At 41.9% G+C, this 115,368-nt stretch overlaps 2 protein-coding genes across 9 annotated transcripts; both read right to left on the bottom strand.

Annotated features, from left to right (window-relative positions):
* DLX1 (distal-less homeobox 1) lies at positions 8,534-13,655 on the bottom strand. Of its 2 annotated transcripts, XM_013984283.2 has the most exons (3): positions 12,831-13,626; positions 11,971-12,170; positions 8,534-10,810 (listed from the first exon to the last, which is right to left on the bottom strand). In XM_013984283.2, exons 1-3 carry the CDS (start codon positions 13,141-13,143, stop codon positions 10,556-10,558), a joined length of 768 nt encoding a protein of 255 aa, XP_013839737.1. In that variant the 5' UTR covers positions 13,144-13,626; the 3' UTR covers positions 8,534-10,555. The 2 variants fall into 2 exon arrangements, with proteins under 2 accessions (XP_013839737.1, XP_003359610.1); XM_003359562.4 differs by lacking the exon at positions 11,971-12,170 and having other exon boundaries at positions 10,734-10,810; positions 12,831-13,655.
* On the bottom strand, positions 18,041-103,621 carry METAP1D (methionyl aminopeptidase type 1D, mitochondrial). 7 transcript variants are annotated; one of them, XM_021075524.1, is made up of 10 exons: positions 101,841-103,621; positions 36,545-36,702; positions 34,430-34,579; positions 32,165-32,313; positions 31,394-31,436; positions 27,966-28,129; positions 20,946-21,043; positions 19,601-19,648; positions 18,620-18,698; positions 18,041-18,497 (listed from the first exon to the last, which is right to left on the bottom strand). In XM_021075524.1, the coding sequence occupies exons 1-10, from the start codon at positions 101,878-101,880 to the stop codon at positions 18,419-18,421; spliced, it is 1,008 nt and encodes a 335-aa protein (XP_020931183.1). In that variant the 5' UTR covers positions 101,881-103,621; the 3' UTR covers positions 18,041-18,418. The 7 variants fall into 7 exon arrangements, with proteins under 7 accessions (XP_020931183.1, XP_020931188.1, XP_020931185.1 ...); XM_021075529.1 differs by having other exon boundaries at positions 34,021-34,579; positions 101,841-101,896; XM_021075526.1 differs by lacking the exon at positions 101,841-103,621 and adding an exon at positions 56,547-56,568.

Here is a 115,368-nt window from a genome sequence, read left to right as displayed (position 1 = left end):
CGGGAGACTGGAATGCAGGGCCACCCCGAGCACACTGGGCTGCGCTAGCACACGTGCAATCATACACTGTGACTCTCACAGTCACATCCATACCATCACATACTGAATCACTCACACGCCTAACACTGATCCAAATTCCTGCACATTCGCCTGGAGACCGATGTACATTGCTGTGGAAATGGCATTGTTCCACCTCACAGTCTTGATGGGGGGCAATATCCACCAATGATTCAACTCTGCTTTCCACCTTGGGTTCCACCCAGCTAGCTTCCATCTTTGGAGGTGACTCTAATTTCTGGTATATCCTGCAAAGGCCAGGGGTAGGTAGGTAATGCAGTCCTGAACCAAAAGTCTTTCCTTGAGAGCATTGGGGCCTACAATTGGAAGCTTCTTGGTCGTCAATGACAAACTGTGTGGCTTTAGGCTACGCATATAACCTTTCTGTGCTGCAATTTGCAGATCTATAAGACGACAGGGTAAATAAGAACAGCTGTCTCAGAGATCTGAGTATTTAACAAGGCAATGATGTAACACAGTGTGTGGCGCATAGTAAGCACTCAATAAATTTTGGCTTAGCAGTGTATAGTTTTCTCCCAGTGTCTCTAAATAGTGAGGCTTTACTTTTGCCTGCAATTATGAGGCCCGGAGTTACCTAGAAGTGTTTCCAACTTCACCTCACTTGGAAAAGCATCATTCTAGGGGTGGAAGAGCTCTTGTCCCTTCCTTTATGAGAGCCAGAACCTTAGCCATCCCTTCTGAATCAACAAGCCTCTACCGAAGAGAAGGTTGAGGGCAAGCCAAAGAGCCCTACTTGCCAGATTTAGGCCTCCTCTCTTCTAGGATGGTTATTCAGGTCATCCTTGTTGTGTGTCTTCAACTAATCTCTGCCAAAAAAAAAAAAAAAAGTCGTGAGACAAGGGTGACTTTCTAGGCGTTACTGGGAGGAATCCTCACTTTTCTGGACCGATTGTTTTGGGGACTTCATGGAATTTGGCTTACAACAGAGGACGGCTCATGGAGTTGGGGCTCTGGGGAAGGGAGGGAGGTTACTCTGTCCAGTGTCCATTTGCATTCCTGCATTGCTTTCCCAGGCTAGGAAAGCCTGGGATGAAACTCATTGACTTGCCGATTCTGACTTCCCTAAGCAATTACTGCCTAACAGACCCCATTCCTGCCACCCGCTCTCCCCAGCTCCAAATTCTGTGGTTTTCTCTGAGTGCCAATAGCTGGTGCCAGCCTTCTTCCCGCGGTTGACTGTACCCTCCCCTCCTTTGCGCTCACTCTCCTCCCCCTCTTGAAACCAGCGAGGAGAGACGGGGCAGTAAATTGGCTGGTGTCGAGGATCTGCAGCAGACAAGATGATTAAGAGGCCTATGCCGGGAGCGCCCGGGGCAGGGAATGTCAGCCCAAGTTGGAATCACGCAACAGGCCTTGGCATGAGCGAGCCTGGGAGCCGGGAGGGCGGGCGGCCCAGGCTCGGGGGTGGGCTGAGGCCCCACAGACTCGCCGGAGTCACCGAACCTGGCACCCAGCGGCGGCGGGGTCGGGCCGGGCCTCGGCGCGCCTTTTCCCGGGAAGCCCTTGAAGCAGAGAGCAAAAGGGTGCAGGGGCCAGAGGAAGGGGGCGTTTCCGCAGACCCGGAGAAGGGCAAAGAGAGGGGAAAGCAAGGATGAACCCGGGTACCAGAAGTGAGAGGGGGGCGGGAGGAGGAGGGGTGAGCTAGGGGAGAAACAAAGCCAGGCTGGGGGAGGCGGGGGACGGCTCCAGCCCTGCCGGGGGCAACGCGCTGGCCAGCCATTCTCACAGTCTCGGGGCCCGCCGGGAGACTCGGAGCCCTGTGATCAGCCCGCCGCCTTGCAGACACTCTCCCCCCCGCGCTCGACAGCGCTCCCCAAAGCGCGAATGAAAAATGGAAATGGGAAGCAGCGATCTCGGCTCCCTACACTGGGAAACCAGCCGCTCTCAGAACACACATAAATCTTCTTTGTAATCCGCTTCCATTTGCTCGTGTGAAATATCAGGCCAGAGACAGGATATGACAAGTGCTGGGAAGCAGGGGGAGGGAAGCCGAAGAGTGAGGGGTGCCGGGTCCCCTCCGCTCCACCCCCTGGCAGGGTGGCTCGGAACTCCGGCGGAGCGCGGGCACTGAGTTCCAACTCCCGTTGCAGGCAGTTTGGGTGCACCCTCGTCCCCTGCTCCTCGCAGTACCCCTTCAACCCCCACCCCAGCCCAGCCCCGCCTGGCGCGAGCTCTGCTGCAGACCACCCCGCCCCTAATGCTCCGCGGGTGTAGATTCATCCCCCTCCTGCTGCCCCGAATTCCCGCCGCCAGCCCCGCCGCTCCCGGGCCGGGGAGGGCAGGAAAGAAAGGGAATGGATCCCGGGCCTAATCAGCGCGGCTGCAATGTGGGACCGTTTAGGAGGCTTCCCCTCCGCCTTCTTTCAGGATTATTTGTGAAAATTTGTGAATATCCGTCCTGTGTGAGGATTTCCGAGACTGGTGGGGCGAGTTTGCGGGAAGTATCAGGTTTGATGGGGGCGGAGAGAGCGCTGGAAGACTGGAGCTTTGTTTACAAACAGTTCTTTGGCAAAAGGGGGGAGGCGGGGAAGAGGGGTAAAGAGAGCAGTGCAGAAGTGCGCCAGTGGTCCCCTCCAGTGTTAAAAAGCCCCGCGAATGAGAATGACGTCTGGGAGCAGAAAGTCCCCCGGCCTTTCAAACAAAGTCGTCCTCACCAACAGTAAACCCAGAAGCAACTCCAGCTCTCCCCAAAACACTACCCCCCCCCCAAGCCCTTTCTCAGAAGTCACAAACCCGGTCTTTTCCCGCTAGGGAAGAGCGACCACCAGTGCCTTAAACCTGTTTAGGGTCAGAGACCTCTTTGAAAATGAAACTACAGAGTCTGTCTTTCTCCTAAAATACTGGTCCCTTTGCATTTGACTTCGGGGTCCCGGGAAGCCGGTAGGTGAGATGCGATCCTGCAGTCTTGATCACACGGGCCTCTAGTCGGCTCCCGGGGGACTGGCGGGCTCTCCCAGGGTTGTGATACAAAAAACCACCAGGAGGAAGCCTTCCCCCGCCGGGTTCTCCCTCTCCACCTGGGAGCTGCCCCTCAACTCTAACCTCCTGACCGGTTCCCCCCTCTTCCCCCGCCGCACAAACACAGCGGGGCTGGCGGATGCGGAGGCCCCACCACCCTCGGAGGCTCCCCTGGCGGGAGTGCCCCTCGCGGGGACGGGTTTGGCAGTGATTGCCACATTACAAGATGTTACATTCCGCCCTGGGGCCTGGGACCGGGCGGGGCGGGGGAGACGGTGTGTTTGACTAAAAGAGAGAGCAGGCAGGTTCTGATGGAGCAGCCACTAGGCCTCCACGTGAGATCCCTAACAGTCTCTAGACAGACATTTTTTCCCTCCCGGCCGCCTCTGCTCCTCTCCGACCTCCGGCTACGGCCAGACCGAAAACACTGCAGTGTCTTAGTAATTTGCGGGCTGCGCGGCGCTCCCAGGATTCGCCCAAGGCCCGTTTGGGGATTCTCAGGAGCACTGATGCCACCCGCTACGCCCCGGGTCGGGTCCAGCCAGCGCTAGGAGCTGGAAGGCGGAGGCAAGAGCCAGGGTTGGGCGCGGAGCCGGGAAAGGTGGAGAAAGGCTCCCTGTGGCGGGCCGGGGCTACGGGCCAGAGAATTAAAACTCCGGGGAAGGAGAAAAGGAGACGTGGAGGAAGGGACTGGACTTGGAGCGCGCCCGGGTAGTACCAGGGGGCCGTTTTGGGCCCGCACGAAACAAACATGGCGGGCTTTCCCCACGCCAGTTCCTGCCCTCCTTTTTGTGGTCCAGGAGGTTCAGAGATCCTAGAGATGAAGTCATCGCTCACGGAACAATGGCAACTTCTGGCCCTGGAACCCGACAGAGCCCGGGCTGCTCCGAGCGGTGGCCGGGCTCCTGGTGGTTTCTCCCGCAATGATCCGCCGCAAGCCTCCCTTCCGGGGCAGCCCCCGCCCCGCCCCGTGTCTCTACTGCCCTAGCCTTGGCTTCTTAAAGTCGCAGGCTGTCTCAGTGCCGAGAGAAGCGCCGCCCAAGTGGGGACTGAGTGTTTCTGGGGGGCGCTATCTCTTGGCAGTGGAGATAAAAGAAGAGCCTAGGAGGTCGCAGGACCCGCCCCGAGGATCCTCAGCTCCTGGCCTCCTTGTCCCGAAGCCCCCTAGAAAGCAGAATCTTATCCACCAGCCCTGGGCGTCACTGTCTTGGGGTGATGACCGCTTCACACCAACTCCTCAGCCAGCTACCCCCGAACCCCTCCTGCCCCCCCTCCACTCGGCCGGCAGATTCCAAGGCCCTATTCGGCTGCACTTCGAAGGGTGTTTTTGAGAATCCGGGAAAGGGGCCGAAGGAAGGAGAGAACAAGAAAAAGAAAGCATAAAAGAGGTGTTGGAAGGGAGGGGGATCTGGCTCCAGCACTTTATGCTCAGTTGCTGCATTGAGGGTCGGGGCCAGGACCTCCTGGGCATCTAAGTTGGAGCCAGCAGACACTCTGGAAAAGGGATTCTCTTCCCAATATGTTCAGGGGAGAACAGTGAAAATTTACCTTGGGTGGCCAATTTTCTCATTTGCCCCTATTAAAAGAAAAAGCCCAAGAAATTCAATTAAAGCCACCCTGGCCAAGGCGCTATTTGAGGCATGAATGTCTCCCCTAAAGCTGCAGCAATCATGTGGCATTAGACACTTCCGGAATCCTATAGCCAACCTGAAAAATCCCAGACCCCCTTTTTCCCTAATTTTTGCTCTGATCTGTAATTTTATCCACATTTGCACTAGTTTGAGCATTCTGGCTCTCCCATCTGAAAGCCTGCAATTACTATATAATTCTTCGCAATTTCAGATGTCCTAATATGGACTGTAATTTTTGCGCAAGACAATTTCCTGCTATTTCAAGCATCAACATTGTCAAAGTTGTATGTACATAATAAATGGGAATATCAATGCATAGTTTTTAGCATAACATCTTGACTCCTCGATAATTATATCCGTTCGGAGCCTACGCAGAATTAGCCTGAATTGCATGGTAACTGCTGCTGCTTTAAAATTTTTAAAAATTACTCATAATTTTCCCAAAGATTACCAAGATCTCGAGTGCACAATGTCATCAGCGTAATGAAGAGTAAACATTTATGCTAATAATCTGCAATTTTTTTCATCAGCTATAAAGACAGAGGCTATATAGCCGAAATTTTCAGTCCTATTCTGCGAGCGCAGAGCTGCAAAAAGCCTGCGGCGCTGGGAAGCGCCTGGTCCTGGGGACCTCTTTCCACTCTTTACCTCAGGATAGGAGGATGGGGCTGGGGGATTCTTTTTGGTTTTCAGGTTTTGTTTTGCTCTGGTTTGATCGGTTTTGTATTTCCTATTTTTCCTTTTTTTTTTTTTTCTTTTTTGCCTTTTCTTTCCTGTCATGCTCCCAGCCAAAAGCTGCCTTCGGCCCTTTTGATTTGATGTAGCAAAGATTGTGTCCAGAGTATCTGAAATTGACACTGAAGAAGGTAAGGGTGGAAACCGGTTTCATTTTTCAGAGGGTTGGAAGGCTGTGCTGCGCTCGCCGCCGTAGCGGCTCCCGCTCCGGGAGTAGGAGGGTGGGGGAGTGATTATGTATGCACCAGCTAATTCTTCCATCAAAACTTCTTGTCAGCGATGTCAGGATTATTTTTTTTTTCCTTTTTATAAAAACACTTGATGTTTCAGGAAGTGTTAATCCCTGAAGGTTGGGGGATGAGGGCGGGGGTGTAGGAAAAGAGTGGGTGGGGGTGACAGTTTCTTGAGCCTGGGGAAGGCACCCTTTAGAGCCTTTTGCCAGTCTACACTGAACTGGGGTTTGTTGTGGAGCTAGGACGGAAGGAGGGTTTCTTTGAGTCGTGAGAGGGAGAGACACTTACCCTCTGTACTGCATTTGATGGAGTTTCCTATGGCCATGAGGATTGAGAAGCAGAAAATTCGCTTTAGCCTTTGATTTTGGGATGTTTGACTCGGGGGTGGGGGGTGGGATTTTGAAATCGGTTTCTTAAAGATACATAATGGAAGACATGGGTAGCAGGATAAAAATATATCGCTGGTGGCCTGGCTTGCTTCTTTCCTCCCACCTTTTCTTGAGACCAAGTCTCTCAGGTTCTATATCTAGCACCCAGACCTACCTCCGCTCAGATGACAGAAATTGGCAATTTCTTCAAGGGGAGAGATTTAGTTAATTTTTACATGAGATGACTCTAAGAATAAATTCATACCTCTGTGCATATGGCAGGGCAAATTCTGAAACTTTTTGTGGCTCTTAAAACTCGTGCAGAATAGGGAAGGTTGAAGAGCCATCTGACCAAGCCCGGTGAAGATATCAAAAAGAAAGAAAAATAAAGCATAATAATCAATGAAGGAAAGTTGTGTATTGTGAACATTTCCAATTTTATATTTAAAAATATTGCCTGGGTTTAGGAGTTTGAGTCTTCCACAATTAGACCACTGCTTGCAGTCCACTCAGCCCCAGGTTTAAGAAACCCAAGACCAGTGAGGAGGGGGCTGGGGATTGTTGCTTCTGCCCTTCCACCCCCACCCCTACCCCTTTTAGAGCGAGTGTGCGAGAGAAGATATTAAAGAGGTATCTGTTGTTTGGCAATTTTGCTAAGTCTGTCTTCATTACTTCGACGCTGTGCATTTGCTAATTTGGAGGCTCGGCCATTGACAAGCTTGCTCCATACACCTGCAAGCAATTTGCCGGCTCCGGTACCGGAGAATTGCAGAGATGGCAGCTCGCACCTATTTGATTTTTTTTTTTTTTTCCCTTTTCTCAATGCACAGCAAATTTGGCTTTCAGTGCGTTATCTCTTTTGTTAATGCAAAAAGATTCCCTGGGCGAAAAAATTGCTCATAATTACCAGAGAGATGGGGAAACTGCATTAGAATAAATAAACCTGAAATTACTGTAATTATGTTGTGTTTGATGGGCCCGGCTTGTAATCAAGAAGAGAATACAGTGAAATGATGCTGACCCTCTTGGGTTTGCAGCTGTACGCGCACTTTGGGGTCTTTTTTTGCAGAAAAGAGTCATTTTGATAATCATTAAGCTGTGTGTAACCTATTTCAGAAGTGTTTTAAAATGAGGTTCACATTTTTTGAACAAGGGGAAAAAAATCCCAAAATTGCATTTTGCCATTACAGACTCATACATAAGGAAAGGTTGTGTTTTCTAAGTGACAATTGTTAAGACATAATATTCGAAATCAGTATTTAATCATTATAATGAGGTATTGTTTAAATATAACCACCTTTAGATTATTCATAGTTTAATTAATATACTCATTATGAAAATCTTTGAATCAGATATTTGATGAACTACTTGTCAGTAACAAGGAAGCATTAATTAGGTCTATATTGAGATTAACATTTTAAAAAAGTACAACCGCTTATAATTATAATAGAGCCTAACTAAAGACCGCCTTCGTTGAGCTAAAACTAATAATTTCTCTATTTGAACTGTTAGCAAGAGATTATTAAATTAGTATAAGCTAATACCTCAAAGTATTAAAATTCGCTTGACCAAACCGATTTTGCCTGTGGCTTTAGGCATTGGGCCCTGTCTGCCGTCTGAGGTCCCAGATTTGGATGCGTGAGGGTAATCTGCCAAAACCTACCCACTAGCAAAGTCACATCTTGCGGGGGAAACCAAATCCAGGAAGGTCTCTGCCCTGGCGCCTGATGGAACCCAGCCCAGGAAAACAGTTTGCTGTTTTTAGCTTCCACACCCTTCTGCCCCGCCGGCCTCCCCATCTCCGAGGTCTGCTCTCCCCCATTAGTTCTCCAGGTTCTGGGGGGGCTGTAGGAGAAGAAAAGCCCCAACCGTGGCTCGAGGTCCCCGTCTCCATTCCCCACTATCTCTCCTGCTCCCTCCATCACTCCCCTCCCCACCTCCCCTCCCTTTCCTAAAGGGCGTCGGAAAATCCTGGCGTCTCTGATCTTTCACCAGCACCAATTGAAAAATGGGTGCTTGTCACAACACAGATCACTGCCTTCCCGGCTCTGCTCCCCGCCGCGCACTGCAAAGGGCCCCCCAAAGGCGGAGGGCTAGTCCCCGCGGGAAACAGTGTCAGAAGGCGAGTTCGAGGGATGCGGGAATCGCTCAAAGCAGCCTGTCAGGGCCCGCAGTTTTCCCGAGTTCCCGGCGCTCTGCTTTGGTGTCTGGGGTTGAGGTTGGGCTGAAGTGCGGGTGGAGGGAGTGAGGCAGATACTGGCAGCTCAGAGCCTACTAGTTTTTCTGGAGCGAAATGGTCAAATGTATCCACTGGAGTTGTCACTTGATAGACTGGCCTTGGGAGTTTTGGACTAGGGAGGTGACAAGCTCTCAAGTTCCAACGAGTCAGTGGAGCCCACCTGCCCCTCTCTGGGCACCTCTGTTTCTCGTTGCCGCTGAGAAAGCCTGGGGTCTTTAGCCGGGTATGGGCTTCTCCTTATGGAAGGGCTAGGTGGGTGGGAGGGGCTGTGGAGGGGGGCCGGGTGGCGCCTTGGGACTGTCCCCTGGAGCTCACTGATTGATTGGGGGTAGCATGACAGACGTGTCCTTCCGGCCCCTTTCCGGGCGTCTGGCCCGGTCTTTTCCACATTGAGATCTAGCGCCCTGCGGGCAAGCATGAGCCGAGAGGCCAGATCCCGGTGGAGGCAAGGGGCAAAGCCAGCTGTCTCTGCTTTCAGGCTTCCAGGCCTCCCGCGAGGTGACTGGGTGCAGGGGGCACTCATGTCTCACCAAGTGGCTGCTTGTGAGCTCTGCTTTCACCCCATCTCAGACGGCCTTCACTGTCCCTTCGATTCCTGAGCCCTGGCTCTGCCAGGCCACACCTGTTCCAGAACCCCCTTGCCCAGGGACCCTTGCCACCATCCCCTACTCCAGGCAGATATCACACCCTTGGAGGAGCAGGAGTTAAGCTTGAGGATGGTCCCAGCAGGGGTTTCTCAGGCCTCCAGCCTTTGGAGTTGCTGTCCCTGACTTTTCTGTCCCCCAAGGTGGAAGCCTGATGCCCAGGCCCCAATACCTACTCACACAGCACACCAGACAGCAACTCTTTCTCGAAACCATAATTTTACTGTCTCAAAGAAACTTTATAACTTATTTACAAAGTTCTTTCCCCCCCAAGATACAAAGCAATAAGTTAACATTCTCAATATAAAACTAAACTTTGACATAGAGAACACAAAACACAGTTGATTTCAGTTGATCACATTTTCCAAATTTCACAAGTAAAATGTCAAGATTCTCATTTCACAAAGCATCAGGTTTTACAGCCACAGACAACAGAACGGAAAAAAAGCTAAGCTTGTGCAACATGTTTACAGAACAATAATCATAACAATAATAATTAATAACAATAATATGTACAGCAATTAGATCCTGCACTGAAGACTGTGCATTGGGTGATGACTGGCATTATTCTGTGGTCAAGCCTCTGGGGATTGATGTAAAGCTGCTTTCATCTAACTTTAAAGCCCCCTGGCATTAGGGCACTGGCACATGCCTGCCTGTTTTCTCTCTCTGGTCATTGGTTCTTTCTCTCCACAAGGAAAGAATTAGGATTTTCCTTCTTAGCCAGGCAGAGATCAAGCGTTCTTCCCGAGATGAGAAAATTGTGTTGGGTTCATTTCTTTCTCTTTTTCTTTTTTAAATAATATGGGACATGAAAAAACTGCAAATCATTCGGCTCCAACCTCTCCATACTAGCGAAGTACAAAAGTTACTGTATAAGTTAAAAAGCTCCAGGTCCTCCCTATTCGTTTTTCTGGGTGCGTTTAAAGTAAGGGGTCCGTCTGGACCCTGCGCTCCTCCTCGCACGCCCCGCAGAACTGCTAATTGGCCGAACACTCAGCCTCAGGCAAGTCCATTTTTCAATAAATAAAACTCCCTCCCTCCAATTTTCCCCTATACCCAAAAGAGCCACACAGATGGTTAGGCAGGCCCAGGAAAAGATCCGAATGGACAAAATGTTCCAGTATCCGGAACTGGGCGGCCCAGTGAACCAAGCCTCCTCGAAGCCGGTGACTATTTTTCAGAGGCGGAAGAACGAGGACAGCTGACGCGGACGGACGACGACCTCGACTTCGTCAGCGCACAGATACAGAGCGAAAGGAGACGAGAGATGGACAGGACAGAAAGAGCTTTTGCTTTGTCTACATTTTTTCTTTGTTTTTTTCCTGATAGTCCCATACAGCTGAGAGTTGACGGTCGGGTCCGGCGGGCTTGTCCTGCGCCCGGCTGTTTTGCGCCGCTATGCCTGCGCTCAGAAGCCGCTCTCTGCTGTCACCGCGGGGCCGAGGCCGGGGGTCTGGCAAAGGCGTGGGCACTAGGGAAGTCGCCCGGACAGACTGCGCGGGACTCCGAGGAGGCGACGGGCGTCCTGCCTTCACTGTTCTTTCTTCTTTCCCTCTGGGCCCTTCTCCTCTGGACCCAGGGCACGCGAACGGGGTGGATGTACCGGGAGGCGGGAGGGGCCCGAGCCGGGGGAGATGGGAAGGAGGCGGGCGGGTGCGGGCGAGCCTCACATGAGCTGGGGTTGCTGCATAGCTTCTTGGTGCGCCGAGGGGTACCATGACGTATAGCTGGGGATGTAGGAGCCTGCGCTGCCTCCCGAGCCCTTCGCGGAAGACGAGTTGGGGTTCCAACCCGGAGGCACCGGCGGAGAGCCGGCAGACAGAGCCCGGCCGTTGGCCAGCGCGCTACCCTCCAGAGCCGCCCCACCCTGCTTCATCAGCTTCTTGAACTTGGAGCGCTTGTTCTGGAACCAGATCTTGACCTGCAAGAGCGGACAACGACTTGACTCGGTTTAGATCCATTGTGCCTACCTTAGTCATGGGGAGATAAGGGAGCCTTGAAATAGAGAGGATAACCCCCAGCCCGGCGTTACCCAGCAGCTCCCAGCTGGAGAAGCAGTACCCGCCCCCCTCCTCCCCTTTAGAACCAAAGGCTGGGAGGCCCCACTGCCCGCCGCCAGTGGCAGGTAGGGGCAGCTCTCTGAGAGCCAGGGGGCGTGGTGGTGAGCAGTGAGCAGGGATCTTGGCCTTGCCTGCTCGGAACTTAGCCCGGGCCTGGCAACTGGGGAAGACGCAGCGCCTGCCTAATACTGAGCCTTCAGTTCTGATATGAACGTCAATAAAAATAATCCAGTGAAGAAAAGAACTGGAGGAAATTTATTTGCAATGCAACCCGTCTTTTTTCCCCCCTCTCAGCCATCATTTCTGGACTTGAGTGGGTTGCGGCCTGAGGAGGCCACAGGATTTTGTTAAACTTTTCATTTGGACTTAAATCAACCTTTCCTTAGTTAGCCTGTTTGCTCTGCCATCTCTGCTCCAAATCATCCCCCCCCACCTCAAGTTGGAAGCCTATGCCAGTCACGATCAGAACGCCAAGGGGTCCTGGGAATCTTAGAGAAACCAGGGAAGGAAGGTCCCATTTCTCCCCCAGGGTCTGGGATCTGGGATGTGAGAGGGCCGAGGAAAGGATTTCCCCCCACCCCCACCCCAGCCCAACACAGTGAGAAGGTGGAGGAGGAGGGAGACAGAGGCTCCGGCCCAGGCCACTAGTGCTTAGCCACACACTTTAAAGGCAAAGAAGGGATTAAGCCCAGAGTCTATTGTTCCAGTTGTTCGGGCACGTGTGACCTCAGAGTCCCCAAACAAAATGTCCAGGGAAATCCTTCCTGCGCCCTAATCAGATTGCTCAGGGCCGGGCTGCCGGCAGCACGGAGTAGAGTGCAGTGACTGAGCCAGGGCAGAGAGAACTATTGAGGAAGCAAAGGCGATGGGAGAGCCAGGGGTGGGACACACACGGACACACACGCACGCACGCACGCACGCACACGGACCCCTGAGGCACATAGAGCAAGAAATGGAACTCTGGGCGCAGGTGGGCCAAGGGAAGCCTGCTTGGCGCCACGGTGGGGCAGCGGCGAGGTACCTGCGTCTGCGTGAGTCCCAGGGAGGCCGCGAGCTCCGCCCTCTCGGGCAGAGCTAGGTACTGAGTTTGCTGGAACCTCCGGTTCAAAGCCTGCAACTGCAAACTGGAATAAATCGTCCTGGGTTTACGGATCTTTTTCCCCTTGCCATTGAAGCGCACTTCACCGCCTTCCACCACAGTGCTCTTCTCGGAGTCAGCCCCTGAAGGAACAGCAGATGTGGGGGCCGTTGTTAATGCAAAGGACCAACTTTAGTGCGTGGAGCTGATAGCAAGTGACAGCAGAGGGATGGCAGAGGCTGGGCCAGGAGTGAGAATGCTCAAGAAACTCTGAAAGTCAGGGAAGGGTTCCGCCAAGTCCAAAGGGCAGGCCCCTGGCCGCTGCAAGCGAACTGGGGCAGTTCACAGGCGCGCAACTCTTGCCTTTGCAGGAAAAGTTTGCAATTTTTGCAGGCGGTAGTTGAGGTTTAATTACCCTTAATTGCATACATTGTTTATAGCGCTACGCAATAAATAATTACCGAGACTAATACGTGCACATGTGGGTTTCTGTTTTCCAGCGGGGCATTGTGTTTTCCACGCATGGAGCCGCCCAGAGGCCCAGCCAGTGTCAGGGGACGCTCTCGGATTTATCCTTTGCTGGATAGTTGCAAGTTGGGTGGACATATTATATATTTTTAAAGTATCTTTGCTACGACAGGGATTGATACCCGAAACCTCCCTCTACTGCCTGGCGCCCTCCCCACCCCCATCCCATTTCTCTCTCTCCCCCTCTCTCTCTCTTTCTCTCTCTCTCTCTTCTCTCCCTCTTCCTCTCCCTCCCTCCCTTCCTGTCTCTTCCTCTCCCTGGCAGGCTCACGTACCTGGGTCCTCCAGGCGGCTCTGGGCGAGGCTGGCGCTGCCCGGGTAGGACTGCACCGAACTGATGTAGGGGCTGGACGCGTGGCTGCTGACCGAGTTGACGTAGGGGTAGCCCAGCGGTCGGGAGAAGGACGAGGCCGAGCTGTAGGCGCCGTCGGGCTGCGAATGGCCCGCCGAGTGTAAACAGTGCATGGAGTAGTGCCCGTGGGACATGGGAGAAGGAGACATTTGCTGGTTGGGCGGCCCAAACTCCATAAACACCGCCTTGCCCGACACGGGGCTGTTGAGACTTTCTGGCATGGTGGTCATGGTCATCTCTTCTCGCGGGGTCTAGGTGTGGGTCTCTCTCTCTCCTCTGCTTCCCTTTTTGGGGTCTCTGTGTTTCTCAGGACAGGAAGGAACCCAATTTAAGCGGAACAGGGGTTTTCACTTTCCATTCATAAGAAAATGGAGTTTGCCTCTTTGAAAAGTCTAAGCATGATGCTGCCGAGCTCCCCAAACTCGCTTCAAAGCTTTGACTCAGCCAAGGTCATAAATATTCATGAGCTGGCGGAGCTGATTGGTCCGCTGTCTTGCATAATCACCGGGGATTGGTCCGAGGCGCTCCGGCTCCGCTGGACTAGAGCGGGCGAGGCGGCTCGGCCTCGGGAGAGACGCATCCACACTTCCCGGCCGGGGCTCCTCTGCAACAGAGCGCGCCGCGTGGGGCGCACAATGGGCTGCGGCGCTCGCTCCGGGACCTACGCGGCCCGCGGCTCTTCAGCCTCCCACCTCCCCGGCGCCCCTTACTTCCCAGAAACCAAGCAGCGGCTCCGCTCTGCTGCCCTCCCCCTCCTACTGTCCCCACCCTTTGCCCGCCCCCACAACACCGGGGACCAGCGCACCGCTTCTCCTAGCCGCAGCTACCCAGTCCGGTGCTGAGCTAGGGCGGCTCTCGAGCCTTACTGCGGCCTCTGGAGCCCAGAGTCGCGCAATGGTTGCGCCGGAGGCGGTCAATAGAGCGCTGTCCTCCAGAGAGTCCTGTGCCTTGAGCAGCGCTCTCCTGGCGGCGCCTCCCCGACCTGGGTCCACTCTGCCACATCCCTGGGGGCGTGTTTGGGGCCCTCCGGGCGAACTCACTCACTCGGCCGCCGCGCCGCCGCCGCTCCCTGGGGCCCGCTCGCATTGCTCCAGGCCAAGCTGGCCACTCCAGCTCCAGGCTACACCGGTCTGATTAAAGCAGTGCGCGCGGAGCCAGGAACCCGCGCTTCTCCTCCCAGGAAAGACGGCCGTACCGCCCCCTCCCCCCAACCCACACCCCCCCTCTTTCCCTCCCAACCTTCCTCCGCCTCCCCCTCCCTTCTCCACTCCCTCTGAGCCAAGCGTCCGGCTCACTCGCCCCAAAGGCGCGGCGCAGAGTAGAGCCCAGGAGTTGGCGGGCTCAATTCTGCTTGGGCTGAGGACGCCAGGTGGTCATTTTCCGGCCTCCTGGGGTCTGGCGAGAGCACCCAGGGTGTAGGAGTCCTGGGGGACACCGAAACCCGCGGCAAAACCAGGCCAGTTGTAAGATCGAGTATCTGTGTGTAGACACGTCTCTCATTGTCGCCCAGGATCCTCCTCATCTCCAGGGGTCAAAGCGGGCGCCACTGGGCCTGGGGCAGGGCTGGTGAAGGCAAAAGCTGCCGCGGCGCCTTCTGTCTTCTGGGGCGCTAGGTACAGAAAAGCACACAAAAGCCCCCGCAGCCACCACAACACAACCACCCCCGTGAGGCGTGGCGCGCACCACGCTGGCTGTGAGGGGCTGTTGGTTCCCCATCCCGCCAGCCCCACGGTGAATCCCAAATTACTTTGTTAGGTAATTAGAAAGTGTTGATAATTATTTCTTTCATAATTTAGCGTGTGACGAGAACGGGGAAATGATCTTGTGAAAGTTCACACGTGCAGATGTATTAGTTACTGATTCATTTGATTAAATGGTAGTCTCAAGTGCTCAGATCCGCAGCTGAAGGCGCCCCATTAGCATAACACTGATGTTTAATTTTCATACGCATAATTAGCCATATATTTAACACTAATAGCAACATGCAGCCTTTCAGCGTTAAACAGCCCCGGATTTGATCTGGCCTGAGCTGAACCTTCGCCGAGGCACCTTCCCCTGTCTAGAGTGCGCAGTGATCACAGGACAAACCTCTGTAATCAAGCACATTTTGGCAGAGGGAACACCAATAAAAATGAACATTCAAAACAAATTACATCCGTGCTGTCGTTACAGATATCAACGGAAGGGGCTTCTCTTTTTTAACTTCTGTAGCAGCAGCTGCTGCCCGCGGAATTCCTCTCCTTTGGTTTAAGTGTACGATGTTGGGGGGTAGAAGTATTTCAGGCAGCAGTGGTTGGAGCAAAAAGAAAAACAAAAGCAAAGCAAATCAAAACAACCAATCCTCCAAACCAATAACGGGTTTGCCAACGTTTAAAAAGATTTTTCTTTCTTTCTTTCTTTTTTTTTTTTTTCCTTAATCACCGAACCACACGGTGAGGCTTTGTAGCAACAACCAGCTAATGACTCCGCCACCAGACAACTCCCGGAGCCGTTCCACTCCTCTTGATTGCCGTGTTGCACTTGTGGTTTTAATTGCTCTTTCCTAGCGCCTGTTTTGGGGTACGGAGTGCGGTGCGCCCTGCACAGCAGCAGATGCCGCCGGGGCCCCTGGTCTCCTCGCGGGCCCTGCCCACGTAAGTGATCGCTGCGACTGGCGCGGGGTCGGGGTTGGGACGGATGGAAGTAGGACTGGCGATTCTGGGTGCTCAGGGCAACGCGTGAGGAAACCCGACGGCTAGGCTGTCCAGGGCCAGTTTATTCCAGAGAACTGCAGAGCGGGGAAAAGGGGAGAGGCGGCCTCGGGTCGCGACGGTCTCCAGGGCTCTCGGCCATCCACATCTGGAAGGGGAAATCCAAGTCTTTCTCAGAGCAGGGGACAGGGCTGGCTTCAGGGAACAAAGGACCTGCAAGGGAAAAGGTTTCAGAGCTTATTTTACAAATTAATTATATCTGGGCGAGGGGGTGTCTACCGCTGGAATTATTTCTTAGCCCCAGAGAAACAAGTCCGGGGAGGAGTGGCTGAGCCGCGGCCCTCAGGCGCCAAGATGCCCGCCCTTGACTATCTTCTCAATGTGTGATCTTATCTCTAAGAGCCCCGGGTGGATCCCTCCCTACTCCCATCGCTAAGGCGACACCTGTTCTGAAATGCCGGTTTGCTTAGATCTTCTCCTGTTCCAACTCTGAGAGGAAACAAAACTCTTCCATTTATCCTGAGAGCCCGGGATTCCAAGTAGAACCTGTTGGAGACATTACAGGACCGGTGCCCGCTGGTGGTAGCAGTAGCCGTGAGTGGCTGGAATCCCTGCAACCCAGGGTGAGGTCTGGGGCTAGTTCAGTTGGCAGGGTGGAGGTGGGGGCAGGGACAAAGTATTTTAAAATCTGCTTCCTAATTTCAACTTCAAAGCATGTTAAACCGAGTTTATTCTAATTCGAGTTTGTTTCCTGTGGAGCTGCTGACTCTTGGCTGGTGCTGGTGTATATACATACCTATATATGTAAAAAAAATTTAAACTTGATTAGTCATTTTAATAAAGAGAATTATAAACCTATACCATAAAATATCTCTACCTTGGAAAACGTTCTGCACAAGAAGCATGTTATCCCAGTGGTTGGTAAAATTCTGTGGTCCTAATGAAATTATTCTTGGGGAATCTCAGGGTAAATGGATCTGTAGACAAGAAACTGGCTAATCATTGCAATCTGACTGATCTAGGACAGAAGTGAAGTTATTCTAAGGCTATCTGGACCTTATTCCTCTATAGAAAATCTGGGTTGTTCTGGGACAGAAGCCTCAGTCTCTAGGCCTCTGCTTGGCCAACTCTCCAGCACCCGTAAAGTTTTTCTGTGGACTTTGTAAACCTTCAACCCCTTCTTTTCTAGCTCTCAGATTCACTAGAATCAGAATCACCTCTGTCCAAATTTTGCATCCCTAGAGGTAGAGAAAAGAAGCTGGAAGGGTTAGAGGATGCCCAAAAGAATCCCAAGTTGAGGGGAAAAGCTCCAACTAACCACTTTTCCAGGCGCAATCATTGGCCTCAGTTTCCCATGACTTTTCCCACCACTGAGTGTCACAAAAATGAGCTGGCTCTCCAGTCCTATTACGGCAATGGGCAATGACAGGTGCCCACATTTTCCTGGTGCTCTGGAGCTGAGCCCAATCTATGTTTAGCGAATGACAGCTTTGTAAAACCCGCTTCAGTAGAAACAAGAGTTAGTGCAACCACTGACTGGTGGGACACCCTAAAACCAGGCCCAAGGGGAGACTACTTTCTACATGGCCTGCTAGAAGCCCAGTCCCTCTCCACCTCTGAGCCCAGGTATGAACAGGTCCTGAGGAGCTTGCAAGGAAAGATTGGCTTCTCCCAGTGGGAATGAGCCTTGAGAGCCGAGGAATGTGGATCCTTGTATGTCTTACTTCCTAACCAGGTGGAACTGCAGGCCAGCTGAACCGGAGTTAAATCTGCCAGCTCCAATCCCATGCAACCTGTCCCGGGGCCCTCAAAGTTCCCGTGGTTCTTCTTGTAGGGATGCCCTGGTTGCCAGTGCACAAGGGTGGGTCTGAAGAGGGCCAGGATAGGGAGAGGTGAGTTTAGGGGCTAGATCAGCCAGACTCTGCTCACATCTGGGCAGGTGGGGCGATGTACCTATTCCTAGGGCTACAGATGGTCTAGCTTGTTGTGTCCCGGCGGCTGAGAGTCTCCAAAGGTAACCTTGAGGAAGGCGTATGGGGCAGATTGAAAGCTGGGGAGAGCCCCAGAGGACCAGAAAAGACATGTTTTTGGATTGATGACCCCTGCAGAATTGCCAGGCCCAGGGTCCAGAGGCTAAGATATGTTTGTAACTAACCCCTCCATTCTCCAGCTAATCTTTTCATCAAAAAGCAGTTATGAAGGGGAAAGAAGCGGAAGGGCCGAGGGGGCAGTTGGCCCTGATGGTGGTGAGCGCCCTCCGGGCCGGCCAATGTGGGGTCCATAAGGGGGAAAAAAAAGAGACTTTAAAAAAAATTTCTCACAGCTAGGATCAGGTTTTCCTTTCCATCCGCGCCTGTGAAAAAAGTTCAGAGACTTAAAAATGAACCACCTACCCTCTCCCCCTAGTAATCGTCAGAGAGGCAAGGAACACAAGACACAAGGGTTTTAAGAGGTGAAGGCTTTTTACTTGGGCAGGGTCAACGCAAGGCAAAGAGAAAACCATGCATTTCTAGGAATCCCTCGTCTTCCAAGTGAGGGCGTCCCCACTCCCTTCCAGACGCCTTTCCCGAGTTGGGAAGCCGAGCCCGGGCGCCAGCATCTGTCTTTCCGAGGCCGCAGGGCCACATCGGGGCTTCAGATCCGAGTTCCCAACTGCTCCCACCCCCACCCTGTCCCCACCGCCTTTTCTCAAGGCGATACTAGGTGCTAAGTAGGTTATTATTAGACCCGCCGTTAGCCGGTTTCCTCTCAAAGTTCTCCAGCTGGATTTCAGCAAACTAGGGGAAAAGGCGCCGGGCCTCTGCGACCTTCGGGCCGCTCCTCAGGCCTCGTGGGGCAGTTTGGTCAGTATCCGCACGCCCCTGGACGTAATGAGAACTGTGTGCTCGAACTGGGCAGACCTGAAACACACACGCAGCGGTCAGCAAGCGCGCCACGGGCGGGGAGCAGCAGCCCGCCCGCGTCGACGGACGAGCCTTCCCTTCCCAAACCATTTAAATGCAACCGGGCAGAACGCGAGCACCTTTGATTGTCCAAGGAGACCACGGTCCATGCATCCTCCAGCACTTTAAATTCAGGGGATCCCTCGGTTATAATTGGCTCTGTAAGAGGGAAAATATTTACTGCAGTGATCTAATCAGATTCTTGTCAAACATTGTTTCCGCTGATTATCAAAAAAGAGAATAAGGTTCTCCCCCCCTCCCTCCAGTGCTTCCCCCCACAGGCTCGTGTTGTCATCTCGCAAGGGCTGATAATTGACGTTGCTTACATAGTATACTACAAACTAAACAGTAGGAAGAGGAAACACGGTGGCATTCAAAAATGTATGAAGTTGCCTAGTTCGTCATTTTTTTAAAGAAAAAAGGGCATTTTAATCAAGCCTTAATTAGGACCCCGTGGATAATAACCACCCAAACACCAGTCCCTCTCATAAATACCAGTCAGTTTTTTAAAATATTTGAATTTTAAAAACATGCTCAAAATGTTCATTAATCAGCAAATAACAATTTTCTTATTTCACTCTAATTGCTTCTCCATTAAGTCCCACAGTCAGAAATATGATGCCTTCGGGGGTCTTAGGTGATTGGAATTTGGTGGCGACACCAATCACATGATCAGCCAGGAATGGGCCGCCAGAGAGAACAGGCCACTTGCTGACAGGGAGCAAGGGACATAATCGCCTTTAGTTACTGGGTGTTAATGAAAAAAACAAAAAACAAAAAACACCCCACAAAAACAAAACAAAAAACCAAACACCACATTATGCTGGTAACAGAATTAGAGGTTGGACGGCTGCCGTCTCCTAAATGTGTCGGTAAGTATCTGATTTAGGAAGATGGGGCTCGAGGATATTATTTAATCAGATTTACTATGCATCTGAATTATTTCATTATGCTGATTGGCTTTATTAGTCCTTCACAGGACTGCCTGGCCTAGGCCAGCGCCGCTGCTTCCGTCCCGTCCCCCGCCTGGGAGCCACTGCTCTCTGAAGAGGAGCACTGACCTATGGTGAACGCCATACCCTCCTCCATGAGCAGATCGCTGTCATTCGCTGTAAAACAAACACATAAACTATGGGTGGGGGACTGGGAATGAGAAATAGAAAGACAGAAACAAAATTAGATGGGTTAGGCTGCTCAAAATACATACTTTTTTTTTAGGGTAGAAGTGGAGGTTTCTAGAATCCTACCACCCCAGAGGTTAGGCACAAGACTCCTGAGACTCAGCCTTTGCATTTTCTGAGCTTGAGGTCAAGGGTCCTGAGACGGGTGCACCAAGGCTGAGCAGGGGCAGACTGGGTGCTTGGGAAAATTTGGGGCACCTCCCTCCCCAACTCCACTGTCCCTTGGCCACTTGATGTGACATCTCCTGGCTTTACTGGGTGCTGGACCTGACCCGCCACCCTCCTCCTCCCCCAACCCAAAGAGAAAGACATTTTGAGAACCGATGCCAAGGGAAGGCAGATTGGTAGGAGGCAAGATCAGTGGTGACTTGAAATATTTCCAAGTGTTGGCACTGGGTGGGACACATGCCTTTTTGCTCCAAACTGGACCTCTTATGAGCTTTGAGTGAGGCTACTTGGGCCAAAGGGCATTCTGACCGGCTGAGTCCCCTGGGACTATGCAGGGGATGGATTCCAGTCAGTAGTTCCTGCAGGGGCTGCTCCCACCCTGTACACACAGGTCAAAGCTCCAGGATCAACTTTCTTTGGTCCCTGTCCAGCCGTGCATGCCCTTTAGGGACACTCCATAGAACTGCTTCCTACTCTAACCCTCCACTCCTTCTAGCCAACCCTTGCCTTCTCACTGTAGGGTGCACAAGCAGGCAGCAAAAACCAGGAGGTTCTGGGGGAAGGAACACAGGGTGGGTATAATCTAGAAATCACTAAAGAGTACATGCTGCTAAATACATCAGCTGTCAACGCTGTGTAGGATGTAATGAAGTTTAACCACAACAGTCAGCGGTTAGAGAAGGGGGTAGAAAAAGAAAACAGAAAACAGTCATATGTGCATTCTCCTGGGACATCGATGCAGTGGTGTTTTGTTTTCAGTAACTTTTGCTAGACAAATATCCATTGTGCCTTCCAGCCACCACCCTTCAGGAGGAGACAAAAAGCAAAATAAACCTTATTTGCGGATTGAAACTGCTAGGCTCTAATCCAGTAACATGGTTAAGTAATATGCTGGTTATGATTAGTTAGGAACACCTCCCCCCGCCCCACCATTCCCACCCACACACTCACACAAAAGGATGACAATGTGGACTCAAAGTTAGAGGAAGATATTCAGGAGCAAAACTGCTTTATCCTGATGCCATTTAATAGACAGCTCCCAAACTAACTTTCTTACCATGATGCCAGATTTCTGGATGTCCATGAAAGTAAGAGCCTATTCCATGTCCCACAAAATGTGGACAGACTTGCAAACCATTCTGGTGACTTATCTGGCTTTAAAAGTGACCATACAAAAATTATCTAATTAAATTAGATAGTGAAATGCAAACACAAAGTCATCTCAATATATTCTCTGAAAAAGAAAAAAATCAGTTATATTTGGATTCCAATGACAACAGTAACGTTTTCATTATTCTGGAACAATTTAAAATTTTGCTATTGCTTATAACAACTCCCTTTGGATAGATGAAGGAAAAAGATATGTATATAAATAACACAGCAGTTAGCTTCATTCACTTTAGTACAATATTCAAACAAGGCCACTTTTAGATGAAGCACATGCATGCACACGTATATAGATCAATATAACCAAGATACATGTGCAGGTAATTTAGGCCATAAAAACCTGCCTGATTTGTATGGGATTTCACAAAAAGATTGCAAATTACTACTGATTTGGGAACCAAACAGAAAAAAAATTATAATCTGAAATATGACTTCCAGCTTCCATAGTTCCCTTATTCTAATCTCAGAACATTAAACATTTTACCGACTCACTCACACAAAAGGTCACATTGGCTTTGTCAGTATTCTTGAAACACTCCAAAACTTTGTGACAATTTGGGATTTCTACTTAAGACACACTAGTATTGTGATTCTTAATTCTTTGTAAATTAAAAAAAAATTTTTTTTTGGCTTTAGTGTGCAGTGGCTTGATGTGGGATCTCAGTTCCCAGACCAGGGATTGAACCCAGCCTACAGCAGTGAAAGCGCCAAATCCTAACCACTAGACCACCAGGGAACTCCCATGTGATTCCTAATTCTTAATGCTTCATTAGTTACTCTCATTACATGTAAATCTTTTGGGTCCCATCTATTCCATATAAGTGAAATCTGGCACATAAAATCCAACCCCTAAAATCTTCACCTACATTGGTTTAGTTTAATATGAACCCAAGGCATTTAGCCATCCTCTTTATAAACATCCATTTCAATATACTTTTTTTTTTTGCTTTTTAGGGCTGCACCCACAGCATATGGTGGTTCCCAGGCTAGGGTTCCAACTGGAGCTATAGCTGCCGGCCTACACCACAGCCACAGCAATGCCAGATCCTTAACCCACTGAGCAAGGCTGGGGATCAAACCCACAACCTCATGGTTCTTAGTCGGATTCGTTTCCATTGTGCCATGACAGGAACTCCAGTATACTTCTCTCTAGACATTTTAAAAAATGACTTCATTTAGGCCAGTATGTCACTATAAATAGTAGATGGGCAGTCTCTCATTCAGATTTAATTTCACTGTAACACTGCAGAAACAGGTGAGCTATGCATGTGTTGAGAAGAGGAATGATAAGCGAATGTTTTTAATATCTTAAGTTGTTCTTTATGGTTATAGTTATTTCTGTGTGTCTTTTGCACTTTGGACAGGAGGTGTAACAACTTTTCCAAGATGTTTCTCTTTGTACCACACTATTTCTGAATAGAAACTGAGGATGGAGAGAGGACAGAGGGTGAAAGAGACATTATTTAATAGATATACTGATCTGGATTTTTTTAAATGAATTCTATCCAAACCTGTAAATTATGTTATTATGTCCCAACAAACCTCAATAATTCTGAGAGTATTCATTATAAACCGTTATTCTATTTTCTTTTAAAAAAAAAAAAAAACCAAAAAAACCCAAACTAGGTTTTTTTTTTTTTTTAAGGCTCTAACTGATTGGCAGACATCACAGCTACATCGTAAATGTGTTACGATGGCAATCTTCATTTTAATTTCCGATGAGAGGAGAGGAAGAAAGCCCACTCTGAAAAAACACTTGGGGTCCCTCCCCCCTCATACCTCTCATTCCTCTTCATAAAAGAAGCTGTGCAATTACTAGGTGGCTAAAGATGTCTGAGTGCATTCTACAACAATTTACTGCCTGGATCCCGCTGGAACTTCTGGTTATAGGAGAATCATAGAATGTATGTGTCATGGATACAAAGGTCAGAGGATTCCACAGCCATGTGGAAAGAGGAAAAAGAACAGGACAAATTTCCCTTAGTTCCTCGGCTGAGCATCCATCTCAATGCTTGCTTCTTAGGAACTAAGTAAACACTCCTGCTTGCTTTTTAGGGTATTTTCCTTTGGGATTGGTAGTTAGCTTTTCAACACGTACTTCCTGGGAATGAATGGACTAAATAAAAATCTCATTAACGTTTCTAATTACTATGGAAAAGCATGCCCCTTCTACTATTTTACTATGGTTCTTCTATTTTGGAATACCCGGGAAGCACAAGATTATTCACCTGATTCTAGGGTTTAAATCCAACTTCGAAGAGACAGTCCAAGGGATTTGTAGTTGCAAATTTCACTCCGACACGAAATCGAGTACTAGGAACCCTAGTTGTGGCGGGGAAGGCGGAGCCTGCGTGCTTCTCCTGACTGGCGTGTTGGGGAAAATGGAAACAGCTGGGTGGCAGGGGTGCCCAAGAGGTGTGCAGCTGCTCCCCAACACCAGCCATTGAGGGCCATGACCCATTTCTGAGCATGAGGATCTTCCTGCCTTGGCCATCTCACAGATGAAATCTGCCTTCTTTCTGTTGAAATCTACTGAAAATAACTCTCCCGGTATTAGCTCTTTCGTCCTGATTTCCTCTAAAAATCATCTAAGGCAGCAGGTCACTTACATGAGACTGAGCACATTTATGACTTGAAGCCCTTCATAGGGAATATCGGGGAGGAGAAGAGGGGAGGGGAGGAAGGTGTATAAAAGTAGTTTACAAACTTACTTTAAAATTATACTATATTGTTACAGGTCCTGCGTCAGTTTATAGTTGAAAGAGAACTCTCTCTTGAGGAATTTATCTTGTGAGTGTTTTCTTAGTTTAATTCCCGTTCATGAGACGGTTTTCCTCAATTGAAGCTTTATCTAGATTAATTAAAATTCTTCATCCATAAAAACTGTATTTTATGACTAAGACTACATTCCCCAAGAGGGCAGAGGAGTATTATGTTTAAGTAATACTCTTCTAAAGAAATAAAAATGCATGTGGATATTGTTATTACCCTTTTTACATGAATCCTAGACACAGTACTGATTTCCAAATGGCCACACCTCTAATTAAAGGCTCTCAAATGGCACCTGATTTTCTATGTTAAGGAATTTTACTTTAATCTTCCCAGATTTTTATTTTAAGCAGTAGTCTCTGAATGCAGGAATGCACAGATTCGAGGATTCCCTCTAATGACAAGGAATGTTTAAGTACAATTAGTAATACTTTTGAAAGCCAACAACTGTTTTCCAAAAGAGTGGTACATTTTTTTGTTTCAGACTGGATCACAAATTACTGTATTTTTCTTACAATAGTGCTGAACTTTTATTTGAGGTTTTCTGTTACTGAAAAGCAGACATGATGGATTGAAATAAAAGATAATTTATTGCAATGCTTACTTTCTTGTGCAGAGAGAAGCAGTGTAATTGTAATTTACAGTAGCTGTCAAGAAAAATCCATCACAGATGACATTAAAATGACTTATTTTGCCTGAGCCACTTATTGTTTAAATGTGCATAATCTAATAGAAAGAGATTATTTTTTAAAAATCTGCTTTATATCTTCTAAATTAATATCAAAACATATACTTATGAATTAAACATTAAAAACCATTCATTGATACTTTCATCATGACATTTACAAGTTTAAATTATTTTTGCTTGAACTGTCACATATTTGTGATGCATGAATCTAGATCATATCTAGAGATATGACAAAAAGACAGACTTAGAAATATTTGAAAGCAAATGGAAGTACAGTGAGTTTAACACTGTAACCTAAAGATCCCTCGCCATCCCTCCTAAAGCAAAAGGGCACATAGATCTTGCTGTATAACACAGGGAACTATACCCAATCACCTGTGTTAGAACATGATAGAAGATAATATGAGAAGAATGTTACGTGTGTGTGTGTACACACACACACACACCTATGTATGTATAACTGGGGCACTTTTCCGTACAGCAGAAATGGACACAACATTGTAAATCAACTATAATGCATTTTTCTTTTTTAAAAGGGCACATTGAGAGCTCTTTTCATTAAACTCTTTCAGGTACTTCTTCAGAGAGATCACCCTATTCTTCGGGTTTCAGAGAACTTCAAAATTTCCTGTAAAGATCACCACGTTCCTGGTGACATACTACTCCTAAAAGATGCCTGAATGCTCTGTTCATGGTGTATCAGGAGAGGGAGGCTAGATGGTGAATAGTTCAAAATAAACGAGGCTTGAGTTGGAAGATGTTTGTAAACCTTCGGTCTGTAATGCTTCCGAATACTTTGGGCTTTAAGGTGGAGACTGTTTGTTTATTTATTCCCTTGAGATTTTGCCTGAATAAGAAAAGGTGAAATAAAAGATGTCCAGAAACACTGCCTTTAACACATCAGAACAAATATTTGTTGGAATCGGGGCCAGTTTCCTCTCCGGTGGCAGACATAAACCATCTAAATAATGAAATGTATTAGAGTAAAGGAAAAAGTTCATTGTCTGCTATTTTCCACATAGTTTTGTAAGTGCAGTGGTTGGGACTGATCTGGTTTTCAAAGGAGCTTGTACATGCAAATTCATACCCTTCGAAAACTGACCTTTGCATCCAGATAGCTAAAATCCAATGTCACTTTCAATTTTACTCTTCTTCTTCTTCCTTTTTTTTTTAATGTAGCTAGAATTAATGTAGTGAATATGTAATGAAATGCATTATCCTGCACGGAGATTTATCAGATTTTCCGACTGAATGCTATGCTTTGCTAGTACTAGCTGGAGTTCACCTGCATGTTGGTGTGGCGTGTGGCTCTTTTTTGTAAAGAGTTAAGTCGTACACAAAAAAAGGGAACAAAGGTCAGCACCCAGCCGCCACTTGAATGTGAGATTTTTCTTTTTATTCCCCTTGATGTATACTAGGCTCTGTGTTATTAGTCTTAATGATGGAAAATTGTAGTGTTGATACAAATCTTTTTTTCAAAGTAGTAGGCGGGAGCTCCATTTGTTAGTAAGTTTTTTTGTGACTAAAAGCCACGGACAGTACATTTATGTAGCAGTAAAAGGCCTAGATGCTCTTTCCATAGCAGAGCTAATTATTCCTACTGTGACCTTACTGATCCAGCCTGTTCCTAGTACATCTCATCTGCACGCCTGTTCCTCTGTGTAGATGGTGTCAGAGAATATGAAAAACCCTATAATGAAACCATTTTCATGATGGAGAAAGGCTACTGGAGTTGCACTTGCTACAAAGAGGCTCAATTATATGAGTAATTGTGATAATTTTCTACATTCATAGCCTTCAATGGGGAAAAAAGAATGAGAGCCACAAAGGAAAATTACTTTAACAAGAAAGTACAGAGAGTAAAAATGGAAGAAGAGACAAAAAGGGGAAAAAATAACCAGAAAAAAAGTTTAAAAAATAGATCTGGAGGGAGGAATAGCGAGACAGGGAGAACAACAGAAATGCTCAAAAGCCCATGTGCAGCTGTGTTGCACAATTAAATTGAATTTTTTTTTCCTGCAGTTGATGAATGTGACTACTGCAAATGTGCCTCTGTAGTTAGCTATCATTTGTTGTTCCGTGACAGGAAAAGGATAATTACCTCTCAGAGAGAATCAAAGGCTGACATGCCCTTTAGACACAGCCATGAATGCAGAGCTCGATAGAATGCTTGAATAAGAATCTAGTGTTCTCTGCCCCCTTCGACTGAAGAATAAATTTTGTTAAAATGCAAGAGCACCACCAGTAAATTTGTTGAACCCTAGGTGTTCAAAAATATGAGGTACATCTATCGACTCATCCCATTTGCAAAAATAAAACTGCATTTTGAATTCATTTCTATTATATTCATGGACAGTAAGATAGTGAGATATGCATTAAATTTCTTTTCCCAGTAGGGGTCTGATTCAACATTTCCTATGAAAGAACAGAGAGACACTATCCTTTTTTCCCAGGCTAGTTAGCCTATAATTTAAAACTGTCAAAAACACAATTTTGTTCAAAGTCTTCAATAAAAGCTTCTCAGATATAACCCAAAGAGATTTTACTAAAGTTTGATTCAGACACTGTTACAATATTTTTAAAGCCATAAATACATTTAACTGATATTTTACTGCCTTTTTTCTTAAAGTATTTGAAGGCTTAGGAAGAAAAAAGGCAGCATCTTTTCAAGGTGACTAAGCCTTCCATCCTTTAGACAAACGGGAAGTATTCAATGGTTCATATTAATGAGAGCAGTACTTTAAAAGGTATTGATGTGATCATCTTTAACAAAATATGTTACTTTTTAAATGAAAACACATATTCTGCATGTCTACTCCAAAACAGTTATGGGGGGAAAAAAGAGACCTAAAGTAGGTAACAGATTACAAAGAAAGTCTTGCATTCGGACAATACACATACTTTCCAAAAGCGAGTATAGAACGCTGTGTGGAAAGTAAACAATGGTTTGCAGGAAAAAAAACGAACCAGACCAAAAAAGGACAGAAGATCCAAAAAAGGACCCTTTCAGGCTGTCTTCTAACCCACTCATTTGAAAGGTAAGGCTTGCCTGAGCTAATGCTTTTTATCTATCATGGGAATACGTTTCACTTCATGCCTTGAAAAAACTAGCTTTGCTTCTGCCTCATTATCCAAGAGTTGGGAGACTTATCCCCTTCTTAGGCACTCTTCCATACAGGCCAGTATGTCAAGCTACAACTAAAGAAGTCATATAAATATTGCTCGCTGCTTCTGTAAGTTTCTTGATTGACCTGGTATAATTCACTTTTGAAAAAAACAAACTTTTTTTTTTTAAACTTGGGGAACAACACTGCAGCGCAGCAGTTCACATACTGATATCAGACTGAAATGATGGTTCTGAATCATAAAACATGTCATCAACTTTCTACCAAGCTACCAATAACCTTTGTACCATTTGCCAACCCTCCCTTTACTTGTCAGTGCAAGGCTTACCTGATTGTGTTTCCAATTACAGAGAAGGGAGCCCCTGCTCTGCAAGCAGCAATTGCTTCATCTCTACACCTCCTGGCAACCTCCACTAACTTTTTACCGCCTTCATCCACACTGCCCACCAAAAATGTTTCAGAGGTGTCTCCATGGTAGCCATTGTAGTAAACCTAAGCACAGGCAGAAATTTAAAAATGTGTCCTTGTTTAAAAATCTACTCCCCTAACATCTACACTGCATTCATTTCTAATTTCTTAGATTCATGTGTTTCCCCCTTCTGGCATTACTGTCAAGTTTACCTATGGAAAAAAAAAAAAAAGAGAGAGAGAACAAACAGGCTCATAGAAATTAAGAAGATGAAGACATGCAATGATATGGCAAAATTTCAAAACAAATACGTGACTAGTATGGCTAGGATAGCATTAGATTAGCAATGTTCTTGTAACATTTTGGGGACTCATTTTATTTCTGAAACAAAATTATATATGCTAAAATAGTGACCAAAGACAAGGACCCACAATTACTACCGTAGGTTTAGAGAATCCAGAGGTATTTAACATGGTGAAGTTTCTTCAGTGTCATAAAGGTACTTATCTTTTATTTACCAGTCTCACACTTGGAAGTGATAGATAATGGCAAGAAGAAATAAGATAGACATGTCAGTATTGTAACAGACAGAAGGAGAATTCAGTTCCAAGAACTGAAGTGGCTCAATATCAGAATGAAATATGTTATAGAAAAACCCTGACTGGAAGTGAAATCTTAATCAAATGTTCCAGAGGGAATGTTAACAGAAAACACTATACATGGATTTTTAAAGAGTCAGAATCTAACAAAACAGGCTTAAGAATAAAATTACAGAAAATAGCATTTTATCCGTCTTCAATGACTCAGAAGGCCCTGTAGGATCTTGAAGGACACCAGATTCATTATAAAAATCAATAATTACCAAACACTATCATAAATATAGAAGGCAGAAGAGACTGGCTGAATATTGATCCTTTGATATAGCATGGAATTTGCTATTTTGTATAAATCTGTCCCATGTAATTATTTTTCACATTTCTCTTTCTCATGAGGTAGAATGCAGAAACTATTATAAAAAAGATATTTATCTAAGCTTTCTATTGTAATATTGAATTAATCTGTATACTATTCTACATTAAAAAAATACTCTGGTATACTCTGAGGGAGGCAAAAGTGTATTTTATCTTCACTTTATAAGTCAGTAAACTGAGGCACAGACAAGTAACTTGTCTAAGGTTAATGGCAAAATATAGAGGTAGATCCAGATTAATATGATAGATTATTGGCTTGTAATCAAGTGTGTTCACTGCTACATCAAATTACCTTAATTACCTTGCAATAAAGCAGTGTTTCATGTGTTTATTCCCATTGCAATCCAAGGAAGTATAAGTTATTGTTTTATACACACATATATAACATTTACTAATATAAGAGTAATTATTTAAAACAAAATCATGACCATGAATGTCTGCTATTTAACTAAAAACATATTTTTCAAAATCTTTGTCTTTCGTATTACTTTTTGCTAACCTGCAAAACAACTAATTGAAAGAGTCAATATACTTGAGAGTAATAATACTTAAGAAAGTCTCTTACCCATAATTATTGCTTTTACCCACAAACTATTCTTGTTTCATAATTCATTTTTTAACAAATATTTATTGAGCCACTAGTAGGAGGTGTTACATTATCTTTTTTAATAAAAATTCAACTTCCAAGAGGGAAAGAAGTCTATTTTCTTGTGATACATACTAGACGTAAACAATTAGAAACTGCAATGACTATTTTCTGATAAAAGTACAGAATCTAATAATGGCGTTTTTCACTTAATAAAATATTTCATAAGAAATATAATTTAAGATACTGACCTACACGTTTCCTTAATTCCCTTCACATTTCTAGACACTTGAAATTTCACTTTGATCATCCGAATATTAAAAATGGAATTGTTTATTGAAAGTCTTCAGGAAACTTAGAAAAGGCAAGGACTATTCTCTTTGGACACGCTGGAAACAGGAGGAAAGAGTCTGCTGATTTCATTCAAAGCAGCAGTTTTTTATTAAGGAGTGATTAGGTGAGATAATAAGTGGAAAGTCCCCAAATCAGGTATAATCCAAAAGAAAAGTGCATCATGAAAAATACTTCATTTCAGGTACACTTTATAAAATACCTCTTCCACATATTCTGAGTTGGAAAGATATCAACAGAATAAATGTGGAGCAAATGTTCAAGTACTCTAAGTAGGACAAAATGATATAGGAAAGAGTATTAGCAATAAAAGAATCTTTGGCTATATCCTCAAACAAATTTATATGCAGAAAAAAGGCTGAATTAATTTAAACAATGAAAAATCAGACTGCACTAAGCTGGTAGATGCCAATCTCCACCTCATTCCCATTCCCACCTAAGTTTCATGTCCTGGATATGGAATAGCTATTATTAAGAATATTTCCTCATTAATAGAAACTGTAATCCTTGAGTGCTGTTGTCTATCTCACCTGGTTCTCAACAGATGTTTCATTTGTATTTATTTAAAATGTATGTATTAATCATCAGATGTACAGAATTTATTTATAATCTCCCTGATCCAAAGGTACCTTACAAAGTTTTTTAGCAAAATGGATGACCAAAGCACAAATCATCCAAGTCTGAGAATAGTGAGGGGCTAAGAAAATTAGAAAAGGTTAGAGCTTGTACGGTTTGAAGTTCCTGTGTTAAATTACTTGGGGTTGTTATTTAAAAGAAAGGCTGTTAACCATTTGGTGGAAACTGAAGTTCTGAGAAAAAAGCACGCTGCTTGTACGCTTGGAGTTCAAGGCTCTCTACATCAGAAATGGAACACAATGTTACCTTCAGGGATTTTAATAAATCTAAGGAACACTGCTAGCAAAAGAGTTGCTGTCCAAATAGACTGACACACACAGGCCAATGTAGCCCCTAATGACAGAGTAAGATAATGACAGGCCCCACTCAAAATCAGCAGGAAGAGGAAGATCAATCTTGGCAGAGTGAAGGAAAAATGCTGGCTTTCTTCGCGTTAGCTCATCTCATACATATAGCTTCAGCAGCTGCCCAGTGCTGCGGTGCTCTGCATTAACTACACAGTGGATCAATAACAATTACACCTTCTCAAAAACATGACACATAGCAGGATTGGGTTGACATTTCACTTAGGCCAACATTGATCTCAGTGCATCTGATTCCAGCCCTAAATTCAAGTCAGGCCCGGGTTTACTTGGAATAAACACAGAGTTAAAGACAAAAAAGGAAACCAGCTGCTTGCGTCTGAGTCTAGAAGTAAACAGCACTTCCATCGGTGCAGTTCACATTTTCAATCCACTCTTCTTCCTGTTGCTACTGGCAATGCTGAAGTTGATCAAAGACTATTTTTTATATGATTTACTCACCGTGACATCAATGTTGATAATATCTCCATCCTGAAGAGGTCGACTGAAACATAAACAGGAAAAAAAAAAAATGGTGACAGAGAGATCTCAATAAAAGGATATAAAAATAAATACCTAATGATTACTATCATAAACCCAATGAGTTGTGATGACAATCTAGAGTGGAGGAGGAATGAATGGAACAACTATATCTCATCTTTAACTTCTGTTAATCACATCAATTTTTACAAGAAATACATAATATGAACATGTATTGCCACTGTTTAAAATTCCATTCTTTTGTTCTTCTCTTTTCTTGCCGTGCCCACAGCATGTGGAAGTTCCCAGGCAAGGGTTTGAACCCAGGCCACATCAGCAACCCAAGCTGCTGCAGTGACAATGCCAGATCCTTAACCCACTGCACTACAGGAGAACTCCTAAAAGTCTACTATTCTTAACAAGATGTACTTATTAGTTACCCTAATTTTGCAAAAGGTGAAAACGATATTTGCCTCCATTTGGGTTCTGACCATTTAAATGGTTAAAATAGAAGACAGTAAAAGAAATACCTAATGTACCACTACTTTTTTTGGATCATATACTGATTTAGCAAATATTAAATGGTGGTGTTATGCCCGTGTAGAAGCAAAATACTTTAAAATTGTTGGTTTACCATAATCAGCTTCAAAAGTTGGGTTTGAATCAAACTGTAGTGTCTTTTGACATACATTATAGATCTTAGTTTCATGTTTTAGTTTCCAAAGGTACAATATGTTATTAAGCAATGAATACCTGTCAGGAATACCATGACAAAGCACATTGTTTACAGAGGTACAAACAGATTTTGGAAAACCTCCATAGCCTAGAGGTGAAGGATAGGCATCATGACTGATGATCTCCTGATGAACAAGAGCATCTATCTCTTCTGTTGTCATGCCAACCTAAAATATTAAACAAAGAAATTGTGAAGTGACAGCTGAAGACATTTCCTGTATTTATTGACTATGCCTATAACTACAGCACTTCCCCATGAGGTTGTATAAATGTGATAAATCTGTGGTACATTTTAATTAGTGATGATTGACATTAAAATCCTAAGTTGTGCCTCACTGAGAATCATCTGGGCATATGATGGTGTTATGGACTACTAGGGAATGGACACTTTAAACTCTAAGATCCTTTCAATCACTTGTGAGTGATTAAATGACATGACTCCTTTTTAACTTGAAGATTTAAAAAAAGGTGTTCTAAGGCAGTTCCTTCCTCTTCCTCAATGGTCAGTGCCCTGGGCTAACTGAAGGATATAAATTCTCAAAAGGCTCTTCAGTTTAGATGACAAAGCCTGAAATGTAGGTCAATCCATGCCTTTTAATCTCAGCAAAACACTACATGGGTTTTGCAGTAACAGCATGGAGAGTATGGATGTCATTTAAAAAAGTATCTGATACATTTTGTAGAGACTCAGTTTCACTAATCTTGATTTCCTTCATGCCTAAATAAACCAATGTGTTTAAAATAAAAAAAACTTTTCCCTTATTAAAAGGTATCCAATTGCTCCCAAACTATAAGAAAACTAAGTTTTGTGAATACATGAAGACTATCTCCACAAACTCATAAAGCATCAGTAGAGGTTTTTTGTTGTTACTTTTTGGCTGCACTCATGGCATGTGGAAGTTCCCAGGCCAGGGCTCGAACTCAGACCACAGCAGCAACTCAAGCTGCTGCAGTGACAATGCTGGATCCTTAACCCCCTGCACCACAAGGAACTCCCATGAGTACAATTTTTTTTTTTTTTTTGTCTTTTGTTGTTGTTGTTGTTGTTGTTGTTGCTATTTCTTGGGCCGCTCCCGCGGCATATGGAGGTTCCCAGGCTAGGGGTTGAATCGGAGCTGTAGCCACCGGCCTACGCCAGAGCCACAGCAACGCGGGATCCGAGCCGCGTCTGCAACCTACACCACAGCTCACGGCAACGCCGGATCCTTAACCCACTGAGCAAGGGCAGGGACCGAACCCGCAACCTCATGGTTCCTAGTCGGATTCGTTAACCACTGCGCCACGACGGGAACTCCCCATGAGTACAATTTTAAAACAAAATATTTTATGAAAGATCAACTATCTTTTCAATAGTTTTTTTTTTTTATGCTATTTCACATTCACATTATGGTTAGTTGTATTGCTCAAACAAGTCTATTACACAGATGATATACTAAGTAATTTCATCTTTGAGTCTCACTTCCTAAATTCTGCCCACCTTTTGGAAACAACAGGACTGTATTTTCTTTTATGATCCTTACATAGCAGGATTCAGATTTGGTTGCAGATTTTTTTGTTGCTATTGTTGTCTTTTTAGGGCTGCACCCGCGGCATATGGAGGTTCCCTGGCTAGGGGTACAATCGGAGCTACAGCTGCCAGTCACAGCTACAGCAACACCAGATCCGAGCCACGTCTGACACCTACACCGCAGCTCACCGCAATGCCAGATCCTTTAACCCACTGAGCGAGGCCAGGGATAGAACCCGCATCCTCATGGATACTAGCTGGGCTCTTTACTGCTGAGCCACAATGGGAACTTCCTCAGTTGCAGGTTATTCTGAAAGACCTAAATCTTGTAGTAAGATAGCTGTATATAATTACATAGCAGAATTACCTCTGGGTTAGGGTATCTGGTCTGATCTTTTTTTGAAGAGCTAATGCAAGAAAACAGGACACAAAGGATGAGGCAGAGAAACTCTTCAGGCACACGAAAATAAGGTGGGGAATAAAAGCAGGAACTATAGGCAGGAGTAAGGGGGCAAGTCAAAGCCGTCTGCCACGGATCAGCTTAAATAGGCTGATTGAGCCCAAGGTAACGCCAGAATTCTGCTACTTAAAATCAAACTTGGATTTTAAATGATCTCTTGAATAAGCACAGAAAATAATACAATCCCTTTCCCCTCTCCCAGGAGGAAATTTTTAACAAATCAGATGAGTATGAAAGAAGAGTTGAAGGAAAAGGAGAAAAAGGGGGAGGGTTTGTTGCCCTCATTTAAGTCTTCCGAGGCTTGGTGAGACACCACCTTTAAACTCTTCCCGGCCAGGAGGAGGACATGACGGGCCAGCTGACAAGCCTGATGAAGCCCTTGAATCTGATCTTCAGTCTTAACTTCTATGCTGTCTCCCCAGTCGGGTACAATGCCTGTCGTCACATAGTCTGGCTTCTTTATGTGCTTGAGGAAAAAGGATTGAAAACGAAGATCAGAACCCAGCACATGACAATGGGATCATTTTTTGGGACACAGCCTCCTGCTTCATGGAGCTCTGCCCTTCCTGCCGGAGCACCGACCTCCGAAGCCAGCACAACAGACCCTCCAGGCTGCCCCCAGTTCCTTCCCCTGCCCTTTTGAACTTAACATTGCCTGTTAGTGCTGCCTCTGGATGGTCTATTAACCTTACTGTGCTTTGAGTCAAACTGGACTGAAGTAGACTTCTGGTCAAAACAAACAGGAGTTTTCTTTTCTTCCTCCCCCAACCCCGTTACAAGCCTATTGCCATTGATGATAAATAGCACCAAGCTTCCCAATTGCCAAATGGTTAATTAAGAGCACTTTCATCTCCTTGACACAAAGATAAAATTTATGCAAAGGATAGCTCACAACACCCTCGGTGAATGAATATATGTAAAAGGCTGACTGTCAAGTCCCCAGATGCCTGTTACATGTACACGTCTCTTATACTTTGCAACTGTACCCAAACTGAGAAGGAACCAGAGGACAAAACAAAACAGCTCTCTTTCCTTTTTTCTTTCTTTTCTGTCAAGTACATAAAAAATACTCTGAACACGTCCATCATTTGTCAAAAACAAACCACCCCCCCTTTCCCCCCTCGAAGCCCCTCAAATGTTCAACTCTGATTGCCCTTGAAGAACATTCTCCACCACTAACCTAAATCCATGGGCAGTATTCAGAAAATAAATACTATCTTACACACAGAGCTTCTTTCAGTCCCAAGGTTTTGCAGAGCTCTTGACAAACTATTTCTGGAAACTGCTACATAAGCTTTGTTGAAGAGTACCCAGTAAGGCTACACAGCAGTTGGGGACAGGAAGCTGAGGGAGATAACACTCTGCAATTGACATCACAGCACCTCTGGAAGGGCTGAGGCTAGGGCTCTGCTCTTGGTAAAGTGCCTCACACAGGATTTAAGGACCTTCACTGGTTCTTGCCTTCAGCTGGGCCTTTCTGGCACAGGTACCACCATGGCTTGGGCTGCTACAGCCGAGGCTCGGGGTGGGCACCTTCTCTCCACAGCTTTGCCTCCAGCACCCACAAAGCACACCGGGTCTCCCACAGCCCGGCCTCCTCTCCGCTTTGTGATCTGGCCAGCTTACAACCACAGGCAAAAGGGCTGTTGGCTTGTCACTGGAATTCTAAAACAATACATTCACCTCTCTGGAGACTTTTCTTTTCTAAGGAAATACCAGGAACATACTCTGCACTCTGGTGGCCTGTCTTGTCAGCCCTTGTCACAAAAATAAGCCACTCACTTTCAGGGAGTATGATATAGTAAATGTGAGTTTACTGCAAAAAAAAAAAAAAAAAAATGCATGTAAAGAGGGAAAGCAGGTGATTTTTTTGTGACAAACCTTTCTTTCTTTCTTCCTATATGATTCCCCACAGAATTAAAAATCTCTGAAAAAAATATCAAGAATGCCCTGAGACAAGATGTTTTATTTAATTTACTCTAAAGGACGGTTCAAAGAAAGCAGAATTAATAATATGGAAAGCATAAAAGCAAAAGCTTTAGGAAAAAAACATCTAGAGTAATAGTTTCAAGGAATCTCTCTTGAAAGATTCCAATTGAATAGCCTATTTCTTTTTCTTTAAAAAAGTTAGGAAATTACACACATATAATTTTATCTTCATGATAGAAATTTAATATGGAAAATTTCATGATAGAAATTTAAATTCTAGATGAGTTAAGCAGTTATAAGCTCAGAACTTTATTTTTTAAAATGAACATTATAGAACCGCAGGATGTTAAAACTTCTCAAATCACAACTTTAAATCACAGACCAAGTTTAAAAATTATGATTCGAATGGCTCAGAAATCAAAGGTGCAAAGACATTTGATTGCTTCTGCAGTTAACCTTTATCTTGGCTGGAAAGAGCAGCAGATAATAGGCAATACAGTACCTTAGGGACTGGATGAGCTGAAGAAACTGCAGCCGGCAAAACTATACTGTGTGAAATCTCTCTTTGTCTCCGGAAAAAGAAATTTCTTCTTTGTTGACTGCTGGACTGCTTGTGTAAGTAGATATGATTGAGTGGTGAAGAGAAAATCCTATGACAACCTAGGAGCAGAAATAAACACATCTTAAAAAAGCCTACTTAGTGCTACATTTTAAGCGGTTGTGTTGTCTACTAAATCATTATCATTGGCTCAAAAAGAAAGGTATTCTGCGTTCTAGTACAATAGTAGCACGGCGTATTTATTACCTAATAGTATATTTACATAAATGTTTGACAAAGGAAAACTCTTTTAATGGGAAATAAACATATAGAAACATCTGCTAAACACTAGGTCTATAAAAAGAACAATTTCGGATGGGGTACCTTAAATGTAGCAATGTCCAGGATGACCCTAGATTCAGGGCACTGTTTGGGTGGCTTTATATTCCTTAAAGCCGTTTTCCTTTCATGAATGCTGGACAAATTGCCAGCTGCACTTTTTGCCCTCGATAGGATTACTACTCTGTGTTAAGTTCATGTGCAGCGAAGCATTATACTGTAATGAATGCTCAAGTCAGATAAAGACCAAATAACAAAAATGTAGGGTGTAACCCTGAAAGAAAACGAATGTAGGGACGTAAAGTACCCACAACAGGAATTTAGAAATATCTATTAAAATTTTAAATGCCCACATCCTTAGACTCAGCAATTCGTATAGGACTTGCCTGTATGCAATGATGGATGTGTGAAGATGAACTGCAGCACTGTTTGTGGTAGGAAAAAATGAGAAATAATCCAAATGCCCATCTGTAGGGCACTGGTGAAATATGTTATGTTAAATCCACACAACAACAAAAAAAACTATAGAGGTATTAAAAAAGAGAAAAAGCTAAATCATTTCTACGTATTGATAGGGAAAGAGGTCATACTATATCGTTAGGAAAACAGCAAATGCTGAGCAATATATCTAAAAAGCTCAGGAATGTAAACACAGCTTATACATTTAACATAAGCTTGTATATGCCTATAAAATTTCTGAACACTGATATTTATCAACAATGATTATTTCTGGGGCATGTGATTGGGGTTGGGGGCAGGGAGGAAGACTTCCTGATACATTTTATTTTCTTCTATATGGATTTTTTTTGTTTTATTTTGGCTTCATCCATGACATGTGGAAGTTCCCAGGCCAGGGACTGAACCCATAACAAGCAGTAACCAGAGCCACAGTAGTGACAATGCTGGATCCTTAACCCACTGAGCCACCAGGGAACTCCCTTGATAGACTTTTTAAAACATTCACTTGCATTACTTTTATAATTAAAACACTAGGTTAACAAATCCCCAACTTGCCACAATTACATGGCAGGTATTAGCAAACCACAGCCCAAAGGGCAAATCCGGCCTGCTGCCTATTTTTACATAGCCCACGAGCTAAAAATGATTTTTACATTTATAAATGGTTGAAAAAAACAGAAGAAAATAACATTTTGTAACGTGAAATTTATACGAAATTTAAATTTCAGTGCCTATAAAAGGTTTATTAGAGCATAGCTGCTCTCATTCATCCATGGCTGCTTTTGAGCGACGGTGGCAGAGTTGAGTAGTTATGACAGAGAACATATGGCCCACAAAGCCTAAAACATTTACTATCTGCCCTTATAAAGACGTTTGTCAACTCCTGGTCCAAAGCACTGGTTTTCAAAATGTAGTACCCAGACCAGCATATTAGCATCACATGGGGAAGAGATGCAAATTCTTGGCCCCTCCTCAATTTACTGACTCAAACTCTGGGATGAAGCCAACAATCTGTGATATTCTTTCCTTTTTCTTTATTACGGCCGTACCTACAGCATATGGAAGTTCCCGGGCTCGGGGTCGAATCAGAGCTGCAGCTGACAGCCTACACCACAGCCACGGCAATGCAGGATCTGAGCCTCATCTGTGACCTATGCCTCCAGTTTGTGGCGATGCCAGATCTTTAACCAACTGAGAGAGGCCAGGAATTGAACCTGCATCTTCATGGACCCTATGTCGGGTTCTTAACTCACTAAACCACAGCAGGAACTCCAGCAATCTGTGTTTTAACAACCCTCACCCCAAATGACTCTAAAGTTTGAGAATTATCAGACTAGAGTCATCTTTCAGCTGTGAAACACAAATTGCCAGTGAGTATTGGCTCCAAACTCAAGAGCTGGTGTTGGGAACTAGAGAATGCAAACAAACAAACCCAATGGTCATTGATGCAGTGTTTTAAGTTTTACTCAATTAGGTTCTTCCATAAAGTTGAATGCAATATTGTTGAATCAACCTTACAGAGGTGTTTCAGGTATTATTTTAAACAAGTCCAAATATCAGACAAAATGCTGCCAGTAATGTTACTTTTCTTTTTTTAAAGTTGCTTGATAAGAGGCAGGTACATATTCCCTAAAGCCTAGTACAATCTTTCCCTAAGGACAAAACCCCAGCCCTAGGATTATTAACTGGTCTATGAGGGGCAGGGTGGTTTCTTAGTGAAAGCAGATGGCCAGAAAGTGGACGCCTGGGCTGTCATCTCAGCTCTACCACTTGTTAGCTGTGTGGCCCTGAGCAAGTGAGTCCCAGGTGAGAATTCATTAGAGTCGAGTATGTAAAAGTGCCTTGCATTTAGTAGATGCTCATAGAAATGGTAGTTCCTTCAAGAATACCTAAAAAAGTCAAACGAGAAAGAAAATGCGCTTCTCATACTGAGAATTTATTATGTGTCACTTACTATACGAGGCACTTTACATATATTAGTTCGTTAATCTTCATGAGAACCTGTGAGTTGTGGAACTGTTACTACTCCATTCCACAGTTAAAGATGCGGAGGCAAACACAGGTAAGTAACTCCTTCAGAGTGCCAGAGCTGAGGGAAAGCAGGTTAAGGTGCCTTCATAAAGTGTATGACCCACGTTCGCATGAGAAAAACACACACAGGGAAACACTCCCCAGATGTAAAAGACATCATAAAACCATTAAAAATTACTACTACTGGAGTTCCCGTCGTGGCTCAGCAGAAACGAATCTGACTAGCAACCATGAGGACGCAGGTTCAATCCCTGGCCTCGATCAGTGGGTTAAGGATCTGGCATTGCTGTGAGCTGTGGTGTAGATGGAAGACACAGCTCAGATCTGGTGTTGCTGTGGCTGTGGTGTAGGCCAGCAGCTGTAGCCTGATTTGACCCCTAGCCTGGGAACCTCCATATTCCGTGTGTACGGCCCTAAAAAAGACAAAATAAAATAAAATAAAAACTGCTACTACTATTATCATTTTTCCAAAAGTAGTGAAGGGTCATCCATCTTCTTTCTCAAGCCGAACTCCTTTGCTGACCAAATACATGCTTCAGTGAGGTGGCTCACAGAGGTTTTGGCTGGGGATTCTATGGGTATAGAATGGAAAATCTGGGTCCCAGGCAAAGCCAAGGAAAGGATCAGGTGGAATCAGGCTCCCTAACTGCATCCCTAGATAGGACCAAAGATAACTCCCACGTGTTTCCCTTCTGAAAAAATTCATGTATTATGATGACTATTAACAATGATAACACTAATAGAAACGGTAACAACAGTGGTTAACACATAATGGTCACTTTCTTTAATCAAGCACAGTGCTAGACGCTCTACACACAATTAACTCTTACCAGTTCTGTCAGGGAGGTAGGCAGCTGTGGATGTCATTATTTTATGGATGAGGAACTAATAAGGCTCAGATCTCTGGTGGCCCCAGTTGGAGTTCTTCAAGTCCAAAGTCCAGGCCACTCTAAGCCGCTTTGCAGCAGTATGCATGGGCTCTAGTAGCTGACATGCTTTGCTAGAGAATGCATTTTTTCAGGGATGTGATTTAAAAGAAAGTTGTTGTTGTTGTTTTATCATGAAAAAAATAACTATCATGGGACCAGCCAACATTCAGAATGAAGGCACTTTTCATGAAAAGTCTTAGAACTGATCTAACTGGGAGGCATCGTGGTAGTGAAAATAACACAAGCTTTAAAGTCGTGACATGGATATGAATTACCAACATTTCTGAGCTCTGCTTTCTTTGCCATGACAGGATCTCCTCTCCCCCTCATTGTCCTCCCCCTCTCACCACTAGGCTGGTGAGAACACTGGCTAAGATAACATGTATTTGTAAAGATCCTTAAAAAATAGGTGCTCCATAAATGCTCAAGTCTTTTCCTTTCCCTTCTCAGCACTCAACATGTCTACCTGTGGGCCTTGAAATTTACTCATTCTTTTATTTGTCAGGCACTTACTGAGCTCCTTCTATACGCCATGCTTTGAACACGGGGTGAACTAAGTGACAAAGTCCCTGCCTCACGGAGCTTATATTCCGTGGTGAGACGCAGACAAGAAGCAAACCAAAAAATACATTCTATTACATCGGATGGTGATAATCCTGATGACAAATGAACCAGAGTGACAGAGCACTGGGGCTAGAGGTTCTCCTCCTGGTCCTGTCAAGGGCTGTGTGACCTCAAGCAGTAATGACAGCAGTGAACCCTGGCTGAGAGTTTACTGCAGCCAGGCTGAGCACTTCACAGACACTACCTACTGCTACGGAAGGCTCAGTACAATGAGGGAGCCGAACTACCTAATCTTGGAGGTCTCTTTCAGCTCTGACATTGGTGCCTTTATTCAGCACTTCCGATTGTCCTTCTATGTCCCAGGCAGTGCGATGATGTAGATTTTAGGACTCATGAAGAATTTTTTCAATGTGACTGCTAATATGAAAGGGAGATCATCTTTATCAGTATTATCAAGTTCAAGTACACAATCATTATGGGCGAATCCTTCCTATGTACTTAAATTCCAGGCCTGGACTAGGGTATCTGAACAAGGCTTTTGAGACATTCCCTTCTAAGATGAACACTGTTGCCAACATACCTGTCCTGCCAAATGATGGGCTCGCTGCCAAAAAGAGGCAGGCACCCCCACACATGACTTAAATAACCGGAACACAAGCTGAACATATCCAATCTGTTGACAATTACGGCTTTGCAGTGTACTCAGCAATTCCACTTTCATAAGATGTTTTTTTTTTATAGGAAGCAAAATCTTTCCTTTCAATCTGGTAAAAGATACCCTAAGAATGTTGTCACAAAGTAACAGGATAATAAGATACCATACCGTGTTTATTCCACTAACTATTCATTACAAACCAGAAAAAAAAAATTCAGTGTTTTCACAGGTAAAATAAATAAGTGCCTTTTTAGAAGATAACGGTCCTCCAATTAACATGACCGAAAAAATGAGGGGGAGAGAGATCCTCAACTTTGCTTATCATAGTGTAATTAATAAATAGTAATTACAAAAAAGATTTTTGGTTGTGCCCATAGCATGTGGAAGTTCCAAGAATCGAACCTGAGCCACAACAGTGACCCAAGCCACAGCAGTGACAATGCTGGGTCCTTAACCTGCTGAGTCACCAGGGAACTCCAGCAAAATTTCTAAGGGCAGAGTGAGCAAAATTAAAACCCCACCATCGCAATTACATTCATGATCACAAACTAAGGTATCTACTATAGATCATTCTAGAAAAGGTTTGCTGAATTTCCTATATATTTCCTTTCTTTATAAAAGGTCTGCTTTGTGCATCCAAAATGAATACAGTGTTACACATCAGTTCTATCTCAATTTGAAAAAAGTAAATAGAACTGCTGATACCTTCTTATAACCACATCCAACTTCCAACTTGCCACCGTCAACGCTACAGCTAATCTGATGCACGTTGTCCATCATCAGAGGCAGGGACACCAGCCAGGTTTCCATCAGTCACAGGACTGGTCTCTCAGTCTTCTGGCACCATCATTCACCCAAGACCCACAGCGAACCCTCTTTTGTTAAAACTCTTTTCAGGAAGCAAGGGACAAGCTGACTAATCTGAAGTTTAGGAGTTGCCAGTAGGAAATCATCAGAAACCTCAGGAGAGGAGAGCCCCAGACCAGCAAGGAGCTGCTTTGGACTAATTTGATCTTACAAGACAGGATCGCCATGAGTGTTGTTACTGTCAATTATGTAACAGAAACTCATTATAGGGTTTCCTTAGGCAGTAAATCTATACGTTATTTGCTACGAATACTGGAATATTTACTGTTCTCACAGGTAATAATAAGAATTTATTTTCAGTGTCATAAAAATTCTATCAGCTCCTGGTTTGAGCTGAACGTTGAAAATTATAGACAACTGCTTCTCTCCCTCCACGGAGGAGCACCCTGTGCGGCCTGAATGTCTCTTGAAATTGCTATATGTCCTTTGGGTCCTGCAGCCCATGTTTCATATTCTAAATGTGTATTTGCAATGTAAATCTAGGTTATGGTTTTATATATTTTCATATCCGGTAATAACATCGATTTCGAAAAGCTGTATTTTATTTCCCTTTACAGATTAAGTCTGAAAGGTGGGACTAGAGAATTCAAGTATGATGGGGTAGGAATGCATTTAAAATAACGAATGTTGCTGCACGCGACATGCCATATATTCATTGGCCTCTTACTCAGGGTCCATTTTAATTGTTATCTGTGCGTGCCTGGTACACCACATAATGAAATGCTTCCATTTCACCCACCGAGCCCTGGGTTTTTATGTGCACCTTTACTAATGACCCTTAATTAAGTCGATTTTACCCTTGGAAATGCAAGTTTTCTTTTGGTCAACAAGTATTTTTAAGGGAGAGGTCTGAATGAACTTTCAAAGAGACATTTAAAATGCTTATTATCTTAAGCGGTTGTAAAACTGAACAAAGTACATTTGTACTCAAGCGTGGACTACCAACACCTCTCTGTTTCACCGTGTGTTTCCAGGGAGGCACTCTCACCCTGCAAGAGTGCCGTCAGTCCTCAGCTATGTTATCTTTCAGAGGCTTCATGTATCTGCTAGGAAAAAACCCAATAAAGTGGCCTGTATCACTTTATATTAGCCAACAATGTCAACCAGAGATAATGTGTAATTTAAAGACACCCTGTAAAATGTCTCGCTGAACGTATTTTTTCATAATGATCAGCAAATGCCAAAGTCAAGTAACTAAACTATTATTTATAGCATATCAACATCTAATTGATTTTACAAATGGAGGCAATTATTTTGGATAAAGGGAGGAATGCCTGCCAGATTTAAATGATTTATGATTACTAAGAGAGAAAACAACAATGTTTTGCTAATTCATTTTCAAATATGGCTCTTACACTCATTGATGATTTTAATTTTAAACCAAATGATTTGCTAAAATAATACAGTAGTGCTTTTTTAAAGCGACTTGGTGACAGCAATCGGAGATATTTTTAACCGTCTAGAAATATTGCTTCCTACAATAGGCTCAGGAGGGACCGTACCATAGAAATACATTTCCAAGGTGCTGATTTAGAACCACAAGAAAGATCACACTTCATGAACTCCAACCAATTACCCAGGGTAGAAGCGCAGGCTCTTATAACACTGTGTGCTTCAAATCCAAAAGAGAGCACCGTGAATGCAGCCATGTCTTACATTTCCTGACCTAAAACACTGACTGCCCGCTTGATGGGTTTGATAACTTGCACAAACGTTGCAGAAGGAAAATTAAATAGTCTGCATTACTCGATGTGACTCCCATTGGTTTTTTTTATAATCTAGTACCACGGAGTACATGTTTCAAAAGTAAATGAGAAAGGCTGAAAGTTCCTTCCCATTTCAAGGAGACCGCAAAGCAGAAGAGAAGCTCGCATTTCACAAGAAATAACCTGTGCATCTGTTGAAGAAGAAGGGGAAAAAGAAAAAGAAAAAACCAGCTAGGGGAATGCCCCAGGCTGAAGCAGATACTGATTGGGCAAAGCTAAAGGACAAGAGCCCTTGGAACTAAACAAAAGCAAATTCATTCTGTTGACAGATGTTGATTACATCAAAGCAAAAAGGAACTTCCCCAACTCTCAATTTTTCTAAACAATTAATACTTCTCTACAACCTATACAATAAGGACAAAGCAAATTTTTAAACCAATTGTGATCAACATTATTAAACTTGTTTTTAAAAAGTTTCAGTTGAGTTCTGGTATGTTTTTAGCTATGGGCTCCTCCAAACAGTGCCTTATTCATTCCCATGGACACGTCTGGGGAACTAAGTTGGCCATGCCATCAGCCCCTTCCTTCCAGGGGTTAACTGCTCTGGCTGCCAAATAAAATACAGAGCAAGCCATGTAATTATGGAGACAGTCAAAGGGCAGGCTCTATTTTGAAATCTATTTGCACAGACAAGGTCTTCCAATTGAGCTTACAGGAAACAAGCTGGTAAAGAGCCTCCTTTTCCCCAGATGCTTTCCACACTTTTTCTCCAATTCAGGAAATCATGGATATGGACACCATACACCATTGCTTCCTGGATCTTCAGCTAAGATGCTATTACAGGGAGAAGAGTGGATCTGTTTCACCAACCTGTAAAAAAAAGCTCTTTTTTTCTTTTTTCTTAATTAACAGCATTTGGCACCAGCCCTTGGATGATAAAGCTACAGTGTTTATTAAACAACATTTCTCAAGAGAATGCAGGCCCAGTTGTTATGCAGGTGTGGAAAACAGATCATATTCTTTAATGCTCAAAATAAAGCACACAGTCAAGTCTAAAGTATACAGGCATAAATGCTTGTCTGAAATAAAGATTCTACTTGACATCCAACAGTATCCTTGAAGTTATTTATATAACCAAAAAAAAAAAAAAAAAAAAAAAATAAAAAAAAAATCACAAGTCACTTTCATGCTGAAACATAAAAAAAATTTGTCTTGGCTGCGTAAAGCTCTAAGCGCGCAATTTCATCATAGAAATCATTCTCCTATTCAAATAAAATTGGGCCACTACTCCTAATAAAAGAAAGTAGTCAAATGAAGGTGAGATAGTAGAGTCTTCCCCACACATACCAGGCTATGGATGTCAGAACTCATCATCAAGCTCATAAACCAAAGCCTGAGAGTCATGGTTCTACAGACGATGAGCTGGAAAGCCAGCCACGGAGCACTTCTGGGAAGAGGAGGGTGGCAGCCTGAGGGGATCCTCTACCAATAATAACAACATTCAAGAATGATGCCCAGGTCGCAGCAAAACATGACCTTCCCCAAGGCTCCATCGGGAAGTTGGCTCCATGCTACATCCCTCTTCCTTTAAAAAAAAAGTATCAATAGCAACTGATAGAGAATAATGTCAATGACAAGTTCAGACATGGGTTTAGGAAAAATACTTAATTTTGCTTCTTTACAAAAGCTAATTGGATAATTTATGTGATTATTCATTAATTTACACCACCAGCACCCAGGGAGCTGTGACTTAAACAAAAAGCATTCCCTTTTTCCTGGGAGACAAAACACCCCAAGCTATCCTTGGAAGACAGATCAATAAATACACCAATTTAATAAAGTAGACTCATGCTTGTGGGCCTAGAAAAAAGTTTCCTTTAGCCTGGCCCAACACAGCTATGGGAGGGGTGTCAAAAATTATAGTAAAGGGTAATAAGAACTCAAAATCTAAAACTAAAAGCAGATCATTTGATGGGTAAATGGAAGTTATACAGAAATGATTAATCTGGAAAAGGAACTAGGGCTATTGTATGAAATTTCTCCATTTAAGATGAAACATGTTTAGTTCAAAATCTGAATTTAAATTCATCTTCATAATCGTAAAATATTGAGTCACACCGAAATAGTATATGCTTAGAAAATCCCACTGTCTCTCAGCTAAAGTTTAGAGAAAAGCAGCTTTTTAGCACTTCAACAATACATACAGTCAGGCAACTTCTTGGACAAAGAAATATTGTACCCTTCCATGGGAAATAAAGGAGCTATTTACTAGGGCTTTGGTTAAAATGTAATAATTCATTCTGGTTGAGCCCTGTGAAAAATGTCATCAAAATATCATTTTCTGTGCCAGATTTTCTGGATGCCGTAATATCACTGAAATACAGAATAAAAGACAAGCTGTGATCAGAGTAGAAGTACGACACCAAAATGAACCAAAAGCAAACATTCGTTCTGTCAAAGTACAGGAAAGCATTTCACACAGTCCTGATAGCCAGAGAATGCACACTTCCAGTTTAGCACAGAACATCTGGCAAACTTCAACTTTCCACAGTCTCTCAAAAAAAAACATTCCTGTTACTTCACATAATTGGGTTAAAGAAGAAGAAGAAATAGGGAAAAAAATGATATTAATGCACACAAATAAGCATCAGAGAGAGCAATTTCACAGAAATAACACATGGGATCCAATCTTAGAGAAAGTCCATCTAAAATTATCATGAGTTTAAAAAAAAAAAACTGACATAGTAAGAAAGTCCTTCCTTGATTCTTCTAAAAAGACTGCTCTTAAATACTACTGTCATGTAAAATACCCCTCAAAATATTAGTTATCTGGATTAAAATATCCAGTAATAGAAGATGCTGGGTCTTATAATTTATGATCAAAGGCACAGCTTTTGTATGAATATTTTTCAACTGTATTAAAGCATTTGAAAAGAGTGCAATTTTAGTCTTCTTCTCACAACAGTGTTGAATGAATTCTATATGCAACATGCTGTAGTTATATTTTTGGATGTATTTCTTTTTCTCTCTTTCTCTTTCTGTCTGTCTTTTCAGCATATGGAGGTACCCAGGCTAGGGGTCAAATCGAAGCTGTAGCCTCTAGCCTACACCACAACCACAGCAATTGGGATCTGAGCCACACCTGTGACCTACACCAAAGCTCACAGCAATGTCAGATCCTTAACCCAACGAGCAAGGCCAGGGATCCAACCTGTATCTTCATGGATACTAGTCAGATTCATTTCCACTGACCCATGACAGGAACTCCCTTTCTTTCTTTTTATTAGAACTTTAAAGTTATTTATGCAAACAACTGGTATAAAATAGCTTGGAGCTTCGACTCAAACTGCAGTTTCATTATCAAAAAACCCCTCAAACCACATCTTAGTATCTTCCTGAGAATGTTTTCGCTGTACAACTCAAAGTGAAAGGCAGGAAATAAAAAGAAACCATTTGAATATAAATCCTACAGTGGTGTTTTAACAATTATAGGAGTTTTGCCTCTGCCCTATAACCAGGCAATAGAAGCGGTAGGCAGGCAGGTCGGTCAATAAGCACAACCTAAAATGAGAAACCTAAACTCCAGGAAAACAACACATTTTCAAGCTTCTGCAGTTGAAATTACACAGATTCAAGACAATAGAAGCCAAGATCACTCATCAAGTAGTCATTTTCATAAAAAAACAAAGAGAAAACAACAGTAGCCTCTTCAACAGAAGAAAGAGTTCCAAATTACCTGAAGGCAGCTTTTGGAAGTGATGTAGTTACGTTGCCACAAATAACTTTACATTCAATTCAACTGTGTAGACTTAGTTAACCACGTGAATAAATAACTACTCCATAGCTTTAAGAATTAATGCAAAAAGTACACTGTATTAAAATGGTACAGGCTTAAAAGGGGAGTTCCATAGAAGGCTGCTTACAAACTGGCTTTTTTTTTTTTTTCCCAGATGTGGATGCTCAGCTCTAAAACCATTCTTTTGTGTACTGAAGATTAAAAATGAAAACCACCATCACTACCAAAATGTATACTCTATCTGTATAAAGCAGACTGCCTCTCATATCTGAAAACACAATATTACTTGAAAACCTCAGCTGACCGAGATCATTTACACTCAGTGGAATGACAAATTCGTCATCTCATTTTCAGACTGAAGTCTTCAATATAACCACAGTCCTGAAATATTTGATGTGTCCAATATTTGAAGCATGCTGTTGTCTAGTGTGAATGTTTTTTGAACTATACTTCTACCAGAGTGTTACAAAAAGAAAACCAATCCCCAAATGCCTAAATAAAACCACTAATTTGGAGGTAAAAAGAAATGGTGGAATTTAAAACACTTTATATTTTGCTTATGAGTGCGCCATGGGATTTTTCTCCAAAAGATGTGCCTTCTTCTTGAGTGTTTAAATTGGTTTCCCTTCTGCAAAAATTAGTTGGTTTACTTGGACAAGTTGATTAAACTCACAAAGCCTCCATTTCCTCATCTGTTAGAAGTAATAATAATACCTTCCTCATAGAGTTGCTAGGATAACTGTATGACACAAGGTATGGAAAGTGGTACAAGATAAGCACTTGATAACTGGTAATTATGCTCACTGGTTGCCTGACTGTGGGAGAAGGTCACTCTAAAATGGACTAATCAGTAGGTAGGAGTTCCCGGTGTGGCGCAGCAGAAACTAATCTGACTAGGCACTGTGAGGTTTCGGGTTCGATCCCTGGCCTCACTCACTGGGTTAAGGATCCGGCATTGCCATGACCTGTGGTGTAGATCCCAGACAGGGCTCGAATCCAGGGTTGCTGTGACTGTGGTGGAGGCCGGCAGCTGTAGCTCTGATTGGACCCCTAGCCTGGGAACCTCCATAAACTGAGGGTGCGGCCCTAAAAAGTAAAAATAAATAAATAAATAAAATGGACTAATCAGTAGCAGAAACCTGCCAGAACTCTAAAATGCATTTTGGATCATTCACAAGGTAAGTAATTCACAAAATATCCCTGAGATCCTAGGTTGGATCCTGGAACTGCTACTTAAAAACCATGCTATCCAAAGCACTGGTCCTCTCCTGCTTTATCACAGGACAGCCCTGACCATCAAATGAGTTTGCAGAAGTATAAATACTTTACAAACTGGACAGCATCTCATGATCGTAGTGTACTGAGAGGAAGCTGAATTACGCACAACCTAATTCTGACATTTTTCTGACAGTTCTTGGTAGGGCCTTGCTAGAAAGCTGATGGCTAATGGTAAAGTCTAATGAAAGTCTCTTCTTCCATTTAGAATCATAAGAGATACCAGCTTTTTTCAAGACTCACAGCTTTCCAAGCACTTTAGTATATAGAAAAGTTTTTTATATTTGTTCAAAGAGCGGGAGGAGAAAAATCACGTTCTAGAAAGATTCCACTTGGCAGTGAAGACATTCCCTGTGAAGTTCACCATCAAAAATACTTTTGAGAGAGCAGAATGTTGCTATTTTTACTCTGTTACTAAAAGGTATTCCGTCAATGTATGCTTATCCATAAACCACTATGTTGTCCTTGGTAACCCCAGTCATTTAAAGTTTGTAAGAATTTAAACATATTTGTTTCTGTGTGCAATTATTTAAGAGAAATATTCAAAAGCTCACCAAACCTTAATGTTTAAATGTACCAAGAAGTCTTCTCTGCGTAAAAATTCCTGTTTATTAAACAGTGATACGAGAAGAACTTATTTACATTTCAAGCACTACCAACATACATCATTTATGACAAAAAAGGCAAGCACTCCATAAGAAATGCTCAATCACTGTCAATCACAAACACTAAAATATACATAAACCAAAGCAAGCCATGTGAACTGTATTAAACTCAGCTAAACACAGAATTACCAACAGAACAAACAAAAAAACAAATAATTATCAGTGACTCGGAGACCTATTTACACGATACACAAAATAACTTGGAAAGGTGTAACCATGGTTACCCAATAGCCTAAATTCAGTGCTTTTTAAATTTGCATTTATTTAAACATGTGCAAACGATGTCCTTACAAAATTTAAATGTTTCAAAAGTTGTCAAAGCTTATCTTTGTTATCTGATCATTGATCAAAACAGTTTCAACTATAAATTAGCTGTCTTTAAAATTATACAGGGACCAACTTAATGAAACCATGATAAAAATGTCAAACAATTTTTTCCGATTTTTCAGCAAACTGTTATTTTTCACCACCACTGATTAACAATTGAAAAAACTCAACTATACACAATAAATCCCATAACAGTTAAATAATATTAAAACATGCTTTGACATAAAGACTTTTCTTAGACTCACTCTGTTGCATGGAACTACCCTCACTTCTTCAAATTAGCTCCTAAAGCAGAAATGCTAAGAGCTATTTCAGTTTATAGGTGATTTTCACTGACAATTACCATTTGAATAGTTTAATTTTTAATGGTACAGTTAGTCCTAATATCTTCTATTTTGTTTCATGAGCTACAGGAATAAAACATTATTTTGTAGTTCACTGGCTCCCACACTTAAGATGTAATGTTCAGTGTGTATTTCATTATGTAGATGAGCAATGGATGTTGTTTGACATGATTTAAATGGGTCAACAGTATTTTCCTAGTCACATTAATCATTCAGACAGCTAGAATTTTTTTTAAAAGGCCTCGAGAACTAAAACTAGAGAATCTATTCACACAAATGACACTCACCACTGGTGGGTTATCTAGGATGTGGTTAAGGAGAAGGAAGAGTTACAGACTTTGAACACATGTTTCATTATTTGTTTGGAAACCACTTCAAGACCCTAGCTCTATTTTCAGAATCCAAGTGAACACCCACAGGGACAGATTTCTGAGATACCAAACTGTAATTTAAAAAAAAGAGAGAGAGAGAAAGCACTAGATGGAAAGCTATGAAAACTTTTTCATTCGAGAATAAAGAATAAAATTTGGAGAGCCCAGTTGCAAATGAGAAGGGGCCCCAACAATATGACCAGGCATATAGTGTCTATAAAACAACAATACAACAATGGGAGAGAGGAGGAATGGATTGGGAGTTGGGATTGGCACACACACACTCTTAGATGTGGAATGGATGGTCAATGAGGACCTGCTATACAGCACAGAGAACTCCACTCAATATTCTGTGATAACCTATATGTGAAAAGAATCTGAAAAAGAATGGGTATGTGTGTAAATAGATATCACTTTGCTGTACAGCAGAAATTAACATTGTTAAAAAGCTATACTCAATAAAATGTTTTAAAAATGGAAAAAAATGTATATGTAGGAACATACATGAGGGCATGACACTCACTCTGGACAACCACCATGTCCTCACCTGCTGATGCTCCGAAGAAGTGAAGATGAGAAGGAGAAAAAGCAAAAGCGGACCAGGCCTTTAGAAACAGCTGCAAATCACCTCGCTCTAGCTCTGACTCAAAAGGAAGAATTTGATAAGGAACATGGAAAGTGACAGACGTGAAGTGATGAAGAGCGTTTCCACAGGTTCCTCTTTTCATCATCATGACCTCTCCACGAAGTGTGATATGCGATGATTTGGTCTACATGGCCAGGCGATGTGCCTGGAGACTACCCTGGACAACCGTCCTACCACTTTGTCCCATAGATGGTTATGATGCTTTCTAGTAAAAATTAGATGCTTTCTAGTAAAAGTATGCAAGCAACATGCAGTCACTTCCCTCCCACTGGAAGCTCTTCAGTGGCTCTTTGACAGCTGTGAAGAAGACAGTGTCCAGCATTAACTTTTTCTTTCTGAACCCACTTCTCAAGGGTCATCCTCCCAAATGGATGTGCTCCTACCTCTCCTGAAACCACACAGAATGAGTCACAGTTCGTGGGACACCATGTTTCGTTTTGTTGTTTCCTGATTATGAAACTGGTACATGGCTGGTATATAATATTTTTGTAACAACACTGAGAAAGCATAAACAGTATGAAGTAAAAAACAGTAAAAAGCTTCCTCAAATGATTGCTGTTAATACTCAGCAAACACTTTTAGACATTTCTCTATGTACCCATTAATATATTGTCATTATAGTGTTTTTGTTTGTTTTTTGTTTTGTTTTGTTGTCTTTTAGGGCCACGCCCTTGGCATATGGAAGTTCCCAGGCTAGGGGTCGAACTGGAGCTGTAGCCACAGCAATGCAGGATTGGAACTGCATCTGCGACCTAAACCACAGTTCACAGCAACGCCAGATCTTTAACCCCCTGAGCCAAGCAAAGGATCAAACTCGCATCCTCATGGATACTAGTCAGACTCATTACTGCTAAGCCACAACGGGAACACCATGTTTTTATAGTATATTAATCTATCATATTTTATAAATATCCTGTTTGTACATGTAGTTTTTTTTTTTTTTTAGCTGCACCCTTGACATGTGGAAGTTCCCGGGCCAGGGACTGAATATGCACCATAGCTGTAACCAGAGCCACAGCAATGACAATGATAGATCCTTAACCCACTGAGCCACCAGGGACCTCCTGTACATGTAGTTTTATCAACTGTTATTTTGAAAGCAATTAATCTTGCTCCACATTATATATGGAAGATACTTGTGTTTAACAAAAAATATAGATCTATATAGTATTTTTAACCTCCTGAGTTTTATTACTGGTTTCATTTTTTTTTTTTGGCCACACCCACAGTATGTGGAAGTTCCCAGGGATCAAACCCATACGACAGCAGTGACAATGCCAGATCCTTAACCTGCTGAGCCACCAGGGAACTCTCTGGATTTATTTTTTAAGATTGCTATTGTGAATTAAAAACAATTATACAGTTGTGTGCTACCTTGTTTCAATTTTTTCAGTTTTCCATTTGCATTTCAACCTTGTTTAAAGTGTTTTCTGCCATTCGGTTGGTCTTACATTGAATTTATGGATTAGTCTAGGGAGACTATGACTCTCTAAACTATTTAATTGTCTTATTTAAGAGGTCTTACATTCACTGAAGTCTTCTTTAATATATATAATTAGTAGACATCTAATATATTCACACAAGTCCACATATTTATTGTGTATACTTGTATATTTTATATTCTGGTTGCTATTATAAATGGAATGTTTTCCATTACATTTTCTACCTAAATATAGGACAGTAATTTATTTTTGCATATTAAACTCGTTTCTCTTTAAAGAAACTTAAGTTTAAAAAGCTGAAGTATAATACTCCCGTGTTGTATTTTTATGCTTCTTAATACATCAAAAAACAAATCAAACATACATACAGACTCATACACTTTTTCCATTGGAAAGAAGTGAGTTGGGACTAACTAGGATTACCTATACTTTCCGTCCCTTTTTTTTTTTTCTTTTTTCTTTTTTCTTTTGTCTTTTTAGAGCTGCACTGGCATGTGGAGGTTCCCAGGCCAGGAGTCTAATCGGAGCTGTTATTGCCGGCCTACGCCACAGCCACAGCCACACGGGATCCTTAACCCATTGAGCAAGGCCAGGGATCGACCTGCATCCTCATGGATGCTAGTCAGATTCCTCGTGGATGCTAGTCAGATTCGTTTCTGCTGAGCCACAATGGGAAACTCAAACTTTCCTTTCTATCACTGCCAAGTCACCCTGCTCTTACCTCATCTCTCTCCCCAGTGTTATCCTCCCTCTTTCCAAATGTGAAAGTCTGAACTAGGTGACTAACAGGTGCTAGAAGTGCCAGCAAATTAAAGGCACCAAATAAGAAGTGCAGATTTTTTGGGAAAGGTTTGATATATAAAACACTTCCCCTCAAAGCAACCACCTAATCATGAGGGGTGTGGGGAGAGAATTAAAACTTTTAAACTTATAATTCTACATTATTTATCTAATTTTACAGCTTGGTCTTGTCTTTGTATTGAGTTATGTGTCTGAGTTGGGCTGGGGCAACCATAACCTTTACAGTGCTGGGGTTCCCATCTCAATTCAGCCCTCTTGCAACTGCCTACAGGCACAAGGCCTGAATGCACTGAGCAAACAGCACAATTATGAAACTCCCCCTCATCTCCTAACAGTGAAAGAGACCAAGAACTTTAAATAAATAGAAATTTAAAACGAATCTGCCACCTTTCTAAACAGGGTCTCTGTATAGCTCTAGGGTCCTCTCATATTCAGTGTGACTTCCCCCTGGGAAGAAAAAAATGTCTTAAAGTTATAGAAGGGGGGCCAGGGTGTGTGTGGGGGAAATCCTCTCTTTATTGTTTCCTTAGAGCAAATGCTCTCCTGATGTCTTTTCTTTCATGGGTTTTAGAATACTACTTCCAACTCCACCTGCAAGTGTGGAAAATCCCCTATGACATACAGTTGGCAGAAAAAAAATGACTGATTTTTTTCCCATTAAAAATATCTGATTCACAGCTAATAGCATGGTGGATTATAAACCCTTTTCTCTACTTTTACCTACATTTGAAAATTTCAATAACAGAAAATTTAAAGAGAATTTGATCTGGCACCAAAAAAAAAAAAAAAAAAAAGGCTTTCCTAAAGAATTCTAAGATGTGTGGGAAATGGATGCTCTTGATATATGAAAAAGCAAAGCATTCAAAAAGAGCATTGACCTACAGTTCTTTATTTTATTTTTTTATGGCCACACCTATGCCATATGGAGGTCCCTGGGCCAGGGGCCAAATTGGAACTACAGCTGCGACCTATACCACAGCTGCAGCACTGCCAGATCCTTAACCCACAGAGCAGGCCAGGGATCGAACCCAGAACCTTATGGTTCCTAGTCGGATTCATTAACCACTGTGCCACGACGGGAACTCCTATTCACATATTTCTTTATTTTATTTTATTTATTTATTTATTTATCTATTTATTTTTGTCTTTTTGCTATTTCTTGGGCCGCTCCCACGGCATATGGAGGTTCCCAGGCTAGGAGTCTAACCGGAGCTGCAGACGCCGGCTTACACCAGAGCCACAGCAACTCAGGATCTGAACTGCGTCTGCAACCTACACCACAGCTCACGGCAACGCCAGATCGTTAACCCAGTGAGCAAGGGCAGGGACCGAACCCGCAACCTCATGGTTCCTAGTCGGATTCGTTAACCACTGTGCCACGACGGGAACTCCCCTATTCACATATTTCTAATTTGCAATTCACAGCCTTGCATGCTTCTTGGCAGTAATGTTGGGGTTGAGTTTTAGCTGCTCATAAACTATGCAAGTAAAACTCCTAAAGAACATTATAGTGACACAAGCAGGCACCAGTTTGCAGCTTGTTACTGAGTACAGTGTGATGTAAGGTGCTAGCTTGGATCTGGAAATTGTCTGAGGCCAGGCCATCATGATGAGGTACAGAGAGGCAGGAAGTCTTCATAGAAGTTGAACACTGGAAGTGTTGGAAATACCCTACAGTGAGGGAAGTTCCATTTCTACCTTTGTGTCATAGACCCTCAGGCAGCAAGATTTTTTGCACAATGGTTTGGGGCCTTTCAGGTATATTTCAGGGATAATATAAAATAGGAAGGCTATAAAGACTGTAAAGGAGCAGCGGACTGACTTGGACAGAGTTTATACTTACAACTAATGTTTCATCATTACCAAATCTGCTCTGCTCTCAACTCCATTGCCATGACTAGATGACGCTGACCTCACTGGATAATCTGAAAGACTGGCAATCTTTGGGTTTGGTGATTGCTCACTTCAGAGCTCATAAATATTATGTAACTCTAGTCTTTTTGCCTCTAGCCAACCATCCTGACTGCAATTTTCGGCCACAAGTGGCAAACTGACATTGAGAATTTATGAGCTCTGCCATATTAGTAATGAACGTTTCCTTTTGAATTATTCTAGCCTGTAGCCTGCAGCAGATTATAATTATCATTCCTTTTGCCACACAAAGATCTACAAGTGGTTCAGGTAGCTACATCAATGTTTCAATGTTTTATGTAGGCAGGTAGCTAAAAGCCCATATACCACAAATGAAAAGCAGATGGATTTTTATATTGCTAGAATGTTTAAATATCTTAGCTAATTAAAGCTTGGTCCCTGTTACAGTGTGTCTACAGAAAAAAATTCCTTATCTTATGAGAGATGCTTTTCATTTTATTCTCGGACAAATGCATGTTGTGGTTTGCTTGAAGCAGAGTATTCAAGTAGTCAGTGATCCATACCATGGATAAAGTTAGTTCTACACCAAGACAAATATGTGGTCTTAGCTATTTGGAATGCATTTTCCTACATAAACTATGTGGCTAAGTTCTACGCTAGTCCATTTGCCCATAACATAACTGAAACACTACACATTTTCAATGAAAACAAAAAGCTATGGAACATTTCTGCTGCAAACATCTAATATTTTAGCTACATTATGGGTTTTCTGAGCTAGCCTGGGAATGTTGCTGTCATTTATACTGTGGCTTCTGGTGGGAAACATGTTCCACATGGAAATGAGGAAAAGTGAAAAGTCCACTCTAGAGTCTCCTACCTGTCATTCTCAGCCTCTTCCTCTCCAGCTCTCAGTAGAAAGCAGGTGGAGGCTGACTGGCCTTGAAAGTGAGAGAGAGGCCAAGTCTCATTCCTTCTATAAAAGCTGTACCAGCACCCACGTTTGGATCCTCAGTCTGCTTCAGCTTCTTCCAACTTCTAGAGCAAGCAGCTATAGCTCCGATTCGACCCCTAGCCTGGGAACTTGCACATGCCATGGGTGCACCCCAAAACACACACACACACACACACACACACACACACACACACACACACACACACACAGAGTTCATAACTTAGATGGAGCCAGTGGAACTGGATGTTCTATCTCTAGTTACAGCTCTGAGATTTACTAGCTGCCAACCTTTAGCAAGTTATTTAATCATTCTGTGACTCAATTCTTCATCTGTTGAAAAAAAAAGGGGGAAATAAAAAAATTGTGATGATAAAATGAGTTCATATGTATTAAGTACTTATGTATCATGTATTAAGTACTTATCAGTACGGCACCTGGCACACAGCGATCAAGAAGTTGAGCTATCACTCATTATAGGTTTATATCAATATGAATGAAAAACGTACATAAATGCTCTATTCTTTTTTAAAGCTACGTATATTTTTTTCTGGTCTCCAGAGAGTTGTGGTTAGGTAGGAAGGAAGAGGTAATTTAGCAAGTGGACATTAATGCTCAGAAACAGTTTCTATATCTCTAAAATACTCCTACACTCAAAAGGATGGTTCAACATATGCAAATCAATCAAGGTGATACACCACATCAACAAAAGAAAAGACAAAAATCACGTGATCATCTCAATAGATGCAGAAAAAGCATTTGATAAAATTCAACATCCATTCATGATAAAAACTCTCACCAAAGTGGGTATAGAAGGAATATCTCAACATGATAAAAGCTATTTACCACAAACCCACAGCTAGCATAACACTCAACAGTGAAAAATTAAAAGCCTTCCTGCTAAAATCTGGAACAAGACAAGGATGCCTACTCTCACTGCTTCTATTCAATATAGTATTGGAAGTCCTAGTCCTAACAATCAGATAAGAAAAAGAAATAAAAAGATATCCAAATTGAAAGGAAGAGGTAAACTGTCATTATATATAGATGATACGATACTCTATATAGAAAACCCTGAATACTCCACACAAAAACTATGAGAACTGATAAAAGAATTAAGCTAGGTAGCAAGATACAAGATTAACATACATACATTTGTTGCATTTCTTTATACTAACAATGAAATATCAGAAAGAGAATGTAAAAAAAAAAAAAATCCTTTTTAAAATTGTATCAGGGAGTTCCCTAGCAGTCTAGTGGTTAGGATTTGGCACTTTCACTTTTCCTAGCCTGGGAACTTCCATATGCCACAGATACGGCCCTAAAAAAAAAAAAAAAAAAAAAAAAAAAAAGATAAAATGAACTTAAAAAATAAAAAGATTATAAAATAAAATTGCATTAGAATAAAATACCTAGGCATAAACCTCACCAAGGAGGTGAATGACTTACATGCTAAGAACCATAAAATTTTAATAAAGGAAATTAAAGAGGATGCAAAGAAATGAAAAGATGTAATTCCCATTGTTGCTCAGTAGTAACAAACGCAACTAGTATCCAGGGGACTCAGGTTCAATCTCTGGCCCTGCTCAGTGAGTTAAGGATCCAGTGTTGCTGTGACTGTGGTGTAGTTTGAAGATACGGCTTAGATCTGGCATTGCTGTGGCTGTGGTGTAGGCCAGCAGCTGAAGCTCTTATTTGACCCCTAGTCTGAGAACTTCCATAGCCATGGGTAGAGTCCTAAAAAGACAAAAAAAAAAAAAAAAAAGGATAAAAGAAAGATATCCATGCACTTGAATTGGAAGAATATTGTTAAAATGGCAATACTACCCAAAGCAATGTACAGATTTAATGTGATCCCTATCAAATTATTCATGACATTTGACACAGAACTAGAACAAATAATCCTAAAATTAACATGGAACCAAAAGACCCTAGAATTGCCAAAGCTGGAGTTATAACCCCCCCAGACTTCAGATAATACTACAAAGATACAGTAATCAGAACAGTGTGGTATTGGCACAAAACTAGATATACAGATCAACAGAACAGAAGGGAGAGTCCAGAAATAAACCCACACACCTACAGTCAATTAATCTTGACAAAGGGGGGTAAGAATATACGGAGAAAAGACAGTCTCTTCAATAACTGGTGATGGGAAAGCTGGACTCACAGCACACACAAAAATAAACTCAAAATGGCTTAAAAATTTAAATATAAGACACCATAAAACTCCTAGAAGAGAACACAAGTAAAACATCATCTAACATAAATCACAGCAATACTTTCTTCGATCAGTCTCTCCTAAGGCAAAAGAAATAAATGTAAAATACTCCTATACACACACACACACCCCTCAAATAAAATCCAGATTTTGAAATTACAAGTACATATGAGTAACAGAAAACAGTAAACCTATTGATCCATGTTGTTTTACTAATCATACTTTAAAGAAAGCACTTTAAGATTTAATACAAGTATAGGTGAGGACGTGTGGCAACAAAAACACTCATATCCGGAGTTCCTGTCATGGCTCAGTGGTTAATGAATCTGACTACAAACCATGAGGTTTTGGGTTCGATTCCCCACCTTGCTCTGTGGGTTAAGGATCCGGCATTTTCGTGAGCTGTGGTGTAGGTCACAGACCCAGCTGGGATCCCAAGTTGCTGTGGTGCTGGTACAGGCCATTGGCTACAGCTCCAATTAGACCCCTAGCCTGAGAACCTCCATATGCCATGGTGCAGCCCTAGAAAAGACAAAAAGCCAAGAACCACCCCCCAGCCCCCTCCCCCAAAAAAAAACCCATTCATATCCTATTGGAGAGAGTGTCAACTGGTACAACCACACTGAAAAACTCTCAGTATGAAGTCACTAGTTCACTCCTAGGTATACACACAATAAAAGCACATACAGAGGTACAGAGGTGCACCAAAAGACATAGGCAAAAATGTCTGTAATAGAACAAAAGTGGAACTAACTCGAATGCCCATCACCAATAGTATGAATAAAATATGATAAATTCATAAAATGAAAGACGATACAGCAACCAAAATAAATGAACTATAGCTATAGACAACGATATGGATGGCTCTTTAAAGCATAAAATCAAGTCAAAGAAGCCAGACACACAGAAAAAGAGAATCTATGATTCTATTTATATAAAGTTCAAAAGCAGGCAAAATTAAATCACACTCTCGAAGGAGTCTATGCATGGGGGTAAAACTATGAACAAAGGCATGAGAATGAATACTATGGAAGTCAGAATTGTGATTACATGGCAAATGGAAGAGATTTGGATTTGGAAAGGCTATCAGAGTTTTCCTGAGGTACAGGCAATGGTCTGATTTTATTTTAAAACTGGCACAGTAATAATATAGCTATTTGCTTTATGATCACTCATTAAATTGCCCATTTATTTTACATATGTTTCTCTCTATATATTATACTTCACAATAAAGTGCTAGAAAGGAGGGAAGAAAGAAGGCAGGAAAAGAAGAAAGGAAGGAAGGTGGAAAGGAAAAAAAGGATGAGAGGAAAGGAGAGACAGTGGCAGAACCAGGAAATAAACCTCCAAAAGATAAGAAAGCATTCTATCAGATTTCTGTATCCTTTTTTTTTTTTTTCTTTTTACAGCTGCACCTGCGCCATGTGAAAGTTCCCGGGCTACGGCTGAATCTGAGCTGCCACTGCTGGCCTATGCCACAGCAGCAACGGATCCGAGCCACATCTGCGACTACTCCACAGCTTGTGGCTATGCCAGATCCTTAACTCACTGAGCTAGGCCAGAGATTGAACCCACATCCTCACAGACACTAGATGGGTACTTAACCCACTGAGCCACAATGGGAACTTTGGTTTCTGTACTGTATGATACAAGGAATTCAAAATATTTATTAATATGTTGAATTCAAGCAATTTGGGGGGGGGTGTCTTTTTAGGGCCACACCTGAGTATATGGAAGGTCCCAGGCTAGGGGTTGAATCGGAGCTGCTTTCAGCCTATGCCATAACTACAGCAACAACGGATCCCAGCTGCATCTGCAACCTACACCACAGCTCAGGGCAAAACCAGATCCTTAACCCACTAAGCAAGGCCAAGGATCAAACCTGCATCTTCAAGGATACTAGTTGGGTTCGTTACCACTGAGCCACGACAGGAACTACTAAGCAATTTTTTAAAATCATGGAAAATAGAAAAACAGAAATAATTCACAATTCTTAATATACAGTGGAAATTAATAGCTGTCTATATTGTATTTAATTGACTAGGTTATGAGAAACTTATATTTGAAAAAATTTAAATGAAGTCCTGTAATTACTATATTATTACATACTAGTTAATAAATATTCTAGATAGCCATGTAACTTTATTCTTATTCCAGAGCTTTTTAATTGATATATGGGACAACTAAACAGCTTGCTGAAGGAGAAAAAGCTACCAAATTTTCTTAGCAAGAAAACTGTATCCTTTCAGAAGCTTTATAAGAACAATACTAAAACAGCTGACATGTTTGTAGTAACTTACAAAATAAGTTCATACATGTTACTTAATTTGGTCCAACAACCTGTGTAAGGTAAAGTGGGAAAATATTCTTGTATATTTTACAGGCAAAAAACCCTTGAGATCTGAGGAGGTTAAGGGATTCGCCCAAGATCATAAAAGTTCCAAGTGGCAGATCTGGGTTTCAAACCTAAGTTTTTTCTTTTTAATTAATAGAAAATTAGAAACATGCAAAGGCAGACAAATTACTGTAACAAACTCCTATGTATCTCTCATTTAGCTTTAACAATTATCCATTTATGCTGATCTTGTTTAATCTCCAACCATCCTTCCTTCCCACTGAATTATTTGGAAGTCAATCCCAGATACCATATCATCTATAAATATTTCAGTATATATATATATGATAACTACTTTTAATGATTTAATCACATAATCTTATCACATCTAAAAAATGAATAGTAATTCCTTGATATCATTAAGTATTTGTAGTCTTCAAATAATCTTTTGTTATATATGACGTATATATACAATTACACATGATTTAATTTTTTATTAAATACATGGTTTATTAAAATAATATCCAAATACGGTCTACACATCGCATTTGACTGATACGTCTCTTATGCCTGCTTAACCAATTCCTCTTTTTTATTTTTTCTTCCATGTAATTTATTTGGTAAAGAAATGAATTTCTTTGTTCTTGGCATCTCCCCTCTTCTGGAATTCACGAGTTATATCTCAGTGGTGTCATTTAACCTATTTCTCTGTTCCTTATGTTTCCTATAGACTAATATTAAACCTAGGGACTTGTTTTGATTTAAATTCAGTTGTTTTTTTTCTTTTTCTTTTTCAGCTACACCCACACCATATGGAAGTTCCCGGGCCCAGGGACTGAATTTAAGCACTTACAGTCAGATCCTTAACCCAGTGCACCACAGCAGGAACTCCTCATTTAGGGTTTTTTGTTTTTTGTTGTTTTTTTTTTTTTTTGGCAAGAATATTTAAGGAGTAGTGGTGCCCTGACAGCTGTCTCTCTTTTTGTGATGTAACAGCTACTGATGGTCAGTGCCAAGATCCGTTAATTCATTAGGGATTTACCAATGGTAATATTCACCAGTTCTTCTTCATTCATTAACAGGAATATTTCTATAAAGAAAATCTTTCTTTTTATAAACTACGTATTTGGTCAACCTGAGGTTCAGTTCATAGAGGGAATTCTTTCCCTCTACTTAACCAGTTTTCAGAATAGCTAGTTAAAAACCTAGAGCTTTGAACAACAAATTCAGTGTTTTTTTTTATCAGAAATTAGATAAAATTTCTATCTAAAAGATTCTAATCTAGAAATGTCATCTATTTCTATGTAAATTATTTCTACATGAAAGATTGTGAGACAGTGAAACTTAATTGCACTTTGCAGTAAAAATAGTGATCAGAGTCCAGTAAAATAGAAACATTTTTATTAATTTTTATCATAAAGTAAAAATATTATTCACCCAGACTTAATAAATCACATATCTTCTCCATTCTTTTCTTCTCACGCTTTCATTTTGGGGGTGGGGTGGGGCTGGAAGATTAGAAGTAACAAGACTGCAATTTAAAGGGGGGGGGACCCAACTCCAAATGGATTTTCCTTTAAGAAAGAAACCCAAAACCAAAAGAAAACAGGTAAAATTAGCTATTGGAAATTATGGCCATGTGAATCAACCCTTGCTCCCCACATCTGGCAGCACTTAGCTCCCCGAGGGCACACTTGGTGCCCTAGGGCACCGTTACACATGTTTGACCAGCCGGGCAACAACAAAGGACACAGAGGCTATAAAAAGAGGCAGCAGGTAACCATCAGGGCCGCCAAATGGCTGAGGCACTTTGACAAAACATACAATGAAGCAACTGGTTATTCCCATGGCTGAAAAGTCAGCGAGGGAGGGCTGTATTTTAGGATTCAAATTCCACAACGCGCCTCTTTAAGTCACTGGGTTACTTCCTTGTTTTAATCAGGTCCACAAATCCTCCCTTTTCTTTCAGGCACTCTGTGAAAAACATCGGAGAAAAGCTGTATAAAGCGACCTTGTGTGCCTGCCAAAAACCCATCTAAGAATTCAACTACACTGCTTTCTGGACTCAACCCCCAGACGGCGGAGGAAGTGAAGGTGCCAAGTTATTCTGCACACCCTGTGGCATTATGTCTCAAAAAGAGACAGGAGTGTTCATGAACAACATGGTCCATCTTATTATACCCATTGTACAACTTAGATTAGTGTAGTACAGTTGGTGTTAAATACGGCTCCCACCTCAGCAGTCATTCATAATTAGGTAGAAGGGGCTTTGCCCTTCCTACAGCTTAAACCCCTCTTCTGGGGCCCTGGGTACTGCAGGGTCTCTCTTCTCTCCCACCAAGAATGCCCCCCCTTCCCTCGCTTCACTAAAACTATTACAAACGTACCAACTCATTCCTTCTGATCCAGCCTTAGCAAAACACAGGAAAGATAACTCCTATTAAACAAAGGATTTATGTGGATAGTCCCTTGACCCAAAGGAATGATTCTAACAGTTGGAAATTTTAGGTTCAAACAGGCTTTAGAGTGGAGATATTTGGGGGCCAGCACACACTGCCAACGTTTTAAGTTATGCCCTTGTTCATAACCTGTTTTCATTGATCTAGGAGGAAAAACTATAAATGTCTTTAGTCTCCCCTTCCAGTGCAATATTTCTCAATTATGAATTTTTGAAAATGATAAGCACTTATAAAAAATATGTCTAAATTATCTTTCAGTATTTACTCTTAAAAACAATTTCTTACAACTAAGCAACAGGAAGAATTCTTGATATATCATACAAGCATACTTACATGTGGGTGCATGTCTGTGGAATTAAGATACATTTTAACAAATGCATCACAATTACATTATTTGGAGATGTCAAATATATTTCCATTTATAAGTACAGAATAAAGTTACATGAAAGATTTTCTTTTTTGGCCACGTCCACAACATGCAGAAGTACTACAGCAGCAACCTGAGCCCTGGCAATGGCAATGATGGGTCCTTCATCCACTGAGCTGCCAGGAAGCTCCAAAAATGTTATTAAGAAACTAAATATTTCTCACTAACTGATGTTGCCCCAGCATCTCCAATTTACCATAAAAGGCAGAAAGGTAACTGACGGATGCATTAATATTGTTCATGATTTTATTAAAAATTAAACAAAACAAAACAAAACCAGAAGCACATCAAGGGTTTGAATTTGAAAGATACTTTTAACTGCTTAAGGCTGGGACCAGGGTTCATGGGTTAAGAAGGCAGGCAGGGGTTTTGTCTGGACTATCCCTCCTGTAATGCGATAGCAATGTTGTGTCACAGTTCCTCAGAGTCTCTTACTTCTTGCCTGCTTTAGTTCATTTCCACCTTTGCAATATGCTTTGGGTTTTTTAATGCATGCTTAAAAACTATCTGAGTCAGGGTGCATGAGTTTGAGGCAGTTATTTTTGTAGACTATATGGTCTTTTCAGTCACCTGCTATTTTGGAGAATGTCTGGCATGAGGCCCATACTAGGGGGCTCTGAGACCGGAAAACATAATCCCTATCTTTGCTTTACTGGGGTATAAACAATTTCTCCTATTCAGGCTTTTGCTTAGCTTTTACAAATAAGCAAGAACTAAAAGATTCTGGAGATTTTACAGTTTAAAGGTTTTTAGGTCTATTTTTCACAAAAATTAATTATATTTTAAAAGCGAAAAAATAAGTACCCTTATAACTACTGACAATAGTAAACTGTACTTAGACTAAACCTGGCCTATAAAGTTGCTTTAACAGTAAATACATGATTAAAGTAACATACTGATCATGATGAGTTTAGGAGAAAATCAAGAATCAAGTTAGAATATGTTTTTAATGTTCTTAAATGACTGTAGTGACTTTATACCTATAGTGGACACTAAAAATAAGCACTGTCCTTCATTTTTTACCCCCTAAGAAACTGATTTTCAGCCATAGCTTCAAATTCTTTCATATCTATATCTATTATCAGGGAGTTCACAGCAAAGCTTACATTGTTTTTTTTTTTTTTGGTCTTTTTGTCTTTTTGCCGTTTCTAGGGCTGCTTCCCACAGCATATGGAGGTTCCCAGGCTAGGGGTCCAATAGGAGCTGTAGCCACTGGCCTATGCCAGAGCCACAGCCATGTGGGATCCGAGCCTTATCTGCAACCTACACTACAGCTCATGGCAACGCCAGATCCTTAACTCACTGAGCAAGGCCAGGGATCGAACCCGCCACCTCATGGTTCCTAGTCAGATTCGTTAACCACGGAGCCACGAGAACTCCAAACTTACATTTCTTTATACATCTTCCCTCCATACCCATGATGTTACTGGTAAATGAAAAACCAAGTTGCAGATCATGTATTCCATGCTTCCTTTAAAAACACACATACATAGAGTTTTTGCACATGTGTAGAAAAAAAGCCTAGGTGAAGATAATTAGTAAGCTTTCCTGCTTAAAATTCTTCAGTGTTGATGTCAACAGCTTTTAGAACATAACTTAGCTTCTCAGAGTCAGTGAGGTGCTGCTTGGCTCCTGCCCACCTCTCATATCTCATACCCCACTCTCCTCCCTGCCACTCATGGCCAGCCAGCCCCAGGGCCCCCTTTCTGTTCCTCAGACACACTGAGTCCTTTCTGTCTCTGCATTTGCTCTTTCACCAGCTCCTCACGTCACTGGCTCATTCACATCCTACAGGCTCAAATGTCACTTCATCAGAGAGGCCTTCTGGGACCACTCTCTCTAAAGTGCCCCCCCCCCCAGTTACTCACTCCCTCTTAACTTCATTTCCTTTCAAGCACTTTCCCACTGTGGAGTTTACTGCATTTGTCTGACTATGTCTCCCCTCCCAGGATGCCAGCTCCACGAGGCCTATCCCCCAGCACCTACCACAGCCGCTGGGTCTGTCCTCTCCTGTTGGATGTCTCTTCGGCCTGAAAAAAATCTCTAGGATTTGCAGCTAGATTTTTTTCTCGGAGTCTAATTTTCACAATTCAGATTTCACTTTCTTGTCAAAAGAACTATGCACATGAGCAAACACCATAGTGGGTAAGAAGTAGAGCTAATTCACCTGCTACCTGAAAAACTGGAGCTGAGAAAACTTCATGCAAACATCAGTGCAGATACATTTGTAGATAAATTTAAAATGAAGAAAATGATTTTTGAAATTATAATGTAAGTCGGGGAGGAATCAAATAACACAAACATGTGCCTATACATATATATATAATTTTATATATATATATATAAAATTGAATACACACATACATGTGCCTATCTATGTATGAAATCATATACACATATATAATCAAATACAGACACACACATATATAAATGTACATATTTGATTACTTATAAGTACAGGATGCCACTCGATGGCTAATCGTAGACACAGAAGTATATGGTTTTATGTGTTAGGAGTCCTCTAGTATTTATCATCTACCCCAGTGGGCTCAGTGTCTGACATATACTCAACCATCTGTACATGTTTTGCTGAATGAAGGAGTGAACCCATTCACTGCCAGTTCTTGGAATGATCTTGGCATATCCAACCTCATTCTTCTAGACCCCTTTGCGTTACTCTGAAAGAGTAAACTGGGGTATAGGGAACCAGTGTGGTTACTGGTATAAGTAATAATTGAGTGACCTTGATTGAGAAACCTCACTCTTTCTTTTGGGACAAAATAAAGACATATAGATATTAAAAACGCATTACCTTCCTCTCAGGATGGGATGATGGTACAGAATTGGAGGCACTGAGTCACTTGTACTTATACCAGGTCACCTTGCCAGCAACTGTGGTTTCATTATAAGGCCCCCACGTTTCTGTCCAATTGTGTGGTCATCCATTCATCTTAAGATGCCTCAGAAACTAAAATAAACGTTGAGGGCACTAAGACAAATTTTAAAAGATTACTATATTGTGAAAATGAGACTAAGATGGGAAAGCAAGAAAGCCTTCTGCTTTCTGTAGCAAACACAGTGTCTAAATATGCAGCTATGGGTTCACTGTGAAAGCTTTAAAAGCCTAACTCAGAAAAGGAAAAAAATCCATGATCAGAGGGAGAAGGTTCTTCCATGAACTACTTACTAAGTCAAAATATAGGGCTCTCACTAGGTAAGAACAGATCTCAGGAACGATCATCAGTGGCTGCTAACACAACATAAAGAGAGATAACCAGACGTGTGCCTCTTGATGGGAGTACATGACACTACTGATGATGAATTTCAGTCCCCCAACTGAACTTTAATCTGATCAAACTTCAGGATGGATGGGACAGAATTTGCAGGAAAAACAGGGGAAAGAAAAATGATAAATGACATCACGGGGATCCAATCAGAAAATCTAGACTGAGAAAAATCTACAGAACAAATGACCTCGTTTCTTTTACAAATAAATCAAGAGGGAAGAAAGAAAAAAGGAAAGGGGGCTCTCTAGATTAAAAGATGAAAGAGACATAAAGCAAATGCAACGTGTAGACTATTTTTGGTTCCTAATTCTAACAAATCAACTGTGGAAAAACAAGAAAGAGACAATCAAGGAAATCTAGACTTGGACATATTTGATACTAAGGATTTCTTCTCAAATTTCATAAGGTTTAATATGGCATTTTTTTTAGACCACTATGCGTTGGTATTTTTGAGTTGCCTACTAAAATACTCATGAATGTGGAGTTCCCGTCGTGGCTCAGTGGTTAACGAATCCGACTAGGAACAATGAGGTTGTAGGTTCGATCCCTGACCTTGCTCAGTGGGTTAAGGATCCGGCGATGCCATGAGCTGTGGTGTAGGTTGCAGATGCGGCTCGGATCTGACATTGCTGTGGCTCTGGTGTAGGCGGGCGTCTACAGCTCCTATTAGACCCCTAGCCTGGGAACCTCCATATGCCACAGGAGCAGCCCAAGAAATGGCAAAAAGACAATAAACAAACAAATAAATAAAATAAAATAAAATACTTATGAATGTAATCATACGTCCAAGATTTGTTTCCACAAATGGTCTGTGGAGGAGGGATCCAGGGAGTAGATGAGTACAGAAGGGAACCAAGGTTGCTGAAGCTGGGTGATGGTTCACTGCACTATTCTCTTTACTTTAGCGTATGTTTAAAATTTTCCCTAAGGAAAAGCTAAAATAATATAAAATTCTGTCAGTTAACATAGTACTCATCAAAACAGGTCTATGCTGGTTCACATGTGGTCCAATAATTACATCGGTACCACACCAGTGTTTATTAAAATGCAGATTTTTTTTTTTTTTTTTTTTTTGGCTTTTTAGGGCAGAACCTGCGGCATATGGAAGTTCCCAGGCTAGGGGTCAAATCAGAGCTGCAGCTGCCGGCCTACACCACAACTACAGCAACACTAGATCCAAGCTATGTCTGCGACCTGCGCCACAGTTCAAGGCAATGCCGGATCCTTAACCCACTGAGTGAGGCCAGGGATTGAACCCACATCCTCATAGTTACTAGTCGGATTCATTTCCACTGCGCCACAACAAGAACTCAAAATGCAGATTTTTGAGCTCTACCCTAGACCTGCTGATTCAGAAAACCCAGGTGTCAGAAGCTAGAATCTCTATTTCAACAAACTAAATGATTTTCACACACAGTAAAGTTTCTTACATATATGATTCTTACAAACACTAACATTTGAGAGCTACTGAGTGGGCATTTTGTGTCAGGTTTCATTTCTCACTTTCCAAGTGAGAAAATCAAAGAATGGAGATACATTCACTGGCCAGAGTTTACTTTGAGACCCTGAAAGAATTGAGATATTTGAGTCTCTCAAATCTTGACTTTTTAGTTTACTGTCCAAGCACCAACTGAGCAACATGGCCTCATTTAAAAATATATTATCATTAGCTTTTAAAAGTTTGGTTCAAATTCCACCAGAACCAATTTAACCTTTTGACCCTTCAAGATTAAAACACACACAACATTAAGTATCACAGGGGTCCCCTATAAGAGATCTTTAAAAAGAGGCCTCTATCAGGATGTAAAAAATAGCTTGGCATCCTGATAAAAGAAGAGGTGTTCATGGCCAAAATCCTGGGATTTGGCTGAAAACTGAAAGTCCATTTTCATTTGATAGAGCCTTAGTATAAGGTTTGTATAATTATAAGCAGAGGGTTTACCTGCTCACCACTGATAAAGACTGTATGTCAAGAGGTCATGTCCTTTTCCATGGTTAGGGTTCTGGAGGCCAATTTTTATCTGCCCAGAGGGAACACTGGTAGGGGGGCATGGTGTGGGTTTCTCAGAGCTCTTATTTGTAAAGACACTCTTGGCTTCCATGCTTGGTAATGGCTTTTCAAAAGGTAACTAGAGTAGGAGGTGGGTACATTTTTCTATTTATCTAAATGGCTTATATTCACACTCCTCCCTCTTTTGGTATTAATCCAAGTGGTTTAAATTAAGGGGGGGAAGAATTAAAAATAGAGGTACACAGGAGTTCCCACTGTGGTGCAGTGGGTTAAGAATCCAACGGCAATAAACTAAAAACGGTTTAAAGATCTAAATATAAGACTGGATACTATCAAACTCGTAAAGGAAAACATAGGCAGAACACTCTCTGACATAAACCACAGCAATATCTTCTCAGATCCACCTCCTAGAGTAATGAAAATTAAAAAAATGAACAAATGGGACTTAATTAAACTTAAAAGTTTTTGTACAACAAAGGAAACCATAAACAAAATGAAAAGACGACCCAAAGAGAAAATATTTGCAAATGATACGACCGACAAGGGATTAATCTCCAAAATACATCAACATCTCAACTCAATATAAAAAAAAAATTAAAAAATTGGCAGATCTTACAGTGGGAAAAAAAAAAAAAAAAACACACACACACAAAAAAAAAAAATTGGCAGATTTTTTTTTTTTTTGGTCTTTTGTCTTTTTAGGGGCGCACCCACAGTATGTGGAGGTTCCCAGGCTAGGGGTCTAATTGGAGCTGTAGCTGTCAGCCTACACCACAGTCACAGCAATGCCAGATCTGAGCCATGTCTACAGGCTATACCACAGCTCATGGCAATGCCAGATTCTTAACCCACTGAGCAAGGCCAGGCATCGAACCTGCAACCTCATAGTTCCTAGTCGGATTCATTTCTGCTGCGCCAGGATGGGAACTCCAAAAATGGGCAGATCTAAATAGACATTTCTCCAAAGAAGACATGTGGATGGCAAAAAAGAAAAACCCCAAAACAAACAAACAAAAAAAAAAAACAAAGAAAACAAACCACAAAAAGATGCTCAACATCCCTATTTATTAGAGAAATGCATATCAAAATTATGAGATACCACCTTATACCAGTCAGAATGGTCATCATCAAAAAGTCCACAAATAATAAATGCTAGAGAGGGTGTGGAGAAAAGGGAAACCTCTTACACTGCTGGTGGGAATGTACATTGGTGCAACCACAATGGAAAACAGTATAGAGGTTCCTCAAAAAACTAAAAATGGAACTACCACATGATCTAGCAATCCCACTCCTGGGCATCTATGAAGAGAAAACCATAATGCGAAAAGATAACCCAGTATTCACTGCAGCATGATTTACAACAGCCGAGACATGGAAGCAACCTAAATGTCCACCAACGGAAGAATGGATAAAGAAGATACAGCACAAATATACAATGGAATATTACTCAGCCATAAAAAGAATGAAATAATGCCATTTATAGCAACGTGGATGGACGTAGAGATTATCATACTAAGTTAGACAGTGAAAGACAAACATCATATGAGATCAATGAAATGTGGAATCTTAAAAAAGGATACAAATGAACTTATCTGCAGAAGAAACAGATTCACAGACTTTGAAAACAAACTTACCAAAGAGGACAGGTGGCAGGAGTGGGGGGGAAGGCTGGAGGGGGGATAAATGGACGGGGGTTTTGGAATTAGCATATGCATACATGGTATATGGAATGACTGGCCAACAGGGACCTGCACAGGGAACTCTACCCAATATTCTGTGATGTCCTAAGGGAAGAGAATCTGAAAAAGAATGGATATATGTACACATATAACTGAATCATTTTGTTGCAAAGTAGAAATTATCACAACATTGTAAATCAACTATATTTCAATAAAACTTTAAAAACTAAGACAACTCGGTGATTATTTTGAATATTAAAAAAAAAAAAGAATCCAACTGTAGTGGCCTGGGTCACTGTGGAGGCAGGGGTTTGATCCCTGGCCCAGTGCAGTTAAAAGGATCTGGCATTGCTGTAGCTGTGGTGTAGGTTGCAGCTGTGCCTCAGATTCAATCTCTGGCCCAGGAACTTCCATAAACTATGAGTGCAGCCATAAAAAATATAAATTAAAAAAAAATGAAGGCACACAAACTCTTTAATGAGCAAAAACCAGTACCTTCATTTTTTTCCTCCCACATTTTTATGAAAAATTTCAAACATAACAAAAGCATTCAAAGAATTTTATGGTTTATGGAAAACACTCATACTACTTAGATTCTACAGTTAACACTTCACTGTATTTGCTCTTTATCCCATTTCTAAACAGTCCAGTGCCTATCTGTTAGTTTTTTTTTTGGAGGCGTTTCAAGGTAATTTTCAAAGACAGTAACCCTCTCCTCCACATTTTAACATGCATAACATTAACCAAACTTTGATACGTGGTGAGTTCCTTTTTTTTTTTTTGTATTTTGAGGTAAAATATACATATTATGACGGACACAAATCTGAAGTACATCATTTGCTAAGTTCTGACAATGCATATACCTGTGTAACCCAATATCTATCAAGAAATAGTCTATTTCCAACCCTCCAGAAGCTCCTTCCCAGCAAATCCTACTCTCATCCATGGAAATATGTGATCCAACCCTTCTACATCATCAGGGACTGAAATTATTGTAACGTTTCCCACATAAGATAACTTAGGCCAAAGGGAGATTAATTATTTTTCTTAGATCACATGGCATAAGAACAAAAACTCCAGATCCTAAAGAGTTTTGTGCTTTTCCCACTTAATGAAATCCCCAAATTTCATTTTAAAAATTCTAAATTAGGAGTTCCCCTCTGGCACAATGGGTTAAGGATCTGGCGCAGTCATTGCAGGGGCTTGGGTCACTGCTGCGGCATGGATTTGATCCCCGGCCCAGGTACTTCTGCGTGCTGCTGGCATAGCCAGAAAAAAACAAATAAAAATAGCATTTAAAAAATTCTAAATTAAATTAAAATCAATTTAATTTTGATTCTGACTATTTCCAAGCAAATAGACAATTTCTCTATAACCTTTTATCAGGCCAAACCTACAGGAATAACCAGTATAAAGGAAAAGAACCATAAAAGCATTTTAAAAAGAGACTAAAAATAATTCATATAGGAAATGCAATTAAGTTTAATTACATTGAACATTAATACTCTCCCTGCAGTCATAAAAACAAATGTTTGAAATATATTCTAATGAAAGGAAAAGCCCCTAGTACATTACACAGCTAAAAATAATACATTTGCTTAGTATTTGAATTTTTATTATTGCTCTAATACAACCCAGATTTCAAAAATAAATGATTCTGTTCATTCTACTATTTTCTACTAATGCAAGCAAAGGCAGTAATCTTACAAGGATATTCTTAGGATATCTGCAAACTACCCGTAAACAGCAGCTTTTTTCTCATTTGTTTAATAACTGCTGTCATTCTTTTTGTAAGCAGCAATCACAAGATGTCAAACAAATTCTGCCTTGACTGTGGGTACTGATAGATGTCTCTGCTTGTTTTTATTAGGAACAAAAAAAAAAAAATTCCCTGCATTAATTACCAACACTGGCGAAGTTGGGGCACGGCTAGGATGTTCACCAGCCTCTGGGCAAGTAGAGATGCAGCACAGAAAAACCACAGAGCAAACTCGAATACTCAAATACCGGAACACATTTTTCTTTAAGTCCCTTGGGGATCCAGGGACTCAAAGTCTTAGATTCCCTTAAAGGGAAAAGGCAAGAGCACACATGGGGGCAGGGTGGGATCATGTTTATCAGTCACAGCAGTTCATCTGGGCTTGGATCCAGGTAGTCTGCACGTCTAAATTTGATGAAATATAGGCGCCACCAGGTAACAGCAGTGGTCAGGGAGCTTGCCAGAAACCTGTAACTCAAAACTAAAAAATGAAATTAAAAGACTACTTTGGTCAGTCAATTTCTTTCCTCAGGATGCAATAACTGCAAACTACAAAGTTGAAAGGACAGACAATTCTTTGTATGTTTTAAAAATTTCTTCTTCCTAATGTGACACAACATCTGGGCCAGAAAAATAGACACAAATATTTTCAAGCTTGTATTTCAATACTGAACTGTAATGTTTCAGCAGAACTTTGACTGTTCCTCCTCTTTTCTTCTTTTCCTTCCCACATTCTGCAGGGGGGTTGGTTCATGGCCCAGAGCCCAGACAGGCCGAGGTCCTGGGTATATCCGGAGGGCAGGTACGAGGGGCGATGGTGGCAGAGCAGACGCCTGACCCTGTCCTGTCAATAAACCTTAACCTCGACCTGCCAGGCCCCTGAGCCAAGCATTCTGTCTAGCCTCGTTTCTAATTGCTCTAAAAATGATTCTTCATTTAAAAGTACCTTTGTGTAAACACCCCACAGGAACTGACAGTCATCAGAATTTACACACAGTGCAGTTTTTAAGGAGTGCAAGAAAAGTCATTTTCTACCTCACTGTGGAAGGACTTTGAAAACAATTTCAACTGCTGAGCGAAACAATACTCATCACTCCTTTAGCTGACTCTGCAGATGACACTGGTTTGACTTTTAAGACTGCTGACAGTTTGATCTTTTGATTAAGTTATTTGAAAGTAAAGATGTTTAAGTGATTTCCCCCTCAGAACTTGCCTACTTCTTTTTTTTTTTTTTTTTTTTTTTTTGTCTTTTTGTCTTTTCCAGGGCCGCACCCTCGGCACCACAGCATATGGAGGTTCCCAGGCTAGGGGTCGAATCAGAGCTGTAGCCCCCAGCCTACGTCACAGCCACAACAACACCAGATCCGAGCCACGTCTGCAACCTATACCACAGCTCACGGCAACACAGGATCCTTAACCCACTGAGCAAGGCCAGGAATTGAACCCGCCACCTCATGGTTCCTAGTCGGATTCATTAACCACTGAGCCATGATGGGAACTCCAGAACTTGCCTTCTTCTGAGCACCCCAGAAAGGTAAAGCTCAAGTCCTGTGCATCCATTCGAAGAGGCTTCCCCATAAATTCTAAAAAGACCCGTTCTTTTCAACCTAAGCATGAAACCCAAACAAAAAATTAAAAGGGGGGAGTAAAGAGATAAGAAAGAGGCTTTGGAATAAAGTGGATTTAAAAAAATAATAATAATAAAATTAGATCAGCCTTGCAGATTAGCATAAAACATGAACTTTGTGGCTTAATTCTTTTTTCCTTACTCTTTACAGTAGAAAAAAAATGTGTACCACATAATTCACTTTGGACTTCTCAGGAGCAATTCCTTAAATTACTTCTCTCCTAGCGACATGTAATGACATAATAGGAAAGACAGTTATTGCCGATTTTAGAAAAGGAAATCAGATTTGAATTTTGCAAATCCTTAGCTCTCTTCTGATTTGATGCAGGTAAATTCTGCCTTTTGAGGTATGGCTCATTTAAGCAGCTCAAATTAAATAAATTTATTATCTCTAGTAATTTATTACTAAGTCCTGACAAAGTAAAAAAAATTCCTCTCTCCCTGTTTCATCTTCTCCACAGTACTTATCACCTTCTAAAATACTTTGTGAGGGAGTTCCCCTCGTGGCTCAGTGGTTAACAAATCTGACTAGCATCTATGAGGACGCAGGTTCAATCCCTGGCCTTGCTCAGTGGGTTAAGGATCCAGCATTGCTGTGAGCTGTGATGTAAGTCACAGATGCAAGCGGCTTGGATCTGGCATTGCTGTGGCTGTGGCTGTGGCTATGGCCAGCAGCTGTAGTTGCAATTAGACCCCTAGCCGGAGAACCTACATATGCCATGGGTGTGGCCCTAAAAAAGCAAAAAAAAAAAAAAATTAAAAAAATAAAATAAGGAATTTAAAGAAGCCTGGGAAGGGAATTCTCTTGTGGCAGCCTAGGTTGCTTCTGTGGTACAGGTTCAATCCCACAGTAACTTCCACATGGCTCAAGCAAGGTTAAAAAAAAAAAAAAAAAATATATATATATATATATATATATATATAGGGGGAGGAGCCCCCATCGTGGCTCAGTGGTTAACGAATCTGACTAGGAACCATGAGGTTGTGGGTTCAATCCCTGGCCTCGTTCAGTGTGTTAAGAATCTGGTGTTGCCGTGAGCCGTGGTGCAGGTTTGCAGACACAGCTTGGATCTGGCATTGCTGTGGCTGTGGCATAGGCTGGGGGCTACAGCTCTGATTGAACCCCTAGCCTGGGAACCTCCATATGGCGTGGGTGCAGCCCTAGAAAAGACAAAAAAAAAGGGCAAAAATAAATAAATAAAATAAAATGGGGAAAGATATTAAAGATTCTTGTGATTCTACATTTTTTTTTTCTCTTTTTCTTTTTTAGAGCCAAACCCACTGCACATGAAGTTCCCAGGCTACAGGTCAAATTAAAGCTGTAGCTACTGGCCTGCACCATAGCTCACAGCAATGCCAGATCCTTAACCCGCTAAGAGAGGCCAGGGATCGAGCCCACATCCTCATGGATACTAGTCAGATTTGTTTCCACTGAGCCACAAGGGGAACTCTGGGAACTCCAAGACTTCTGTGATTCTAAATGCACAATACAGTTTAGAACCATTGGGATAGCCTCATTTCTAGTTCCAGAGGAGGAGAGTTTACTTTGGGGAATGAACAGACAGAGATTGACTCATTTTCGATCAGCAAAGGAATGGCAGCTGAAGCCAAAGGCTGTAAAGTAAGGCACCTATCTAAGGTTACAGGGTTAGTTACAGCCATTGCTGAAGTTAGCACTCCTCATTTATTCCTGTGTTCCTATCTCTGCACTGCTTGATAGTTATCTCTTAAGTGAGCCTCTTATCTCAGATAAAGAAAAGATTTATACTGTAATTTATCTTATTTGTTGTATCTTAATATAACAAGTTATCTTTCAAACCCTGATTACAATTTATAATTAGAGCCCCTACATTATCCATACATTTGTCAACAGCCAAGATGTCAAGCTGACCACCTTTGCTACCTGTGGCATGCATGAAAGTCCTTATTTTCCAGATGGATCTTTTTTTTTTTTTTTAAATGGCTGCATCAGCAGCATATGGAAGTTCCCTGGCTAAAGACTGAATCCAAACCACAGCTTCGACCTATACCACAGCTGCAGATCCTTAACCCACTGTGCCAGATGGGGGACTGAACACATTTCTGCAGCAATCTGAGCCCCTGCAGTCAGATACTTGACCCTCTGTGCCACAGTGGGATTTCCCTCCCCTAGAGTTTCCTAGACTGTCTAATTACTACCATGTGTTGTCCTGGGTTAATATTAAAGGGTTTTCTTGAAGTTCCTGTTGTGGCTTAATGGAAATGAACCGACTAGCATCCATGAGGATGTGGGTTCAATCCCTGGCTCCACTCAGTGGGTTAAGGATCTGGTATTGCTGTGAGCTGTGGTGTAGGTCACAGATGTGACTCGGATCTGGTGTTGCTATGGCTTTGATGTAGGCCAGCAGCTGCAGCTCTGATTCAACCCCTAGCTTGGGAACTTCCATATACCCTGGGTGTGGCCCTAAAAAGACAAAAATAAATAAAATAAAATACAACATAATAAAGAATAATAAATAATTTTAGAAATAATAAAAAATAAAAGGTTTTCCCTTATATCCAAGTAATGATGCTAGTCTTGGCAGGATGAATAAATTTCACTCATATAGCAAATAGTTACTTAGTTCTTACCCTCTACAGAACCTTGTATATTTTCTGTGAGGGTGTACAGGAATTACTCACACTTATCGCCTGCCCTTGCAGATTTGATAACCCACTGATGTGATAAGGTTAGGGTGAAACTAATACAGTGTAATAGCCCATGGCTCACAGTAAATGACTATGGAAAAAATGACTGTCTCAGCATCTAGTTCAACCTCCTCCTAACTTGTCTTCTCTACTGCAGAGTCTACACAGCTAAAAAGTACGTTTCCCAGACTCCCCATCATCAAGATCCAACATCTGAACTTTGTCTGGCCACTAGAAACTTTCATGGGAGATTTGAAGCAAGGAGTGTGACGGAGACCTCACTTCTGCTGCTTCTGCTATTTCTTCTATTGGCAAGCATGATGAGGAAATGTTAGGGTTTTCTGAGCAGTATCCTAGTGTCCCACGTTGGCTTTGCGAGTAGTGAGAAGCAGTTGGAGGTAGTGGCAGCTTAACACCCCTGATGGGCCAGTTCAGAGGAACCATTCTGGAAGTTGTCCCCACAGGTTCAGTGAAGAGGCTATTTCTTTAACCTCCCAGGAATTATGGATACCCAATTTCTTTCTTTTGTGTGTGTGTCCTTTTTTTTTTTTTTTTTTGTCTCTTCTAGGGCCGCACCTGCGGCATATGGAGGTTCCCAGGCTAGGGGTCTAATTGGAGCTGTAGCCACCGGCCTACACCAGAGCTACAGCAACGAGGGATCCGAGCCACGTCTGCGACCTATACCACAGCTCACAGCAATGCCAGATCCTTAATCCACTGAGCAAGGCCAGGGATCGAACCCACAACCTCATGGTTCCTAGTCGGATTCGTTAACCACTGCCCCACAATGGGAACTCCCCAATTTCTATATTAAAGGCACTTCTGCTTGAAAGAGCTAGAATGATTTCATTTTCTTGCAACCTCCCCAACTAGTGGAGTTTCAGTATTGGTGGAAGAAAGGAAGGAAGGGAAGCAGACAAACAAGATTGCAACTATTACAGAAGACCGAGAGGCCCTATAGAGAAGGTGGTGCTTGAAATAGCCCTTGAGGGAGTTCCCATCGTGGCGCAGTGGTTAACGAATCCGACTAGAAACCATGAGGTTGCGGGTTCGATCCCTGCCCTTGCTCAGTGGGTTAACGATCCGGTGTTGCTGTGAGCTGTGGTGTAGGTCGCAGACGTGGCTTGGATCCTGCGTTGCTGTGGCTCTGGTGTAGGCCGGTGGCTACAGCTCCGATTCGACCCCTAGCCTGGGAACCTCCACATGCCGTGGGAGCGGCCCAAGAAATGGCAAAAAGACAAAAAAAAAAGAAAAAGAAAAAGAAATAGCTCTTGATAGAAAGGTAGGCTTTTGACAAAAATGAAGGGCAAGGATCAATATACTTGGCTGAAGGTAAAGTGTGAACAAAGGTGTAGAGCTATGAAAGGCTGAAGTATACTGAGTGTTGAGTGGTCTTGTTTTCCTAAAGTATTGAGTATGCTTATTTGGAAGAGTAAAGTAAGACCACACTCTGAAAGGTTTAAGGAGCATAGTTTAGATTTAATTCAGCAAATTATTGAAGATTTTAAGTAGGGTAATGTTAATATCAGAAATTACTTCTTAGGGATGGAGTTCCCGTTGTGGCTCAGCGAGTTACAAACCCAACTAGTATCCATGAGAACACAGGTTCGATCCCTGACCTTGCTCAGCGGGTTAAGGATCTGGCATTGCCACAAGCTGCAGTGCAGGTCCCAGACGCAGCTCAGATCTGGCGTGGCTGTGGCTGTGGCGTAGGCTGGCAGCTACAGCTCCAATTAGACCCCTAGCCTGGGAACCTTCATATGCCACAGGTTTGGCCCAAAAAAGAGCAAAAAAAAGTTCTATGTGTCATGAAGGAGACGCCTAGTTGACAATGCGAGTATACTGATGGGTGGGCAGATTGAAAAGGTGGTTGAGAGGGTCAGGAAACCCCTTTGATGAAGCTAAAAAACCTCAAGAACAAGCAGGAATTAGCCAGGTAAGAGCTGGGGAAGAGCAGTTCATTTGGAAAGGTACTGAGGAGGAAAGGCCTGAGGGAATGAGAGCACCTGAAAAGCAGGCCAGTAGACAGGAATGGAGGAACTGGTGAGGTGGGATGGGCCTTGGAGGTCAGAACTTTCCTGGTTAGTGCAATGGGAAGCCAAGGAAAGGTTTTAAAGGGGAGTGAAATGATCCAATGTGCTATTTAAAAGGCCACCTCAGAGTAGTGTGGAGATGAACTGGAAAAAGTTTAATGACCTTATAACTGTCTTTTTAATCTTATGGATATATCATAATTTAATCAATCCTCTATTTTACTGGACATTTAGGGACTGTCCAGTTACTTGCTAATTAAAGTAACACTGAAATAGACATCTTCAAAACAAAATCTTTGCCAGCATCTCTGGTTATTTTCTGAATATAGACATCTAGAAGTAGTATTAAATATAGAGTTAAAAGGTGTGAAATTTTCTGGCTATTTTTAAAAAGCTGTTTATCAATATCTTTTTTTTGCTGTGCTTGAGGAATATAGAAGTTCCTAGCGCAGGGATCGAACCCAAGTCACAGCTGTGATCCAAGCCACAGCAGTGATAATGCTGGATCCTCAACCTGATGTGCGACCAGGGGTTTCCTAAAAGTTACTATTATTATTATTATTATTATTTTTTTTTTTTTGGTCTTTTTGCCATTTCTTGGGCCACTCCCACGGCATACGGAGGTTCCCAGGCTAGGGGTCCAATTGGAGCTGTACCCGCTGGCCTACACCAGAGCCACAGCAACGCGGGATCTGAGCCGCGTCTGCGACCTACACCACAGCTCACGGCAACGCCAGATCCTTAACCCACTGAGCAAGGCCAGGGATCGAACCTGCAACCTCATGGTTCCTAGTCGGATTCGTTAACCACTGAGCCATGACGGGAACTTCCCTAAAAGTTATTTTTAAAGGATAATAATTTTGACCCCTAGGAGTTCCCATCGTGGCTCAGTGGTTAATGAACCTGACTAGTATCCATGAAGACGAGGGTTCGATCCCTGGCCTCGCTCAGTGGGTTAAGGATCTGGCATTGCCGAGAGCTATGGTGTAGGTTGCAGCCTTGGCTTGGATCCAGCATTGCTGTGGTTGTGGTGTAGGCCAGTAGCTACAGCGATTTGACCCCTAGACTGGGAACCTCCATGTGATGTGGGCGTGGCCCTAAAAAGACAAAAAGACACACACACACACACACACAAAGATTTAAGATGAAAAACTTCTATTTGTACATAAAAACTACTCAATTATCTGTATTTTCAAAATGGTAATAAGCACTTCACGTCATCAAAATTGACACTGTCAGAGTTCCCATTGTGGCTCAGTGGGTAACGAATCCAACTAGGAACCATGAGGATGCAGGTTCGATCCCTGGCCTTGCTCAGTAGGTTAAGGATCCAGCGTTGCCGTGAGCTGTGGTGTAGGTTGCAGACTCGGCTCGGATCTGGTGTTGCTGTGGCTCTGGCGTAGGCCGGCAGGTACAGCTCCGATTGGACCCCTAGCCTGGGAACATCCATATGCCATGGGAGCGGCCCAAGAAAATGGCAAAAAGACAAAAAAAAAAAAAACTGATACTGTCTGACCTCTTGCTGGGGATGAGCCACTTTTGAAATAATCAACAGGCCAGCAAGCATTTGGAGCATTCTATAATAACCTCAATGTGATGTAATCTTCTAAGGGTCTATTTGTGGTTTAACTTTTTTACATCAATACTTCTTTTGTTATAAATATATTCATAAATCTGAAAAATTGCTTCGTCAGACTGTGCATCCCTGGTTATGTTCTACCCGCAGAGCCGTTTTACTCTCTCCGTTTTCTCTCACACGTGGCCTCTTTCACACGCAAATTTACCTCTTTGTTCTTCCTCTCAATGGGCTGGCCTCGCCCTACAGCAGCTCTTTCACCTCTTTACCTACTTCCTACTCATTCCGTCTCTTTGCATACATCCTTCCTCAATCTCAAGGTCTCACGTGTATTTATTTTCTCTTCAACTGGTGGGATCCTTTCTCCCTCTCTCCCCGACACTCCGTCACTCTCGCTTTCATCTTCCCTCAGACTTCTCAGCCCCTCGCTTCTTCTCCCTCACACTCCAACAGCTCCTGCTGTGGGTCCTGGTTCGGGGAAGGGCAGTTGGTTAGAAAATCTGCCAAGGTGGCTGAGGGGATAATTGGGGCAAGGGTGGGGGTGCAGACGTATGGATGCTGGGCTTGAGGAGACCAGGTGGCTGGCCAGGGTTTCCCAGGCCTCTGTGTCAGGAGGGGGTGGGCCTGCACTAAAGGCTGGGGCCGCCAAAGCGGCGGACAAAGGCCGAGTCCTGCTGCTTGACAGCCGGAGCGCACACACTTCAGCCACCCAGAAACTCTGTGGCCTCGATGGGGTCTGAGAGTTGCCAGTTGGACATACTGACCTAGACAATCAATTAAGGCACGTTCAAGGTCTGCTGAACAGAACAGTCTTTTAACTAGGCTAAATCCCCTGCTAAGAGTGGCTTAAATTTTCCAGATTGAAAATCCTAGAAAGCACTTGAAGACAAATCATATAAGGGTACTGAAAAATCGGACCTAAACCAAACATTTGAGGTAATATGCTTTTGGAAACAAACCAGGTATCTGGTGCACACTGAGGGATCTAGTACGTATGCTTGATGAGAATCTGTGCTGGGAAGGAATTTAACATCAAGGTCAGGAATGATTAATATGCATGCAGGAAGTCATCAACATTTAAGGACAAGCAATATGAATCTCATTAAATCTTCAATCGCTTCCTATTGCCCGAAGGAACTAGTGGTAGGCTAATGATTAAAGCAATAACATTAAAGTAGAAAGGAGTATTAGAAAATTAATCTGACCCTTATAAAAGGAGCCAGCACAATGTACCAATCCACCCATGTAGACTTTGCAAGACTCTCCTTGGCAACGGTGATTTTTTTCACTATTGGTAAAAGAGACTTCAGGGGGCTTACTTTCTTTTTTTTTTTTTAATCTAGGTAACTCATAATCTTTCACATGCTTCCCAAAGAGCCATCATACTGCTATCCAGCTGTTTGTCGTGCCTCCAACTTACTCACGGTGTCACCAGAACGCACCTCCCTCTGCCCCAGCCTCCTGCTGTGTCGCTCACTCGCACTTCTGACGGCAGCACCCCTGCGCTCACTCGGCAATGCCCTGAACAGCTGCTATTCACAGAGCATAAAGTAGGGGAGAAATGACAGAAGACGACAGAGAGGAGCTGTCTTTTGTAACATCAATTCCTAGAAGGGCTGGTTTTCAGCTGCACCAGCCAGTTGGCAGGGAGTCCGGCAAGCCTGTTCTTTTCATCTGTGACCTACTTCTATTTGATCTTATAAGAAAATCATAATCTTACTGATGACAGAGACAGGGTATGTGATGCCCCAAATTCAGAATTATCACAATGCTGAACAGAAGGATAAACATGAGTATACTTCCATGACTCCAAATGTGAGAAATAAAAGGATCTCAAAAGCTAATTTTCCTATGTTAATTTTACAGTAATTAACAAGCTTTCTCTTCTGGATGTGGAAGAAATCTTTAGAAATAATGGTCATATTTACTATTAGCCCTTCTTAAGGAAAAAAATAATTCTAGAAATGCCAATTTTAACTGAATGGTGAGATAATGAGTGACTTTTACTTTCTTCTTTATACATTTGCATGATATCTTAATACTTCCACTATGAATGCAGTTGCCCACTGAACAACAACGTGGCAGTTAAGGGTGCTGACAAATATCTGCCTCTCAGGCAAATATCTGCATCTAAATAGTTGGCCCTCAGTATCTGTGGACTGAGCAGCACTGTAGTATTTATTATGGAAAAAACATCCATGTGTAAGTGGACCTGTGCAGTTCAAATCTGTGTGATCCAAGAGTCGACTGGAGTTGTTAAGGGCTCATTATGTGTCACGCATTGTGCTAAGAACTGTGGTAGCCAAGATGGTCCACAGTGACTCCTGGTATTCACACCTTGGTCTGCCACACTATGCTCATCTGTGTGACTGACAGCAAATGGCAGGAGGGATGGGATGTCACGCTGAGATTAGGTTATAAAAGACTGGCCTCTGCCACTCTAGGCAAGCAGGTATCCTCCTTGGAGCACTAGTTCTGGAAGAAGCAGGCTGCCATGTTGTAGACAGTAAGATGGAGAGACACAGGTAGCAAGAAAGCAAAGTCTCCACAAGAAACGGAGGCCCACCAAGAGCCATGTGTGTGAGCCTGGAAGTGGGTCCCCTGGTCCCAGTCAAGAGGTGGGGTGACTGCAGCTCCAGCCACCAGCTCAAGTGCAACCTCAGGAGAGCTCCTGAGCCAGAGGTACCTGGCTAAGCCACACAGGGATTCCTGGCCCTCAAAAACTGTGGCATAAATGTTTGTTGTTTGGGGTAATTTATTACACAGCAGTAGGTAACTAATACAGCTGCACCACAGGCCTTACTACTTTAATCCTCCTAATAGCTTAGTAAAGTGAGTACTTATCTCAACCCCATTTTAAAAATGAATAAACTGAAGGAAGCATGGGTAGGTTAACTAACATGCTCAAGCTGCCATAACTAGTAAGCAGCAGCAACAGGATTTGAACCTGAGAAGCCTGACCTGAGAACCCACATTCTTTTTTTTTTTTTTTTGTCTTTTTAGGGCCATATCCTTGGCATATGGATGTTCCCAGGCTAGGGGTCAAATCGGAGCTGTGGTCACCAGCCTACACCACAGCCGCAGAAAATCGGGATCTGAGCCGTGTTTGCAACCTACACCACAGCTCACAGCAATGCTGGATCCCTAACCAATGCTGGATCCCTAACCCACTGGGCAAGGCCAGGGATCGAACTCTCGTCCTCATAGATACTAGTCGGTTTGTTACCACTGAGCCAAGGCAGGAAATCCAGAGAACCCACATTCTTAGCCTGTTTTTACAACCTTCCTCGTATGACTTTTATTATCAGAAAACATTTTCAGGAGTTCCCTTTGTGGCTCAGGGGTTAACGAACCCGACTAGGATCCATGAGGAGTGGGTTTGATCCCTGGCCTTACTCAGTGGGTTAAGGACATGGCATTGCCGTGAGCTGTGGAGTAGGTTCCAGACATGGCTGGGATCCCACGTTGCTGTAGCTGTGGCCATAGATCAGCGCTACAGTTCCGATTTGACCCCTAGCCTGGGAACCTCCATATGCCAGGGGTGTGGCCCTAAAATAGCAAAATATATATTTTCAAAGTGTTTCCTTTCTAGAAAAAGAAATTCTCACTATTTTTCACTCCTGTTGTAGAGGTAGAGACACTCTCCCCACTTCCAGGGGAATTCTCTCCTTTCTCTATCTTTCATTCCTTTCCACTTCTTCTGGGTCTGCTCTCTCTCCAGGAAGGCCCCTGCTCTCCAGAATATACAAAGGTCCTTATTCCTTACCAGTTGCTTTCCTTCCCTCTGCTTCTAAACATAGTCAGGGCCTCTACTGTCAGAAAAAAACATATATCCACACAAAACTTGTACACAAACGTCCACAGCAGCATTATCAAAAAAGTGGATATACCTCAAACGTCCAACAATTGGCGAATGGATAAACCACATATGATATCCTATTCAGCAGAATGTTACTTGGCAGTAAAAGAGACAGAGTACTAACAGTGCTAAGTGAAGGAAGCCAGTCACAGAAAACAATATGTTATATGATTCCCCTTATTTGAACTGTCTAGGATAGGAAATCTATAGTGCCAGAAAGCCTAGTGGTTACCCAGGGCTGTGGGGATAGGTGGATTGGGGAGAGACTGCAGGTGGGTAAGAGATTTGTTTGGAGGGTGATGAAAATGTAAAATTGATGGCGATGATGACTGCAGAACTCTGGGTACCCTAAATACCACTGAGTTGTACACTTTAAGTAGGTGAATTGTATGGTCTGTGAATTACGTCTCAATAAAGTTGTTATTGAAAAAAGAACCACGAACCTCCACACTTTGCTCTGGCTACCACCATAACTTTTGTTTCTGGCCTCACCCATGGTATGCAGGTTCCCGGGCCAAGGACTCAACTCAAGCCATTGTAATAACTGCAGCAGTGACAATGCCAGATCCTTAACCCACCGAGCCATCAGGGAACTCCACCAATATCATGTTTCATTTTTCCTTTCACTGCTAAAATTTTCGTCTAAATCACTATGACTTCCAAGTGGCCAGTTTCACTGACCCATACTGAGTCATTCTGAAATTTCCTCCTGAGTCTCTTTTCCTGACCAGGTTCTCCATTTTCTGCCAACTCTTTCTCCTCTGCTTTGACAGTGCTTCTCCTTCTTCAGGTCCTGATTCCTCCTCCTGTGTAGCATTTCTCTTGCGTCCATCTCTCCCTGATTCAAGCCCCTATGACCTTGTTTCTACCATAACCTCCCAACTGATACCATAGCTTTCTCTCTCCAATACACCCAGAGCACCCCTGACAGCAGATTAAAATAGAGACACCATTTCACTTATTTGTCAAAAACCTTCATCAGTCTCTGCGGCTGTTAAGATAAACCTTAAACTGGCTTTCAAGGTCCTCCACCACCTGGCCCTAACTTGTATGATTAATCTTCCTCTCCTAAAACTCTCCTACGCAAACTCTCAGCTCCAGCCAAGCCCTCCATTCCAGAACTCTCTGAACATGTCTGGACTTTTCCTGTATTCACATGATTTCCCACTGCTGCCTTACTCACTTAGGAATGCCCCTCCTCCACCCCTCCACCTCACTCATCCTTCAAGGACCAATTCTGTGAAGTGACCACTCTAGCCCCAATTATCTTTCCTTCCTTTCAGCCCCAGAGCACTATCGTACTGTTTTGCATTGTTATATGTATTTGGTTTTTCTCCAGTCAAACCAAAAACCATCCGATCCAGTTCAGAAGTCACTTTCAGCTTGACACTCGGGACTACTACCCCTAATGTTCCCTCACTCTTCATTCCCATTATACCTGTTCTACGTGCTCGCTGGAAATTCTCATCATGGGACGATGCCTTTTCCCCCCAAACTATCAGCCTCTTCTCTTTCGACTTTTACACTCTAGATTATTCACTGCAATAATAATGAGCCCAGAAACAAACAAAATAGACAAGGTCCATGTCCTCTGGAAACTTCCAGATAGGCTAGACTCTGGAATTCACTGATTCAACCCCCTCTTGCTAACACCTACTCCCCCCCTCCTCTTACTCCCTGGTCATTCCAGAGATCCATCTGGAAAATTCCAAGCAGTCCAACTATCTACCTCCACACCCATATACACCCAGGATGATGCCCATTTGGGGAAAATCACACAGTGGCAATGAAGGGGCCACTACAAATACATGGTCTCTCATTTCACTTGGATCTCAACACTGCTGGGCAATCCATCTATTATCCCTTATCATTATTTTCCCCTCCTATTTCCCAACCCCCTACCTCATTTCATCTCTAATCTCTGCAAAAAAGTACGGAAAGAAATAGAAGTAACTGGGGGACGAGGAGCTTCTTCAATTTTCTGTCCCCTCTCCCAGCTGAAAAACTGTCTGCAAGCACATCTATCATTTCCTCCAACCCTAAGGGAGCAGGAGTCTGCTATCTGTACCCCTTCTCACACACATGCCTTAGCTGTCCCATTCAAGTGGTCCCCAAATCCTGTATTTCTACTGCCAAAAGTAGCATCACCAACCTCCCCTCTGGCTACTCCCTAGCTCCATCTCTCACCAGCAAAGCTCCCAGAAGGCTACATGGGCTCTCACTGATCTCTATGCCTTTGGACAAGAGGCCTTCGTTGTTTCCATACTCCTTCATCTGAGCAGGCCCTCCTTGCACAGGACTCAGGAGAGTCCTCTCCTCCGTGAAGGTGAAGGCTCCTCAGTCTCTACTGGATGATCCCAGGGCATCACTTGCTTACCCCTATCTGTGCATCTTACTCTGCTGCAAAATTGATTTACATGTCTGATTCCACCAAAGGACTGTGAACTCATGGAGGATTAGAACTGTGTATTCCAAGTCCAGGACAGTGTAAATGGCACATCCCCCACTAGCTAGGTTCCTTCTGTGCTTCCACAACACCTGGGTCAAATCTCTTCTCTCGCCCCATTAATTTGTGTATTATTGCTTTGTGATCAGAGAATGCAGTTTACACAGTTTTCCTTTCTAGAACTTATTGAGGTTTTTAGTGGCATAACTTACCAACTTTTATCCTATTACATATTTATTTTTAAAAATTCCTTAATCTAAGTTATCAAATTTAATATTAAATCAAATTTACTAATTATAACATTCTGAAATCCAGTAACCTTATTATGCCTACTTAAATTGCCAAATTAGAGGCATGCTAAAGTTTCCTGTTATGATTGTGGTTTTACCCATTTTTCCTTTTATTTCTAACAACTCTGCCTATATGATTTTTTTTTTTTTTGGGGGTCTTTTGTTGTTGTTGCTATTTCTTGGGCCGCTCCCGTGGCATTATTGTTGTTGTTGTTGTTGTTGTTGCTATTTCTTGGGCCGCTCCCGCGGCATATGGAGGTTCCCAGGCTAGGGGTCGAATCGGAGCTGTAGCCACCGGCCTACACCAGAGCCACAGCAACGCGGGATCCGAGCCGCGTCTGCAACCTACACCACAGCTCACGGCAACGCCAGATCGTTAACCCACTGAGCAAGGGCAGGGACCGAACCCGCAACCTCATGGTTCCTAGTCGGATTCGTTAACCACTGCGCCACGACGGGAACTCCTGCCTATACGATTTTAACATGCTATTTGACTTATAAAGATTCATTATTAATAACTTTATCATATCACCATTAACTAGCCACTTTTTATTCATTCATTTAAAAAATCTTTTAGAATGCTTATTATGTGCCAGGAATCATTACAGATGCTTGAGATACATCACGTAACAAAACAAAAGTTCCTCTCTTTGCCAAACTTAAATTCTAGTTAGGGAGTAAGCAACAGAAAATACAACAAAAATCATACAGCGTGGTAGAAAGTGTTAAGTGCTATGAGCAGGGCCTTATAGACCATTATAAGGACTTTGGCTTTTACCCTGAGTGAAAGAGGTTTGAGCAAAAGAATGACAGGTGACTTAGCATTTTTTAAGGTTCAGTCTGGCTGCTGTGTTGAGAATCCAGTATAAGAGGGCAAGGGTAGAAGCAGGGAGACTGTTGGGTGAGGTTACTGCAGTCATCTAGGTAAGATATGAAAGTGACTCAACTCAGGGTGGTAACACCAGGGAGACAAAAATGTATTCTGGGTATACCTTAAAGGTAGATTCAGTGGGATTTCTTGACACACTGGATACAAAGTAAGAGAAAGAAAGGAATTGGGGTGATTCAAAGGGTTATAGTCTGAGAAACCGACAGGATAAAATTGCCAACAACAAAGGTAGGGAAGTCTTTGGAGTGGAGGAAATTTTCGGGAAGAGATTAGAGGTACCAGTTTTGGAGTTTTGGACATGTTGATTTTTACATGTCTATGAGACATCCATTTGGAAATGTTATGGAAGCAGAGTCTGGAATTTAAGAGAAATATCTTGGTTGGGGGCATAAATACGGGAGTCAACAGCTGAATAAGTTATTAGAGTCACAGGACTGACGAGATCATTAAGGGGAGAGTGACTGTAGACAGGAAAAAGGTCCATAAACCTCTTTGCTCTGTTTGATGCTTTTTGCCCTAAATTCTATTCTGCCCCATATTAATATTCTTACTTTGCTTTTCTCAATGGATATATCTCTATTGATACATTTGACCTTGGGTTAACCTACTAGCTCCATCCTCCTTGGAAACCTGGTGAATGTGGAGAGCCAGCCATGATTATGAGTAATATCACTTATGATAAAAGTGACTCCAGATTATAAACTTCATCTAAACTATGAGTAAATTACAAGTATATGGTGATAAGCCACATTTGTTATATGTGGTGACTCCAAGTTCTATGGGAGACATTTTGTGACTACCTGCCTGCATATACTCCCTACAAGTGGTTCTTTAGGTTTTCCTCTGAAAATGAATTGTTGCTGGCTCTTAGATATCCTATATGGTTCTAGTTACTATTATTGTGTAAAAACTTACCCAAAATGTAGCAGTGTTTTTTAAAAAACTAATAATTTTATTATGCTCATGGATTATTTGGGTCAGGAATTTGGAAATTAAGTCTGAGGTGGCATGATGTCTGAGGCCCTTAGTCAAGAAGACTTGGCTGGCCTAAATGTAAGACAGGATACTATAAAACTCCTAGAGGAAAATATAGGCAGAACACTCTTTTGACATAAGTTGCAGCAATATCTTTTTGGATCCAACTCCTAGAGTAATGAAAATAAAAACAAAAAATAAATAAATGAGATCTAATTAAACTTAAAAGCTTTTGCATAGCAAAGGAAACCATAAACAAAATGAAAAGACAACCCACAGAATGGGAGAAAATACTTGCAAAAGAAGAGACCAACAAGGGATTAATCTCCAAAATATACAAACATTTCATGCAGCTCTATACATTAAAAAAAAAAAAAAAATCAAAAAATGGCCAGAAGATCTAAACAGACATTTCTCCAAAGAATATACGTAGATGGCCAAAAAGCAGATGAAAAGACATTACTAATTATTAGAGACGCAAATCTAAATTACAATGAGGTATCACCTCACACTGGTTGGAATGGTCATTGTCAAAAGGTCTACAAACAATAAAGGGTGTAGAGAAAAGGGAACCCTCCCACACTGTTGGCAGGAATATAAATTGGTCCAACCACTATGGAGAACAGTATGGTGGCTCCTTAAAAAAAACTGAAAATAGAGGTACCATATGATCCAGAAATCCCACTCCTAGGCATCTACCTAAATAAAACAATAATTTGAAAAGACATATGCACTCCCATGTTCATTGCAGCGCTATTTACAATAGCTAACACATAGAAGGAAGCGACCTAAATGTCCTTCAACAGAGAAATGGATAAAGAAGAGGCAGTACATGTATACAATGGAAAATTACTAAGCCATGAAAAAAGAATGAAATAAGTCATTTGCCACAACATGAAGGGACCCAGAGATTATCATATTAAGTGAAGTAAGTCAAACAGAAAAGGCAATTATATGATATCACTTACAAATGGAATAAAAAAAATGACACAAATGAACTTATTTATAAAACAGAAACAGACTCACAGACTTTGAAAACAAACAAGGTTACTAAAGGGAAAGCCTGGTGGGGGGATAAATTAGGAGTTTGGGATATACACACTACGACATACAAAACAGATAATCCACAAGGACTTGCTACATAGCACAGGGAACTCTACTCAGTATTCTGTAATAACCTACATGGGAAAAGAATCTGAAAAAGAATGGATATATGTATAACCAAATCACTTTGCTGTACACCTGAAACCAACACAACATTGTAAATCAACTATACTCCAATGTAAAATTAAATTTAAACACATTTTTTGGAGTTCCCGTCGTGGCGCAGTGGTTAACGAATCCAACTAGGAACCATGAGGTTGCGGGTTCGGTCCCTGCCCTTGCTCAGTGGGTTAACGATCCGGCGTTGCCATGAGCTGTGGTGTAGGTTGCAGATGCGGCTCGGATCCCGCGTTGCTGTGGCTCTGGCGTAGGCCGGTGGCTACAGCTCTGATTCAACCCCTAGCCTGGGAACCTCCATATGCCGTGGGAGCGGCCCAAGAAATAGCAACAACAACAACAACAACAAAAAAGACAAAAAAAAAAAAAAAAAAGACAAAAAAGACAAAAGACAAAAAAAAAAAAAAAAAAAATTTAAACACATTTTTAAAAAAGAATACTTGGCTGGGGATGACTCTATGGCTGAGGCCTGGAATAATCTGAAGGCTCATTCACTCACATGTCTGGTGTCTGCACTGGGATGACTCAAAGATTAGGTCTCCTGATCAGACAAACTTCAAGGAACTTCTGCAAGTGGCTTGGCTTCCTCACAACATGGCAAGCCCCAGGGTAGATGGGTTTCTTACAAGGCACCCCAGGCTCCCAGCATGACTATTCCAGTGAACAAAGCAGAAGCTGCCTCTCCTTTCATGACAATCTTGAAAGTCAAACAGCATCACCTCCCCAATTCTCTTTCAATTAAAGGAGTCACAAGACATCTAGGCTTAAGGCAAAGGGACACAGACACCAACTCTCAATAGGAGGAATATCAAAGAATAGTGATATTCCAAGAGAGGTCTGCTTTTTGTTTTGTTTTTTTTTCAAGTCACATCTTACTTCAAGAACTTAGTGAAAGCAACTCATGTTTTCCTTCAGGAAAGAGCTCATATAAACGAAGTTTTACATATATAGAGTTCATCCTCTGTCTTCCCACTGTATTTGAAAAGAATCTGAGAGAGAATGGATATGTGTATATGTATGACTGGGTTCCTTTGTTGTACAGCAGAAATTATCACAGCTTTGTAAAGGAACTATACTTCAATAAAACTTAAAAAAAAAAAAAAAAGAAACCACCTTAGATTGTCTCGATTCATTGACACTTATCTCATGAAGAGGGACTTTTATGTCCCCTCCCTTTTATCCTGGCTTCCTTGTAATTGCTTCAACCAAAGGAGAACATGTACTAAAAGGAAAGGGACATTTTTGTGCTAGATGCTGTCACAAGTTCTCTCACTTAATTTCTTAATCTTCATTTGATTTAGATAATTTTATACCTTCTTTTTAAAAAAACAGATGAAGAAAGTGAAATTCAAAAAGGTTGTTTTTTTTTTTTTTAACAGACTTACTTTTTAGAGCAGCTTTAGGTTCATAATAAAGTTGAGTGGAAAATAAAGTTACTTTTTTTTTTCCTTTTTTTTAGGGCCATAACCTAAAGTTCCCATGGCAGAGGTCAAAAAGGAGCTGTAGATACCAGCCTACACCGCATATGGAATTTCCCAGGGTAGAGGTCGAATTGGAGCTGTAGTCACCAGCCTATGCCGCAGCCACAGCAACATTAGATCGAAGCCGCATCTGCAAACTACACCACAGCTCACGGCAATGCCAGATCCTTAACCCACTGAGCGAGGCCAGGGGTCGAATCCACATCCTCGTGGATACTAGTTTCCACTAAGCCACAATGGGAAACCCAAGTTACTTCTTAAATTCATGTGACAGTAAGTTGTAGAGACAGGATCCAAAATCAGATCTTTACCCAACTGCCTTTTCTGATACACAATCACTCTTTAGATGTAAAGAAGCACATTATTCTAAAGACAAGATCTGACATTTCACTAGATAAAAAACTGAAGCTCTTGTTGTAATGCGAATGGGTATATTGTAAGGCTCAACTTGCAACAAACACTGGAAGACATTCAATCCTTTATTACTCCATAATCTTCCACTTTAACATGTTATTGGAAAAATTCCCTAAATTTATTTTTTTTAATGCTATTTCTGTCCATTGTTTTAGCTCTTCTTTCTTGACTCTTACAATCTTGCTTTAGGATTATATTTCTTTTTTTTATATAATGATTTTTATCTTTTCCATTATAGCTGGTTTACAGTGTTCTATTTTCTACTGTACAGCAAACTGACCCATTCACACACATATACATTCTTTTTCTCACATTATCCTCCATCATGCTCCATCATAAGTGACTAGATATAGTTCCAGTGCTATACTGCAGGATCTCATTGCTTATCCATTACAAAGGCAGTAGTTTGCACCTATTAACCCCAGATTCACAGTCCATCCCACTCCCCTGGCAACCACAAGTCTATTCTCCAAGTCCATGATTTTCTTTTTGCGGAAAGGTTCATTTGTGCCATATATTAGATTCCAGATATAAGTGATATCATACGGTATTTGTCTTTAACTAACTTCACTGAGTATAAGAGTCTCCAGTTACATCCAGGTTGGTGCGAATGGCATTATTTTCTTCTCTTTTATGGCTGACTAGTATTCCATTGTGTATATATACACCACATCTTCCTAATCCAATCATTGGTTGATGGACATGTTTGTTGTTTTTTCCATGTCTTGGCTACTGTGAATAGTGCTGCAATGAACAAGTGGGTGCATGTGTCTTTTTCAAGGAAAGTTTTGTCCGGATATATGCCCAAGAGTGGGATTTCTGGATCATATGGTAGTTCTATATTTAGTTTTCTGAGGCACCTCCATACTGTTTTCCATAGTGGTTGTAGCATCTTACATTCCCAACCAACAGTGCAGGAGGGTCCCCTTTTCTCCACACCCTCTCCAGCATTTGCTATTTGTGGATTTATTAATGACGGTCATTTTGACTGGTGGGAGGTGGTACTTCATAGTAGTTTTGATTTGCATTTCTCTAATAATCAGGGATGTTGAGCATTTTTTCATGTGCTTGTTGGCCATTTGTAGATCTTCTTTGGATAAATGTCTATTCAGGTCTTTTGCCCATTTTTCAGTTGGGTTGTTGGCTTTTTTGCTGTTGAGTTGTATAAGTTGTATATTTTAGAGATTAAGCCCTTGTCATTTTCATCATTTGAAACTATTTTCTCCCATTCTGTAAGTTGTCTTTTTGTGCTTTTTAATGGTTTCCTTTGCTGTGCAAAAGCATGTCAGTTTGATTAGGTCCCATTGGTTTATTCACTTATTTATTTATTCCCCCCCCAACCCACTCCCCCCCCCCACTTGGTTTATTTTTGCTTTGATTTCTGTTGCCTTGGGAGACTGACCTGAGAAAACATTTGTAAGATTGATGTCAGAAAATGTTTTGCCTATGTTCTCTTCTAGGAGTTTTAGGGTGTCTTGTCTTACATTTAAGTGTTCAAGCCATTTTGAGTTTATTTTTGTGCATGGTGTGAGGGTGTGTTCCAGTTTCATTGATTTACATGCAGCTGTCCAATTTCCCAGCACCGCTTGCTGAAAAGACTGTCTTTTTCCCATTTTATATTTTTGCCTCCTTTGTCAAAGGTTAACTGACCGTAGGTGTCTGGGTTTATTTCTGGGTTCTCTATTCTGTTGCATTGGTCTGTCTGTTTTGGTACCAGTACCACACTGTCTTGATGAGTGTGGCTTTGTAATATTGCCTGAAGTCTGGGAGAGAGAAGCCTCCTGCTTGGTTTTTGTTCTTCAGGATTACTTTGTGAATTCTGGGTCTTTTGTGGTTCCACATAAATTTTTGGATTGTTTGTTCTAGTTCTGTGAAAAATGTCCTGGGTAAGTTGATAGGGATGGCACTGAATCTGTAGATTGCTTTGGATAGTAATGGCCATTTTTACAACATTAATTTTTCCAACCCAGGAGCATGGAATATCTTTCCATTTCTTTGCATCCTCTTTAATTTCCTTGTTTAATGTTTTATAGTTCTCAGCATGTAAGTCTTTCACCTCCTTGGTCAGATTTATTCCCAGGTATTTAATTTTTTTGGGTGTGATTTTAAAAGGTATTGTATTTCTGTATTCCTTTTCTATTTCATTGTTAGTATACAGAAATGCGAAATGCGACTGATTTCTGAATGTTGATCTTATATCCTGCTACTTTGCTGAATTCGTTCATCAGTTCAAGTAGTTTTTGTGTTTAGTCCTTAGGGTTTTATATATATATATATATATACATATATATATATATATATATATAATATCATGTCATCTGCATATAGTGACAATTTTACTTCTCTTCCAATCTGGATACCTTTTATTTCTTTTGCTTGTCTGAATGCTGTGGCTAGGACTTCCAGTACCATGTTGAATAACAGTGGTGAAAGTGGGCATCCTTGTCTTGTTTAGTAGGAAGGCTTTCAGCTTTTCTCCATTGAATATTATATTTGCTGTGGGTTTGTCATAAATGGCTTTGATTATGTCAGGGTATGGTCCCTCTACACCCACTTTGGTAAGAATTTTTATCATGAGTGAATGTTGGACTTTGTCAAATGCTTTTTCTGTGTCTATTGAGATGATCATGTGGTTTTTGACTATTCTTTTATTAATGTGGTGTATTACCTTGATTGATTTGTATGTGTTGAACCATCCTTGTGAACCTGGGATGAATAGGATTATATTTCGATACTGCACGATCCTTTCATATACTTTCAGAAAATTAAGGAAGTAGATGTACAATTAAAAATAAATCCAGGGAGTTCTCATCATGGCGCAGCAGAAACAAATCCAACTAGGAACCATGAGGTTGCAGGTTTGATCTCTGGCCTTGCTCAGTGGGTTAAGGATCCGGTGTTGCCATGAGCTGTGGTGTAGGTCACAGTCACAGCTCAGATCTGATGTGGCTGTGGCCAGCAGCAGCAGCTCCAACTCGACCCCCAGCCTGGGAACTTCCATACACCTCAGGTGTGGCCCTAAAAAGCAAAGAAAAAAAATATCCACACATTTCTAAACTCATTGGTCATTTTTGGAGGATAAACTTGTTATTTTAAAAACTGGTATATACATAGAACAAATCAAACACTTAACTTTGAGGATGAGGTCTATCAGGGTAATAAAATATCTGATGAAAAAGTTTCCTTCTTAGCTAATAAATGAAGAAGGAATGACTACATTAAAATATTACCATTTTGCAAATTCTTAATAAGTTAGCAGAGCTAAGTAATGATCACCAGTGGCCACTTACATCACAAAAATCAACTCTCTAGGAAGCACTCTTGAAAAAAAAAAAGTCTAACCTAAGTTAGGCCTTGGATCTAACTGCTAGTTCAAGAAGGAACTTTTTTTTTTTTTTGGCTACACCGCAGTATGCAGAAGTTCTAGGGCCACGATCCAACTTGTGCCATAGCTGTGACCCAAGCCACAGCAGTGACAATACCCAATCCTTAACGAGCTGAGCCACCAGGGAACTCCAAGAGGAACATTTTAAATGACCCCATGAGATATACAATCAGTAAAATGCATAATATGGGAAGTTCCATTAGGGCAGACAGATGTATCAGTTGCTTCAACAGATAAACTTCATGGAAAAGAAAAAAAAATTAGGAAAATAAACTTACTGATTTAAAAAAAACCCCGACACCCTCTTCTAGCCATGTTGGCATAACTGGCACTGGAATTCCCTCCTGCCTTAAACAACTAGACAATTAGACAAAATCTGAAGGAGCTATTTTTTGGCACTGGCTGTTGAACAGTGTAGGACAGTGAACTTTGAGGGTAAATAAATACTCGAGTTGAGCCCAGATTAGCCTGGGGAAATCATCTTAAATGTGGCATTGGGAGGTGGAACCCAAGCCAAGCACTGCACCTTGCTATTTAGTTAGGGAGGCAGAGAGCAGAATGTTGGCTGCTAAAGCAGCTGGAATTTGAGTGGCAGGGTACTGAGGGTACTGGATATGAGAGAGGCACAAAGTCTACCAGGCAGTGGCTGCTACAAGGCTGAGAGCTGAATAGAGATTCCAGAAATTGCAGGGCTGGGAGAGGGTGAAGTCCTAGCCTAAGCAGAGAAGACAAGCCTCACTGAGCCATGTTCAATGGGACCAGAAAGACCAATTGAGACTTCACCATACACTAACAGAGCAAGGATGGGCAAATTAAGACCTGTGGGCCAAATCTTCCTCAATGTCTTTTTTGTAAATAAAGTTTTATTGGAACATAGCTATGCTCATTTGTTTACATACTGTCATTGGTGCCTTTGTACTATATCAGCAGCTTTGAGTAGCTGCAACAGAGACCACAGGGCCCACAAAAAGTCTAAGATATTTACTATATGGCCCTTTACAGAAAAAGTTTGCTGAACTCTGCCCTAGAGTAAGGGCCATACTCTGGGACTAAGAACAAAACACACAGATCCACCCTGCCAAAGAATAAAATCAAGCCCAGCAAAATCAAAAGATCTGGCAGTAATTTAACTGCCTGTCAGAATAAAATTTGACATATTTTAAAGAAAAACAACATAATCTCTACAAGGTACTATCTATTAGATCATATATAAATACATTATTAGATAACATATGAAGAAGCAGAAAACAGTGATCCACAATCAAGAAAAAAAGCAGTCAATAAAACAGAACCAGACCCTGAGATCACCCAGATGACAGATTAACAGATAAGAACTTTAAAACAGCTATTACAAATACATTTGTACAAGTACTTAAAGGAAAAGATGGACATAAGTAAACACCAGGGAAATTCAACAGATTAATGGGAACTGTAAGGAAAGAACCAAATGAAAATTCTAGAACTAAGAAGTACAATATATGAAGAAAATTAAAAATGCTCCTGGTTTTTAAAGCCATGCAATGAAAAGTCTACAGATGAAATTATGCATTGGAAATGCACTTCAAAACAAACCAACCTGGGGAGGGGAGGTGGCTGGGATAAAGATGAAACAAGACACCATAAGTTGATGACTACTGTAACTAGGTGATGGGTCCTGCCCTCCCTACTTTTCTGTATATTTGAAATTCTCCACATTTAAAAGCTAAGAAAGAAAATCCAATCTCTATAAGAAAAAAAACTTTTTTTTTTTTGGTCTTTTGAGGGCTTCATGCACAGCACATGGAAGTTCCCAGGCTAGGGGTCAAATCAGAGCTGCCCGCCTGCACCACAGCCATAGCAACGCAGGATCTGAGCCATGTCTGCAACCTACACCACTGCTCACGGGAACACCAGATCCTTAACCCACTGATCAAGGCCAGGGATTGAACCTGTGTCCTCATGGAGCTTCGTTGGGTTCCTTACCTCTGAGCCTCGACAGGAACTCCAAGAAAAAACTGTTTTAACTGTAAAACAAGATGATGTTCAAATGAGGCCCTGCACGGGGTTCCCATTTTGGCTCAGTGGTAACAAACCCAACTAGTATCCATGAGGATGAGGGTTCAATCCCTGGCCTCACTCAGTGGGTTAAGGATCCAGCATTGCCATGAGCTGTGGTATAGGTTGCAGATGTGGCTTGGGTCTGGCATTCCTGTGGCTGTGGCCATCAGCTACAGCTCTGATTCAACCCCTAGCCTGGAAACCTCCATATGAGGTGGGTGTGGCCCTAAAAAGACAGGGGAAAAAAAAAAGAAGCCCTGCATGTATATTATTCTCCTTCCATCTTTGCCAAATTCCCAAAGATATGTAGCATCCACTCTGCATTTTCAAAGATTCCCAAAGCTTGAGGAAAGTGAGTGTTTCATGCACTGTAAACATTCATTTAGGTGAATGTCATTCTCTCTCTCTCTTTCCTTCTTCCTCTATATGTATGTTATACACTTTGACACACATGGAGATATCACTATTTGATTTCAAAAAAAATGAAATTATATTAAATCACTCTATAACTTGCATTTTACAAATAATATGTTGTGAACATCATTTCACATCAACAAATACAGGTAAATATCTTTTTGTTGCACAGTGTCCATTATTGAGGGTCTAAATGCCCTGTACTGTGCACTAAAATTCATAATTTCAATGGGAGACAGGAACTATGTGTTACAGAAAGCTATTTCAAGTGGAATGAAAACATAAGAGCACACATGGCTCAAGGGACAAGTATGAATTTAGGGCCATCGTTTGATTGTTAAGTATGCTTTGATCTACATAGTAACAAGCCACAGTATAAAAGCATTGAAAGGTATCTGTTAAAAAAAAAATCATATAGCAAAAATCTGTTTCCATCCTCTATCAACATGAGTAGAGTTTAAGTCACAGGAAGCTCTTTATCAACATTAGCACTTTCCAAATCACCCAAAACTTTAATTCTAAGCTGGTTTGACGAAACAGGATATATTTTCCTACAGAAGCTATACGAAATAGTAAGGATCTCAGGTAAGCTGACAAAGATTACTTAATTTAAAATGTAAAATAGCCCTTCCCCTACATGGAGATTAAATTTTTGAAAAACCACGATGGTAAGACAGTTCTCAGTGAAAGAATCTAAGGGAGTTCCTGTAATGGCTCAGAGGAAACGAATCTGATTAATCCATGAGGACGAAGGTTCGATCACTGGTCTTGGTCAGTGGGTTAGGGATATCGCATTGCCGAGAGCTATGTGGTAGGCTGCAGACGCGGCTTGGATCTGGCAACGCTGTGGCTGTGGTGTACGCCACCAGTTGCAGCTCTGATTTGATCCCTAGCCTGGGAACCTCCATATGCTGCAGGTGCGGCCCTAAAAAGACAAAAAAAAAAAAAAAAAAAAAAAGAATCTATGGCCTCAGAGCAACAAATGAACAGAAGCACTTATCAATATTTTTTAATATTTGCTAAAAAAAGACTAAGAAAACATTAATAGCATTATATGCATCTTAAATTATAGTAATGAATATGTCTGAGTAATTTCCAGTTACCATTCTTTGATTATGGAAATCTTAAAGGTGTTCCTTTCCTATATTATAAATTACAGACACTTTGCTTTGCTGTAGAGAGTATGCATAGTAAAAGACATTTTTCCCCTGGGTCTGGTCCCATTCAAACATTTGATATATTTTATATTTGTTTGCTTGTTTTTCTTTATACAGTTTTTAAAAACGGTTTTGGAAAATAAAAATGCTATTTTTTGATGTCTAAAATTTAAACACTTCAAGTATAAGAAAATAAAAATCAGTCCATTCTCACTATCTGGAAATGACATTTTGATGAACATCACTCTCGATATATCTTTGGGCATATATACACATAAGGAAACAAAGGTAAAACTTTTTTATAAGTAGAATTTACTGTTCCATATCCAGCCTTTTCTCCTCCATATACATTCATGACTATTTAAGTCTACCTTACATCTACACCATCTTTTTTCATGGCTGCATAGTACCCCACTGCGTGAATGAACCATAATTTATTTAACCATTCTCTTACCAATGGACATTTCACATTCTGTCCAATTTTTCCCAAGTATTATTATTATAAAGTTACATTCTAATTCATATATCTTTACACTCATCCCATTGCTCTTTCAGGATAAATTCCTACCTGGCAATCAAATTTACCTATGACTGCAATGTAAAACTAGCTATGGATGGTCCAAAAAGGGGCCCTTCCCCATCACTAAATCTCTTCCTAATGACATACTTTCTCTCCTTCTTCTAATCAGAAGATGCCTCTCTTCTAGTCAAAAGATAACTGTCTTGTGGAGTATAGTGAGATGGATCGCTATAGCTATCTCTATAATAACTTTTTCCAAGATTGTCTGAACCACCATTTGTCAAAACTATAAGTGACCAAAAAGACTAATGTTATTTCAATAATCCACGAAGAGCTTATATACATATGCATACACATGTGCATGCGTGCGTGTGTTTTGGCTCCTCCTCTACCTTGACTATCTGCCCAGATCCTTTTTTACCATTATCTGCAGTGCACAAAAAAAGAAGTCTAAATGCCATTATTTCGTGTCAAACAAGGAAAAAGAAAAGTAACTTGATTAGTAAATAGAGCTTGGATTGGAGCCCAGATCTTAAGAGATGTAAATTGATGCTCTTTTCACAAGGCTGTACTCTCACGATTGGCCTCCACTCTTCCAACCAACCAGTCCAAAGCAGAGCCTACACTATACTTCCTTTACACATTTCTCATCTCACATCTTTCTGTGACTCCGTACTCATCTCCACTAACACAGTATTACACTGAAAGACTGAAGTCTCTCCACCCACCAACCTCCTTCCTCTCTCAAAATATCTTCTTTACTTTTCACACATTCTCAACAAACTTATCCTGTCTCACCTGAACTTTGCACAATGATTTCTGTGAAGACAGGACAGGAGAATGAGGTCTTAAAACAAACAAACAAAAACAAATAAAACACCACACACTCATGTTGGAGTTCCCATTGTGGCTCAGTGGTTAATGAATCCGAGTAGTATCCATGAGGATGGGGGTTCAATCCTTGGCCTGGCTCAGTGGATTAAGGATCCCGCGGTGGCACTGCCCTGAGCTGTGGTGTAGGTCCCAGACGCTGCTCACATCCAGCGTTGCAGGGGCTGTGGCTTAGGCCAGCAGTAGACCCCTAGTCTGGGAACCTCCAAATGCCTGGGGGCCTGGCCCTAAAAAAAAAAAAAAAATCAGTCATGTTCAAATGCCCATTTTGCTTCTTACAATCTGTGCAATCTTAGTCTTGTTACTTAACGTCTTGTCTCACTTTTCTTGTCAGAGAGAATAATGCCTAATTCATTGGGATTTAAAAGGTAGCTAACATATACAAGGTGCTCAACACAACATCAGCTATTTAAAAGGCCCTTAGACGGTAGCTATTTACTGTGAAAATATTTGTCTAATAGGACTGTTGTTCTTAACATGTTTGACATCTATAAAGTCCTTCAAAACATTTTAATTCCTTTCTTCCCTCGTCCTTGAAACTACTTCTTAGTTCTTTGCCACAAAGATTCAGAAACCGGTTCAAATACAATAAAGATTCACCTGCAAAAGTATTTGCACATTTACTAAAATCTCACCACTCACACAAGTATAACACCTACTGAGAGCCCGGACACAAATTCACCTCTTCCTAACTTTTAGGCAATGGAAGAGAATAATCACATTTTGTAAGTTCACCAAAAGACGTGTTGTAGCATGTCAACAGGTACAACAGATACAAGTTGCTTTCTCGGCGGCAACTGGGTGTGACCGTGCACTTCAGTTACCTAGGTTCATCGCTCCGTAGCCGGAATAAATAAATTCGTTATGCTAATTACAGATCTGATGTGGGAGAAGAAAACTTCAGAAAATATCCCATAAATCTCAAGGAGGGACTGCGAATAGATGCCACGCACTGCCGTGGTCTAGGCGAGTGACAAATGAACACAGGTGGGTTTGTTTCTGTGGCAAAGTGTCTTCGTGTGTGCCTACATGTGTCCGTAGAACTGAAAGCATATTTGTGTGCGCGGAGGTGTCTGATCGCGGACGTGTATCCCTTGTTCCCGACTGGGGAGCGAGTGAGCGACCGTAAACACCCCCACCCGGCTGTCCTTCAGGTGCTTACCTCTTCGGACGAGCAGGTGGACGCCGCTGGGCGCCGCCATGTTGGCGTCAGTCACGTGGCCGAGAGCTCTCGCTCCTAGCCCCGCCCCGCTGGTTGGAGCCTTCCAGTCGCGCAGCCCTGCCGAAGACCTGAGGCGACGAGGCCGCCTGAGGGGAGCGCGCGTGCGCGCCGGGGGCTGACTGCAGGCGTCCCGGCGGCAGAGCGGCTCTGGCACCGGGGCCAGTAGGGAAACCCTCGGCCGGCCGAGCCTGCTCCGGCCGCGAGAGGCGGGCTCCAGCCGCGGTTTGCGCGCTCGCTCTGAGCCCCCGCGCCCAGGTAGGATGGAAGAAGCCTGTCAGGTAAGCGTGGTACCCAATATTTGTAGCATCAACATTTTGGTGCATGGAAACATAAAGTTGGGAGGAAAAAAAATAAAGCACAATCTAGCGTTCAACCTAGCACTTTGCATCGTCTGCCACTTTGTTGCAAATTATTTCCCTGGATTTTAGGTGAAAGGTAAAATTTGGTTCAAAGTCACCAGCTGCCCCTTTGCTGTCCCAGAAACGTAGGTTACTCAGCGGAGACAACAGACAAGACAGGATCCGTGTGCAGCTGCAAAATCTATTCTGGGTACCACAGCGGGTATACAGGAGACTTTTCTTTCCCCAAGGACACCTCTCGTTCAGAGGTATTAGCTGGAGCCTTAATCCTAAATTTGACTCTTAAGAATGACAGGATGACGTCTGCCAATTGCGCTGCCAAAAGATGAAGCCTGCAGAAGGCCAGTTATGAATCAAGTGAGGGAGCTGATGTATTCCTAGTGATGATGGTGCCCATTTTTACCAAATTCACTGTTCCTTTTATATGAATTCTGGGGCAGATTTCCATCCTGTCATGGACCTGATATTATTCATCTTGGTGGCCTGGTACCCAGCAAAGAGCCTGATAGTCAAGGAATGTCTGGTGAATTGCACTCTCCATGGACCCAGTCAAACCGAGAATGTAAGAGTTTCCCAGACTGTTAAATGCAGTAAAGATTAATAAGGATTCTTGGTGAATGTGTATGATGTCTCCTAATTATTTTTTAAGAATTTAACTATACATTCAGTGAAAAACCCAGACAGTTCAGAAATGAGTAAAGAAAAAAGTGTAAGACCCCTTTCTCACCCTCTCTACACACCACAAATCTCACTCTTGAGTCAAGCACTATGCTTTTTACAAATTCCATGCTTTTTACAAATATATGTAAATATTTTAAATGGAATCACATATACTTACTTTTACAACTTTTTCCATAAAATCTTAGCACACTATGCTGGAGCTCATTCTTTTTTATGAGTACAGAGTCCTGATATTTTTACTTTAAAAAAAAAAAGAAGTTTTTTGCCACACCTGCAGCATATGGAAGTTCCTGGCCCAGGGATCACACCTGTGCCACATCAGTGACAATGCTGGATCCTTAACCCACTGAGCCACCAGGGAACTCCCTGTGTTTCTTTTAAAGAGGGTGAATTCGGGTAGTTCATTAAAGGACACATCTGTACTTCTTGGAGATCTGGTTTTATATGCTTTTGGGTCACCCTGAAAAATAAAGAGAAAAAACGTTTTCCACTGAGGTAAAGATGTACAAGAATGAGAATGAAATGTACTCTTTAGAGTAACTTCAAGCCCCATCTTTTTCAAACACAGATCAATTCCAAGGAGAGAGTTTTTGAACATGGTAAATCTGCCCTCTGTGTAACTGAAGCCAGCAATCTATAGGAAAAGAGCCCAATAGTTAGCAGAGCACCAAGTATCAGGAGGTGTACCGAAAAAAAAAAAAAAAAAAAAAAAAAACCCAGAATCCTTAGAGAAACATCAGAAGGCATTAAGCCCAATTTCAGACACATCTGAAATAGAACACACATTCATGTGATTCAACTCAGCCAATCTCTGGAAAACAAATGCACAATTTATTCCCCTGCAAGTAGAAGGAAAAGGAAACACTATGAGAACTCAGATGGCACCACCATAGTGGAATCCATTGAGGAAATCCCCAATAAATTCAGCATAGAATGTGGAGAAGCTGGATGAGCTTGAGATGAACTTGCACAAGTGATAGCTTGTCCACTGATACTTGATTTAGCTTCTTTCATCACATCCATCTGATGTTAGATTAAAAACTGGAATTCTCGGAGTTCCTCTGTGGCCCAGTGGGTTAAGGATCCAGTGTTGTCACTGCTGTGGCTTGGGTTGGTGCTATGGTGCAGGTTTGATCCTTGGCCCAGTAACTTCCACATGTTGTGGGCTTGGCCAAAAAAAAAAAAAAAAATACTGCTACTCAGCCATAAAAAAGCCATGAAATAATGTCATTTGCAGCAACATGGATGGACCTAGAGATTATCATACTCTTATCTCTTCTGACAGAAAGACAAATACCACATGGTATCACTTATATGTGGAATCTAAAATATGACACAAATGAACTTATTTCCAAAACAGAAACAGACTCATAGACATAGAAAACAAACTTACGGTTGCCAAAGGGGAAAGGGTGAGGGAGGGATAAATTGGGAGTTTGGGATTAGCAGATACAAACTACTGTATATAAAATGAAAAACAAGATCCTACTGTATAGCACAGGAAACTATGTTCAATATTTTTAATGAACCATAGTGGAAAGAATCTCAAAAAGAATGTGTATTCCTTCTTGAACTGGCTTCTCAGTTTTACTATCTGAATCAGAAAAACAATCTTTTGATTTCATTTCAGGATTGTTTCTTAGCATTTTATTCTATGGCTTTAGAAGAATAGTTCCATTCCTGCCCTCCAATGTGTTCACTTTTACCATGAGGAAATACTTGTATTTATTTACTTTTTTTTTTTTTTTGGCTGCACCTGTGGCATATGGAAGTTCCCAGGCTAGAGATTGAATCCAAGCTGCAGCAGTGTCAGATCCTTAACCCACTGCACCACAGTGGGAATTCCTGTTTACATTTTTTAAGTCAAATGAACATTCTTTCCAAGAACACAGAGTCCTGCATAAACATAATCTGCACATATAACAGGAACCTGTCTAAATAGCTGACTGGACCCCTGTAAAGTTAGGGTCCAGCTTCAAATGATTATGTTCAGGCAGAAAGTTTCTAGAACACTCTTTTAGCCAACTTGCTGGCAGAATATTGTTTCCCGTACCAATCGCTTGAGAGTATGCTGGATATGTTACTGCATAATCCAGGGGGACCCTTAGACAAAATGTATAAATGTTCTTTTTTTTTTTTTTTTTGGAAAAGTAATGTCATATTTAAGGCAGTTGTGAAAAATGAAGGGGCTTTCTCCTTGCCACGTGTGCCCTCTTCCTTCGTCTCTAGCAGTGGCAAGAAAAAGCCAGGAAGCAAGGGAGAGGGCCTCCTGGCCCTCCCATTTTTGATTTGTATAATGTCATTTTCTGGGCCATGTAACTTCTAGGCAAATGAAACTAAGTCCCACCCCCTTCTAATAAGATTGCCCTCCCATGGAGTTCCCGTCATGGCTCAGTGGTTAACAAATCTGGCTAAGAACCATGAGGTGGCGGGTTTGATCCCTGGCCTCACTCAGTGGGTTAAGGATCTGTTGTTGCCTTGAACTGTGGTGTAGGTCGCAGACGAAGCTCGGCTCCCGCATTGCTGTGGCTGTGGTGTAGGCCGCTGGCTACAGCTCCAATTCGACCCTGCCTGGGAACCTCCATATGCCCTGGGTGCAGCCCTAGGGAAAAAAAAAAAAAAAAAAAAAAGATTGCCCTCCCTGAGCCCCTTCTACCTTGAAATTCTGAAGATTTTGTGGATCTATAGCCATTTGTAGGCCTAATCCAAGTGGACTCAGTAAATAACATGCTGCCCCTCCTGAGCAGCCTGTCAGTGTAATTAAGCAGAGGAGAATGGGACCAGATAGGGCTAACTTAGCTATAGGGTAAGACCAAACTTTGTTCCAAGGGAGTTTTGTTGCTCTCAGGCCCCTAGTCTGGACTGCATTCATTTCAAGCCTGTCCAGCCTCTTGATTTGAAAGATATTATAGACTTGTAAGCAGAAACAGTGCCTCAGCATACCAGCCTATCCATTGTTGGAGCAGCAGCCCACCTGGTATGGTGGCCTCGGCCAAGGAGAGGAGGTAGTAGAGGCTATAAGGAAGAGGGTGAGGGTGGTCTCAGACCTCACTCATTGATATATCTGAGTTTTTTCTTTTTTTTTTACTTTTTAAAATTGAGGTATAGCTGATTTATATTTTTTACTTTTTAAAATTGAGGTATAGTTACAAGTATACAACATGGTGATCCTAATTTTTTACAGATTATACACCATTTATAGTTATAAAATATTGGCTATATTCCCTGTGCTGAACAATAGATCCTTGTAGCTTATTTATTTAATACACAGTAATTTGTACCTCTTAATCCTCTACCTCTGTCTTGCCCCTCCTCTTTCCCTCTCCCTAATGGTAACCACTAGTTTATTTTCTATATCCTCGAGTCTGTTTCATTTTTGTTATATTTACTAGTTTGTTTTATCTTGTAGATCCCACATATAAATGATGTCATACAGTCACTGTCTTTCTCTGACATATTTTACTTAGCTTAATACCCTCCAGGCCCATCCATGTTGTTGCAAACGGCAAAATTGAATTGTTTTTTATGACTGAGTAGTATTCCTGTGTGTGTGTGTGTGTGTATCATATCTTCTTTATCCATTCATCTGGTAATGGACACATAGGTTGCTTCCATATCTTGGCTATTGTAAATAATGCTGCTGTGAACATTGGGGTGTATGTATCTTTTCAAAGTAGTTTTTGTTTTCTTTGGATATTTATACCCAGAAATAGAATTGGAATTGCTCCATTATATGGTAGTTCTGAGTTCAGTTTGTTGGGAAACCTTCATACTATTTTCCATAGTGAGTGCCGACTTTTATCTTGAGGGACAGGGCTCCCCTGACCTTACCTTGGAAGTGGCTCTAAGGGAAGTTGGGTTAAAGCAGAAGTGTATTTGTGGTGTATTTTCCCCCATGAAATCTAAATAAAAATGTGTATCATTATCGACTACCATCTATTCTCAATTAGTAAGTCCTGGAAAAGTAGCATGTGCTTACATACTTCTGGAGAATGAGGAATTCCATGCAGAGTAAAGAAGAAAGGCAAACAGTTTCCAAGAGAGATTTAGTTAGTGATCAATCAGCCAGTCAATAATTATTTAAGTGCCTACTGTAGGCTTCAGGGAGATATTATTTTTGTTCTTAAGAAACTAATTGGAAAGCTGAGACTAACCTGTTCACAAAATTGTCCATAAGGAAAGACCAAGTGCCTTTGAAACTATAAGCTCCGTAGAAGTGTGAGTGGGTCTTTGGGGTCACAGATTTTTCTATCCCTAGCTGCCCAGAATTGGCAGAAAAATGCTGAACTCTAATTCCATCAATTCCCAGGAAAATGCACCTGTTGACAATCCTTCCTGCAAAGATGAAAGGGGAATACACTTCCTTTAGCATCTCTAATCCACATTTGTAAAAGAAGAAAGGGTAATGCTCTCGATCTCGTTGGAAAATTTTTTTAAAGTTTGTTTTCATTTTCGTTTACACATATATGTGCTCTTTAAAAACACTTTCAAAGTACTGAACAGAAGTCCTCCAGAAAGGCTGTCTCTAGGCAGTCATTCTTAACAAATTGATGTGTATTCATCCAGATTTTGTTCTAGGTATATACCATTTGCTGAACTTTCTGAGGGAAGATACCTGCTTTTACCTTGAGCAATCACATGTCTATATAGAATAAAGACAGCAGACTAGGCCAACCACATGTTAGAGGACAGGGAAGCACAGTTTTACCTGTGTCTTTATTGCTCTTTACATTCTTTTCCTTTTGCCTTCACTCTGCCCTTGTTTCTGTACTTCCAGTATTTCCACCCGTCTGTAAGATTACTCCTTTGACTGTTTTTATCCTTTCCCTCCGAAAAGGATGACACATTCCCTGTTACTTTTTTTCCCATCTTTGTTTATTCTTTTGCTGGATTTATGGTTCTGTGTTTGCTGTAGTGTGTTTGAGTAAAATTATATGGTCCTATAGGATTGCGTGAGACCAGTCCATGTAGAGAGCAGCTGGTCCATTAAGATCAGAGAATGAAAATATTTGTGATTTTTTTTGTTTTTGTTTTTGTTTTTGTTTTTTTGCCGCTCCCATGGCATATGGGAGGTTCCCAGGCTAGGGGTCGAATCAGAGCTGTAGCTGCCAGCCTACACCAGAGCCACAGCTACGCAGGATCCGAGCCGCGTCTGCAACCTACACCACAGCTCACAGCAACACCGGATCCTCAACCCACTGAGCAAGGGCAGGGGTCGAACCCGCAACCTCATGGTTCCTAGTCGGATTCGTTAACCACTGCGCCAGGATGGGAACTCCCGAAAATATTTGTGATTTTTGAAGTTCCCATCATGGCTCAGCACAAACGAATCTGACTAGTATCCATGAGGACTTGGGTTGGATCCCTGGCCTTGCTCAGTGGGTTAAGGATCCGGCATTGCTGTGAGCTGTGGTGTAGGTCGCAAACGCAGCTTGGATCGGGTGTTGCTGTGGCTGTGGTGTAGGCTGGCAGCTACAGCTCTTGTTGGATCTCTAGCCTGGGAACCTCCATATGCCACAGGTGTGGCCCTAAAAAGACAAGAAAAATATTGCAATTTTGATATTTCCTACCTATAAGCATGAAACAGTGCCCTTTGGTCAGTGAACAGTTATGCAGAATATACCTCAGTAAGAATCTCCAAGTGGAGATTATGAAATGACAAGGGATTTAATAATAGAAAAAGAAATCTAGCCGTGTGTCCCTTTCTTCTCTCCCACTCTCCACCTCCATTCCCCAAACTGGCTGACAAACTGAGCAGACGCACAGAAGTGCTTAAATGCATTTCTTAACTTCCTCTGCTTGCCTCTCACTCCACAAATTCTGTATTCAAGACGGAAGCTGTTGAAACAAACAAGGGGGCAGATGCTGCCTCGACCTCTCTTCCCATTGAGCCGAGCTCCTCTGTGTTCACCCCATCCACTTCAACCCAGAGAATAACCTGTGTGCAGAGCATTCTCCTCATCTGAAACACACACAAACATCACCAAATTTTCCTTTGCTGGAGAAAGGATAAAGGAAGAAAGGCGGCAGCTGCTCTAGGAGCAGACAGCAAACAAGCCTCACTGTGGTGGCCCCACAGCCTTCACAAAGGGGGATTCAGAGAGCCAGGCAAACAAACCCCACAGCCCAGGACTCCACACAGATTCACCTGCCAGAATGATTCATTAAAAGTCTAAAGAACTGTCCAGGTGAACTGAGAGTCTAACCCAAGCACATTTTCCAACTGGTCTTTTATGAGCTTGGAAGAGGGGGAATACAGTTGAAGAACTGGAAAAGGCTTCAAAGACTACCTAATCCAACTCCAACTCTACCTCCAAGTTTAAGGTAAAGCTCGTGAGGCCCTGAAAGGTTGTAGGAGAACAGATTCATCCCTTTTCCAGCCTTTGTACATTATAGCACTAGAGGTCTTAAAAATCTTTTTATAAGGTAATTCTCATAGCATTTTACACACAACAGCTCTTCAGATATTCATTACATTATATTTCTCCACCAGATTAATGAAATCCCCCCCCTGCAAATTATGACATGCAAAATATCAAAGCTTTGGTTTTACATTTAGTGTCTGTCGATTTATGTGTGTGAATCATGTCTGTGATTCACACAGGCCCAGTATTTCAAAGATGGGGATGGTTTGCTTTTGGTAGTCAAATAAAGTGCATTGTAAACTATGCTTCCTTGGAGAATCAGTTTCTAAAGAAAATAATTGAATATTCCTTTTTATTTTTTTAAGAAAACTCATCACTATCTTTTTTTAAGTAATTTTAAAAAAACTGAAATAAGTGGAAATGAATCTGACCAAGAACCATGAGATTGCGGGTTCAATCCCTGACTAAGTTCAGTGGGTAAAGGATCCAGTGTTGCCATGAGCTGTGGTGTAGGTCGCAGACTCGGCTTGGATCTGGCATTGCTGTGGCTGTGGTGTAGGCCAGCAGCTGTACCTTGAGTTTGACCCCTAGCCTAGGAACCTCCATGTGCCGTGAATGCAGCCCTAAAAAGCAAAAAAAAAAAAAAAAAAAAAAATTAAATAAAGTTGATATTCAGTGCTGTGTTAGGTTCAGGTACCCAGCAAAGTGATTCAGTTTTATATATATTCTTTTTCAGATTCTTTTCCATTGTGTTATTATAAGACATTGAATATAGTTCCCTGTATACAGTAGGACCTTGTTTATCTGTTTTATGCAGTGTATTCTGTATATACGTTAATCCTCAACTCCTACATTTATCTCTACCACCATTCCCCTCTGGTAAGCATAAGTTTGTTTCCTGTATCTTTCTTTCCCCCCCCCTCGCCCCGTGGCCATAATTTTTTTTTCACATCTGTAGTTGTATAATGATCATCACAATCCAATTTCACAGGATTTCCATCCCATAACCCAAGCACATCCCCCCACCCCCCAAACTGTCTCCTCCAGAGACCATAAGTTTTTCAATGTCTGTGAGTCAGCATCTGTACTGCAAAGAACTTCAGTCTGTCCTTTTTTCAGATTCCACATGTCAGTGAAAGCATTTGATGTTGGTGTCTCATTGTATGGCTGACTTCACTTAGCATGATAACTTCCAGGTCCATCCATGTTGCTAAAAATACCAGTATTTCGTTCATTTTAATGGCTGAGTAATATTCCATTGTGTATATGTATCACATCTTCTTGATCCACTCCTCTGTTGATGGACATTTGGGTTGTTTCCATGTCTTGGCTATTGAAAATAGTGCTGCAATGAACATTGGAGTACATGTGTCTTTGCAAGTCATGGTTTTCTCTGGATAGATGCCCAGGAGTGGGATTGCTGGATCAAATGGTAGTTCTGTTTTTCATTTTCTGAGGAGTCTCCATGCTATTTTCCACAGTGGTTGCACCAATTTACAATCCCACCAACAGTGTACTAGGGTTCCTTTTTCTCCACACCCTCTCCAGCACTTCTTGTTTGTAGACTTTTTGATGATGGCCATTCTGGCTGGTGTAAGGTGGTACCTCAGAGTGGTTTTGATTTGCATTTCTCTAATAACGAGTGGTGTTGAACATCTTTTCATGTGTTTTTTGGCCATGTATATGTCTTCTTTGGAGAATTGTCTGTTTAGATCTTCTGCCCATTTTTTGATAGGGTTGCTTGTTTATTTGGTATGGAGCTACCAGAAGGTGTTTATAAATTTTGGAGATGAATCCCTTGTCAGTTGATTCATTTGCAAAGATGTTTTCCCACTCTGTGGATTGTCTTTTGTTTTGTTTGGGGTTTCCTTTGCTGTGCAGAAACTTTGAAGTTTGATTAGGTCCCATTGGTTTATTTTTGTTTTTACTGTCATTCCTCTCAGAGGTGGGTCTGAGAAGATGTTGCTGTCGTTTATGTTGGAGAGAGTTTGGCCTATGTTTTCCTTTAAGAGTTTTATAGTGTCTGGTCTTAGATCTAGGTCTTTAATCCATTTGGAGTTTATTTTTGTGTCTGGTGTTAGAGAGTGTTCTAATTTCATTCTTTTCCATGTGGCTGTCCAGTTTTCCCAGCACCACTTATTGAAGGAGCTGTCTTTTCTCCATTGTGTATTCTTGCCTCCTTTGTCATAGATGAGTTGGCTGTAGGTGTGTGGGTTTAATTCTGGGCTTTCTATCCTGTTCCACTGATCTGTATTTCTGGCTTTATGCCAGTACCATACAGTTTTGATGATTGTTGCTTCGTAGTATCGTCTGAAGTCAGGGAGCCTGATTCCTCCAGCTCCATGTTTCTTTTTCAGGATGGCTTTGGCTATTCTGGGTCTTTTGTGCTTCCAAACAAACTTTAAAATATTTTGTTCAGGAGTTCCCGTTGTGGCGCAATGGTTAGCCAATCCAACGAGGAACCATGAGGTTGTGGGTTTGATTCCTGGCCTTGCTCAGTGGGTTAAGGATCCGGCGTTGCCGTGAACTGTGGTGTAGGTCGCAGACATGGCTCGGATCCAGCTCTGATTCGACCCCTAGCCTGGGAACCTCCATATGCCCCAAGAGCGGCCCAAGAAATGGCAAAAAGACCAAAAAAAAAAAAAATTTTTTGTTCAAGTTCTGTGAAAAATGTCCTTGGTAATTTGATATCACCCTGATACCAAAACCAGACAAAGATACCACAACAAAAGAAAACTACAGGCCCATTTCACTGATGGACATCGATGCAAAAATCCTCAACAAAATACTAGCAAACCTAATCCAACAATACATGAAAAGGATTGTACATCATGATCAAGTGGGATTTATCCCAGAGATGCAAGGGTTCTTCAATATCCGCAAATCAGTCAGTGTGATATACCACATTAACAAACTGAAGAAAAAAACCCACACAATCCTCTCAATAGATGTGGAAAAAGCCTTTGACAAAATCCAACACCCATTTCTGATAATAAAAAACCCTTCAGAAAGTGGGCATAGAGGGAACCTACCTCAACATAATAAATGACAAACCCATAGCTGACATCATTCTCAATGGTGAAAAGCTGAAAGATATCCCGCTGAGATCAGGAAGAAGACAAGGATGTTCGCTCTGGCCACTACTCTTCAACATAGTTTTGGAAGTCCTAGCCACAGCAATCCTGTATCTTTCACTACCTTTTCTTTTGGCAAATTCTGCTTCGAGGATGTCAGCTGAGTACAGTCTCACTGTTTAAAGGTGCTACTTCTCTGCTTCAGGCAAACAAACTTACTTAAAAATTTTCCTTGGTTTACAGTTGTATTTTATTTGACAGTTATATGGAGCTTCATTTGTTGAACATGGCAATGTTATTTAAACAAAATGTTATATCAAGGTAACACATATATAGTTTAAAAATATGCAGTTATAGCAAGGTTTACATAGAAAAGCAATAATGTCCCATCCTACTGTCTCCCAATCTGACGTACTCAACCAGTTTGAACTATTTTTGTTTCTAGTTTCTGCTCAAAGCCATGCCAGCTATAGTTTATTGTACTGGACTCTGACTTCTCTTGTACACTTTTTTTTTCTGGAGTTCATAATTTCCTGTTCTAATTTGAACCAATTGCTTTGATGGACATGTTATTCAGTTGCTATCTTCAGATTTCTTTTCATTGGAATCAGATTAGTTTCACAATTTCTTATACTCCACATCTTACATGTTCTTTAATTTTACCTTCATGCCACTGAAATAGATCTACAAGTAACTTCATTAGAAAATGTGTGAAGTTTTCTGGTTTCTTAGATTTCCAAAACCACCTTTCTTTTTCTCTCACACTTTGATGTAAGATTGGGTATAGGATTCTAGATTCAAAATAATTTTCCATTAGAATTCTGAAGTTATTATCTTTTAGCTGATAAGGAGTCTAATGCTATTTAAATTCCCCCCTTCTCCCCCCACGAAAGCATTTAGGACCTTTATTTTGTGCTCATTAGTTTGAAATTTAATGATTTAGTCTACATGTGGATCTTTGTAGGTAAGTGGTATAGTGGTTAAAAACGCAAGTGGGAGTTCCTGTTATGGCACAGCAGAAGTAATTCTGACTAGTATCCATGAGGATGCAAGTTCAACCCCTGGCCCTGATCAGTGGGTTGGGGATCCAGCATTGCTGTGAGAGCTATGGTATAGGTCACAGACAAGGCTTGGATACCGTGTTGCTGTGGTTGTGGCATAGGCGGACAGCTGCAGCTTCAATTCCACTCCTAGCCTGGGAACTTCCATATGCCATGAGTGCAGCCCTAAAAAGCAAACAAACAAAAAACAACCCAGAAGTGAATTGGAGTTCTCTTGTGGCATAGCAGATTAAGGACCCTGTGTTGTCACTGCAGCAGCTCAGGTCACTGCTCTGTTTTGGGTTCATTCCTTGGCCTGGGAACTTCTATAAGCCATGGGAACAGTCAAAATACAAAATAAACAAACAAAAAACCCACAAATAAATTACACTACCTGGGTTAAAATCCTGTCTCTGCCACCTACTAGCTCTGTGACCGTAGGTGAAATAATCTCCCTTAGGCTTCAGCTGAGACCTCACTCAAAATGTGTACTTCTGAGGGTTGTTAACGAGAACTAAGATGACTGTTGCGAGTGCTTAGCAGATAGTAAGTGCTCCATAAATGTTAGTGAAGATGATTTAATCTTTCTCAACTGTCAGTGAACTCTTCTAATTTGAAGATTAATTTCTCAACTCTAACGAATTATCCTCCCTTTCTTCGATAATGTCCTTGTTTGCTTTTCCTCTCAGAAATGAAAATAAGCTAGCTATCAGATTCCCCACATTGATTTCTATTTTCTCTCATATTTTCTCTTTTTGATGTTCTGGGAAATGTCTTCGACTTTGTACCTCTAAGTTTCTGCTGCTTGAATTATAACAATCATTTTAAATTTCTAAGAACCTCTTTCTTATTTACTGATTGCTCCTTTTTCATCATATTGTTTTTCTTTCATATGTGCAGTATCTTTTCTTTCCCAGTTTTCATTTTGAAAACTTGAAAATATAAAGGTGAAAGTATATATACTGAACAAGTGTGTATCCCTCTCACTTAGATTCAGTAACTTAAAAATTTGGGGAGTTCCCATTGAGGCTCAGCAGTAGCAAACCCAGCCAGTATCCGTGTGGACACGGGTTCGATCCCCGGCCTCACTCGGTGGGTTAAGCATCTGGTGTTGCCATTAGCTGTGGTGTAGGTCGCAGATGTGGCTCGGATCTGGCCTTGCTGTGGCTGTGGTGCAGGCTGGCAGCTGTAGCCCCGATACGACCCTTAGCCTGGGAACTTCTATATGTGACAGGTGCAGTCCTAAAAAAGAAAAAGAAAAAAATTTTGTCACATTTTCTTTATTTTTCTGTTTCTATACATATATCTAGGTATGTATGGGTGTATATGCCATTTACATAAACATAATTTTTTCCTGGACCCATTTGAATGTAATTTGCAGGTGTCATGACTCTGCTTCTAAATACTTTGGCATGTGACTTCTAGAAATAAAAACATTCTCCTATATAATCACAATACAATTACTACAGCTCTGAAAATTAAAAAAAATCCCTATCATCTAATACAGAGTACATACCCAAATTTCTGTATTGTCTCAAATATATCAAGATCTACCAAACTGAAATGTCCATCCCTTTTCACTCAGTGATGCCATCACTGCCTTGCATACATACTCCCACATGTACAAAGCGAAGTATACAAAAGCACATTCACTCAGCTCTGCTTGTAAGAGCAGAAGATAGGAAAAAGCCTAAATGCCCATTAATATAGGATTGGGTTAAACACATTGAAACCAAACTATGGAATAAATATCAAAAAACTGTTTAGAATCTAGGTGTTTAGAACTGAAGTGATTTGATATGTACTAATAAAGTTATGAGTTAAATTTAACTAGAAAAGATCCCAAGTACCACATGTAGTATATCACTATTTCTGTTAAAACAAAACATGGGAGTTCCTGTCCATCATGGCTCAGAGGTAATGAACCCAACTAGTGTCCATGAGGATGC

The sequence above is a fragment of the Sus scrofa genome, chromosome 15, assembly GCF_000003025.6.
Source record: "Sus scrofa isolate TJ Tabasco breed Duroc chromosome 15, Sscrofa11.1, whole genome shotgun sequence".
In the NCBI taxonomy this organism is placed as follows: Eukaryota; Metazoa; Chordata; class Mammalia; order Artiodactyla; family Suidae; genus Sus; species Sus scrofa.
This window is presented reverse-complemented; position numbering and strand designations above follow the sequence as displayed.

What these genes read in the sequence shown, in the direction of transcription:
- DLX1 (XM_013984283.2), bottom strand. Translation starts at nt 13,143, where the DNA reads ATGACCATGACCACCATGCCAGAAAGTCTCAACAGCCCCGTGTCGGGC. An exon ending in GAGCCGCCTGGAGGACCCAG is followed by an intron (nt 12,171 to 12,830) that starts GTACGTGAGCCT and finishes CTGTTCCTTCAG; the next exon opens with GGGCTGACTCCGAGAAGAGC. An exon ending in TGGGACTCACGCAGACGCAG is followed by an intron (nt 10,811 to 11,970) that starts GTACCTCGCCGC and finishes CCGCTCTTGCAG; the next exon opens with GTCAAGATCTGGTTCCAGAA.
- METAP1D (XM_003133473.4), bottom strand. Translation starts at nt 51,642, where the DNA reads ATGATGATGAAAAGAGGAACCTGTGGAAACGCTCTTCATCACTTCACG. An exon ending in TGTCATGGTATTCCTGACAG is followed by an intron (nt 31,437 to 32,164) that starts GTATTCATTGCT and finishes TTTATGTTTCAG; the next exon opens with TCGACCTCTTCAGGATGGAG. An exon ending in GGGTATGGCGTTCACCATAG is followed by an intron (nt 18,699 to 19,600) that starts GTCAGTGCTCCT and finishes TCCCTCTTACAG; the next exon opens with AGCCAATTATAACCGAGGGA.